Here is a 144,179-nt window from a genome sequence, read left to right on the forward strand (position 1 = left end):
GTCAAATTTACAACCTAAAAGCAAACATGAGAAAGTTAATGTGAATCACATAAATAACTTTCTTGAGGGCAAAACTTTCTTGATGCCCCAAACTTTTTACATCCAAATCATTTTTATTTAAAGTCCAAACCTTTGTGAATCAATGACCCATTCAAATCCAACACTAACAAGACACTATCCATATTTATTTGAACTAAATGACCCATTTGGGACTAAAGCAAATAATACAGAAGCCTAAACTGATTAAAAAATTTAGGATTTGGATCTCAACCCATAATGGGACCCGTCACGCCCTTATGACCCCTACTTATCAGTCGGCTTATAATCATTGAAAATGAGGATGCATAAGTCATTCTTTAAAAAGATTCAGGCTATTATTGTCAAATTGCACGAGAAGTATAGGATGTGCGCTAAGAGCCGCCCTGTAAAGATAAGGACACGCGTACGGCCCGTGACCGCCGATCCTTCGTAGGAAACGTCGAAAGGGAAGAGATGGACGGCAAAGAGGATCCTGCGGGGCCGGATATAAAGGGAGCGGCAAACCCGCTTGCCCCTGGTCTGGACAAAACGGAAAGGCTGTGCGGTGGAGATTTCTTTCCCATCGGAACTTCGCACTCCGGTCAGAAACAACGATCTCTGTTTCGCCGGAAAAGCGATCGCTAACCACCGCCTTCGTCGAATTCCGGAGCCCAGGGGGAGGAATTACGGTCAGAGTTAGGGTTTCTTCTTCTTCTTCTTCGGCGTCGTCGTTTTTCGTTCTTCTGGTTGGAATGGTCCATGATCGGACACTTGGATGGTTCTCGATTTAGGGTTTGGAGGAGGATTTGAGTTTCTGAGGGATATAGGGTTAGGGTTGTGCTTGGATGATGGGAAGCGGGGAGGTGGAGGAGCAGAAGGAAGGAATGGCATTTGCGGTCGGGACGGCGGTGTCCTGCTCGATTTGCTTGGAGGCGGTGGTGGATTGTGGGGATCGGTCCACGGCGAGGCTGCAATGCGGGCACCAGTTCCATCTCGGTAATTAAATTTGTTTTTTTTTTGTCCTTGGCGGTTTTTTAATTTTTTAGGAGAATTTTTTGTTGCTTGTTGTTTTGGTTGTGATTTTTGATGATTTGACGTGGGAAAATTTTCGTTTACGGGACGGAATTCCGTCATGTTCCGTCTCGGAATGGAGTGCTTGTTTGATTAGTCTTGAAGTTTCGCCTCTGATTGGTTTCATGGAGGGGATCTATTTTGTGCGCTTGTTCACAGAGCTTTCTTTGATCTCAATTGCCAACTAATCAAACTCAGGATTGTCCATCATGCATGGTTGCAGTGTCGGTCCTGCCTATGTTTTTTGATATTTATACGGAGAAACCGCCCCCAGGATCAAAGACCTAGCCGCTTTGGCTCTACCTGCCGTACTTACGGTCGCTGTCCTGGCAGCGTAAAACTCCGTGGTCTTATCCCCTGCCCCGGGTCCTGCCTATGTTGCGTCTTTGAGATGGTGATGTATTTTAGTATGGTTGAATTTGGCAAGTAGTAATTGCTAGCAGAAATATATTTGGAGATACACTTTTGTTTTGGTGTTCGTTTATTTGGTTGTGGTTATGGATTATGATTTACAGATACTTGCATTCCTGAAGATTTGATCTTTGGTGATGCTCATAATTGCATTTGTGAAATAGATGGGAAAACTAAGACAAAACATTTGGGTTTTGTGGTCTTGATACAATTTTCAATCTGGTTGTCTCATCTTCAAATCATATATTGTTGAGATCTATTTTTGCACGGAAACTCATTTTTTACATGTTTAATTTATAAGAGTATTAATTTTGAACAATATGTTAGGTGGGTTTTGCCGATACTACATCTTGGTGATCTACCATGCAATAGATGGGTCATTACTGGTTGCATATATATGTTGCAAACTGGTTCCTGATTTGGTACATGGAATGCCATATTATAACTCAATATGGATATATTCTAGGTTCCCATTTCCTTCACGTTATTCCGGGTTTCTGATATGGTTTCATCTTTAATTTTGTTGAAAATGAATTGGGTATTTTAACAATTCAGTTATCTTCGAGAAATATAGCTCTACATTCTTGTTCCCAATTAAAGTTTATGTTTGATGTAAATGATAAAGTTAATAATCCTTTGAAAATGAAAAAAATTCAAAATGCTACATGTGAAGAAAAGTATTCAATCACATGTTGCTGTCATTGACGCAACTTAGTGGTTTTGGTATATCTCCAGATTATTGAATATAGTGGAGCTTCATTTAAAACACCTGGCAGAAAAGGCAAAATCCTTTTAAATTTGATGGTGTACCACTATGTGTATGTTTGCAAGAAAGTACTTGCCTACTTGGCTGATGCTTAATGAATAGACCTGTCATTGTTGTTTGATTAGGGGATCTGTTCAAAGTTTGATCTATCACCTATATTGGGTTTCTCCAATTCTTATATGGGAGGAGTTAGATATTGGAAGATTTGTGAACTAGGCATATGACATATGTTTGGATCCGATATGGTATTTAGCATTGTTTGGATATTTTATTTCGCAATAGCTTACCACATTATTGTCTTGTTTGTCTCACTCCATAGTTGTAAAGTGTTGCTATTAAACTGCCTTTGTGAAAATTTTCTATTATTGGGTCTTGTAGGGTGGTCAACATATCAAAAGCATGTCCAAACATATGGAAAGACTAAAAGGTTCCTTTATACATAGTTTGCAACTATAAATGTACTATTATAAATATGTTAGTAAAAATATCAACATGTGGCAGGTGTAGATCATGATCACCTAAAAATGCACTGGGCCACTTTTTACTCAAGATGAGAAATAACTTGATAATACTTTGAGCTTTATTTAGCAGATAAGTATTTACCCATTAAGCTCTAAAAAAATGTTCTTTATTCTGTTTTCACATGATTCCAGTTTATGCGATAAATATGTTATGTTCTGTGTGCCTTTTCTTTCTGTTAAAAAAGATGTTTAAAGGTTATTTTGTTTTATCTTCTTCTTTCCATGGAACATGTACAGAACTTGAGAGAACTTAAATGCTTTGGCACTTGGAATTTTTTTTGGATCTATACTCCTTGTTTGTTAATAGGCCATGTGTTCTGACCTTGCCCTATAAAGTTCTTCTGGATTTTAGTCACTTTCCTTTTTTAGCCACTACATTCATTTCTTTGATGGGTTGAAATGTCTAGTAATTATATGCCTTTGTTCTTTAAAAAATTGTGTAGTTTTCTTCAAATGCTGTGATGTCATGGAGTCTAGAAGCACACATAGTTGACTGTCTTCACTGTATCTAATTGGCAATAAGAAAGATGTTTTTCCTTTCTCATTGTTATTTATTTGCTTCTTTTGTCAATTCTCATGCACTTGAGATCACTTCCTAGACTACTGGTCTCATCACGAGTTGACCTTTATTATTGGAGATGTTGGATGATATCTTCATAGTTTTGGCTTTGGATTTTTTGTCTTACATCCCTCAAAGTCATTGAATGTTCAGGGCACTGTGAGAGGTTCTACTCTAGGGGGAATGGTATCTATCCTTTTCTTCATATTGCTGAAACTTGTTGGACATAATGGGCTAATAAAACATAGATAGCACTGAAAATAAAGTTCTTGTTATGGAGGAGGATGTAGACATTGGGACTTTTGTGGACTTTAAGGGGACTTTTTGGTTTGATATACTGTAGATACATTTCTGTTATACCTTTACTTTGTTCTTACTATTATTACTTTTGCACCAATGGAGTGGCATCTTGTCTTTCCATTCATCCTGTAACTTCTTTTGTTTTATGAGATTTAATTGATTTTGTGGCAGCAATTGTATTTTTTTTATTATTTTAGTTCCTATCCTATGAGTAGGTGGCGTGTCATCATTGTTTTTCTTGTGCTAGTTCTATCTTTGAAGTGAAGAGATTCACACTGTTGTCTCAGGAAGGTAATGAAGTCATGTTCTTGGTGAAGTTTGCCTCAGGGAATCTTTGTATCTTTTCACTCTTTTGGATGATTTTCTTTTGGCTTTTGGGAAAAAGTTTGCTTGTGCAACTGGCTTTGGCGTTCTCCTTATCGTGTCTGTTACACATTAATTTTAATTTATCATGCGATTTTTGGTGTGATGATGCGTGTTAGTTTGTATTTCACCTTTTTAAATATTAAAATTTTACACAACAGATTTCTGTTTTTGTGCCACAATTGTGTTCCAATGGTCTCTTTCTTAAAATTCTCCATATTTATTTGACCTTGAACTACTGATTGGGCATATGGGCCATGTCTTTGTTTCTCTTCTCTTCCTAATATACTGTTTTGTTGTTCTGCAGATTGCATTGGTTCAGCATTCAATGCAAAAGGAGCAATGCAGTGCCCAAATTGTCGAAAAGTTGAGAAGGGTCAGTGGCTTTTCGCAAATGGATATCGTGCATTTGCAGATTTTGGTATGGATGAATGGGCACACGATGAGGATCTCTATGACCTTAGTTATGCGGAAATTGTAAGTTTAGTTTAACTAAAGCAGTCTATTGATCTTAAAATTCTTTATTCATTTCATGCCTGCTGGCAAAAGGATAATTTACTATATTTGGTCCGTGTAATTAAATGTGCCTGTATATAAATGCATAAGGGTAAATCTGTGGTATGAAATCCCACAAAATTATTCCCCTAGGGCATGTTTGCAATGCCCTGTGATTCTTGGATTTTTCTCAAGATCCTACGATTCTAAATCACAATCGCAACACTTTCTCAAGGTTAGTGAAACATGAGAAAAGTACCAGTTGTGATTGTTCCTGCCTTGAATCCTGTGATTTCCATCTTCTACTTTCTCAGCTGTGATTGTTCATCCCCACCTGTGACCAAAGCAAACATGCCTTTAGTCTTCAGTGTTCTACCCATGTGAAGACAAAGAAAAATTATAATCAGTTTATTGGTTGTCCTGGTTATATGACTTATTTGTACCTTTTCACACTTAAGTGTGATGTCGGTATGTACATGATCGTATGAGATTGTGCTTCCATAAGTAGTCGATTGCCTTGTTGGCACATGTAGAGCGAACAGTAATGAATTGGATTGTTGAGGTTTTGGTCCTGACTATGGCTAAAAGTAGAGAATTTCTATATGATTACTTGTTAATGGGAGATTTTCGATGCAAGTTGCATTGTGCAAAATATTGGTGTATGAAAAGGAGAATCTCAGGAAAGAAGATTTAGGGAAATTTTAGGCAGTATGAAGAAAACGTGGAAGGAGTATGCTAGCTTTGTAAAATAAGCAAATCACATTAATCATCTTATGTTATATTGCTGGAATTTGAAGTATAAATGGCCTTCTTTCCATAGGCATTCCAATGGGAGTTGTGAAAATCATATCATATCTTATGTTTGTTTTTATTAGTATCATGAGGTGTTACTGCAAAATGCACTCCTATTTTGAAAAATTGTGTATGTCTCTTATCTATCAGTTGATTTTTTCTTGGGCATTGAGAATAACCTTTCTTTTGCAAATCTTAAGTAATAATTTTATCAGGCCATTTCGTCTGGTCCAGTGTTGTTAAAAGCGTTGAGGCGTAGCGAGGCGCTCCACCAAAATCCGAGGCGAGGCGTAAGCCTCGAGGCGCAAAGCGTAAGCCTCAAATTTTTTTTTTTAAACTTTAAAAAAACTATAAAAATGATCTAAAATTATAAATAAATAAGAAATGCTTTATTGATGAAGCGCCAACCAACACGAAATAAAAAATCTCAAATAAATACGAAAAAAATAAGATTAACATGTAAAAGTAGCATTAATGCAACAACTTGATCTATATAAGTATCTAATTGCATAAATATGAGCCATTCCTGTCATTAGGACCTCACTGATGCAAGTTGTTTTCATCAAATTGGACCCTGTGTATGTGATCTACATCATCCATTTAGTGAAGATCAGCATTTGAATAGACAGAATCCGACTTATGTGCAAGACTTTTTTGCTGATTCAAAAATCAATAACCATTAATAAAAACATGTTTTTTTTGTTAAAGAACACTGTCAAAATAAATTGAAAATCATGTTTTTTTTGTTAAAGAACACTATCAAAAGATTGATTTATATTAAATCAACCGTGCTGAACCCATCGATAGGGCCAGATTGATCAAAATAACTTAGTACCAATGAGATCCCAGAGGGAGTTATGACCACAGCGGATGATATAGGGATGAGTGGAGCCGGGTTCCCCATAAACGTAGGTTAGACGGTTTCACAAAGAACAAATGACAAAAGAAGAAGCTGGGGAAAAACACACAGATCTTACCTGTCATCGGAATGCGTAGAGGTCGCCGGAATGGACGGCGGTGGCGGTGAGTCGCTGTCCGATGGCGAGTGGTGGCCGGCGGGTCGCCGATGGCTTCTCAGCAGAGGAAAGAAGAAGGTGGAAGAGTGGTGGCCGGCGGGTCGCCGATGGCTTCTCAGCAAAGGAAAGAAGAAGGTGGAAGAGTGGTGGCCGGCGGCGAGCAGTGGCGGGGGACGAGAGGGGACAGAGTGGAGAGAGAAGGGGCGAGGGCTTTCCCTCGCCCCGAAGCGTCTGTCTTTTTTAAAGACAGGTTCTCGATCTTTCGAGAATACGGGCCCGGATCCGGGTCGATCTCGGGTCCGGGCCATCCGATTTCTTAATGTGCGCCTCAGTTTGAGGCGCGCCTCGCCTCAAGGCGTACGCCTCAAGGCGCATGAGGCGTACGCCTTGAGGCTGTTGCGTTTTTTAAGTGCGCCTCAAGGCGAAAAGGGCCTCGCCTCGAGGCGAGGCGCGCTTTTTGCGCCTTGAGGCGCGTTTTTAACAACATTGGTCTGGTCTTTTCACTTAAATAAGATTGTCCTTAATTTATCACTCCAACATGAAAAACTGATACCATTTGGATATTAATAAAATTGATTTGAAGTAAGGGAGGCTTTTTGAGTTTGATGAAAAGAGAGCACAAGACAAGTGTTTTTTCTGAAGTTTTTGTAAATAATCTTGTAATAGCTAGAGGGAAAGGGACACAATTCGATAATTTGGCTTGCATGGATCGTGTCAATCCATATAACTTGTGTGATTCAGTTCATCATATCTAGAAGATGATGAACTTTTTACAGAAATGTGTATGTGCGTGTGTTTAGGGAGGAGTAGATGTTCACAGCCATATTTGGACATTGACAATGTTCACCACAAATTTATGGCCTTATGTACCTAGTGATGCACAACGAGCCGAGCTCGCTCGGGCTCAACCCTTTTAAGCTCGGCTGAAACTCGTTCGAAAAATAAATGAGCCGAGCTTGGATAGAAGTCCAGTCTCGGTGTGGATAAACGATCCGAGCTTGATCAAGTCGTTGAGCTCGAAAAGCTTGATAAGGCTCACATAAGAGTATATATATATATTTGCAGAATAAAGCATGAAAGTTGTTGTCTCCGTAGTGGTTAGGGCGTTGGTCTCTATACCAAGAGGTGCTGACTTCAAATTTCACGTCCTGGAATTTTTTCTCTCTTCAATAATCTAGCGGGTTTTTACTATATGTAAATTCTCTGGGTCATATTAATCTCAAAACAGATACTGGCATAATGGTGGGTCGGTTATGCTCCGTCTGGAGAGATTGGGCTTCAAAACCTGCCTTTTTTGGCATTTTTTTTTGAAACGGTCAAGCTTGGCTCGAGCTCAGAACCGAGCCGAGCCGAGCCTGGACAATGCTGTTGAAGCTTGGGTCCGAGCTTGAGTCGAGCTTGAACACTATGCATTTTGAAGCAAGCCAAGTTCGAACAGCCCAAGCTCAGCTCAAACTCGGCTTGTGTGCATCCCTATATGTACCATCATAAATTCAAGCTTGAGATTGTGATTTGATACATTAGCTATTACCACTGAAATGCCTTTGATTTATAACAATTAATTCATCAAATCACCATGTCAAATTTAAACTAGCGAGGGCATAAGTGTATAAAGGTTTTGTGAACATTGTTATCATCCATGTATATAATGAAAATTAGTAGCTCCATAACAGATTTTAGGCATGGTGTTGCTAGAAACTGGTAGTTTGATACTATCTTGAAGGGAAACACTCACGTGAATATCTGGCTTGTGATGGCCATAAACTGGCTAGAGCACCTTTTTGCAGGGATGCCCTTGGTATCGATTGTTGGGCCTATCATAGACTCTGTTTGACAAACAAAACACTGCCTTTTGGCTGGCACTGTCCTGGATTTGGAAACTGGCAGGCGGACTGTCCATGTTGGTTGGCCTGAACCTATGGTTTTTTGAAGTCTGAACATGGTAAAGAATGGTGATAGAAAACTGTGTATATGCATGAGACAGATTTATTAAATTAAGAGTGAAGTTAAGAAAGAAGGCAGAAGAGAAGATAGCAGTATTTTGATGACAATAAGTAGAATGGCAGGATTCACCAGGTTACATGGTTGGACCAAGACAGCTGAAATTACTCAATCAGAGCTTTGAATGAAGGATGTCAGTTTATTTTCAGAAAGACGGAAACCTTGTTCTTGTGGAAGAAAAATGCGAACCTTTCCTTTTGATCGATCTTTTCATTGCTTGCATGTCTGCTTGCTTGTGTATTATTTACAAATAAAATATAGACAGTAATGGACCTGTTTGAGTTCTATTTCTTAAATGCCAATAGACGTAAGCATCTGAATTGCAATTTAGTTGTAAGATAAATGCTAACAGATTGGGTTGTTTTTTTTTACTCAATTATTTGTTTTGCTTGCTGACTTTTTTATGATGCTTTTCTAATTTTTTGGATGTCATTCTCCTCCTTCATTTGATTATGTTTTTAAGAGAAATGTGCTTGAGTGTATCATGTGGTTCTTTAGATAGGGTTTGCTGGCACTGAGATTAATTGGTAGGGGACTATCATGTCACTGTTTGGCCATCTTTCCTGTCACCCTTCTATTTTCAGTTGCTTTGTATTCCACTTCATTTTTTCACTTTCCTTTTGATGTAGTTCATTTTGTGGTTTTTTTGTTTTAAACATCAGATGTAAGCATGACAAGTTGATAACTGTATTTACTTCACATGACAGATATAAACTAAAGAATTGGAAGCTGAGCTCTGAAATCTTAACCTTTTGCATGATGTGTTCCTTTTTTTTCGGTTGGATCACTTGATCTAGCGCGATCCACTGTTAAGTAAAACATCATGCTCGCAAAGGTTGATCATATGTTCTTTTTGTGTTATAACCAAAATTTAAAACATCTTTTTCTGTTTGAAATAGGCAAATTTATATCGTATTTTTGATGGTATCTGACATGATTTTCTTTGTTATTGTTGTAGCCTGTTGGTGTCCATTGGTGTCCATTTCGTGGATTTACTCAACTGTCATCATCTTTTGAGTAAGCTGATTACCAGCTTATGGAGTTTTCTTTGTTTCTTGAGATATTGGTCTTTCATTAACTGCAATATGTGGGACATAACTATGAACTTGTCAAAATAGTACGGTACATGGTACATGGAATGCAGACAGTGACAACAAACTCATCAGGCATCTGCATTTGTTCTTTTGCAGTGGATTTTTTATTTTATTAATTAAAATTGTTTGATGTAAGATATATAATTGCATATACATCTTTGTAACTTAAGAATTAGATAGATGTTCTTAATTAGATTTGATATTGTTAAATTGTAACTCATAAGACAATGTATTTTCTATATATATTTTATATGTATAAAAGAAGATACATATACATATATATTTCATATATATGTACATGTATCTATCTACTTATATATATAAAATATATATTTCTTTCTTGTATTAGCTATAGGGTTATTTTAGTTATTTGTTCATTTTACGCATAATCATGTTTTTGAATATGATTGTAATTCTTCCTTTTTTAATTTTTCTTATTCTTGTAAATTTTCATTTTTTCTTTTCTATGTACTATTTCTGTACACCGTCACTAGCTACAGTGCACAACGGTCAATACACATTAAAAAAGAAGAGTCGTTGGGCTGATTCCCAATGGCTCTAATTAGAGACTCTTCAAGAGTTAATAGGCCTTATAAATAAGGGCTGTGTGAGCCCATTGTAATGTATTATTACAGTAAGGAGTTTTGTCTCCTTGAGCTTATAAACACTGCGCATTTATTGCACTTCTTTTCTTTTGTGGTGTAAAGCATTTGAATACTTAAGTATTAAGTTACTTGAAAACTTGATTGTTTGCAAGGATTCTTCCCATGGTATAAGAGCCGTTGGAAATTATTGAAGAAGGAAGGTGATTATTGAAGAAGATCATGTGCCTCGAAAAGCATGCACCTACCTTTCTCTTGATTCTCGGCATGAAGACCACTTGCAATATATATCGAAAGAATCATACCACATCAAGTAAGCTCTAAAGACTCGCTTGTGGTAAGATCTTTTTCACTCTATATTCTTTTCTTCTCAAAATGGGGGAAAAAGACTCTTACTTCTCTCTTGGGTTCAAACTCAGTGGCTCAAATTATCATATTTGGGCCGGTAACATGGAAGCACATATCAAGGGTAAAGGGCTTTGGGGATATGTCCAAGACTCAATACCGGAACTGAAACTGGAACCGGAACCAATGATTACTTTGGTAGAAAGAGGAGAAATAAAGATTCTTGAAGGTGAAGAGAGAATCAAAGTGCTTGAAGACTATAGTAAGAAACATGAGGAATAGGAGATGAGAAATTTTAAAATCCTATCATGGATCTTCTCATCCGTTGAAACAAGAATCAATGCCAACATTATCAAATGCAAAAAAGCCTCTCAAGTATGACAATATCTTGAAAAAATGTACACTTCAAGAGACTTGTCCCACAAGTACTATCTTCAAAAAAGGGCCTTGACCCTTCAACAATGCGAAATGACTATTAGAGAATATTTCACAGAGTTGTCCTTTATTTGGGATGAGTTTGTCATGCTTGAGCCCAAATGGAGTGGTGAAGCCATTGAACTTAGGCATAAACAATTAGAAGATGATCACTTTTTCAACTTTTTAAATGGGCTTAGACCCGAATTCTAACAAATATGATCCTCCCTTCTATCCACCTTTACTTCTCCTTCTCTTGAAGATGTAATTACTAAATTAAGTGGGGAAGAGACTTGTATGGTTATAATCCAAAATAACCCAAGTGTTCTTGCTACACCTTCCAACCAAGAAGAAGGTGTTAATGCCGTTTCAAGACCGGGAAACAATTTGAGAACCTACAAACTTTCCCACTTCAAAAATCAAAATCAAAGAGCAAGGAAAAATAGTGGGCAAGGCGAAAAAAGAGATTATAGCAAAATTGTGTCACTTTTGTAAGGAACCGGGGCACTTCAAACCAGTTTGTCCAAAATGGAAGAAGTTGCTAGCCACGACTACTACATCCCAACCCCAAAAGGAAGAAAGTTCATCTTCTTCCAATGGAGCTCTCTCTTTACATCAAATTGTGGAAGCGCTTTAACCTATTCTCAAGGGGGCAATTTTCGGATCCGCCATGTCAACTTTCTCTCCTCCCGGTAAGACTTCTTGGCTGTTAGATTCGGGTGCCTCCTTTCATATATTTCTAAGTATTTGTTCTTTTTTTGAATATTCAAAAAATTTCTCTCCATCCTTTGTTTCAATTGCGAATGAAATTTCTCTTGAAATCAAAGGAATTGAAAATTTTGAAAAACAAGATTTTTTTATCTCAAAAAATAGATTTATACCAAAATTGAACTTAAATTTGCTTTTAGTCTCTCAACTTTCGGATCATGGATGTGATATAAAATTCTCATCTGATAAATGTTGGATACAGGATCGCAGTCCAGGAGGTTGATTGGGGAAGGCTCTAGGAAGCGAGATCTATACTATGTCAACTTCTTTCAAATTCCAAAAAACCCTTTTTGTAATGTTGTCCAACATAAACATATTAATGTATGGCACAAATGGCTTTGACATCCCAATATTGTTAAAATTTCTTATTTACCTTTTGTTAAACATCTTTATAAAAGTGATTTCACTTGTAATGATTGTACTCTTTGGAAAGACGAGAAGTTTATCTTTTAATCAAAGATCTATGTTTACAAAAAGACTATTTGAAATTGTCCATTCAGACGTATGGGGACCGACACCTATTTTATCAAGAGGTTTTTTTTCGTATTATGTAATTTTTGTTGACGATTACACTAGATATTGTTGGATATTTTTTCTTAAGCACAAACATGAGGTATTTACGACATTCAAAACATATCATATGATCATCAAAAACCAATTTAATGGTGACTTGAAAATTCTTAGAACTGACTCTGGAGGAGAATACCTATCAAATGAATTCAAAAGATATCTTGAGAGTTATGGTATTCTTCATAAAAATCTTGTCTGAAAACACCTCAACAAAATGGATTAGCCGAAATAAAACATGACATATTATTGAAACTACTCAAACCCTTCTCATTTCGCAAAACATAAATTTTTTTTTGGGGTCGAGGCAGCTCTCACATCTGTCTATCTCATAAATCGGCTTCCATCCAAAAATTTAAACAAAATTTTGCCTTTTGAAATGTTGTATACGAAAGAACCTGATTATAATAGGTTAAGAATTTTTGGATGCAAATGTTTTGTTCTTACGAACAAGAATGACAAGCTTTCACCAAAAGCTATCACATGTGCTTTTTTGGTTACTCCGAAACTCAAAAGGGGTTTCGATGTTACGATATTAAAAGCGACAAATTATGTGTCTAGAAATGTGAGTTTTCTAGAAAATGTTAGTGGTTTTGAAAGATGTGAACCTCATGAAGAAAATGTGGATTATTCTTTTTTATTTGAGTTATTATCTAGAAATGATGATGAGTTCCCACGTAATGACTCTAGTGATAATAAAGTTGGGGAAAATAACTCTTTATTACACCCACTTACCTGTCAACATATTGATGAAGGAACATCTAGAGATCCTATCACATATTCTCGTAGAGATAAAAATAGTTTTAGAAGTGCAATAGAAAAATATAACGAATCTAGTGGAACTACCTCTTCAGATAAGGAAAATCCATGAAAAACTGAGAGAAATAGAAAAGTCCCTTCTAGGTTCATTTCTTATGATTCATTCACACCTAAACATAGAGCTTGTCTTAGTGCCATTCACTCATATATAGAACCCAAAAACTTTGAAGAATCCTCAAAAAATATTGAATGGATAAAAACTATGGATAATGAACTTAGTGCTCTCAGAAAAGCGAAGACCTGAGAATTTCAAGATCTTTCTAGGGGTAAGAAAACCATAGGGTGTAGATGTGTGTTTAAGATCAAAACCAAGAGCGATGGATCTCTTGAAAGATATAAAGCTCTTCTAGTAGCCAAAGGATATAGTCAAGAATACATGATTGACTATGAAGAAACATTTGCCCCTGTTGCACGAATGATTACTGTCTGATGCCTTATTACCATCGCTTCTATTAAAAAATGGAATATCTACCAAATAGATGTTAAAAACGCCTTTTTAAATGGCAATCTTAATGAAGAAGTGTATATGAATGCTCCTCCAGGAATGAATACTCCTAAAGGAAAAATACTTCGTCTTCATAAAACACTTTATGGATTAAAACAAGCTCCCAAGGCTTGGTATGACAGATTTAACTCTGTAATGTCGAAAAATGATTTCTCCTCATGTTTTACTGACACCGCTTTATTTGTCAGAAAATCCAACGCAGGAATAGTAATATTGCTTCTATATGTCAATGATATGCTAATAACTGGAAGCGATTCTAAAGGAATTAAGAGCATAAAGTCTATTTTAAAAGATAAGTTCGAAATGTCTGACTTAGGATTTCTGACCTACTTTCTAGGAATTGAAGCTGCATATTCACATAGAGGTTATTTTTTATCTCAAACTAAACTCGCTTCTGAGATTTTTGACAGGTCAGGTATTACAAATGATAAAATTTGTGAAACTCCTGCTATAATATGAACCAAAATAAAAATTGATGATGAAATTCTTTTCAAAGACCCCACTCCCTACAGACAGCTTGTAGGCTCCTTGATGTATACTCAGTGATCCAATTTCAGCATGCACCAACATCCGTTCATGTGAGTGCAATTCTGCGGATCATTAGATACATAAGGGGATCGTTGAATAAGGGAGTATTTTTATCCTCTTCCTCTGAATTAAATTTAATAGCTTATACCGACTCTAATTGGGGAGGTGATCCAAATAACCATCACTTCACCACTGACTTTTGTGTGTTTTTAGGAGACTCATTAATCTCATGGAGATGTAAGAAACAATAAAAGCTATTGTTATCTTCTATCGAAGCTGAATACCGAGCCATGACAACTACTACCATGGAGATGGATTCATTAGCTACTAAAAGATATGAGTATTAATGTAGAAGGGCCTACCAAGGTATGCTGTGACAACAAGAGTGCAATTTATATTGCAAAAAACCATACATTTTATGAGTGGACCAAACACATCGAAATGAACTGCCACTATGTCGTCCGAGAAGCATATCTAAAAGGAGTTATAGATCTTCCATATGTAACTTCAGAATATCAACTGACAGATTTCTTCACCACATCGTTGTGCTCTCCGCGATTCAACTTTCTTCTTGGCAAACTTTCGGTCATTATGCCCCAAGTTTTGGGGGGGGGTGTTAAATTATAACTCATAAGACAATGTATTTTCTATATATCTTTTATATGTATAAAAGAAGATACATATACATATATATTTCATATATATATATATATATTTCTTGTATTAGCTGTAGGGTTATTTTAGTCTTCATTTTACGCATATTCATGTTTTTGAATATGATTGTAATTCTTCCTTTTTTAATTTTTCTTATTCTTGTAATTTTTCATTTTTCTTTTCTATGTACTATTTCTGTACACTGTACAGTGCCACTGACTGTTGTACACATTCAAAAAGAAGAGTCGTTGGGCTGATTCCAGGCTATATGTGAGCCCATTGTAATGTATTATTACAGTACGGAGTTTTGTCTCCTTAAGCTTATAAACACTGTGCATTTATTGCACTTCTTTTCTTTTGTGGTGTAAAGCATTTGAATGCTATTGTGTGTCTTGAGTATTTGAAATTTTGAAGTATCAAGTTACTTGAAAACTTGATTGTTTGCAAGGATTCTTCACAAAACTATGCATACAATGCTTGCTGTGGAAATAAAAGTGTTATCTAACTCAGAATTACTCCAAAAGTCTTCTGATTTGTTTCTACAATCCCCACTTCTGCATGCCGGTCCACCTTGCTATTGATTCTAGTTATTTGCAGAACTTCAAGTGCTTCTGGTTCTTTATTTCCTTCTTGGTTGGGTAACAACATGGACAAATTCGCTTCTTTGTCTAGGAAATTAGTGGCTTTGATCTTTTAAGTGATTGAATTTAGTGGTTAATTTTTTTTGGAGTGGGGTTGCAACAACTCACCTTTATATGAGATTCATAAATTCTTAAAGAATCAAATGAAATGCAATTTCTCATCTTTATACGAGTTCCATAAATTCTTGAGGAATCAAATAAAATGAAATGGATATATATATATATATATATATATATATATATATATATATATATATATATATATATATATATTTCTAGTGGTTTCTTAGAAAGGGCATCTGGTGATATCCATTTTGTTTACTTCACATGTTTTTGTGATTGATTTATCATTGACAATTTTAAGTCTTTTGCTGTTAATATCTTCTAGTGTTTTTTTTTTCTTTTTGTTCATGCAACTTTATCCAGTGTGTGCACGTTGTCAAAACTTGCCTCTAGCGTCAAAATTCTTGAGATTATGTAATTGTAGGACTCCAAAATCAGGATCAAATTTTATTTGTGTGTCTTCACCAGTGTTGGTGTTTCGAGATGATATTTGTTGATTGTAGGAAGTTTATACCAGCATACTGTATTACTCGGCAGATTTTTCCTGGATACTGGGAACTTAGGCTTTGTTTGGAGACTTTATGTATGAATTCTCAGTAAAGAAAATTCTCTTGGGGCCCATGTATCCCTTGTTTGCATGAATAATTGAAAGGAACGGGTGAGAGTTCCTTTAAGTTGATCAAAAGCTGGACAATCTGTGCTTTTCAGCAGTGTCCAGATTTACCATTGGTTGTAAACTGATATCTTGGAAACACAATACCTTACAAGTTACAATTCTTATGTTCCCATATGGTCTCCAGATTTTACCGTTATAAATGTGGTAAATTGTTCTCTTTGAAACACAGTACCTTACAAGTTACAATTCTCATTTTCCCGAGGACCACCAATTAAAGTTATATTCATTGCATGCGAACCTCTATGCTATTTTTTGAATGCCTGCTTGTGCTTATAATAGGACATAAATGAAGCTCTTACAGATTGGGACCAGCTTCAAGCAACTATGATCAGGATGGTGTGATAGAAGCTTCCTTACTATATTGAATGATACTCGGAAACCTTAGTGTCCCCTCAGCAAGAAGGCAGCCATAAGTTAACTGTACTATTCATTCACCAGGCTTACCTTTGTCCATTGTTTTACCACTCTCACTTGTCAAGTTGTCGTAGCCATGTTTTTTTATTCTCATAGTGGCTTTTCAAAAGCTCCTAATATAAGTACTTACACTGGCCCAGTGTTGTGAAAAGCGTTGAGGCGTAGCGAGGCGCTCCACCAAAATCTGAGTCGAGGCGTAAGCCTCAATTTTTTTTAAACTTAAAAAAACTATAAAAATTATCTAAAATTATAAATAAATAAGAAATGCTTTATTGATGAAGCACCAACCAACATGAAATAAAAAATCTCAAATAAATACGGAAAAATATGAGATTAACATGTAAAAGTAACATTAATGCAACAACTTGATCTATTTAAGTATCTAAGAAATAAAATATGAGCATTCATTCAATAAAAAGCTAACATTAACAACAAAATGCATATTAGCACTAACAATATCATGTCATAATTAGAAAATGCATGTTAACATTAACAACCAAATGTTAATGTATTTGTCCAGAACTCTTCAAAATGAGAGTGTTAACATTCACAATTACAATTAAAAGACCCAAAAAACATATAAATGGCCAATAGCTCTATGATATGAATTAGGGCCTAGGCTCTTCTTGTGTCTCGTCATCATCAATATCTAAGTCTTCAATATCATCATCTGAAGAATCCATATAAATAGGTTCTCCTTAATCTTCATTCTCTGACTCTTCATCATCAGCATACTGAATTACACTAAAACTTAAAAAATAAGTCTTTTCATTAAAACAGGCTGACAAGGACATAACTCTTTGCATCGCCTTAATGAATTCTTACGAATTAAATGAATACAAATTTATTTTTTAAAATTTCATTGAAGTGTACCCATGCATGATGTAATTTGAATGTGTTATAATCTGTTTTATGTGACCGAGACCGCTTGTCAGGATAATATAAATTTAGAGTAACAAAACTTCAACATAAGTATTAATGTACTGCAGTTTTTTTTAACTAGTCTCACAAGTATTAATGTATCTAAAAACGATAATTAATAAATTAACAACTAAATTCTAATCTAAATACAAGAAATAAAATTTCTGAGATTGAAAATAAACTTAACTAACTGATGGAAACAATAAATAAATCTAATCTATTTGGCTAAATAATAAAAAACTAAATAACTATTTATTCTATCTACTGATTTTTATTTTAATCAAATAACTATTATCGATAACTAAACTTAATTAAAACTAATCTAATATGCAAGAAACATGAATTAACATAAAATAATTAACTTTTCCTGCCGACGAGAGGCGACGAAAGGGGGCTCCGCCCCCTGCTGGTCGACCCAAAGAAAGAGGTAGGGGGGGAGCCCCCCCCGGCCGACGACAGGGAGAGCGGAGCCCCTTGGCGACAGAGCAAAAATGACAGGGGGACCAGAGTTCCCCTGTCAACAAGGCAAATGGCAGGGGGGGGGGGTGGATCCCCCTGCCGGCAAAACAAGGACAGGGGGTGCAAAGCCCCCTGCTTGACGACAAGGTGAGCCACATGACGACAAGGTGAGCCACATGACGACAAGGTGAGCGACAGGGGGCGGAGCCCCATACCAAAAAAGAAAGTGACGAGAAAGAAGGCGACGGGGGGGGGGGGGGGGAGCCCCCTTCCCTGCCGAACAGAAGGTGACATGGGGCGAAGCCCCCTGCCGACCAGAGGCGACGACAAGGGGCTCCGCCCCCTGCCTGTCGACCCAAAGAAAGAGGCAGGGGGGGAAGGCGATGACAAGGGCTATGCCCCCTGTCGGTCGACCAAGAGAGAAAAGCAGAGGGGGGGGGGGGGGGGCTGCTGACGAGAGGCGACGACAGGGGGCACCGCCCCCCTGTTGGTCGACCCCAAAAGAAAGGCAGGAGGTAACCCCCTGCCGACGAGAGGCGAAGACAAGGGGCTCTGCCCCCCTGTCGGTCGACCCGTCACGGAGAAGAAGTAAAGAAGAGGGGTTTACCTGGCGGCGGAGACTCCGACGTCACCGGAAAACGCAGCGTCGGGGATGTCGGCCGAGTTCGCCGGAACGAACGTCGGTGGCGGTGAGTCGTTGGCGCCCTCGCAACAGAGAAAAGAAGATGGTGGTTGCCGGTGGGTCGCCGACGCCTTCTCAGCAGAGGAAAGAAAAGGTGGAAGAGGCGATGACCGGCGGGGGGTGGTCGCCGACGACAACGATCGTGGGGGACAGAGTGGAGAGAGAAGGGGCGAGGGCTTTTGCCCCTCGCCCGAGGCGCCTATGTCTTTTTTAAAGACATAGGTGTTAAATTATGTACATTAATCATATAATGTAAAATATATATTTTATATATATATGGTAATACATATACATATATTAATATATATGTATATGTATCTACTCAAATATATATATATATATATATATATATATATATATAATATATTTCTATTTATTTTGTCATAAGGGTAGTTTAGTCTTTTCCCTATTTTTGCGCACATTCACTTTTCGGATGTGACTGTAATTATTTTTCTTTTATTTTTATTTTTCTTTTTGTTCTTTTTATTTCTTTTTGGATGTGTACCTAAAAGGTACCTTGGGGGGCCCACCAACATAGTCGTTGGGCCCTCTCCAACGGTCACATTTGTGACCGTTGGAGGGGCTCCAACGACTATGGGTGGAGCCCCTCCAAGGCCCCCTTTAGTGATGTTATAAATAGGGGTTCTCCCCTTTGTATTTCTCCATGGCTTTGAGTCAAAGCCCAAGTTCTCAATAAATTGATTCCATTATTTTATGCCTTTGTGCATTTGTGAGTTATTTGTGGGTTGTGCTTTTTGTGCACAAGTGTTCTAAAGTGTTCTTATTGTGCTTTCGTGGTGAGTTCAATATCAAGAATATTAAGGTCTTGATATTAGTATCTTGTTGAAGATACTTTTACATGGTATCAGAGCCTCGTTGGAAGAAAGAAGATCGTGTATCTCGCCTCTTGTGAAGCACCTCGAAAATCGTGCCCTCAAGCTAGTGAAGTTTTTGAGTAAAACACTTGCTCCGGGCAATATTTTAGAAGCAACTTTTGTCAAGAAAAGGTTGAAAATCCGTTAAGGTACGCTTTATTTTTCATCTTCTCTTCTCCATAATGGGTGAAAAAGACTCCCACTTCTCCCTTGGTTTTAAACTTAGTGGTTCAAACTACCATGTTTGGGCCGGCAACATGGAAGCCCACATCAAAGGGAAAGGTCTTTGGGGTTATGTTCAAGGATCCATATCGGAACCCGAACCCAAGCTTTCTATTATAGAGAAAGGGGAAATCAAAATTCTTGAAGGAGAAGATAGACAAAAGGCCTTAGAAGAATATTCTAAAAGGCATGATGAGTGGGAAATGAAGAACTTCAAAATATTGTCTTGGATTTTTTCGTCCGTTGAAACCAAGATCAATGCCAACATCATCAAATTTAAAAGGGCCTCCGAAGCTTGGTTATACCTTGAAAAAATGTATACGTCAAGAGACTTGTCTCACAAATACTACCTCCAAAAGAAAGCCTTGAATCTTCAACAAAATGATTTATCTATGCGGGAATATTTTGCTGAATTATCATCTATTTGGGACGAGCTTGCCATGCTCGAACCAAAATGGAGTGGAGAAGCTATTGAGTTAAGGCACAAACAACTTGAGGAAGATCGTTTTTTCAACTTCTTAAATGGTCTTAGACCCGAATTTGAGCAAATTCGGTCCTCCCTTCTATCGGCTTTTACCTCCCCATCTATTGAAGATGTCATCACCAAGCTAAGTGGTGAGGAAACACGTATGGGGATTAGTAAAAATAACCCAAGCATTCTTGCTACACCTTCTCAAAATGACTATGAAGTGGTCAATGCCGTGTCAAGACCCGGTAATAATTTGAAGACCTACAAACCGCCCCATTTCAAAAATCAAGGGCAAAATGATCGATATGGCAAGAGAGATTATAGCAAATTAACTTGCCATTTTTGTAAAGAACCGGGACATATCAAACCCAATTGTCCTAAATGGAAGAAATTCCTCGCCGCGGCTTTAGCATCCCAATCGGAGGAACGGCCTTCAACATCGAATGAACCTCTTTCGCTTCATCAAATTATGGATGCTCTTCAACCTCTTCTCAAAGGAGGCACTTCTGGAGCCGCCATGTCATCTTCTTCTCTCTTGGTAAGACATCTTGGCTACTTGATTCTGGTGCTTCGTTTCATATGACTCCAAGTCATTGTTTTCTCTCTAATTATTCTGAAAATCGCCTTCCATCTTTTGTCTCAACCGCGGATGGAACCCCTCTTGAAATTAAAGGAATGGGTAATTTTGAAAAACAAGATTTTTTTATCCCAAAAATTCGTCTTATTCCAAAACTAAACTTAAATTTACTTTCCGTTTCTCAACTCTCGGACTATGGTTGCGATATAAAGTTCTCTTCTAATAAATGTTGGATACAGGATCGCCAGTCCGGGAAATTGATTGGGGAAAGCTCTAGGAGAGGAGACCTCTACTATGTTGATTTTCTTAAAATTCCCAAGAATCAATTTTGTAATGTTGCTCAAAACAAAGATATTCATGTATGGCATAAGAGATTGGGTCATCCCAACATTGTTAAAATCTCGTATTTGCCTTTTGTTAAGCATCTTTGTAATGAAAATTTTGTTTGTAATGAATGTATTCTTGGAAAATGAGAAGTCTTCCTTTTCCTCAAAGATCCATGTTTACAACAAAACCTTTTGAAATCGTTCACTCCGATGTATGGGGTCTAGCTCCGGTGATATCCAAGGGAGGTTTTTCGTACTATGTTATCTTTGTGGATGACTTCACTAGGTTTAGTTGGATATATTTTCTTAAAAATAAATATGAAGTTTTTTCAACTTTCAAAACATTTCATATGATGGTTTTAAATCAATTCAGTGGAAATTTGAAAATTTTTAGAACCGATTCGGGTGGCGAATACCTTTCCAATGAATTTAAAAGCTATCTTGAAAACTATGGAATTCTTCATCAAAATTCTTGTCCAAAAACCCCCCAACAAAATGGGTTGGCTGAAAGGAAACATAGGCATATTATTGAAACCACACGAACTTTGCTCATTTCTCAAAATATACCGAAAAAACTCTGGGCGGAGGCCGCTCTTACCTTTGTCTATCTCATAAATAGACTTCCATCTAAAAACTTGAACAAGATTTTCCCGTTTGAAAAATTATACGAAAAAGAACCTGATTATAGCAGGTTAAAGGTTTTTGGATGTAAATGTTTTGTCCTTACTGATAAAAATGACAAACTCTCCCCTAAGGCCATTCCTTGTGCCTTTCTTGGTTACTCTGAAACTCATAAAGGTTTTCGCTGTTATGATGTTAAGAGTGATAAACTTTATGTTTCCAGAAATGTAAGCTTCTTGGAAAATGTTAGTGGTTTCGAAAAACTTGAAACTAATGATGAGAATATAGATTATTCTTTTCTGTTTGATTTATTAACTGAAGATGATGATACTAGCGATGATGAAACAAATCTAAATGTTGAAACTCATACTGATCAACCCATTAATGAAGAACCACATAGAGATCCTATAACCTACTCTCATAGAGATAGGAGTACTTTTAGAAGTGCCCTCGAAAGATATGATAGTGTGTCTATCCCTTCAAGTGAAGGAAATCTTCGTAGGACCGAAAGATCAAGAAAACCCCCTTCTAGGTTCATCTCATATGAGTCTTTTTCACCAAAATATAGAGCATGTCTAAGCGCCATTCACTCGTACATAGAACCTAGGGATTTTGAGAAAGCACGTAAATACCCAGAATGGATAGTGGCTATGAACAATGAACTTGAAGCCCTAAAGAAAGCAAAAACATGGGAGTTTCAAGACCTTCCTAAAGATAAGAAAGCAATAGGGTGTAGATGGGTGTTTAAAGTCAAAACTAAGTGTGATGGGTCTCTTGAGAGATATAAGGCCCGCTTAGTTGCAAAAGGGTATGGTCAAAAATATGGGATTGATTATGAGGAGACTTTTGCCCCCGTTGCTCGGATGGTCACCGTCCGATGTCTTATAACTGTTGCTTCAATAAACAAATGGAACATCTATCAGATGGATGTTAAGAATGCGTTTTTAAACGGAGATCTAAACGAAGAAGTATATATGGATGCTCCTCCTGGAAAGGAGTATCCTAAAGGGAAAGTGCTTCGTCTTCGGAAAGCACTGTATGGTTTAAAATAAGCTCCCAAAGCTTGGTATGATAGATTTAACTCTGTGATGTTAGATAATGGTTTTTCATCATGCTTTACTGATACTGCTTTGTTTGTTAGAAAGTCTAATGCATGGATTGTTATTCTGTTGCTATATGTGGATGACATGCTTATTACTGGGAGTGATTCTAAAGGGATTAAAAGCATAAAGTCCATATTAAAGGATAAGTTTGAAATGTCTGATTTGGGTTTCTTAACTTACTTTCTGGGGATTGAGGTTGCATACTCTCATAGAGGGTATTTTTTGTCTCAAACTAAGCTTGCATATGAGATTATTGACAGGTCAGGTATTATAGATGATAAAGTTTGTGAAACTCCTGCTATAGTAGGAGCAAAAATGAAGATTGATGATGGTGTTCCTCTCTCCGATCCTACTCCCTACAGGCAACTAGTAGGCTCGTTGATGTATCTAAGTATCACCAGACCAGATATCTCACATGCGGTGCATACGGCAAGTCAATTTCAGCATGCACCAACTTCTGTTCACATGGGTGCTATCTTGCGTGTCGTGAGATACCTAAAGCACACTATTAATAAGGGAGTTTTTTTGTCTTCCTGTTCTGAGTTGAAATTAATTGCTTATACTGACTCTGATTGGGGAGGTGACCCAAATAACCGTCACTCCACCACTAGTTTTTGTGTTTTCTTAGGAGACTCATTGATCTCATGAAGATGTAAGAAGTAGCAAAAGGTATCTCTATCATCAACTGAAGCTGAATATCGTGCCATGGCGACTACTACCATGGAAATTGTTTGGATTCATCAGTTGCTGGAAGATATGTGAATCAAAATTGAAGGGCCTACTAAGCTTTGCTGTGACAACAAAAGTGCGATTTATATTGCTAAAAATCACACTTTTCATGAGCGGACTAAACATATTGAGATGGACTGTCACTATGTTCGGGAGGCGTATCTCCAAGGAATCATTGACCTTCCATATGTCACGTCCGAGTATCAGTTGGCAGACTTCTTCACAAGCCTTGTGTGCTCCGCGCTTCAACTTCCTTCTTAGCAAACTCTCGGACATCCTGCCCTAAGTTTGAGGGGGGTGTTAAATTATGTACATTAATCATATAATGTAAAATATATATTTTATATATATTTGGTAATACATATACATATATTAATATATATGTATATGTATCTACTCAAATATATATATATATATAAAATATATATTTCTATTTATTTTGTCATAAGGGTAGTTTAGTCTTTTCCCTATTTTTGCGCACATTCACTTTTCGGATGTGACTGTAATTATTTTTCTTTTATTTTTATTTTTCTTTTTGTTCTTTTTATTTCTTTTTGGATGTGTACCTAAAAGGTACCTTGGGGGGCCCACCAACATAGTCGTTGGGCCCTCTCCAACGGTCACATTTGTGACCGTTGGAGGGGCTCCAACGACTATGGGTGGAGCCCCTCCAAGGCCCCCTTTAGTGATGTTATAAATAGGGGTTCTCCCCTTTGTATTTCTCCATGGCTTTGAGTCAAAGCCCAAGTTCTCAATAAATTGATTCCATTATTTTATGCCTTTGTGCATTTGTGAGTTATTTGTGGGTTGTGCTTTTTGTGCACAAGTGTTCTAAAGTGTTCTTATTGTGCTTTCGTGGTGAGTTCAATATCAAGAATATTAAGGTCTTGATATTAGTATCTTGTTGAAGATACTTTTACAATAGGTTCTCTCGAACCTTCGAGAATACGGGTCCGGGTCGGACTCGGGTCCGGGCCCATCCATTTTTTTTAATGCGTGCCTCACGGTGATGCGCACCTCGCCTCAAGGCGTACGCCTCAAGGCGCATGAGGCATACGCCTTTATACTTTTACGCTTTTTAATTTTTAACTGCGCCTCAAGGCACAAAGACCCTCGCCTCGAGGTGAGGCGCGCTTTTTGAATTGACTTGGGTCCAGCCCTGAGATTGTAACATAGGTGTTGTCTATTCCTTGGCCGAGCATGTGATATTGGTTGATTCTTTTTCCCATCTTCCCATTTAATATCACCAAAGTGTTATTGTTATACAATTTCTGGTGTGCCAATAGTATGATGCATTTTTTACACCCTCAGTTGTTTTTTTATTCAATCTCATACCAAAATTGTTTTTTCACAGTAATAGATATGTTTTTTTGTGGAAATTTTTATTGCCCCATGAACATATCAACTTGCCCTTCCTTTTTGGAAACCTTTTTCCTTTAAAGGTGGAAATTGCTATTGTGTATGGAATGGTGACCATGCAAATTATAAAGATGGCCTTTTTTTTTCGAAAATTTTTGTTCCCAGTTCCCACTTGATCCAACATGAGGGAAGGCATTATCAATCCAAAGAATGTCTTGTTCTAATTCTAAGACTCCTTGACGAAACTTGATAGCATGGTAGGCTTATGATAAACATAAACATTTTCTCATATCAGCCAGGCTTGGACTAAACAGTGATCAGTGACCATTTTCTGACTTAATCCTCATTCTCAGTGCTGTTCTAGCTTCCATTAAAAATAAGTTCTATTTTGGGAAAGGGGAAAAATACTTGCCCTTTAAATTCTCATCAGAATGGGAAATGAGTTCCTGTATGTTTGCACTATTGCATCTCACACCTGGTGCTATTCAGTGTGTCTTGTCTTGGGCAGTGCGGACAGATTCTAATCCTAATATAGTCTGCAGGTGGCTGGAGGCTGTTGCTTGCTATTAAATCTGGCCATATCAACTGCTCTTATCCAAGTTTTTAAGGCAGTACAGGCAAACAATCTCTTTCTTTTTTTGTTATTTTTCTTCATTGATTATGCCTGAACATTATCACAATCTTGTGGTAGAGTATGACTGCTAATAAGGACATTATATGATAGTATATTGTCTAACAGTCCGTGGTTGTAGTTTATGTTGTAACCATGGGCTAGAATCACAAGATAAGAGCATCCTCAATCCCTTCTACCAATGAGCATGAGCTTCTGCTCCCTCCCAAACTTACCAGTTACCACATTTAAAATTGTCAACTTGGGTGATCCAAACAGTGGGGTTGCAGTGTGTAGCTTCAAGAGTGTAAGATTAACAGAAGGAATTTGGCATTACTGAATTTAATTTCACTTGTATAGTGAACAAACCATCTCCAACTAACTCGGTAAAACCACTGCAATGGCTGATTTTTTGAGTTGGCCTTTTTGGAGTAACCCATGCTTTACATCTAAAGCAATTTCTGTAGGAGGATCCTCCCAACTTCTGTCATGCTGTTGCCTCATTGTGCACTTAGGTCCTCTGATAATAGTGATGCTCCCGAAGGTGCAAGCAGATGCTTCCAGTTGCTACATCGAAGAAGGTGCACTTCTACAAATATCAACATAGAGCACCAAAGGCCAAAGTATCATATACTAATTTTGTTCTGTCTCAGTAACAACCATGAGCCTGTAGTCCTGCATGATGCCGTAGTTGCTTGCAAGTGCAGATAACATTAATAAGCAACAAACACGACATGCTTGTCTTCATCCTAGCCCAAATCATGAGTTGTTTGGTGATTGATTTAATAGGATGTCATTTAGATTTTGTGAACCCTCTCAAGTCTGCTATGAGTTCAACATTTGTTGCTCCGAAAGCATGTGCATTTATGTGTTAATTTTTTGTGATATTGCAGGGATACCGATTCTTCTTCAAGTGCATGTAAGTTTCTAAGTATTTCATTCATGTTTTAGGCCGGGTCCATCAGCCAAACTAAATTTTTTATCATGCAGATCAAGATCTGTTTGGTAATCGTGCCAACTTTGCTGATCATGCAAGTACTTTGTCAACTGCCCATGCATGCCCATATTTAGCTCTGCATGCTTATGTTCAGCCTATCCATCCATCTTCCTCCTCCAATACCTCCAACAATGTAACTGATGCCTCTGCTTTCCATCATCACTGGGCTGCTCTTTTTGGGCCTGCTGATATCTCCACCCACGGTTTTCATGGTACAGAGCTCCACCATCATAATTGGGAGCCACATTCTCCTCCATTCTCTCCACCAACTGGTCCAATGCAGGGCACTGATCAGGCTTCTGCACCTACTGCAACACCAGGGTCTTCCAGAACCAGTTTCGATTCAGATGGGATGTCTAGGATTGGAGCTTTCATTTTCCCTTTTTGTTTTTGGTCAGGGGTAAGTTACAAGTTTATTTACTGAAAACTGTGATCATTAAGATTGTGTATTTAATTTTAGTCCTGGGGAACTCAATTTTTTGTCCAGTTAGTTTCATTACTTGACTGGAGATGAATTGGTAGTCAAGGTCTTCCTTGGCACGAGTTCAAATGGGTTTGAACCATTGATTCAGCAGTTGCATTGATACATTTTCCAACACAAGTTTGCTTTTGTTAATATATTGAAGGCCCAAAGCAAATGCAACTGTCCTGCTGGGCGTGTGACCCTCATTGTCTTTGTATTTACTATTTAAAGAAAGGTTGTAAGTATCATATCATTACCCGTATTGGTCAGGCCCAAAATAAACATCGGATTGTATCGTAAAAAGTCATATAATTTTACAACAAAAAATTCCAAAAATTCCAAAAAATTAATGAAAAATCAGGAAAAATTAGCAAAAAATTCTAAAAAATCATTACACATGAAACAATGATGAAATTCACAAAATACGACCATAAAATCACATATGAAGCATTTATGTCTCTATGAGTTGCATAAGACATCATTAAACATCAACTATCTCACAAGAGCAATGCAAAATATTAAATATCTCGCAATTAAGAACATGCCACAAGACTCATACTTTCATCTTACATAAAAAAATAAAATAACCAAGTTTATGAATACTTATCAGTTAAATAACCAAGTATTTTAAAAATATATACTCAATCATCATTATCATCATCATCTTCTTCATCTCCTCCTACATTCACATACATTCACATCGTCTCCAATGTACGTCGGCTCTTCATCATCTACCTCCTGTCCTCCTTCCACGTTGATTCATTGAATGTCCTCTTTATTCAAAATTCAAAATGTATGCATCTTGAACCCCTGCATCAAATACATTAAAATTTTCCAAAATAATGAGATTAAATTGCTCTTTGTGCGACCTTTATGATAACTTTTCTAGTTGCCTAAAAAGTAAAAAGATGACATGAAAAATTAAAATTAGTTGGGTTTTCTATGATATAAAAAACCCTTAAATAAACACTTGAAAATGCTAAATAAACTTTATAAATTTATATACTTTCTATGATATAAAAAACCTTTAAATAAACACATGAAAGTGATAAATAAACTTTATAAATTTATATACTTTTGCCTCATACGTAAGTTGTAGCGAACATAGACATGTGTTAAATAGGATAGTTAACTAGGATAATTTTCTTTTTCTTTTTTGGTTTCTTTTGAATCAACACGAGGTTGACTAGTCAACAAGAGACGTTGGGGCTGGACCTGCTCCAACGTCGCTATGAGTCTCCTTTAATGTATATAAATAAGGGATGATTCCCCTTTTCAATGCATTACCTCCTGCAGGAGTGTGATTTTAATAAAATATTATTTTTATAATTTGTGAGCCTCTTTTGTTTGCCCCTTTGTGGGTTTTGTGAGTGAACTTATTTTGTGGTTCTTTGTGTATTCACTTTGGTGATTTTGTGGATCTTGTTGTGGCTCTTTTATGTGTCCACCTTGGTAATTTGGTGAACTTTGTTGGAGGCTCTCATTTGCATACATGGTATCAGAGCTTGGTGGTTCCAAGCATGGTTATCCGTACGATACATATCATTACTTTTGCGTTTTGCAATACGATACACACTCGTATTGTGATATATCGTACGATACAATGTCAACACACTTAAAAAGGGCCGAAAGTTGCCACTTTTTCATTTTGGGTTTAAAAGGCCTCTTGAGGGCTGAGTTTTCCATATGTCTAGAGTCCGTGAGAAGGGAACCCACACATCATAAGTTTCGTGACAACGATTTGGGGGTTGGTTCGTGCGCAAAAGAGAGAGATTTTGTGATTTTATCAAGTAAGATTGCATTTCCACCATTTTTTCACTCAAAGAAGTGGGTTAAGGTACAAAATTTCTGTTCTTTGCTTCTTATTGAGTGTTTTTGGGAAAATGTGTGTTTGGTGCTTCTTATTGAGTTTTTTAATTGGTTTTGTTTTATTTTAGATCCTTCGATGTCGTCTTCACGTTCATGTCATATTAGAGATGATCCTGCATGGCAATGCTGCAGAAGCATTGATGATGTACCACGACTAGGGTTACCATTGAATTTGAGATGTTTGTTTTGTGGTGCTATTATTAGAGCAACGTATTGGTCTAAAAACTCTTTCATTTTGTTTATTTCTTTATTCAAAAGTGGTTATCGTAGCTCGTGATATGATGGAGGCTTCATCCCTGGTCTAAATTGGCCTATAGCTTCAATCATACTGTAAAATAAAGACAATTTTGCTATATTAAAAGGTATTCCACCATCATAAAACCACCTACTAATGTACTTGTGCACTGTTTTCCTATCTTTTTTTTTGAAACGATTCTCTAACGTGGTTTCTTTTTTTGCTTGCCTTCCTTTCTCTGCTAGATCACTTCGGAAGTACAAATCCTTTGGCCCTTTTGCCTGTGATGGTCTCAAGCCGAAGTCTCTCTATATGCAAAACTACAACTTGTCCTTCGCAAGAATTAAAAGCTAAGAACAAACTTTCACTTCTTTCATATATATTAACTGACTCTCTCTTATTTTTTTCATCTATCTTCTTCGATTCCTCTATGTACTTAGAAAGTACATGCTTGATTTCTGCAATTGTTTTATCATAAACCTTCACGTTTCCTCCAATCCCAAGTAGATGCTGCTTTATTCTATATATTTATCCTTTATAAGGTATTCTACATCTAAGGCATGTCACAAAATTCGGATCGTGTTTATTCTTAATGTAGGCCCACTCATGCTGGATCACTTGATCTTCACTTGAAGTTTTGCATATCTTCCAAATTTGGAAATGTCAAGCTTGGAGTGGACCTGCTAGCACTTGCAGAAGAAGCCCCTTTCATCGTTCTAAAATATGATAAGAATCTAGTAATGTGTTCGATCAGTGATAAGGAAAACAATTGAATAAGCAAAGCAAACAACCATCAACAAATGCCAAATAACAAAGTGCTAAAACTAACAACAAACATTTATCCAACATAAAATTAATCAACACCAAATGCACAAAGCATAATATTGCTATCGTCAAGCATAGTAAACATGTTATATTACAAAACCTGCCCGAACATTATTAAGACAATTTAGAAGAAAAAAAGTTGATAATACTAACTAATAAGTAATACTAAATTCACCCTGTTAAAAAAGTTCATAAAAAATACACAATTTAGAGGAAAAAATCAAAGAAACATGAACATATTACACATATACTAATAAGTAATAACAATTCAACACGCTATCACAAAATCAGGCACAATAAAAAATCATTTCAACTAAAAATGAGCGAGCCAGCGAGAGAATGAGCCAGCGAGTGACAAAGAGAGTGAGAGCCTGAGCCAGTGAGTGACAAAGAGAGAGAGAGAGAGAGAGAGAGAGAGAGAGAGAGAGAGACCGAGCGAGTGATAGAGAGAGCCCCACCGCTCGGTCTCTCTCTCTCTGTTACTCCGAGCGAGCGAGTGACGGAGAGAAAGAGAGATCGAGCGAGAGCGAGAGTGAGGCCGAACAAGTGATAGAGAGAGAGAGAGAGCGAGTGAGAGAGTGAGTACCTTTTTTTTCTTGAAATTCTTCTTATTCTTCTTTGTGCCCTAACGGGAGAGAATCAAATGAAAATGAAAAGAAAAGAAAAGGGGGAAAAGCCATGCTCCCCTTTTTTGTAGTCGTTGACAATTGGTCAATGACTTTTTTCCTCCTAGGTTTTCCCCGCCTAGGCGGCGCCTCGGCATGCTAGGCGGTGCCTAGGCGGAAAAGTAGGGCCCCACCGCTCAAACCCCATCGCCCAGGCGGTGGGGCTACGCCCCAGGCGACACCTTTGACAACCAAGGTTATATCTAAGGGTGGATTTGCATACTATGTAATTTTTGTTATTGATTTTACTAGACATAAATCTATGTCACAGAGACTCGGCTAACCGGGTGCCGCACCCACGACGACCGCACTTGTGTCGACGCGACGCGGGTGCGGCACCCGGTGCGGTCAACCGGACCATGGGTGCGGTCAACACACCTAGGGTCATTTGTGTCCAATTTTTGGACAAAAAAAGAGCCTGATGAAAATGGCTTAGGGGAGGAGGATTAGGGATTCCCCCCCCCTAATTTTCCTCCTGCCCGAGTTTTTCTCCCGCCGACGCCTTTCAACCTCTCCTCACTCCTCAGGTACTCACTCTCTCTCTTCTCTCTCACTCACTCTCACTCGCTCTCCGTCACTCTCACTGCCTCTCTTCTCTCTATCTCTCTCACTCTCACTCGCTCTCCATCTCTTTCGTGATTATGCGTGCAATGATTTTTTGCATGAAATACAAACATAGAAAATCATTATGCGTGCATCTATTTTTTGGCTTGCAAAATAGGTTTAGAGTTTAAATATTGTTTGCAGTATTAAAATGATGTAATTTTTCTATAAACGAGTTAGCTTAAATTTGGCTCACTAGGTCGAGAGTTCAAATTCTATCACTCTCAGTTTTGAAACAAAATAATGGTCTCTCTTCATTTTTGGAAAAGAAAAACAGGTCTTATTTATCTCATTTAGCTCAAGCTCATATATCTATAAATAATATATATATATATATATATATATATCTATATAATTTTTTATATTTTTGCCCTCCCGCACCCCTTCACCCAAGGTTTTTTAAAGTGCCGCATCCCCGCACCCGCACCCATGTGACATAGACTTGAATCTATTTCTTTAAACACAAATATAAAGTTTTCTTACATTTTCAAATATTTTACAATTTGGTCAAAAATAAATTCAAAAATGATATTTCTGTCTTTCACACTGATTTAGGGAGAGAATTTTTATCAAGAGAATTTAAAGATGACCTAAATTTAAATGGTATCACACATTAAAAATCTTGTACTTACACTACACAAGAGAATGGTTTTGTTGAGAGAAGGCATAGGGATATTATAGAAACAACAATAACCTTGCTTGTCGCAAACCAAGTACCTAAAGATTTTTGGGCTGAAGCCACATTGATTGCGGTTTATCTCATTAACAGAATGCCATACTCTTCTTTGAAAAATGTGTCACCAATTGATAAACTTTTCAAACTAATTCCTGATTGTTCTGGATTGAGTCTGGGTGTAAATGTTTTGGTTTTACTAATAAGAATGATAAACTCTCTCCGTGATATTTTTTGTGTCTTTTTGGGATATGCAAATAACCAAAAAGGCTATAGATGCTTTTATTTTAGAAATAAATAACTATCTCAAGAAATGTGTCTTAGAAAAAGAAAGGTTTTTTGAAATTGAAAAATCTAAGGAAATAATTGAGCATTCTTTTTTGTTGGATCTAATTTCAAAATATCACGATTGTGATGTTGATAAGAGCATTAATCAAAACCTCTTGAAAAATGAGATTAGGTCATCTAGAGCCTCAAAACCTCTTGAAAAATTTGCGTCTTATGAATCATTTTAACCTGAGTACCAAGCCTACATTGTATTAATACATTCATATATAGAACCCTTGGCCTATGCTCAAGCAAAAGAACACTCTGAATGGGCAAAAATCATAAAGGTAGACTAGACACTTTAGAAAGCACAAATACTTGGACTATTCAAGATATTCCTCCAAGAAAAAAGGCTATATGTTGTAGATGGGTATATAAGTTAAAGACCAAGTGTGATGAAGCTCTTGAAAAATTACAAAGCCAAATTAGTTGCCAACGGATATTCCCAAGAGTATGAAATAGATTATGAAGAAACTTTTGCCCCAATTGCTATGATGATCACAGTTAAGACCTTAATTACCCTTGACCTATGGGAGAAGATAACACATATATCAGATAGATGTTAAAAATGCATTTCTTCATGGGAATTTGCTTAAAGAAGTTTATATGGAAGCACCACCTTGTATACCTATTCCTAGAGGAAAACCTCTGCATTTGGATAAAGCCCTTTAAGGTCTTAAATAAACACCAAAGACATGATATGACAAGTTTAGTCAAGTTATGATTTATATTGGATTTCAATCTTGTCTTACTGACACAACTTTGTTTGTTAAGATTTCTGATGCATATATGATTATTCTTCTTCTCTATGTGGACAACATGATTATCACTGGAGGGGACAAATAGGGAGTGAAACACATTTAAAAACTTTTTAAAAAATATTTTGAAATAAATGATTTGGGTTTTTTATAATATTTTCTTGGAATTGAAGTAACTTATTCTTCAAAGGTTATCTATTGACTCAATCTAAATTTGCTCTAGATATTGTTGCTAGGTTTGGAATTTCAAATGATAAGAAGGCTGACACTCTCGAAGTTGTCAATGTTAAGATGAGAATTGATGATGGAGAACCACTTGAAAATCCAACACCGTACAAACAACTTATCAGTGCACTTTCTTATCCTTCAATTACGACCTGATATAGGGTATGTTGTTCACACATGAAGCCAATTTCAACATGCTCACACTTCTGTTCACATCGGAGCAATTTTGCATAGTATTAAATATATTAAGACTTCTATTTACTGCAGACTTTTCTTGTCTGCTTCTTTATCATTAGATTTAACTGCTTATACTGATGCTGACTGGGAAGGTGATCCCAATAACCGACACCCAACTACAGGCTTTTGTGTGTTCTTAGGTGAATTATTGATTTCATGGCGGTGTAAGAAACAACAAAAGGTTTCTCTCTCTTCGACTGAAGCAGAATACCGAGCCATGACTGCTACCACCGTGGAGGTGATTTGATTGAAAAGATTGCTGGTTGATATGAGAGTTCAGATTAAAGGAGCATCACGAATGTGTTGTGACAACAAAAGTTCAATCTATATTGTTAGCAACTGGATATTTCATGAGCATAACAAACATATTGAGATGAACTGTCACTACGTATGAGTGGAGTATCTTCAGGGCACTATTGATCTTTCCTATGTTACCTTATAATACTAGTTGGCGGATTTCTTCACCAAACCTCTCGTTGCTCTTAGATTTTACTTTCTCTTAGACGAACTTTTGGTTATCCAATCGTAAGTTTGAGGGGAAATGTTTGCACACATACATATATATTGTATATATGTATGTACATGCATTATGTATGTATATATATATTATATTGTAACTAAGATAGTTTTCTTTTTCTTTTTTTAGTTTGTTTTGAACTAGTCAACACAAGGTTGACTAGTCAGCAAGAGACGTTGGGGCTGGCCCAACAACTCTAAATAGTGCCGCTCTAACGTCTCTATGAGTCTCTTTGATGTATATAAATAGGGGATGATTCCCCTCTTCAATGCAATGCTTCTTTCATGAGTATGACTTCAATAAAATATTGTTTTTATAATTTGTGAGCCTCTCTTGTTTGCCCCTTTATGAGTTTTGTTAGTGTGTTCACTTTGGTGATTTGGTGGATCTTGTTGTGGCTCTTTTGTGTGTCCACATTGGTAATTTGGTGAACTTTATTGGAGGCTCTCATTTCCCTACAAACGAGGTTATTAAGCATTTTGTGCTCTAATCTATTTCTTCGTTTTATATTTATTTGCTAAAAACACTCCAGTTTCTCTTGCAGTGCACGTTTGGCTCAGAATACAAATGACAAACTCTCAAATTTGGAACATCACTTTCAAATATGATCCACCACGTCTAAAAATAAAACAAGAAAATCAGAAATCAATAAAACAATAACAAATACAATCATACAAAACATTAGAATTAAATAACAATATGAAATTAAAATAGATAAAATAAATTACCTAGACGCATCGTGACACAATTTCGCACTATTGCATGTCTCCCCATATCATACAATGCATTATCATAAATTTTTATTTCTTTATTAAAATTTGATCTTGAACGCCATAATCTGGGTTCAACATTTCAATGCAATTCAAATGCCCCTTGTTGATTTCCCTTCCTATTTTAAATGTACAGGAGTATCTAAATGCAAGATTTAAATAATATGCTGCAATATGAAGAGGTTGATGAAGTTGCCAGTTTACCTCTGATCAATGATGTTCCATATAGGCTTTCCTTTCATTCAAGTGATCTCTAATGACCTCTTTTGCCTTATCCATGGCCTCATAGAGATAACTTGTAGCTGGTTTGTCTTCACTGTCAACCAATCAAAGTACTTTCACCAAAAGTGTAATTATTCTCAACAATTTCACACATGAATTCCAAAATTTACTTCTAAATACAATATATACAATTTCTCTTGGCTTTCTTTTTTGTGAATGAGGATATGCATTCCACTTTTCTGATGAAAACATTTTTTTTAGTCAAGTTCTATTCTTTAACATTTCTTTTAGTCAAGTTCTATTCTTTACTAGACTTTGCACTGCCAAAAAATTCGTAACAAATCTAGTAATTGCACTACGAATCAACTCAACACCACTGGTGTACTTTCTCATTAGACTCAAAATCCATGTATGATTGTAAATAAATTTAGTAAATTTTTTGCAACATTCAAATGTGTGTTTTATCTCATCAATGTTGTCGATGTCCTCAAGCATGAGGTCTATGCAATGGGCAACACACAAAGTCCAAAAGAATGACCCATAATTTTTTGCCAATTCTTTACCTACTGTCCTATAATTTGTTGCATTATCAGAAATGAATTGAACAATATTTTGAGGTTGAACCTCTGCCATAACTTGGTTAAATAATCTGAGCAATACATCTGTTGTTTTGGGCGTATCAGACATATCAATTGACTTTAAAAACATAGTTCCTTTGAGGTAATAAACACAAATTTATCAAGGTCCATGATGCTACACCTAGTTTCTCTCCATGACTGCCTCATCTCATCGTAATATGCCTTTAGTTCATTCACATTAGTATATAATTTTTTTTCTATCAAAACATGATATGAATGCATTTTATATCCATACTCAATATTGGTTATGACATCTGCCATGACTTGAAAATGAAAAGAATTTGTCGCATTAAAAGGAATGCATGCATCAAAGAACCATTTTTCAACCGCGACATTCGTCTGCTCGACTAAATGTTGAGGAGTCATAGTTGTAAGGAAGTATGTGGAAGCACAAAAACACTAGCCACTTGAAGGCTTTACAAGATTACAATCATATAAGTGCACATGCACAAGTCCTTTATGGGACAATACAAAGATCTATAAGGCAAATGAAAGATGTACAAAAAGTAAAAATATAAGCCTTTTATTGATCAAGTGCTTAATACAAGCATGATACCTGAAGGGGGGAACAACCCCCATAGTTATGCACAATGAAGGGGAAGAAAAAGAAAGAAGTCACTAAAAGTTACGGTGTAAACACTGAAAGTTTGTTGAGAAGAAAAATGAAACATGGAGCAGCAAGAGGCTTAGTGAAGAAGTCTGCAAGTTGAAATTTTGAAGTAACAAAAGACAACTCAATAGTTCTTCTCAAGAATTCATCATGAACATAATGACAGTCCATCTGAATATGCTTGGTGCGCTCATAAAAGGAGTGGTTGCTGGCAATGTAAATTGCACTTTTATTATCGCAATACATCTTCGAAGGTTTGGAGACGTTAACACTCATATTCCTGAGAAGATTTTTTAACCATACAAGTTCGTAGTTGTCATAGCTCTGTATTCCGTTTCAGTGGAAGATAATGAGACCGTTTGCTGCTGCTTACATCTCCAGGCAATCAAAGAATCTCCTAAAAAGACACAAAAACTAATAGTTGAGATTCTATCATTGGGATTTCCTCCCAAATTAGCATAAGTATAAGCAAGTAATTCCAAAGATGAAGATGAGGATAAAAGAAGCCCTTAGTTATGGTATTTTTGATATATCTAACGATCCTTAATACAACACTCATGTGTATAGTTGTGGGAGCATGTTGAAACTGACTAGCAGAGTGAACGACACGAACGATATATGGTCTAGTGATTGACAGATAAGTGAGAAACCCAATTAGCTGTCTGTAAGGTGTGGGGTCTTTAAGAAGAGTCCCATCTTCAAGTCTTAATTTAGCATTCACCACTTTAAGAGTTTCCACCTTCTTTATCATCTGAAATGCCAGATTTAGTACATATATCTGCAGCAAGTTTTATTTGAGAAAGTATGTACCCTCTGAGAGAGTATGCAACTTCAATTCCTAAAAAGTCTTAAGAATCCTAAGTCAGACATATCAAAATTATCTTTTAACACATTTTTAACATTACTAACTCCCTTTTTGTCATTCTCTGTTATAATCATAGCATCTATGTAAAGTAGAAGGATAACAATGCTAGTACCTGTATTTTTCACAAAGAGAGCAGTGTCAGTATAGTATGAACGAAAAGCCAAATTAGTCATCACATTGCTGAATCTATCGTACCAAGCCTTGGGAGCCTGTTTAAGACCATACGAGGCTTTTAAAAGTTTAAGAGATTTTCCTTTTTAAATGTCAAATCTCGACGTATGATCCATATAGACTTATTCATTTAGTTTTTCATTAAGGAAAGCATTTTTAACATCTAATTGATATATAGGTCATTTTTTAGTTGACGCAACAACTATTAGAGTTCTAACACTAGTCATTCTAGCTACGGGTGCAAAGGTTTCCTCATGGTCAATTCTTTATTTTTATGAGTATCCTTTAGCTACTAACCTCGCTTTATATCTCTCTAAAGTTTCATCATTATTGGTTTTGTCTTAAAAACCCATCGACCTCCAATAGGTTTCTTGTTTAGTGTTTGCTTAACTACCTCCCAAGTTTTTACTTTCCTAAGAGCATCTAGTTCTATGTTCACGACTTCAATCCAATGAGGAACAATTTTGGCTTCATTATAGTGTGAAGTCTCATGATAAAGTTATTAAGCAAGTCCTATAATTAGGAGTCTCAAACCTATTTGGTGGAATAGACTCTCTACTAAATCTTCTAAGAAAAGTTTCTTCTATAGATTCATTATATTGAGAAATTTTTTCTAAGGCACTAATAGGATTATTTTGCTCACGCCGTGTATAAACTTGAATATTTTTAAAAGAACTATCAATGATGTCATCACTACTTGGTGCTGTTCCAATATTTATGATTTATGTCATCTATAACTTCTTAATGATTCAAAAAATCATCGTTAGCATGTATATCTTCCCTTGGGGAGAGATCATACAAAACCATATAGTCCATTTCCTCCCTCATATCATATTCTTCAAAACCATTTTCATCTTCTAAGAATGGTTTACAACAAAAAATTCGCAAATGATTGAAGTCAGGTGTTATTTTAAGAAGTTTTTTATAAGGAGAAATATTTTTTAAAGTGGATGATGACTGTCACAGGCCTATTTCTTCAATAGGCCAATACAACACGACGGTCCTTCCTTACCGCCGCAAGCCTTCCGGCCGCTCGCTTGTCGCTTGCAGAATCTTAGATAACTCAGAGTGCAAGAGAGTGAAAGAAGAGAGAGGGAGAAAAATTGCAATCACTTGAAAGTAATCACAACGAGGGTGAACAAAAGAAAGCTCAACACATTTGCATTCATTCACAATTTTGCCCGCATGCTCATTACAGTTCAGATCTACGGGCTAACCCTTCAGGGTATTGATCAACCTGAACCAAAGTGCAAGGGTGGCCTGGAGAAAGTTACAGGTGACTCAACACTTACATCAAGACTTAACCAAAGCAAAACAAACTCTAAACACAACTGTACAAAGTAGGTCACAGAGAAACAAGCTCCCTCCTTCAAATCATGCGCTGCCCTCGGTGTCATATGTTTCATGGTAGGCCCTGACTTTATCGGGATATCGGCTCTTCATCTGGAATGCTGGCTCCTACGTCGACTCTGTTGTCTCCTCCCACTGTACAAAATACTTATTCGCTTCGCCCAATTAGTTGACCTTGTGGCGAAAGATCTTGCTAAGACGCTTCTCGGCCTGTTGTGTTGCTGGGGCCCTTTGCAGGATAGGACTGCATTATGGTACACTACGTTCCGGATCCCTCTCATTCACATAGAACAGTTTTAGCTTGCACATGTAAAACATTGGGTGAACCTTGAAGTCTGACGGTCGGTCCAGCTTGTACCCTAGGTTGCCCACTTTCTTGGTGATGGTGAATGATCCCTCATACTTCCTGATCAGTCTGTGTTGCCATCTACAGAAGATGCATGTGCGATCCAGGTAAAGCTTCACCAACACCTGGTCTCCCACATAGAACTGAGCAGGCCGACGATACTTCTCCGCTCACTTCTTCATCCTCTTAGCCGCTTTGTGCAAAAACGCCTTTGCCAGCTCGGTCTGCCCGTGCCGGTTTCGAACAAACTGACAGGCAAATGATGACCTTCCCTTCTCCTGTGCGGCTAGAGTATGCGGGGTCAGCGGCTGCTGCCTTGTAGCTATCTCGAAGGGTTGTGGCCTGAAGATTCGCTCCTTCTGAAGCTTGTAGCAGAATTGGGCCACGTCCAGGAGCTTCACCTAGTCTTTCTAATTGGCACTAACAAATTGCCCGAGGTATTGCTCCAACAGTCCATTGATGCGCTCCGTTTGTGTGTGGAAACTTTACGCCAGAATTTGCCCATGAAGCGAGCATCGCGATTGCTCACAATGCTTCTTGGTACACCCCAGTGCTTCACAACATGCATAACGAACAACTCTGCAATCTTCTCTACAGGGCACTCTTTGGAAGCTGGGATGAAGGTGCCATATTTAGAGAAACGATTCACCACCACCATGATGGAGCTGAAGCCATCTACCTTTGGCAAACTAACAATGAAGTCCATGGAAATGCTCTCCCAAGGACGTTCTGGAATAGTTAGAGTCTCAAGGAGGCCGACAGTCTTCTAGTTAGTCCCCTTGTCTTGCTGACAGACGAGACACGTTCGCACGTACCCCTCCACATCGTTCCTCATCTGCGGTCAATAGTAGCCCCACTCAAGGAGTGCTAAGGTCTGCTCCTGACCTAGATGATCGACCCATAATGTATCATGGCACTCCTTAAGCAATTCACAACAAAAACTTTCCTACCGCGACACGAAGACACGTCCTCCTTTAGTGACAAGGAGGTCGTCCCGTAGTTAGAATCGTTGAGTCTTTCCCGCTTGCCTTAGAGAGACAAGGTGTTGCGTTGTTGTGTCCTGTTGTATTCTTTCGCGGATGCGGTCTAGCAATGCACCCTCAAAGTGACCTTCGGAAGGCTCCGCTCGCACAATCGCCAGTTCAGCCTTGCGACTCAAGGCGTCAGCAACGACATTGGTATTCCCCACCTTATACTCTAAAGCGAAGTCGAACTTAGCTAGGAACATTTGCCATCGAGCTTGCTTGGGCATTGGCTTTTTCTACGTGTGGAAATAGCTCATGGTGACATTGACCGTCTTGATGGCGATCTGGGTACCCAGAAGATAGTGCTGCAAGGTCCTGAGGCAATGCACGATGGCCGTCATCTCACGCTCGTGCATAGTGTAGTGCCTCTCCGCATCTTTTTAGTTTCAGACTCTTGTAAGCAGTTGGATGTCCCTCCTGCATGATAACTCTGTCGATGGCGAAGTCTGAAGTATATGTGTGGACTTCAAAGGGTCTTGTGTGGTTCGGCAACCACAACACTGGTTGCCTCACCAGGGCCTTCTTCAAGCCATCAAAAGCGTCTTGGCAGGTTCCTGTCCAGAGCTATACTCGATTCTTCTTCAGCAAATCTGTGATGTGCGCTACAATGAGGGAGTAGCCTTCGATGAACCACTAGTAGTTTGCTAAGCCAAGAAACGACCACAACTCTGACACTTTGGTTAACAAACTCCATTTTTGGATGGCTCTTATCTTTTGCCTGTCCATGCGCAACAAACCACGCCCTATGACGGGGCTAACATAGCTGATCTCCGCTTGGTTGAAGAGACACTTCTCTCGCTTGACATAAAGGTCATTCTCCTTTAGCACCTGAAACACTGTTTGCAAGTGCTCGACATGTTTCTCCATGTTGCTGCTGTAAATCACGATGTCATCGAGGTAGACTACTACAAACTTGTCTAAGGTTTGAAGATCTTGTTCATCAATGTCGTTAACGTGGCCGGAGCATTAGTCAACTCGAACGGTATCACATGAAATTCATAGGCATCATAGCGAGTGACATAAGTTGTCTTTAGCTCATCACCGTCAACAATCCTCACTTGCTAGTAACCCAATCACAAATCTAGCTTCGAAAAGATACGAGCACTGCCTAGCTTATCGAACAAGTCCGCTATTAGTGTCAACAAAAACTTGTTTTTCACCGTGACCTTATTTAATGCACGACAGTCTACACACAGTCGTTTGGAGCCGTCATGTTTCACCTGAAAGAGTACTGGGGCGCCAAAGAGTGCTTTCGAAGGACAAACGATGCTTGCTTCTAACATCTCGTCCAACTGCCTGCGCAACTCCTTCAATTCAGTCGGTTCGATACGATAAGGGACCATAACAGGGGGCTTTGCTCCTGGGGTCAACTCTATCTTGTGGTTGACCTCGCGTCTCGGCGTCAGACACTTCTGCAGTTTCAGGGGCATCACTCCTTGAAACTCTGCCAACAGTGGGGCAAGGGTCGGCGACACTGGTGCTTCTATATTTCTTTCTTCGGTGTGCATGGCAACTAGGAATGCCTGTTCTCCACGCTTGACACCCTTCTTCAATTGCATAGCAGATAGCATTAAAGTCTTGCCTCTAAGAGTAAGGCATTGCATCCCTTGCTTCACTAAGGATGGGCTTGGCCTTAGAGTTCACCGTCTTGATGGTCCTTTGCTTTGGCCCGGGCTTCAAGCCCAACCCCTCCGCCTCTTCCCGTGAGACGAAGTTATGCGTGGCCTCGGAGTCTACCATTGTCGCAATAGACTTTTCATTTATAATGACTTCTAGGTACATGAGCTCCTTGTTAATCGACATGCTCTCGGCTGCGCAACTTCTAGCTGCGTTGAGCGACTGCATGACTCCCATCCTTGTTTGCATGACCTTGGTATCGCTACTCTCTGCATGCACTGCATTGGCCTGTTCGTCGTCCTTCATGAGACGCTTTGGATATTGCCTTGCGATATGTCTATCGCCACAGAACCAACAAGTCACAACCCGACCTTTGTTGTACTTATAATTTTACTTGTCGAAATGATGTTGGGTCGACGCCTTACCCTTGTTGTCATGCCGATCCTCCTTCTTGCCTCCATGGTTCAGCTTCTTTCCAGCCTTGGTCGATGGAGTGAAGGACTTGCGTTGTGTATCCACTAGTCCGGTTGTTGCATACACATCTTCCAAAGTCTCGGGATTGCTCATTTCCACTTCAAACTGTACCCACGACTATAATCCCACAATAAACCAGTTGAGTCTGTCTTCATCTAGCATATTAGGTACGTTCAACATGAGTTTTTGGAACGTCCTGATGTAGTCTATCAAGTCTCCAGTGTGCTTCAATTCCGACACTATCTGTAAGCTTGACGCTGTACATTCCTCGGCATAAAGTAGTTGCGTAACTCACTTTTGAAGACCTCAAAAGTATCAATTACGTAATGCCCTCTTTCCATGTCGCTATGTTTTCTTCTCCACCTGGCTATGACATCTCTATCAAGTAGAGCTGCTGCTGCCTTCACCCTAAAGTCTTTGGTCAATACATTCTAAATGTTCAAGTAGTCTTTCACCTAGAACAAAAAGTTCTCTATGGCCTTGTTATCTCTGGAGCCATTGAACTTCGTTGGCCTCGTCACATCTATCTTTGATGGCCTATCATCATTTTTGCCATTTAGGGTCACTGTCCGCTGCAAAGTGCGGTTCTTCAGTTAAAGCTTCCCTACTTCAGTCTGCAGGGTGGTCATTGTAGTAGTCAACGAAGTAACCTGTTCCATCAGCAAGTTCACCTGCTCTCGCAGGCTCGTCACCTCATCGTTCAATCCTTCGAACGACTCAATGCACGTGAAATCGCTTCCTCATGCAAAGTCACATCAGCCACCAGTCTATTGACAGTCTCGACCATCTGCTAATGGCCCTGAGGTGAACCCATCTCCTCGGCTTCGGCAACTGCCTTACCTTTGGTGCTGCACAAGTTGTATTGGGGCGCCATGATGTTTTGCTCACAAATCGCGTCCTGTCGGCGCGTCTCTCGACATCGACTTCGGAGTTTCTTCCTTAGCTCGAGAACGAACTTTGGTACCACTTGTCACGGGCCTATTTCTTCAATAGGTCAGTGCGGCGCGACGATCCTTCCTTACCGCCGCAAGCCTTCCGGTCAGTCGCTTGCTGCTTGTGGAAGCTTAGATAACTTAGAGTGTAAGAGAGCGAAAGAAGAGAGGGAGAGAAATTGCAATCACTTGAAAGTAATCACAACGAGAGTGGACAAAAGAAAGCTCAACACATTTGTATTCATTCACAATTTTGCTCGCAGCTCATTACTTTTCAGATCTACGGGCTAACCGTTCAGGGTATTGATCAACCTAAACCAAAGTGCAAGGGTGGCCCAGAGAAAGTTACAAGTGACTCAACCAAAGCAAAACAGACTCTAGACACAAAGTAGGTCACATGGGAACAATGACATTCAATTTATTAAATAAGTAGAAGCTAAAATAGCTTCGGCCCAAAAAAATTTGGAGATATTTTTAGAAATAAGTAATGTTCTAGCGATTTCTATTGTATGCCTATGTTTTCTTTCCGTTATCCCATTTTGTTGTGGTGTCCTAGGGTAAGATCTTTCACGTCAAATTTCATTTAGTTTTAGATAATTTTGAAAATCAATAAATAGACATTTTCCACCCGAATCCGATCTAAGAATAGATATATATTGCTTTGAAAATGATTCTTAGCTTTCATGTAAACTTCTTTAAAGAAGGAGAAAACTTCTGACTTAAGATTAAGAAAGTAGGCCCATACATACCTAGTAAAATCATCAATAAAAGTCACATAATACGAGTAACCACCTTTAGACATGACCGAAGAAGGACCCCATACATCTGAGTGCACCAATTCAAAAGGTTTTGTTGAGACAAAGGTTCTATTTGAAAATGGAATAGATTTCATTTTTTCAAGAATACAATCTTTGCAAGTCATATCTTTTTTATTACAAAATTTGTTCACAAAAGGAAAAAGATACATTTTAGAATAGCTTGGATGTCCAAGTCTTTTATGCCAAGTTTAAATACCCTTATCTTGGACATAAGTATAAAAAGATTTTAAAGGAAGAGACAAATAGTCCATAAAATAAAGATCACACTTCCTATGGCTTTGGCCAATCCGCATCTCGGATCGGAGATCCTGCACAAAACAACCATTAGATGAGATAGATATTTCACATTCATGGTCGGTAATTTGATAAACGAAAAAAAATGTTTAAATTTAGTTTGGGAACCACTCTAACTTTTGGAACATTTTTTTTTTGAGAATTTTTACAATCTAATGTTCTTATACTCGTAATTTTAAAAAAAGTTTCATGGGCCGTAGAAACACAAAATACATTTGAATTGGTGCATATATTGGTTAAGGCATTTTCATAGGTTGTCATATGGAAATAAGCTCCTGAGTCTAAAATCTAAAAGTACATATTGGGTGAGGATTCAGAGGCAATGATGACACCTGATATATAAGAAGTTGCCATGAATATGTGATTTAAGATCTCCTCTCTTTCCTTCTTCCTTCTTGGGAATTGATTCTTCAACAGAAGCAACCTTGTACTTGAAAGTTTCATTTAACTTTGGGCAAGTGGGTTTAATGTGACCCGATTCGTTACAATGATGACAAATAATCATTTTTCTTTCTCCACTATAGTTATTATTATTACCATAGTTATTTTGCCTCCCAAAGTGTGGAGGATTATAAGTCTCGTCATGGTTGTCGAGTTTAGATACACTCTTACTCATACCAAGACAAGTTTCTTCTTGAATGATTTCAGCAATAACATATTCCAAAGGAAGATGAGTAGATCTATGTAAGAGAGAAGACCTAACTTGCTCAAATTCGGGATAAAACCCAAATAGAAATTGAAAAAATCTTTCTTGTTCCATTTGTGTTTGCCTAAGTTCCATGTCTTCAATAGCAACCCACTTAGGCTCTAAGAGTGCTAGTTCATCCCATAGGGGATTTAGAGAACTATAATAGTCGTGGATACTCATTTAACCTTGTTTGGTGGTCCTAACATTTTCTTGCAAAAAATATGCTCTTGCAAGATCCTTTTGGGTATGCATGCCTTTCATGAAAAACCAAGCTTCATTGGCTTTGCAGAATTTTGCAATGTTAGCAGATACCTTAAGTTCCACGTTGTTCTTCAACCATGCAAGAATTTTCGTATGGTTACTCTCCTAATCTTCAACTTGTTTATGATGATCTTCAGTGGCCTTGGTGCGAGCATCTCCCTCTAGGGATTTCTCTTGATCTCCTTCTATCTTTGTGAGCTTGAGTTGGGGTTCAGGAATAGAACCCATCACATAACCCCAAAGCCTTTTACCTTTGAGATTATTTTTCATAGCGAAAGCCCACGTCATGTAATTTTTACCATTTAGCTTGAAGAAGAGATCAATCTTGGTTTTCATTACGTGAGCAAGAGATGAAGAAGTGAAAAAGAGAGGATGTTGTTACAAGCACAACCTCTTGTCGACAACCTTTCTCGTCCAAGAACACTATGGTTTTGATACCATGTAAGGAAGTATATGGAAGCACGAAAACACTGGCCACTTGAAGACTTTACAAGATTACAATCATACAAGTGCAGACAATACAAAAATAAATAAGCAAATGAAAGATGCACAAAAAGTAAAAATATAAGCTTTTTATTGATCAAGTGCTTAATACAAGCATGATACATGAAGTGGGAAACAATTCCCATATTTATACACAAAGAAGGGGAAGAAAGAAGACAATTGGGAGCTTCTAATGGAGTTGTTGGGAGCTTCCCACAGTCATATTTCTGACCGTTGAGAGCCCTTCAATGACTCTATGGTTATTTTGACCATAGAGCCCCTAAGGGCCCTCTAATTTATATTTTAAGAAAAAAATAAAAGATAAAAATAAGAAAAAGAAAAAATAACTCTTTTAATAAACAATTTTATTATATGAGTGAAATGACAAAAAAGCCCCTATAAAGCATACAACAACAAAACAACAACAACTACGCCTTCATCCCAAAACAATTGGGGTCGGCGATGTGAACCAACAAATAAAATCATTATGGGTCTTCCACATGAATCCTTCTCCATTCATTTCTATCCAATGCCATGTCCTCGGTGAGGTTCAAAGCATTCATATCCTTTCTTATCACCTCCATCCATGTCTTCCTAGGCCTACCCCGACCTTTTTTAACTAATATATTTTCCCATTTCTCCATCCTTCTAACTGGAGCATCATTAGGCCTTCGTTGAATATGTCCAAACCACCGTAAACGATTCTCTCTCATCTTATCCCTATAAAGCATATACCTGAATATATATATATATATATATATACATGTGTGTGTGTGTGTGTATAGAATCTTAACAATAGCAGTACAAGTGTCGGGTTGCGCCATAGGGGTAGTCCTAGGAGAAAAAAAAAATCCTAATAGAGCCTTTAGCTCTACCTCCTCTCGAAGAACTCCCTCATCTTCCTCTTTCTGCTTTTCTTTTTGTGCCTGCGACACTTACTATTAGCACCTAAGGTTGTAAGTACCTGTATTGGTTGGGCCCAAAGTAACATCGTAACGTATCATAAATTTTTAAAAAGAAAATTCCAAAAAATTTAAAAAAATCAAGAAAAACAAAAATTAGCAAAAAATCTAAAAAATCATAATCCATGAAACAATGATGAATTGCACAAAATACAATCATAAAATCGCATTTATGTCTCTATAAGCTATACAAGACATCATCAAACATCAACTAATATAAAATCATAGATAATATTGCATGCATATCTCACAAGAACAATGCTATAAGACTCATACTTTCATATTACATAAACATAAAAAAATAACCAAGTTTATGAAACATGATTAAAAAAAATGATACGTATCATTTGATATGGTACAATACAAGGGGTGTATCGTACGATACACTCGATACATGTATGATATACACTTGTATTGAGATACAGGTGTATCTTATCATTTTTTTCCAAAGTAACGATACGTATCGTACGATACAATGCGGTACGATACTTACAACACTGCTGGCGCCAACCACACATTTTCCTTTCGCTGGAAAACCTCCTACTTCTGATGCTATGCTAGGGTATGTAGGATCAGAAGTAGGGAGCTTATTTTCTTCGTCTCAGGGTTGCACATATCTCATTTCTGTCTCACTCATCTGCTTTTCTTGTCTTTTTTCTCTCACACCAGTGAGTAATGGTTGATGCTTTAACCAAAAGATACCATCCGAAAAAAATAGTATGACAATAGTTACACTCGATTTTCAATCGTTACTTGAGTGCCCCATTCATTTGATGACATCTTCCCAAAAAAACTCAATAATAAGCAAGGAATAGAGATTTTTTATTTTAACCCACCTCCTTGAGGAAAAAAATGGTGGAAATGCACTCTTACTAGCGCAAACCACAAAAACCCTCTCCCTTGCACACGGATCCGCCCCCAAATCGCTCTCACGACTCCTAGGATGTGTTGATGCCCCTCTAATGGCCTCTACCCAAATAAGTGAGTCGACCTTCAAGAGGTCTTTAAAACCCATTTTTTTTAAAGATTTGACCCTTTTTAAAGTGTGCTGAAGGTGTATCGTACGGTACAATACAAGGCTGTATCGTACGATACACACTCATATCACGATACGAGTGTGTATCATATCACTAGTTCCCATTAATAACAATATGTATAGTACGATGCAGTACAATACTTACAACAATGATATAAAGAACTTGGGTGGGATATGTTGGAGTTTGTTGTTGGCTTGTCGGCTTTCATCAATGCACCTTCAAGATCGTAAAGGCTGAGATGGTTGCCTGGTGTTGTAGATGTCTACTATCTGTAACGAATTCTCATTTCACTGGTGCAGCAGAAACACAAATGACAAGTGAAGATTGATGCCATCACCCAGTTGCTGTTTTGGAAATTTTAGTTATCAGCTATCTTCTGCATCTGTAAAGTTATCCATTTTTTATCTCCAAAATCTCGTTCACCTTTTCCTTTCAGCTCTAAGTAATCACTGATTGTGTACAGCTGGTGGTATGAAATGATGGAATCTTGACTTTTGGGTTTTATTCTAGGTCAATCTGTATGTGCTTAGTGCCAATTTAAGTACTATTACCGAGCTATGAATGAAATCAAGCGACTGTCCGTGCATGTTTTATCTTTTGTTCTTACTGAAGTATGGTAGGTTCTTCATGTCTAAGGATTTGACAAGAAAATATCTCAGTTTGTTGCTTTTCATAGTCCTGTTTCCTAGGTGTTTCTGCTGCATGTTAAGTTTTGTGATAGAAGCGAGTTTCTCTTTAACTTTGGCGCCTCTCCTGTTTTACAGATCTAGAGCTGGCAACTCCGTCATTTCTCAAGGGATGCCACCCTACATTGTTAATTCTCGAGGTCATGCTCGTGTTCATGCATACCAACAACAAACACCTTCTCCAACTATGCACGGTGCTTTTTCAATACCAACCCGAAGATCTGCTCCTCGCTCATTAGCACCCATACCCACTTCCCATCTAGGGGCAGCCACTGCTACTGCACCGCTTGATCATGTTGGCTTCTTTTCCACTGCATCAGCCTCCAGTCGGAACCGCCAAGATGTTGAGAGTTCCGGCAGCCGCCAGAATCATGCTCATGGATGGGAAAGAGAACGTTTTGCTCCATTTCCTTGGGTCCCAGTTGATGGAGAGTCAAACTGGTGGGGGCCATTTCATCAGGGGCAAACTCCTGGTAGTGGTGCTGGTGTTTCTGATTCTGTCCGCAGAGGCATTCATTGGCTTTATGCTGGTATGGACAGAACAGGGCAGGGGCAAGCTCCTGTTGGTGGTGCTGGTGGTTCAGATTCTATTAGCAGCAGCGGTTGGTGGCCGTCCCATTCTGTTACGGACCGAGCTGCACAGGGGCAACCTTCTGCAAATGGTTCAGGTGGGTCCGATTCTGTGTCACATGTTGATAGAGCTGGGCAGGGGCGATCAGAGGGTCCGTACCAGCACCATGTCCGTCTTTCTCGAATGCCTCCATTCACATGAGGCATTCATTAAAAATTTAGAAAAAAATGAATGAAAAAACAAAAACTCAGTCATCTGTAAATTCCAGCATCACTATGTGATCCAATGTCCGAAACTGCAAATGAACTTTTTTGTTGGCCTTCTGAATTTGTGTCTTCCTTCGAACGACGGAAACATCAACAAAGGTGGTTGGTGCAGTCTTCGCCGTTCTTTATTTGTTGTTCTTTGTTTGCCCTGTTCTTTCTCGCAATGTTCACAACTGAATGTGTTTTATGTTGCTCGGTACGAGCCACTTAACTGTGTTTCTGTTCTGGCTGGAAAAATATCCAAACATGGGGTTTTAATTTTATCTGCATCCACCATGAACATTTCTTCCCTGAGGCTCTGCTGTTAAGCTGTTGATATCCTATCAGGTAGGCTTTTGCTTCTAATGTTAATGTTGCAATTAGTGGTCCTAGTGTTTAATGTTGGGCTGATTCATGAACAGAAAAATCACAGTTTAAACTCATAAAAGCTATTGTCACAGGGACACTCCATTCAGTTGTGACGTGTCCTCTTACATTCTGTTCATAATGAACACTTTCACCAAAATGGTGTGTCCCTGTATCCTTTCCCTGTCTTTGTGACATGGCATAAAAGTTGGGACTACGGTTTTCAAGATCGTGATGAGGTGGCTTGGGCGTCTTGAACAGGTTGGTGCAGGTGGGGGCACCACATGGGACTCTGGCCAGGTTGGTTCAGTCTCATCCAATTGTGCATGAATTGCTTTACCAAGGACAAATTCCATCTGGTTCTGTTTCGACAGGTCTGAACTTGCTTGATCTTATTCAAGGTGGGCTAGGTCAGGCTCAAATGTGGTAGCTTGATCTGAGAAATAATGTCATTGACGAGCCAATACAGGAGAAACCGATTCAGAGGGGACAAGTACAGACTGCTATCTTTGCAAGTTTTAAGGCACTACTGAGATGCTATGCAGGGACTCAAGGAAGGGTATGAATGGGGGTTTGATTCAATAAACAAGGTGGTTGGATGTAATAATCCTAATATTGGGTGTTTTTTGTTAAATAGATAAGATGGGTTTTTGTTTTGCAAATTACTAGCAATTTATATATGTAAACAAAAAAAGAAGGTATTTGTAGAAAACCACAAAATCTTTTTGAGTTTGGGTTCATAGGTTGGTCTGGTTCCGATCAGATTCGATTTGGTAGAGGGTAATTGCTTTTTTTTTGAGGAAGGTAGAGAGTAATTGTTGAGGATGTTTTTTTTTTTGAAAGGCAAGCTGTGCTCCATCAGGCCCAAGCCCGGCACGAGTGCCAAGCTCTCTAACAAATATCGCGAGATTTATAAAAATCTTGCGATAATATCGTGAGAAATTGCCTGAAAGTTTAAAACGGTAATTTCTTGCAAGATTTTCAAACCGTGACAAATATCATGATATTTACCGTTTTAGCAGATATTTATTGTGAGATTTTCATTTTTAAATGTGTTTTATTTATATTTTCTTATAAAAATTATTATTTTATTTTTTAAATTTATTTTTTATTTCCCAGCTTTTGCTGAAAAAATGTGAGATTTTATGAAAAATTTCAAAATCTCCTGAGATTTTGGCATTTTTAACTTTTGTCGCTATGGTGCCAAGGCATCTAATTGTTCGGCATATTTGGTATACTCACAACCAAGGGTTGTCCATGCAACCATTTTAAAAAATAACAACCAAGTTCTCATGAGAAATCTATTTTTTTATTTTTATAGTGTTTTTTAGAAAAAAATGTCAACAAAAAATAAACAATTAAAAGCATACAAAATATTAAAAGGCACAAAAAAATGAAATAACCAGTTTTTTCTTGACAGATAGCTGATGCAAATGTTAGTTTCGTGATATTTTTGCCATTTAAAATAGTGACCAAAATATCATGTTTCTTTCGTGATATTTTGAAAATATTACCCATGCTTGTCACTATTTATGCAATTGCATGCAGGTTGCAGCAAGAGGAAAGAGGGTGAACAAGATGGTAGAGAGAGGAGGGAGAGGGTTCTCAATGGGTCGGGTACCCGACCCATCAAGGTCCATGTCATATGGATACGATCATTTTTATAAAGTTTTCAATGTGACTAAGGCTATGTTTGGGTGCCTTAAATCTGAGGTTGTGTTGCTGTTTTCGCCATGCTCTCATACTCTCTTGCTGTTTGGGAGCAATGGCGTTGGTGAAACAATGCATTGATAATGGTGTTGGCAGCCCCAACACCACATTTCTAACACCTTTCATGAGAGGATGCTTTTGGCAACTGAGTCATGCCAAACAATATTTTGGCAACACACTGAAACCGTGCTTTCATCCCATTGCAAGGCCCCCAAACATTGCCTAATATACAAGGGAATACTAAACCAGAGTAAAAGTGGAGTATCCGTGTTACATAGGGTGTACCCGGACCTGCCCAAATAACAAAGTGTTGAGTTCAGGTTTTATCAGGTCATGAAAATGAAATCCCAAACTCGGATCCATATAATTTTAGAAGTTTACTTTTATTTAAAATACATATAAAACACTCAGATCGGGTTGGGTTGAGCATCTGGCAAAAATCATAACCCAACCCAACATGCATATTGCCCGGGTTGGGTTCGAATATTATTTGGGTTGGCATTTTTTATGCTCCTACCCGAAAATTCTGAATCGGGTCGAGTCAGGTACCCGATACAAACCCGTGGGCGTTGTGGTTTCACGATGATGACATCCAATCTTCAAGATTGTTGTCCACCACTACTTTTTTTGTACGTTATCATTTAAAACGGTTGTTTGTAATGAAATTCAGTATTTATTATTCCATGTCCATTCATCATTTCCTTGTCACTCACGGATAAATTTTGTCCACCAAGGACACTCGTCCCATGTGAAACTAGTCACAAAAGGACAAGATAGTAATGCTAGAGCAATAATTGGAGCTCTTTATAACTAACAATTTCAAAGTTTATAAGGAGGGTTATATACAAAAGCATACCCCAAAATCTTTTTATAATGCAATTTCACACCCCAAAAAAATGGCAATACAAATGGATATATCTGTTTTATTTTATGGTTAAAAAGCCATACCTGTAGTAAACTGCTAAGCTAACCTTCTTTATTTCAATTCAAATTCATGATTTTATCCTTAAGTTAAAATTTTACTTAATATAAAAGTCAATTTTATTAACGATGGTAAAATGGAAAAAACATATTTAATAAAGCTAAAACTGGTGCGAATTTGAATTTATTAACTGCTAACTATGATTAAAGGAAGAATAGTTACAAGAGATATGAATTTGAACTGAACATAAGGTACAATTTGGAATTATAAGTGTTTTTAAGTATGAATTTGAATTCGCCAAAAAATGTGTCTTTGTAAATAATATTTAATAAAGAAGAAAACAATTTTTTTTTTGGATAACAGTGGAAAACCAACTTATTCACTGACAAGATCATCAGTGCAAAAACCATAGGGCCCCCTTACCAGAAAGTGTACCTCGCTTGGACTTTGCAGTAAAGGTGCACCTGTGGGGTTCGAACTCATGACATCTTTTCACCTTGGTGATATTCAAGAGTTGTCTCTACCAAATGAGAGGAGCCCTTGTGGGTGAATTTTCTTTTTATTTAGTTGTAGGTTTTTTGTAAAAAGAAAATTAAGAATAAAGTGTGGGATGCCCAGTTGCCATATTTATGAAATGATAAATTCACACGTGGGCCATTTATGGTGCTTGACATTTTTTAGTAAATACCTATTTTTTGGAAAAATACAAAACAAGGTTCAGAAATTTTCAAAAAATGCACCAAAGTTTTATTTATGTAAATTAAAAACAACTTTTTAAAAGTAACAGCAGTTGCCACTAACCCACATTGGGGTTTTAGTACAAAAATATTATTTTTTTACCTTATGCTAATTATAATTCAGTCTTGTTTTCATATGTGAACCTGAGTTTGGGAGGCTTTGGAATTAGGTAGATTTTGATTTGATATCTTCCTCAATTTTGGCTTCAACCTTCGCTGTATTGATCTTTAAATCGTACTCTTTCCCATATATACCACAACAGATTGGTTTAACTTGGGCAGAGGAACCAAAACTTTGGAGAGGAAAGAATAAACTTTTTTTTATAGGCAAGCTGAGGTTAGGCAGAACCCCACCAGTTGAACATCGTATCATTGGGTTTTGAACTTGCAACGCCCCGTCATAAGATGACGTGTACAAACTGCTCCTACCACACAAGCGGCCCCCCGAATAAGCTATATGTATATGTATATATATATATGTATATATAAAAATTTTAAATGTCATATTTTAGATTTTTCTATAAAATTTAAATGTCAAATACTTCAATGTGTGTCTTTAAGACTTTCTTTGAGAGAGAGAGAGAGAGAGAGAGAGAGAGAGGAGTTGGAGTGAAGGTAGAAATGAGAGGGAAAATAGGTCCGTGCTAAACCACATGCTAAATGGGGTTTTCGAGCTTCTCGGGTGCTTTCTATGCAGTTTCGGCTCCATAATTGTGTTGGGCATGGTCAATTTACCAAGAATCCACACCTGGATCATGTGTTTTTGCTGAAAAAAAATGATGTTAGGAGCCTCAAAAATTTACAAAGATTTTGAACCAATGTTTTTTTCGAACTTTATAAAAACCCACCCATGTGTTGTTGGAATCAAACGCTTCAAGAGCTGATCCTTATAAAATCAAGTACATAGTCTGTATGGTCAGAATTTAAAAATAAAATGAAAAAAAGCCTAAAAAACCCATTTAACACACGGTTTTAGCACAAACCCATTTACTCGAAATGAGAGATGATAGTGGATTTGTCAACTATATTCTTTTTAAAATGTAATTGAAACGGGAGATGAGAGGGACTACGGATCCCATCATTTGATAGGTTTCATCTTGAAGTCAATCCTAGCCATTCAACCAATGGCTAGGATTGGTTCACATTTTCACCTAGGTGGACTGATCCTAGCTGTTAAGATGCTTCAACTGGACGGCTAAGATTGACATTGTATGAAATCTATACTATGTGAAAGGATGGGATACTTTTTGGATGGGAGGCCACCTGCTTGCCCTCCATCTGCTGATAAACAGTTAGCCATAGATGGAGGGCATCAGGTGTAGCGACACACTTCAAAGTGTGCCATGTGATGGCACCTGATCCTCGCTCAGGCCATCACCACTCCCTTTCCTCCTCTCGTCTCAAATCCCATCTCAAAAAAATGGAATCCTGAACAGTGGGGGGGCTAGAGATTCCCCATCTCCATCCTCATTTCCAACCACCACATGGAGCCTAATTAACCATAAGAACGTCTAGAATTTTTTTTTTCCAAATAAAATGGGCTGTTTTTTTCAATTTATTGAAACATTTGTGAGCCAATCTGTAGGTTACCCCTTGAAATGCAGCGGGGCTCTCTTGACAAACAATTTTCTTTATGTTTTTTTCTCTTACTAACTTAAGATAAGAGGAGTTTGTTTCATGCCCTTTCCTACGAAAGAGGCCCTCTTTCATAGAAGTGCAGGTCCTTTTCTCAAAAAGGGAGTGGAACAACGCACTTCCCCTGAATGGAAAATCACTTTTCCTCCTAGCATCTCTAAGGGCATGTTTGGAAGAGAAAGAAACTCTCATAGGAAAACAAAGCTTTGCCTATTAGAGTTTTTGATATGAGAAGTTTTTCAAAAGAAAGTTTTTCACTTGTTTGTGTAGCATGAGAAAAACAGAGTGGAAAAATGTGAAAAAAATGAGAGAGAGAGGAGAAGGGTGGTGGTGAGATGGAGGGTGGTGGTGATGGTGAGATGGGCGGTGGGGAGGGTACAAATAAATATTCTCTTAGTACGAAACATTGAATGTTTTTCATTAAAAAGTATATTTTTTAGAAAAACTCTTTCAGCAAAAAAGTCTCTCATTTGAAAGGGTAAAAAAATCTGTATAGATTTTTCATTTTGCATCACTTTTTCTACATCTTTCTCACTACCAAACATGCCCTAAGAAAAAGTGGTTTTCCTTGAGAGGCATTTGTTTTATTGTTGGTGTATTTACAAAGTCAAAGATGAAATGCAAATTGTGTACCTATAGACGCCATGAAGCGACATGCAGGGGCTCAGCTTTCTCCTCAGCATATCGATGCCCATGATGAGCCTTATGTCGATGGTGAGCTTCAGTTTCTGAGAAACCAAATTTGGTTTCTCAAAAATTGAAAAATACTTAATGTTGGCGTATTCGCAAAATAAAAGCTGAAATGCAAATGTATACCTGTAGATGCCATGAAGCGACATGCGAGTGCTTGACGTTCTCCTCAACCTATCAATGCTCACAATGAGCCCACGCCTTAGGTCGATGGTGAGTAGGACCCTAAACCCAATGCTACAATTTTCCGGACGTGGGTAATAGACTATGTTGCACTCATCATACAACCCAATCCCTCCTTATATAATGAGAAATAAGGGGTGGTTACGTGAATGTGGTCTCTCCACATTCACATAACTGTCCCCTAACAACCCACTAATATAGTATCAAACCGGATTATCGTATGGGTTGGACCTAGACCCAAAATGTCCAACATTATATCCTTTCACATGAAAAAGCTCTCTTTCATAGGAAATAAGGTCTCCTTCTTACAAAGAGTGAAAACAAACATATATATATATATATATGGTGGGATTCATATAATAAATGCAAAAAAAAATTTACCAACGGGGAACTCTACTTGTCCGGTAAGAGCAGCTAGTGCATGTTACCTAGTGTTGAGATGTTGCAAGTTCAAACCCCAATGGTATCATTGTATTACCGTCTCCCTAACCCCAACTAGGTTTTAAAAAAAGAATTCCAAGAAACATCTTTTTTGTCAAAATGAGTTCATAACCCCCTCCCAGGGTTTTCCTCCCCTCTTCATCTAGAAAAGCTCTTTGTTTTCAAAGTGACTCTCTCTAAAGAAAGAAGCTTCCCTTGAGTGGGAGGGTAACAAAACCCTATTTTGGGACCTCTTAGGGTTCTTTAGGTTGTCGGTCCATAAAGACAACCAACTTCAGTCCTGTTGTTGCCCTGTGGGTGGCCAACAAAATTTAAGTGATTCTTTAGGTGGGACCAAGCATACAGTGAATCATATCTCAGATCCTCATCTATTGAAGGTATGATAAGGATGTATCTTTGCTTTCTCATTTGTCTAAAATAATATCATAACTTGGTTAGAGCTCTAAAGACTCAACGCCTATCCAATAAAAAGCACTAGGGGTGCTTTTCAATGCCATAATAATTGAAAAGCCCTAGATTTCAAATCTCCTAATAATGGGAACCCTAAAAAAATGAGGTTCTTTTTTGGCATGGGTTTCCCTTGAGATGCCACTGAAAAATATAGGAATTGTTGGATGGCAATATTGTCTAGGAAAATAAATACAAAAATTGGTTGGCACTGGGAATGATTTGGTCCAAGTAACTAAATAAAATAAATAAATAAAAGTGGCTAGCCTAGGGCAGGTAGAACTATTGGATTTTACTAACGGGGGCTCCGCTTGTTTGGTAGGAGCAGCTAGTGCACGTCTCCTTGTGTTGGGACGTTGCAAGTTCAAATTCCAAGGTATCTTTGTATAACTGGTAGGGGCTGCCTAACCCCAACTTGTGTTTAAGAAAAAAAAGAACTATTGGATTTTCCAGTACCGGTGCGTATAATAAATGTAAAAAATGCTTATAATTATTTTTTTTAATATTGTTTTAATGGTTTTAACATGTGCCATGTTTTGATTGACACAAAATATTTTTTATTTTTATTTTTTAGCTGATTCAGAACGATTCACTTGAGAATCGGTATTGGCCAAACCATTCAGGATACAGACAACATTGATATTTTCACCCAATCGTTGGCCAAATCATTCATGATACAGACAACATTGATATTTTCATCCATTCCTTGGTTTTGGTTTTTGTATATTTGTGAAAAGAGAATTGATGATCTCCCTGTTGAAGGGGAAACATGCATGGATTCTCTATTTTGGAACCCTGCTCTTCATTGGGAGTCACCCTCCCTCTCTTCTAGTTCCCTTCTCTTATACAATTTGGAAGCACACAAATATCCAGACAAACTAGATAAACTAAGACAATTCAAAGATTGCATGCTTAATCTCTTTCATCAATACAGATTTGGATGTTAATGGTTAAGGATTCCCTATATACAAGGATCCTCAAGCAGCCAACCACTTCTCTAGAAAAAGCATTTGGATCTTGCATGGTACAATTTCACAACTTATCTTACATTATTGCTCAACTTATCCTACTTTTCTAGATAACCTAGCATATGCAAGTGCCTCATAATTGGCAATCAATTATTGGATTCTCTCCATTGTTTTTGAATCCCCTGAGAGAGATAGGGGAAAGCAAGATCTCAAGGGGTTACCCACATGGCTTCAAGCTTCTAGATAGGGAGCTTTCCTCCTGACTGAAGTTCTCCTTTCTGCAAGGCCAAATAGGAGGCTCCTACCATGTCGAGGGAAGGCTTTAGATTCTCACTTTTTCGAAAAAGCAACTGCAGGTATAGCAGTGCTTAAAACAGCATAACCAGGTCTCTTATTTTTGTATATTTACATGGAGAAACCGCCTTCAAGATAATAAACTTAGACGCGCTGGCTCTGCCTGCTGTACTTACAATCACTGTCTTGACAGCGTAAAACTTCGCAGGTTAAACAAACAAAAAAAGTAAGAAAGAAAGTCCAAGTTTCTCAATACCAAAATGTTCTCCATTAAATCAAAGAGGGCTCTGCTTGTTCGGAAGGAACTGTTGTGCACTTCACCGTGTGTTGGGACGTTGCAAGTTCAAAACCAATGGTATGTTGTGTAACTGGTGGGGTCTGCTTAACCCCAGCTTGCCTTTCAAAAAAAAAAAATGTTCTCCAATATTTTTTTCTTTTAGCTCATTAAGCTACCTACCCCCGTTCGTCATAAAAAAAAATTGTCTGTTCCAGTGGGACTCCTTGTTAACCTACCTTCTCATCGATTGGAAAAACAGGACTCAGATCGAGCCTTCTTCTGAGTCCGGCTCGCGGTTGACTCGGAATGGTTCAGTCAAAGTTTCTCCAATTTTGACAGAGAAGATGAGACAAGCGAATCAAGAAAGATAAAAAGAAAAAAGAAAAAGGACAGCAGAAGGGGAAGCAGTCATGGAAATTCGATGTCAGCAAGGGTTTGGCTTTTTCAAAAAAGTCATAGCATCTTCATGTTACTTCTCTCTCTAACTTCTCTTTCTTCATGTTCTCTCTCTAACCTCTCCCTCTCTAACTTCTCTCTCTTCATTTTCTCTCAACTCTCCATTGGGAAATAATGGACTAGTCTCTCTCTCTCTCTAATTTCTCTCTCACCTCTCTCATTCTCTCTCTAGCCTTCAATGCGTCTCCCAACCTCTCCAACGTGAGGTTGAGCGAAGCCCCATCACGTCTCAACCGACCATTTTCAAGTCTAATCTCAAGCTTCATCACCATCGTCCTTTTCCATCATCACCATCATCGTTGGTATTTAAGTTTTGAGCGGTCTCTCTCCCAAGAGAGAGAATTGGGGGTTTGAGATTTCCTCAAATTGTTTTTTTAAGTTTTTCCGTTTTCTCGTTTTTTGTGTGGAGATTTTGGGGGTTTTCTGCCAATTCCTGTTTCCTGGTTCTCCCCTGTAGTTGGGTAGGATTTTGTTGTTGTAATTATGGACGGCAATAGCTGGAGGCCGACCCAAGGAGATCCCGGGATGGCGTCGGGCGATTGGAGATCGGAGCTCTCGGCGGAGTCGCGGCAGAGGATCGTCAATAAGATGTAAAAATTTAATATCTTTTTCCCATTTTCGGATAGAAGTGATTTGGGGCATTTGTGGTTGCTTTTCTGGATCGGAAACGAAGGGATTTTGTTAAGTTTTTTATTGAGTGATACGGAATTACTAGACCAATTGTTGTTCGTGTTGTTATCATCATCATCATCACCATTATTAGTATTTGTTTGTGCAATTGAAACGGTATGACCTTTGTTATTATAATCATTACTGCTAGTACTACTACTGCTACTATTTGGTTGTAGAATTAGATCTCTATGGTCTTGAGAATTAGTATGCGCGTTTGAATTTTTCTTGTTTTTTGTTAATAAACAGTTTGACTACCTTCTATGAGGTCATTCCAGTTTTTATCCTTGGATTTTTTTTCTAACAAGAGATTCAGACGATTTGGGCGACTTTGAATTTCGGGGATAGAAGAAAGAGATGAACTGTTGATTTGTTGTTTAATTGGGTGTTTCATTCAGTTGATTCTGGAGGATGAGCTGACTTATTTGCACCGTTTGTTGGTTTAGTCAACTTCAGATTGTTGGTTTATTAATCTTTGGTGACTTGGAATTCTGCAAATTTGTAATGAAATGAGGGTGCATCTTTGGTTCAATTTATGGTGTTTTATATCGAGTGAGGCTTAAAAAGAATCAGAAATTGTATTTTCTCTTCTTTTCCTCTTGTTATAAATCGAACAAATGTCATGTGTGTTTGCTTCGTGTAGAATGGAGACTCTCAAGAAACACTTGCCAATCTCTGGTCCTGAGGGAGTTGCTGAACTTAACAAAATTGCTGTGAGGTTTGAAGAGAAGATCTATACTGCTGCTACAAGTCAGGTTTGTGACAAATCATGTTTTTCTTCTGTGAACAATCTGTATTTGTTACTAAGGCTTTATTCTTTTAAGTCATAAGAAGTCTGTGGACAGCTTGAACTTTGTCCAAACTTTGGAAGCCGTAGTATTAATTATATCCTATGTAACATGGGAAATTCAAGAAGAGTGACAAAACCATGTCCACCCATGTTGACATGGGTACTGGTACTGGTACTTCATTGGGTATGGGTTAAACCAGTTTTGGATCTGATCCAATCTAGACCCGATTCATACCTGTTTTTATCCATTAAGAGATGCATAAAGAGTTGTTTTTATCCAGTCTCATATGGTGTTTGATACACACACAAACACATGCATGCATACATAAAATTTCTCATAAGAACATAAATGCATACTATACATGTAGAGCTATACCCCAGTACTCATACTTTTAGAAATTCCCGTGTCATATCCTATGTACCAAGGCCCACGTCCATACCTGTCTTATGTGACACGGATAGTGTCATTCCCACTTTTAAGAAATTTTTGTATCGAATTGAATGTTTCCATTTTTACCTTGTCAGGTAATGTATGCTGCCAATATGGTTCTACTTACCATCGCATAAATAATTATACTTCTAATTAATGCTTCTATTTTACGTTCTCTTTTATACTGTTTACAATCGTTAACCCATTATTAACTAGCAAAATGATAGATGCTTCTGTAGGCATTGGGTGCTTCACTTGAGTCTGTTTAGATTTCTTCAGGGAGAAGGATATTCTCATGCTCCCTGAAATGATTGTACATCTTTGTTTCATAGCTGGAAACCTGATTTGTCACATTGTAACTACATTGAAAATGCACACATTTTTTTGATGTCAAGAATTTCTGTGCATGTTATGTTTTCATAGTTTTATTTTGTTTTTTTCTGCCAAAATATTATGTAAAAGTACTGTTATTTTTGCAAAACAAGCCTACATAATGGTCCAGTGCGATACTCAAAGGTGTATCGTTGTTTCCCATAGTTAGTTTTCACAGAGAAGACATGACTGACTTTGTACATATGACAGTGTGACAATTCGGGCTTCCATTCTAGCTTGTCTTTGGTGACCCTACCACTATTTTTTCTTCATACTTTGAGGAAATAAATGTGGTTAGGATTGTGAATAACTTGCACAAAATTGCACTAGAATTGGTCTCTGCATGGTTATTGGTTTATCTAGCCTTAGTCGTGAAACATGACCTGTGATCCAGCATAAAAGGGTATCAATGTAGTCATCACCTGGGTGATTGTCGGTTTGCATAATCCCAGTTTGTCAGTCAGGGGAAAAACTTGTGCATGTTTGGCATGTTGTTCGCTTTTAAGATATATGGCTCCAGTTGAAATTAATGAGAACAAACTGTCCTAGGTACTTAAACTTGTATGTTGGGTAGACCATTAGATTTTAAGCCATTCAATTCATTTGGACTCTAGAGTACCATTATTCATATATTATGGTAACATGGTTTCTCAGCCGGATTATCTGCGGAAAATATCTCTTAAGATGCTCACTATGGAATCAAAATCTACCAATGCAAATCCTTTGGCATCAAATTCAGCTGCTGGAAACCAAAATCCACAAGATCCAGGTAAATGTGTGTCAAAATGCTAAACTTCTCATCAAATATTGTGCCTCAAAAGCTAAAAATGGATTTTAGCAGTATGTGCATATAATAAATCAGTACCATTTGTTTTTGTTGCAGCAGCACTGCACAGCATGCAGCAAGTGCGGAACCAAGGACAACCATTACCTAGTCAGTCTCAAGCACGGCAGCAGATTTTGCCCCAGAATCTTCAAAATTCTGTCACATCAGGCACCGTACAAAGCACTTCCAATTTGCCCCCCACATTGTCTTCCATGACAGGAATTACTCAGACCAGCTTATCCAGTGTTGTGAACCAGAGCTCTAGTTTGCAGAGTATGTCTGGGATTTCACAGAACTCTGTGAATAATTCTATGGGACAAGGCATTCCACAGAATATGTTTTCAAATTCTCAGAGGCAAATGCAAGCAAGGCAGCTTCCACAGCAGACTGTCTCTCAACAGCATCAGCAACAACCACAAAATCAACAGCAGCTTCTTTACCACCACCAGCTGCAGCAACAATTATTGAAGCAGAAATTGCAACAGCAAGGCAATATTCAGTCTTCTCTCTTGCAGCAGTCACACATGCAACAACAGCAATCACTGTTGCATCCAAACCAGTTGCAACCCCAACAGCAGTCACTTATGCAAACATCACAACAGCCTTCTATGCAGGCAAGCCAAGCAGCCCTTCAGCAACCACAGGCTTCTCCAATGCAGACAGTTCAACAGCCCAGCCTCCAACAGAGTCAACAATCATCGTTACAACAGTCTGTTCCACCAGTCCTTCAGCAACATCAACATGCAGTCCTCAGACAACAACAACAACAACAACAGTCACAACAATCTGCAGTACAGCAGCAGCCATCTATTACTAACCAGCAGCAGTCTCAAATCAATCAGGCACCCATACTGTCATCACAACAGCAGCAACAACTGATGAGTCAGCAAACAAATTCTTCAGGCATACAACAAAATCAGATATTGGGACAACAAAACAGTCTTCCGGATATGCAGCAACAACAGCAGCAGCAGCAGCAGCAGCAGAGGCTGTTGGGTCCGCAGAACCTTTCAAACATTCAGCAACAGCAACAGTTTCTGGCTCAACAAAGTAACATCCCAAATATGCATCAGCAGCCACAACAATTGGGCCAACAAAGTAGTGTATCAGGACTGCAGCAGCAGCAGCAGCAGTTACTTGGGCAGCAATCTAATATTGCTAATCTGCAACAGCATTCACATCCAATTCATCAGCTTCTTCAACAGACCAAGTCTTCTGTGCAGCATCAACAACCTCAGCAGGCATCATCAGTATCGTTGCAACAGCAATCTCAGCAACCACAATCACAACCATCACATCAGCAACTAATGCCCCAGCTTCAGTCTCAGCCTACACAAGTATCACAGCAGATGTCATTGCAGCAGCAGCAGCAGTCAAATTCTTTACAAAGGGAGCTGCAACAAAGAATTCAAACAGCTGGTGGCCTGTTGCAACCACAGAGTGCAGTTGAGCAGCAGAAGCCACTGTTTCAGCCACAAAGAGGTCTAACAGAAACCTCTACAAGTAAGTTCTGCTAACAGATGTGCGTTGTTGTGCTTTATTGTCATCTCACTGATCGCACCATTTGTCTCAGTTATGGCACTGCTGGGATCCATCTGTAATGGATATCAACAAATTGCTTCTTGTTGGAATTCTGTAAACTAACTGTTTGATCTTTAGGGTGTGTTTGAGATACTTGGATCTCAGATCCAAAGATGTCAAATCCTAGGTTTTCTGGTACACCTGCATGTTAAAATGTATCTAATATATATATATATATATATATTCTGTATATTACAAAATACCCGATAGGGGTAGTTTTGTAATTTCACAATAGTTGTTTTAGAAAAAAACTATTTTCAGTTTTCATTTAAATGTATTTTTCTTTTTTTATTTTTTTCCTTTTATTTTTTGTATTTTTTAAATATAAAAAAGGGGCTCCAACATAGAGTCGTTGGAGCCCCCAACGGTCACAAATGTGACCGTTGGGGGCTCCCAACGACTCCATGGGAGCCCCCTTTTTGGCTCCCCTTTTGAGGCATTTTGCCTCCTCCTCTCTCCTCTTCCTTTTGTATAAATAGGGGTGATCCCCTTGTATATTCTTCATCCTTGAGAGCTTCTCTCTCTTTTCAATAAGAGGCTTTGTATATTGTTGCCTTCTTAAAGGCTTGTGCTTGTATTGTCCCTTCGTGGACTTGTGATATTGTCTCTTTTTCATTGTTGTATGTGCTTGTATGCACTCTTTATATTTCCGCAATATCTCATTACATGGTATCAGAGCCACTCGATTCTTGAAGGAAAGGTGTGGTTCGTGTTTTTTCATATCTAATAGATATCTTCTCACTTCTTGGCAACATCATGGAGACAAAAATTGACCTTTCTTTCAAGCTCAATGGAAAGAATTATATGATGTGGGCATCGGCAATGAAAAATAATCTCAAAGGGAAGAAGCTTTGGGGTTTTGTCATGGGTTCCGTTCCGGAACCTAAGCTTATGCTCACGAAGATTGAAGAAGGTCAAGAAAAGGCTCTTGAAGGAGATGCTCGCCTCAAGGCCATTGAAAGTCATCAAAAGGAAGTGGAAGATTGGGAAAGCAATCACGCAAAAATCCTTGCGTGGTTTATGAATAATGTGGAGCTTAAGGTATGTGCTAATATAGCTAAATTCCGTAGAGCCAATGAGGCTTGGTCCTTTATGAAGGGTATGTATACCCAAAAGGATCTTGCAAGAGCATACTTCTTGCAAGAAAAGATTAGAACCACCAAGCAAGGTGATTCTAGCATTCAAGACTATTATAGTGCTTTAAACCCACTATGGGATGAATTGGCTCTCTTGGAGCCAAAATGGGTTTCTATGGAAGACATTGATTTAAGGCAAAAACAAATGGAACAAGAGCGATTGTTTCAATTTCTTTTTGGGCTACGTCCCGAATTTGAGCAAGTGAGATCTTCACTTCTCCATAGATCTATTTTTCCTCCTATTGAGGATGCTATTGCCGAAATCACTCAAGAGGAGACAAGGCTTGGCATGAGTAAGCATGTTGATGAAGTCCTTGCCGTATCCAAACCGGGTAATAATGTTAGAACCTATAAGCCTCCTCATTTTGGGAAACAAGGAAACTACAACGGAGGAAGAAAAATGATTGTTTGTCATTATTGCAATGAGCCGGGTCACATTAGACCCGCTTGTCCTAAGCTTATTGGAACCTTCAAGCCTAAAGTGGCTTCTCTTGAGGAAACCACCACCAAAGAAGATGAAGGCAAGAACAATGACATCAAAGAAACTCTTGGACAAATATCTATGGCTCTCAAACAAATGCTAAAAGTTTCTTCCTCCACATCGGGTGCGGCTATTGCTTCATCATCTTCACCCGGTACGTATTCTTGGATCCTTGACTCCGGAGCTTCTTTTCATATGACCCCTCATGAAAATGCACTTGTTGATGTTTGCACCAATTCAAAGGACTCTTGTGTCTCTACGGCCGATGGAACTTTTTTAAAAATTTCAAGTATTGGTTCTTTTAAAGATTCACAAAATTTTTGTGTTTCAAAAGTAAGAGTTGTTCCTAAACTAAATTTAAACCTATTTTCGGTTTCTCAAATTGCCGACCATGGATGTGAAATATCTTTCTCATCTAATGGATGCTTTGTGCAGGATCTCCGGTCCGGGAAGCGGATTGGGCAAGGCCATAAAAAGGGAGACCTATATTATATGAACCATCTTGATCTCCCTACAAACTTTTTTTGTTCTTATGTCCAAGAAAAAAACATGGCAACTTGGCATAAAAGACTTGGTCATCCAAGTTATTCCAAAATGTATCTCTTTCCTTTTGGAAACAAATTTTGTAAGGAAAAAGAAATTAATTGCAAAGATTGCATTTTTGGAAAAATGAAGTCTATTCCATTTCCAACTAGAACTTTTCTTTCATCAAGGCCTTTTGAATTGGTGCATTCGGATGTTTGGGGGCCTTCTCCGATTATGTCTAAAGGGGGTTATTCATATTATGTCACATTTATTGATGATTTTACTCGGTATGTTTGGATTTATTTTCTTAGTCATAAATCGGAAGTATTTACTTTCTTTAAAGATTTTCATAAAAAGGTTCAAAATCAATTTCAAAGTAACATATCTATTTTAAGATCCGATTCCGGTGGCGAATACTTATCTCACGAATTCCAAAACTATTTAACCCAAAATGGCATTTGCCATCAAAAGTCATGTCCTAGGACTCCCCAACAAAATGGCCTAGCGGAAAGGAAACATATGCACATTATTGAAACCGCTAGAACATTACTTATTTCTAAGAATATTCCAAAGAAGTTTTGGGCCGAAGCCGTCTTAACCTCAATCTATCTAATCAATAGAATGCCCTCTTCTAAGTTAAAAAATGCTTCTCCATATGAAAAACTCTTTAAATTTTCACCCGATTTCAATCGTCTTCGTATTTTTGGTTGCAAATGTTTTGTCTTATCACACAAAAGGGATAAGTTATCTCCAAAAGCAATTGAATGTGTATTTCTAGGATATGGTGAAAATAAAAAAGGGTATAGATGTTATGATTTTAAGAATGATAAATTATATATTTCAAAAGATGTAACATTTCTAGAAGAAGAAAACGGTTTTGATAAACTAGAAGAAACAAATGAAATTGACTATATATTCTTATATGATCTTATTGATGACATACAAGAAGATTTTCTTGAAAACATTGATGATTCTCGTGAGGGATCCCCTCTTGACATAACACCCTCAAATGATAGTGATTCTAATATAAATGTTCATGATAGCGATACCAATATAAATGTTTACTCAAGAAGAAATCAAGAAAATCCTATTAGTGCCCTCGAAAAATACTCTCAAATTTCTGAATCCACTGAGGAACCACAAGTTAGGCATTCTTCTAGAATATCAATACCTCCAAATAGGTTTGTATCCTATGATTCCTTAACTCCCAACTATCGGGCATGTTTAATAACCTTACACTCTTATTTTGAACCGGCACACTATAATCAAGCTAAATCTATACCTCATTGGGTTGAAGCAATGCAAGTTGAACTTAATGCGCTAAAAAAGGCCAATACTTGGGAAATAGTTAATCTACCCTCACACAAAAAACTATTGGTTGTCGCTGGGTCTTCAAAGTTAAAACTAAAAGCGATGGCTCTTTAGAACGATATAAAGCTAGATTAGTTGCTAAGGGATACTCCCAAGAATATGGCATTGATTACGAAGAAACATTCGCTCTTGTAGCTCGAATGACCAGTGTTAGGACTTTAATAGCTGTTGCATCAACCAAAAAATGGCCTATTTATCAACTTGATGTAAAAAATGCCTTTTTAAATGGAAGTTTAAGTGAAGAAGTTTATATGGATCCGCCACCCGGAATAAATCTTAAGCAAGGTCAAACTCTTCGGCTTTTAAAGGCATTATATGGCCTTAAACAAGCTCCTAAGGCTTGGTATGATCGTTTCAGTGATATCATGATAAAGTTAGGATTTCACTCTTGTTATACTGACACTGCTCTTTTTGTTAAACATGCAGGTTCTAGTATCGTAATTTTGTTGCTTTATGTTGATGATATGATTATCACTGGGAATGATCAAAATAGTATTATTAATGTTAAAAATATGTTAAAAAATAATTTTGATATGTCTGACTTAGGTTTTCTCAGATATTTTCTTGGAATTGAAGTTGCATATTCTCCTAGAGGATATATTTTGTCACAGATGAAGCTTGCTGCAGATATATGTTCTAAGTCTGGGATTTCCGATGATAAGAAAGTAGAGACTCCCGAGGTTATTAATGCCAAATTGCGGTTAGAGGATGGGGTTCTTCTGGAAGATCCTACACCTTACAGACAACTCATTGGGTCTCTTACCTATTTAACCATCACCAGACCAGATATCACTCATGCGGTTCACTCTGTTAGCCAATTTCAGCATGCTCCTACAACTGTGCATATGAGTGCTGTTCTCCGAATCATCCGCTACATTCAGAATACCATCAATAAAGGGCTATTTCTATCCTCCTCTTCTTCCTTGAATCTTCTTGCTTATACTGATGCAGATTGGGGAGGTAATCCCAATGATCGAGTCTCAACTACTGGTTTTTGTGTTTTTCTAGGAGACTCTTTGATTGCCTGGCGATGCAAGAAGCAACAGAAAGTTTCACTATCATCCACTGAAGCTGAGTACCGGGCTATGGCAAACACGACAATGGAACTTGTATGGCTTCGCAGTTTGCTTAAAGACATGGGAGTTGATATCACCGAAGCCTCAAAGCTTTGTTGCGACAACAAGAGTGCCATCTATATTGCGAGCAATCATACTTTTCATGAGCGTACAAAACATATCGAAATGGATTGCCACTATGTCCGTGACGAATTCTTGCGAGGAACTATTTCTCTTCCGTATGTCACTTCAAAATATCAGTTGGCGGACTTCTTCACTAAAGCTCTTCCGGCTCCTCGCTTCATGTTTCTTCTTGGCAAACTTTCCGTCATCTCCCCGTAAAGTTTGAGGGGGGGTGTTAAAATGTATCTAATATATATATATATATATATTCTGTATATTACAAAATACCCGATAGGGGTAGTTTTGTAATTTCACAATAGTTGTTTTAGAAAACAACTATTTTCAGTTTTCATTTAAATGTATTTTTCTTTTTTTATTTTTTTCCTTTTATTTTTTGTATTTTTTAAATATCAAAAAGGGGCTCCAACATAGAGTCGTTGGAGCCCCCAACGGTCACAAATGTGACCGTTGGGGGCTCCCAACGACTCCATGGGAGCCCCCTTTTTGGCTCCCCTTTTGAGACATTTTGCCTCCTCTCTCCTCTTCCTTTTTGTATAAATAGGGGTGATCCCCTTGTATATTCTTCATCCTTGAGAGCTTCTCTCTCTTTTCAATAAGAGGCTTTGTATATTGTTGCCTTCTTAAAGGCTTGTGCTTGTATTGTCCCTTCGTGGACTTGTGATATTGTCTCTTTTTTATTGTTGTATGTGCTTGTATGTACTCTTTATATTTCCGCAATATCTCATTACACTGCACCCTACACAACCTCTCTTCCCCACCCCCACCCCCCACCCCCTACACAAAAAAAAACCCAGATCTCTCGGGGCATTCAAACACACCCTTAGGGTTTCAATATGAAAGTTTAAAGAGTTCACGTCTGATATGACATACATGCCTTAGTTGTAACAGTTGGTAGAATTTGCCACAACATCACATTATCAATTTTCTACCTTTCTTTTCTGTAATATTATTATATTACTGACACCTGTCTTAGAAGTCCAATATACTCTCTTTAAGATTACTTGACCAATTTGATATGTCGATGTTTGCTAATGTAGGGACGATCCTAAAGTGAATTATAAGAGAATATGTGAACATCCTAGTAAAATGGATGTCCTTTTCTTTGTATATATATATGTATATACGTATATACGTATGTATATATATTAATATATCTTAGTCAACCTAGGTTGATTTTATCTAACCTTTGGAGGCTAGTCGAATGGATAGAAGGGTACTCCCTTCTCCCCTTTTTTGTCTCTCTTCTTTCCCCTCTTCTTTCTATAAAGGTGTGGGTGTGTGCATGTGTATGGGTAGTTTGTAGGCTTTTGAGTTTTTGAGTGTTTGTAGTGAGGTTGTTTGTAATTTTGCAATTTTTTTTGTATTATTTGAATTTCATTCTTAATGAAATTATTTATTTTGTAATTCTTGTGCTTCATTGTTACTTCTATGGTGAATATGTATTCAAATACATTGTATTTTTGGTTCTTGGTATCAATTCCGGAGTACATCGAGATTCGTGCCATTTTCATGGCATGGTATCAGAGCAAGGCATTGTGATCTTGGAAAAGATTCGTATGGTATGGATTCGAGTTCTTCACATTCCGATATGTACCTTTGGCCCCTTTTGGTTTCATATATGTGGTAGGTATTTTTAAAGGTTTATGTTAAAATGTCTTTTTTGAAATTAGAAATTGTTGTCCTTCGATATATGAAGTATATGTTTTAGATTATAGATATGTATGTTAAAAAATTATATTTTACAAGAATATGTGGTTTCTTAAAATCTTATATGTGTTGCATGTTTTGCAAAACATTAAATTTTATGTTGTATTTCCCTTTTGAATTCTCTTAACGTATGTGTATACATGTGTATGCTTGTTCTTATTCCCATACGTGTATTCATATTTTATCTTTGAGATTTTTTAGTGTATCATGATGTTTCCTTAATGATTTTTGATCGTGTGACCAAAACATGAATTTTGCGCGAATTTCTTGATTAAGATTATGAATCTTAGAGATTTTTCGCATAAGTATTGTCATTAGTGATAACATAGATATTTTTTATGCTCTCATAAGATCCTTCTATCATCATATGAATGTATTATTCTATGTATAAGTGATATTGCCTCCTTTTAAAATACCTTATTAAGTAAAATTTATTCTAAAAAATCAATGGCTTGTGTATTAAGGAATTCTAACATTATTCCCAGGTATATGCCACGAGTAGTCTATATGATTACTACTAATGGGATAATTATGGTTTGTCATCATGTATCTAAATGCATGTTTTAATAATTTTGAACATATTATGCATTTTGTGTGCATTTCATCTTGAATAAAAAATATATTTTTTAGTGTTCTTTTAAGCTCCTAAGTAGCTATTTATGCTTATGTTTCTTTCTTTGTGAGTTCGTGTTTGCCTCTTCTTTGAGGTGTGGGAGTGTGGATCTCTATATGTTGGTCTTCAATTGTCTCATAATAGACTTATGATTTAGATCTAACTTCTTAAAATCTTCTTTTTAATAAGATCATATATATTGTTCTTGTCTCTTTATTTAGAGTTATTGGATCTTTTGTATGTGATGTGCCTTACTACACTTATTCCTGGATTGGTGGATTTATGATTTCATTTTGAAGAATTCTCAAAACTTCATATCCTCTATGTAGATTTCTTATATTGAGCATGATTCTTGTTTGCCTATTCAAGGTTATAAAAATTATCATGTGACATATTTTTGTGTATATGATTGCGCTATATTCATTCTAAGATTTCATCTCCTTTATTGGATTTAATTTAAAACTTTGTCTTTTCAAATTGGTTATTATATATGAACTCACTTATTTGGAAATTGATTTCCGTATGTATTGCCTTTTTTATGGCATTTGATTTGTTCATCACAGATTTTTTATATGCATCATATGTTTTGGCCTTGTTGTCATTGGGTCAGGGTTAGCCATTGAGGTGAGTTATGTGTGCACCTCATGTCATCTTATTAATCTAGATTCTCAAGTTTATGAGTGGCGTACTGTCATTTGCTTTGGGTCTGATTGATTGACCTCTGAACTCATTGTTGTTGAAAATCTTAATTGATCGTTGGGGTGAGTTGTATGTGCACCTCACGTCATCTTGTCAGTATAGGTATGTGTCTAACTGGAAGGTGATTGACCTCGGTCTCTATGAGTGTGTTTTACCACTCATTTGTTTGTGTGACCATTGTTACAATATTGGATGCCTGAAATCTTGTTTTTTTTCCTGTGATGGTAGTTATGTTTTTGAAACCATGACGTTTCAAAAAATTGATATTCTTGATGGCATTAGTTTGTTTTTCATTACAAGCTCACTTACCTCTTGTGTTCCTTCCTGTTATGCCTCGTATCTAAGTGTCATTATATGTAGACAAAATATGTTTGTTCACACTTTTGTGTATTTGCTTTACTTTACCCATGATAAAGTGTTAAATATTAATATTCATAAATCTTGGGGTGGTCATACGTAATTTTGTATAATTATGTATGCCTACTTGTAATCTCGTTCTACCTAATCACCTATTTAATGAAGAATCATGCTCTCTCTCTCTCTCGTCCATCTCTCTTTCTCTCATCTCTCTAAAATACAATCTAGGGTTGACTGAAAACAACATGGTATCAGAGTGGGTCTGTTAAATATTAATATTCATAAATCTTGGGGTGGTCATACGTAATTTTGTATAATTATGTATGCCTACTTGTAATCTCGTTCTACCTAATCACCTATTTAAATAGGTGATTAGGGTTAATGAAAAATCGTGCTCTCTCTCTCTCTCTCGTCCATCTCTCTTTCTCTCGTCTCTCTAAAATACAATCTAGGGTTGACTGAAAACAACATGGTATCAGAGCGGGTCTCCCTTCTGGGATGATGCTGCTGCTGTAGATTAAAAAAAAATATTTTTTTGTGCTGCCGTGATCATGTTCTGTGAACACCCCAAATTTTTCAAAATGTTGTAAATATCCCCTTTCTGCCCTTTGTCCCCATTTTCTGAGTAATTGAGTTAGTTTTAAATCTAAATCCCCTTTTGTTTCTCAAAATTTGGTTGAAATTAAATTCATTTTCCATATCTGACTCAATTTCGGATCCGGATCCATTATCAAAATCCAAATCTGAGCTTCATTATCCAATTTTAAATTAAATTCTCAAAATTACCAAAATAATCTTTTGCAAAGCTCAGACACTTTGTCCGGTATCCGTTTGGATCCATCGAGTTGTATTTTTCGATTCGAGGTTTAAAAACTCGAACATTTCCTCAAAACCTGGGTCCAAAACCCCTTTTTCTGAAGAGATCTTCCCCAAGATGGCCCGAAATTCTTGAGAAAACATTTTTAAATATTTCTTAGAAAAATACAAAAATTTAGTGTTTTAAATCTTAGTTTTTCTATTACAAAAATACAAAAAATGAAAAAAAAATATATAAAAAATTAGTTTTAATCCTTGTTTTCTTTAGGATTTTATTCTAAAAATACAAAAAATTGGAAAAATCATGCAAAAAAATCAAAGAAATTAGGAAAAACTACGTGGTTTTTGGAAAAAAAAAACAAAAACTTTTCCGAAAAACTCACCTTTTAACCACCTTTTTAGGAAAACTTGAAAAGAAAAACCACCTTCTTGAAAAATCCCGAAAAGAGCCCCCCTTTTTGTCATAAATATTTTTAACCCAAAAGGGGCTCGGGGAAAAGTTTTTTTTTAGGGGTTTTGAGAACCCCTAGCGAGAAAGGGTCGGAGGTCCAGGGGCGGCGTCTTTCTGCCCTCTTCCAGAAGTTTCTTCCCATCCCCCGCACTCCCCTCATTGCAAACTCCATAGCGATGGCCCCAGCACCGTCGATGGCCAACGGCCTCACAGGCCTTCCCCTCCAATCCCCTTCGTTCATCATCAACAACATCACACGCCAACAGGTGCGTTCACCTTCATCTACCCTCCGATCATCACCTTCCAGGGATGACCGTCGATCCCTAACCTCCCCTCTCTCTCGATATTTTTTCCGTCCCTATATAAACAGAGCCAGGGGAGTGAAAAAGAGGGAGGAACCCATTGGCATCCGTTACAACCCATTTTCATTGGCCTTTCTGCTGGAGTTGTTCTTCTCATCCATCATCCTCGCATCAGTGATTAAGGTGTTCTCCACATCCCTTTTGATCAATCATCGCTCGTTGAACTCAGGCGTCTCTCGTTTGGCCTAAGAAGCATCTCTACCACCTGACGCTCTCAGAAGAAAAGCCCCAATCGGGCCCCTGTATTCAGTTCTGATCTCCCGATTGCTTACCTTTTGGGAGGATCAACACCAGGCATCTAACAAATCTCCATCCGGTGAGCCTCCATCGCCTCTCCTTTTTTTTCTTTTTTTTTCTTTCTTTTCTTTTCTTTCTTTCATTTCATTGCTCACTGAAAGGCAGACTGGTATCGCCGACCTGCCTATCGCAGACTCGTGGATACCCACTGCAACAACAAACATTGCCTCTGTTTAAATGCTCATTGCATTGTCAGGCTATATTGCATAACTTTATCTCTGGTTTTAACGCTTGGGTTATGTCTTCTTTTGATGCTTTTTCTGCTATATGGCATGAAATTTATTGTTCATTATATTTCCTCCATCATATAGCCACTTTAGCACCGATTGTCTCAAAATAAAAGATGGCCTCTGCAAGTAATACCCTATCTGACCCGGCGTCGGATCGTTTTTTTTTATCTGTTGTGACCCCTCCTTTGCTTTCATATTTTGATAATGTTGTTATTCTCACTAAGGTTGTTGTTGCGATCTCCAGCAACAGGCATTAACGATTGCAGGTCGCACTAACGTTCAATACCATTACGGCTTGCCTTCTTTGTGAATTCCTGTAACTTTATTCATTACGTATGGTTTATTTTTATCATGTTTTGCCTCCCCTGTTTAGTGAATTTTGGGTTATTTATGCTTTCAGCTCTGCAGATTCAATGTAAAGTTCTTCTACGAGTAATAGATTCCCTTGCATCCGTATCTTTTCTTAAATTGTTTAGAACACTTTTTTTTACCATGAGAGATGCCTAAGTCATGTCTCGATTTCATAAGAATGTTTGGGTAAGAGCTGCTGTTGATGCTTGAAATGGAGTCTCCATTAAAGATATTCAAACGGATATTTTGTCAGAATTCCATGAAAGGGGTTAAGTAAATGCCTCTGTTCTATGGAGATATTTATTTTTCATGAAGATGTCTGAGTAAATGATCCTAATCAGGCTATTATAATGATAAAATCGAATACTCATGTTCGATGTTTTGAGTATCTCTTACATTGCCATTGATGCATATTCACTTTTCCCTTTTCTTTTCATTATATTATGCCCTGGGTATCATGGTATGCGTATTTCAAACTGATACATACAGTATTATCCATCTGTTTCTTTTAGTTTCACTTCCACTTTATTCTCTCTAGCATCAATATACCAATCCCGTGACTCCTATGGATGTCGACATTTTTTTTTATCACCGTACTGGACCAGCCTCCCAAGATCGGATATGATATACTACAAAAGCTTTAGAAGTGACTGACGCATTCCCTTGATGGTCTTATGGGATCTCTTGCTGTCTTGCGTCGACCTGTGGGGATTGGTTCGGCTGCCGATAGATCAATGATACCTCAACAGCCTCTGAACCAGGAAAGTATCGGTTCTGCTCAGGTAAGGGATGGACGAAAATGTCAAGAATGATGATTGTCCCCATTCGGCCGCGACAATAGTCCAGCTTCAGATCCTACAGAAACAGTCCATTCGGTTCTTGGTTATAGCTCATAGCTTGCCTGCACCGCATTAAGACTTATTTATTAATATCATTGAAATTCATCTTGCTGATACTACTGCAAATTGATTTCTGATCGGGTGCATGTCTGTTCATGACAGGTTATCAGTGACTCACAAACAATATCAACCTACAACAAGTTTGAAAATTTCCTTTCCAGTGTCCATTCTTCTCTTTGTTGTTGACTTCCTGACCTAATTTCTGTTTAGAAATTGCCATAAGGCCATGGTGATTTTTTTTAAAAACTCAGTCATCTCACGAAATTGGATTTGTGTTCTTATAATCTGTGTAGACCATCTTGTAAAATTTCAGATCTGTATAGATTAGTGCTATGTTGGCTTAACTCTATGACATCTGTTGGGTATAATCAATTCACAAGTAGCCGAATGCTTCGATATAGAAATACAAAATTTCTCTTCAAATAATAGTTACATTAAAACCAAATCAAGAAATTCTGGGATGTGGATCCAATCCACGAGAGTCCCGCCGGAGAGTGACATTCTGAAATTGTCACCAATATTGACACTAAGTCATCAGGGTCTTCCTTCAGTCTATGATCACATCACCGGCCCTGGGAAAGGCTGAGATATTTGCATCCAAAAGGGAGGGGAGAAAGGTCCTCATTTTGATGATTACATCGTCATAAAAACTTTGGTTGGATAGATTGTGAGACAGTAACTCCATTAAGTTACAGCATATAACCCGCCATTAGAGATACTCATGAGTATATCATATATTCGGGTATATTGATATCCGACGTCTTCTTACTGTGTGTATTTTCATTACATTGCACTAATAGCATCATGCCCGTCATTTTTCTTTTTTACCAGCACTCTTAGGCATCTCAACAACACCCCGTTGTTGCCCATTGCACAGTCCCCTGCATCTTACCCATAACATCCATATGTTCACACTTCCTGTAAAATACACTCAGCCTGCTGTAGATACTGTATATATCTCCAGTCATCTTCACAATTCGATTATTCTTAGCACAAGCATTTTCGCCATTTTACACCACAATCATCTCATCACTTGCTTTGCTGTAAATACCCTGTCACTAACCCCTCTTCGGCCACCTGTTGCAAACACATAAACAGTACCCGCATGCTCACCTTTAGCAACAATACTCAGTGCACAGGTTATCACGGCCTATATCTCTTTGCATCATTCAGTCCCATTTGGATCGCTATTTTGGCATCCTGCTGCAATATTGACTGAGCCCCTTTTTTTTTTTTTGGGAAAGGCTCTGGTTCATCAGCTCATAATCGGTGTTTGATTTGTTGTAAACTATATGAATTTTGATTTAGTTTCAGCCTACACCATTACATGCACCTCCTCATGTAGGTTTTCATTGGACTCAAAGATTAACATGTGTATATTTCCAATGATAGTATAGGTAGGTAGGACCACATTTATTTTTCCCATCAACTTAGAATGCCATCCATGCATCTCAAATGTACACATTCCATCTTGTCCCTTAATCATATACCTGTAGTTCAGCTTCTAGTATAACATTCCCCATCCGTATTGCTTATACTAACCTGGGACTTTGCAGGAATTAGATAGAAATCATTTTTCTTTCTTTAGGAGTTTGATCTCAATTCAATATTGTAATAGCTAAACATGAATGAAAATGTTATATTTTCAGCTCTTAGATAGAATGAATGAGCATTATAAATATCATAAATTGCCTATCTTCCATACATTTTTCCTTTATTTCTCAAAATCTCACATTGGTGAAACACGAATGGCACGTGCACCATTTTGTAAGAGGTAAATCAATCCTAAGTCGATGATCCATATCAATGGCCATAGTCAGGGTGTGGACAAAACTTAGGATTTTTATCTTTTACGAAATAACACTGGACCCACACTGGATCCGTTTTCAAAATTCATCATATTTTCCTTAAATATTTTCTCCTTTTATTAGAATTTAACTTAAAATTGACTCAAAATATATACCAATGGCCATAGTCAGGGTATGTTGAGAGTTAATTTCATTTTAAATTCTATAAAAGCACCAAATGTGTTTTATTCTTCACCTGAATTTAAATATAGATTATTATATAATACATTCAATGACCATAGTCAGGGACGTATTATATCTTCAATCTTATTTTAATTCATTTCAAGAATAAGATAACTTTTTCAAAAATCCAATTTCAAAATCTTCAAATTCATTCATCATTCAGGATAGATTTGCATCATATTTTCGAAATGTCTTTTTCAAAAACTCCAAGTAATGTAAATACCTTCCTCAATCTATCTTCAATTCTTCTCAAATCCAATTCATTCTTTCAATTTCCAAAATTCTATTTCATTTTCAAATCTCAAAAGTTCAATCTAATTTTGAGATTTCAAACTCATTTTATATTCAAATCAGATTTCAAAGTTCAATTTAACTTTGAAATTCCAAATTCATTTATATTCAAAAATTCCAAATCAAATCCAAAGTTCAAATTAACTTTGAGATTCCTTCCATCTTCATTTCAAATTCAAAATTCAAAAAAATTCAAGGTCTAAATTGACTTTGAAATTTGTTTTGTATATTCAAATTCTAAATTTCAAGTTCAATTTTAAAAGTTCTTGATTCATCTTCTGAATTTAAATCCACATCCATTTTAGGATCCAGGATTCAAATACTCATATTGGATCTCAGACTTCAGATCCAATTCCTCTTTAGGATCCAGACTCCAATTTCACTTTGAATCTAAGACTTCAAATCCACAACCTATCTTAGGGTCCAGAACCCAACTCTACATTGGATCTCAGACTTCAGATCCACAATCTATCTTAGGATCCAGAACCCAACTCCACATTGGATCTCAGATTTCAGATCCATTCCATTTCAGGATTCAGAACCCAAAAATCCATCTTAGATTCTAAAACCTTGGATCCCATTCTTTTTAGGATTCAGAATCCAATTCCAATTCTAGATTTCAATTCCATTTTTGGATCTAATCCGGATTTCTTAAATCCATTTCCATTATTAAATACCATTTGATTTTATCATACCCATTCTAAGATTCAAAGCCAATATCACTTTAAAATTTCATCTTCTTCTCCTAAACCCATGATTAAATTCAAAGTCCATTTCTGAAAATTCATTTCCTTTTCACTTTAAAGCTTTAGATCATTCTTTCTCCAAGTTAAGATTCATTCTCCCAAGACTCTGATTTACTTTAAAAAAACTTAGAACTTCTCTGATCTATCCCAAGTTCTAAGTTAGATTCAATCATTCCTTCACTTCCCTCCCAAGTTCATCTCAGAATACTTGGAAATTTCCAAATCAATTTTCAAAAGGAGCATACATTTTTGCATTTGCACAAGCATGATTCTTTGTGCATTTAGAGTTAGAATAAATTCTTAGATTATATTTAGGCAAAGCAAAAGGTATAGATTCGATCCTTGGTTCGATTACCCCTGGTAAAGGCGTCAGGAACGGTCGAACCTCGTACCGACGAACGAATCCCGTCTCTCCATTTTTCCCGCGAATTTTCAAAACGGAGGCGAGTAATTTTCTAAATGTTTTCAAATAAAGGTCAAGTGAAAACCGCGCAAAAGAGTTCCTCTTCTCTCTCTTTCTCTTCTTTTCTCTTCTCTCTTTCTTTCTTTTATTCTTCTTCCTTCAAAAATGAGGAGAATAGATGTTAGAAAAGGGAAAAGAGAAGGAAGAGAGAGAAACCAATAAGAGAGGAAAATTTTTGTGATGATCACATGTTCCCACTGCTGGTGACGTGCTGTCGTGAGCAGTGCAAGTTGTACATGCTGGTGTTGTGACCGTTACTGTGCTGCCGTGACCAGTGGTGTTTGCGTGTTGCTATCATGATCATGTTTCTCCCTGCTGGTGTTAAGGTCACTTGCCGACCGTGACCGTGTGCTGGTGTTGATCGTGGTGATGAGGCTGCCGCTGATCGTGAAGGACCAGATGCCATGGATCTGATGACGCTGCTGCTGATCAGGAAGCATGAAGAAGGTTTGGATGCTATGGATCATGATCTGCTTGTGGTTCTGTGTCTGATCATCGTGTTACATAAGAAAAACGTCAGTGATCAGATCATTATTGTGAAGATTAACTGGTAGGTGTTCCAGTCTTGAAGTTGGTCGTCTTTGCTGAAAAAAAATTTCAGTCTTGAAGTCGATAGTCATTGCTAAATAATATTTTTAGTTTGTGGTTGGGGTGATGATCTGATCGCCATTCAGATTTGGAAGTAGAGTACACAGGTGACCCTTGTTGCACCGAAATAAATAAAAAATTTATTTTTGGTAGTGTCTTGTTGCGGTCCTTGGTGAGCAATTTTTTGTTATTGTTATGGCAGATTCACGTGCTCTAAATAACGACAAAAAAATAGAGGTCATTGGTGAATATAAGGCCTTTGCGAATCCCTTTTCATATGGATCCTCAGTTAAGCTAGATGACACTAATTATGCAAGGTGGTCTCGCACCTTCATGATGTCTATTTCGGGTCATCGGAAAAAGCACATCCTGTTGGAATTGGAGCCCACTGAAAGAACAGGAAAATATGTCTCCTGGGACGAAGACAATGACATTGTGATGTCATGGATAATGAACAGTGTACAACCTCATATAGCTGATGGACTAATTTATTACACCTCAGTTAAACAAATGTGGGACAATCTCCGTGATACATATTCTCATGAAACCAACGTGAGTCGTATTCTACAAGTTGAGCAGGAGATTTATCAGTTGCAGCAAGGAGATCAAACTTTGGCCCAATACTATGCTTCTGTTAAATATGCTTTTGAGAGGCTAAATGCACACAGACCCTTATGTTGCACCAAACAGAAGACCCATCAAGATCAGACTATGGTTGCCCGGTTCCTTACAAGGTTATTATCTGATTTTTCAGTTGCCAAAGTTCAAATGCTAACTAGTTCTGATGTTCCTACTCTTGCAGAAACCTATAATCGTCTGAGTAGGCTTGCCATCACTCTTCTTCAAACTCAATTTGAATCACAGGCATCAGCCCTAACAATCACCTCAAGTCGTGGAAGAGGTACTTTCTTGAATTTTCGAGGAAGAGGTCGCGGTCGCAGTACTGGAGGAAGAGGAAGGCTTCAATGTACATATTGTGGTAAACTTGGACATCTTGAAGATAGGTGTTGGGATAAGACTGGTCGACCTCCTATTCCATCACCTAAACCGAATGTGTCCAAGGCTCAAGTTGCTAAACTCGAGGCAGAGAACCCCACTACCTCCTCCAGCGATTAGGTTATTCTTAGTCGTGCAGAGTACGATGAATTGGTGTCTCACCAGCTTCCTAGTTCGAGTGCTCCTATGCCGGTTGCTGATGTGGCATGGTCTACAGGTGATAGTCTGAGTTATCAAGGTAGTAGATGGATTATTGATTCGGGTGCCTCTAGACACTTGTGTGAAACTTCTCATAATTTTTCTAAGCTACGTCCTATTGTTGAACCTCGTAATGTTATACTTGCTGATGGGAGATCTTCTCTTGTTGTAGGCCAGAGAAGCATTCCTATATCCCCCACACTTCAATTGACTAATGTCCTTCATGCTCCTTCATTTCCTTAGAACTTACTATCTGTTAGTTGTATTGCTAAGGAGAATAACTGTAGAGTGATATTTGTGTAAATTTTACCTATGAACAGACGTGTTCTGATCAGATCAGCAGCGCGCGCGCGCGAGAGAGAGAGAGAGAGAGAGAGAGAGAGAGAGAGAGAGAGAGAGAGAGAGAGAGAGAGAGAGAGAGAGAAGCTTTTGCAATCGGCAGCCACAATTAACTTGTTAGCTGCAGTAATATTTCATTAGGTTTAATAGGGTTACAATCATTTTACAATGACGAAGGTGCCCTTCATTAGTTGCACATGTTACATTAAAATACAAAACATAACTCGTGAATGGATATGGATCCTTTATGGGATCCATATCCAATCCATATTCTAATACCCTCCCTCAAGTTGTGCATGGGAGTGAACCATGTGCAACTTGTTCTTCAGATTCCAGAAACAGTGCCTGGTAAGACCTTTTGTAAACATATCGGCAACTTGGTCTTCTGAAGGCACATAAACTGGTTCAATCTCTTTGTCTGCTATTTTTTGTCTGATGAAATGTTGATCAATCTCAATATGCTTAGTCCGACTGTAATGGATAGGGTTGAATGCAATTTGTATAGCACTTCTATTATCACACATAAGTGTCGAATTTGAGATATCCTCTCCCATCTCTGCAAGTAGATGCCTAATCCAGGTCACCTCTGCTGTGGCAGCTGCCATAGATCTATACTCTGCCTCTATGCTAGATCTTGCCACAGCCTTTTGTTTTCTGCTACTCCATGAGACAAGATTTCTCCCAATGAAAACACAATATCCTGAAACAGACCTCCTCTCATTTGGATCCCCTGCCCAGTCTGCATCTGTATAGGCCAGTATGTCATGTTTTGGTGTCTTCCATGAAGATTGAATATATATGAGTCCATCACCCACTGTTCCTTTTAGATAGCGAAGGATGCGTTTGACAGCATCCATGTAACCAGTCTTTGGTTCATGCATGAATTGAGACACTTGATTAACAGAATATACAATGTCTGGTCGAGTAAAAGTAAGGTACTGCAACATACCCACTAAACTGCGATATTTAACTGCATTAGGATATAACTCACCATCACAAATACTGAGCTTTTGGTTGACAACACTAGGTGTGGGTAGAGGTTTACAATCTGTCATTCCTGCTTTAGCCAGAAGATCAAGAGTGTATTTGTGTTGAGTTAATGACATTTTTTCATCTTGTCTGTCCACCTCTACACCAAGAAAATATCTCAATTCCCCAAGGCCTTTCATTTTGAACCGCATACTCAACAAAGCTTTAATTTGTTGAATGTGGTCTGGAGCATTACCAGTGATCACAATATCATCAACATATATGAGTAAGAAAACCACAGTGGTACTATTCCTGTATATAAACAGAGAATGGTCAAGTTGGGAACGAAAGAAACCATGTTTCTGAATTTCTAAGGAAAAGCTTTCAAACCATGATCTAGAAGCTTGCTTCAACCCATACAAAGCTCTGGTTAATTTGCATACATATTCTTTTGTGTCTTCCTCTGCATAACCTTGAGGTTGCTCCATGTAAACCTCTTCCTTTAAGTCCCCATGAAGAAATGCATTCTTAACATCAAGCTGACTAAGGGTCCAACCATGTTCAATTGCCAAACCAAGAATAATGCGAATAATTCCCATTTTTACCACTGGGCTGAATGTCTCATCATAATCTTGACCATATTCTTGAGTGAAACCCTTGGCAACAAGACGTGCCTTGTACCGTTCAATACTACCATCCGGTTTATATTTAATTTTATATACCCATTTGCATCCAACGACATTTTTATCTGGAGGACGGCCAACTATCTCCCATGTTTGACACTCGTGAAGTGCCTCAATCTCCTCATTCATCGCGTCAATCCATTTGTTGGATTGGATAGCTTGATGAAAACCAAGTGGTTCATCGTGTTTTTCAATCTTGGATAGGAAAATTTGAAAGTCCATAGAAAAGTTGTCATAACTAACCCATTTTTTAATAGGATGCCTTATCCTGCCTGATCTTCTCGGTACTTCTCTGTTATTGGACGATGCAATGTGTTCTTCAGCAGGTTCATTTGTTCGCTCTCTGGGTCTCCTAGTATACACATTACCTTTGTATCTCAGACATTTTGTTTGTGATGCAACATCTGAAACCGTCTCCCCATGTATGCTTTCAGGGGTTAAAGTAGCATGTTCGGCAGTTTGTGAAATAAGTTCTGCAATAAGCCATGGGTCATACCAATCAGCAACTGCACCAATATGTTCACGATTGACGTCTGCTTCTTTTCCCAGAAAACTATTTTCATCAAAAACAACATTTCTGAAAATTCTTATCTTCTTATGGACGGGATCATAGCACCTGTAACCCTTGTATTCATCTGCATAACCTACAAATTGGCAAATAGAGGCTTTGTCTTGGAACTTAGTCCTCATGGATTTGTCAATATGCACATAACATGTGCATCCAAAAACTCGTAACTCATTATAATCGGGATGTGCCCCAAAGAGAACATAATAGGGAGATTGATTTTCAAGAATGGGCATGGGAAGACAATTTATCACATGAGTGGCAGTGTGAAAAGCTTTAGTCCAAAGACTAATGGGTAAGTTACTCCCATGTATCATACTCATGGCAGCAATTCCATTTTGTTGTGGAGTGTACGGGCAAGAAACTCTACGATGCATCCCATTATTTTGGAGAAAATCAAAAAATTCTTTGGAGGAATACTCACCACCTCCATCACATTGGAGAATTTGAATATTTTGAGAGAATCGATTTTTAACATAGGCATGAAAGTGACGGAAAATAAGAAAAACCTCTGATTTGTGTTTCATAAAAAATATTCAGGTAAAACGAGAGAAACTGCCAATGAAGGATACATAATATTTACTTCCAGAAGAAGAAGGATTGAGGGCTGGGCCCCAAACATCTGAACATATTATCTCAAAGGGCATGGAGGCTCTTTTATTTATTTGATGAAAAGGAAGTACATGACTTTTGCAAACCTGACAACTGGGACATATTTTATCCTTCACTGAAGGTGAAACAGACTTTGAAAGAAAACCATTTGACACTAACTTTTCAATAAAGACTTGACTACAATGACCAAGACGAGAATGCCAGAGATCTGACTTATTGCATTTGGATGTACTTAGTACGCTTTTAAAGACGAGATCAGACTTGAGCTTCATGATACTGGAGGCTGGATCTTCATTAAAGACATACATGTCTCCACGTCGCTCTCCTTTAGGGAACATCTCCTTCGTTTGAAGATCCTTGACAAAGACAGAAGTAGGAGTAAATTCCACAGATGAATTGGTAGAATCAAGTTTAGAGACAGAGACAATATTTTTCTTTATATTTGGTGCATGAACAACATCAGATAAAGGGATAGATGACTCAAACAAAGGAATGATGACGTTGCCTATGTTTGAAATAGGGTGGTGAGTCCCATCTCCAGTTACAATATTAGATTTTCCAAAATAGGGAGTCAAAGTAGAGAACTTACCTGCATTGCCAGTCACATGGGTTGCTGCCCCAGAGTCAACATACCATATTCCATCATCATTTTGCTTCAGATTCAAGTTGGCCATTGCAGATAGTAGAAGATCCTTAGCATCATCACTGACCCGAAATGTACCTGCAGTTCCTGATGTACCAACATTTCTAGTGTTTTGCATTCTATTCCGATTTTGTGGGTTGAACCAGCAGTTAGCTTTGATGTGACCTCGTTTGTTACACTGATAGCATGTGGGAACATTCATTGAAAAACTAACAGTGGAATTTGGTGGTGTAGGTAGTAACCCGTTCCACCTTGGATTGGATTTCCCTTGCCTCTGCCCCGTCCTCGTGCACGATCAGCTATCACCCCTGTGGCAAGAACCTCATGCGTAGATGATTGTCCCGTTGAAGCTTCAGACATACTTTTCAGTGGCATCTCATACTGAAAGAGTTTGACGCGTAATTCCTCAAAACTGAGCAACGTAGGCAAGCACAATAAGGATGTAACAAGAACATGATATTCTGAACCTAATGCATTTAGTGTCTGCTGCACCTTTTCTTTATCTGACACTGGATACCCAATCATAGCTAATTGATCTGTGATGCTTTTGACTTGATTCAAGAATTCAATAATGCTCATTGTACCCTTTTTTAACATTTGAAATTCGCGTTTAAGAAACAACACTTTAGCCTCTGATATCTGAGAGTAGGTCTGAGCTAAAGCCTCCCACAAAACTTTAGATGTGCAATCATCAGGAATGGAAATCAAGACTTTTTGTGACAATGTGGAAGTGATGTACGCAACGAGGGCCTGATCGCGCTTCATCCAAGCAACAAATGCAGGGTTGCGAATAATCTTCGGCAATCCTCCATCATCTTTGTCTTCAGTTGTGAAAAATTCTGGAGGCATTGGAGTGGATCCATCCAAGTGGCCTGAAAGATCTTGGCTCCGAATAAAAGGAGCGATCTGCCTTTTCCAAGTCAGATAGTTGTTGGCGGTTAGCTTTTCTGAAACTAATTGCCCCAGGAAACTGGAAGAGAGACCCGAATTGGTGAAAGAGTCCATTTGAAGATTTGTTGACAGGAATGGAAACGAAAAACACTAGTGGCTGAAGCTGGCCTGCTTTATCATAAACTGACAGTTATGACAGAATATGTTGGGACAGGCGTGACAGAATATGATATGGCAGCAGTAACGACAATCTGGTCTATGGCAAGTGAGAGTGAAATCATATCACTAATGTGACATATAGAAGCAATGGAAATTTTAGGGCAAGAAATAGAAATGAAAGAATGTTTTAGAATAGGCGTGACAGGCAAAATCCATATTAACACTAATGTGAAGTTGGTCTTTCGTAGGAAAGAGTGGAACCAGATTCACTCAGGCAGGGACTTGGGTTTATGAAACTAAAGGTGAACTCGACTTTTGCAGTAAAGGAAAGAAGCAACAAAGAATATGTCTCATGTCTGAATATATTTCAAATCTGCGACAGAGAGGTTCAACAAAGAGAAAGAAAGGCAGTATAAGAATAAACCAAGATGAAACAGATAGCAGATTCAAAAAAAAAAAAAAGAATCCAACAAAAAATGGGGACAGGAAGAAAATAAAAGACAACAAAGATATTTTCAGATCTGTGACAGAATTCCAAAGAAGCTGAAGATAAAGAATAAGAAGAATACCAGAAAATGGGGACAGGATGGAAGTAAAAGCAGCAAAGAGACCTGTTGGCAGCAAGGAGAAGTCGACTTTTACATCGACTGGGCAAGTCTGTCACGCATCAGAAGTTTCGTGGCTCGTTGACGATAAGGAGAACTCGATCTTCATGTCGACTGAGCAGAACCCTTCACGCCCAGAGGATCCTCTGCTCTGATACCATGTAAATTTTACCTATGAACAGATGTGTTCTGATCAGATCAGCAACCAGAGAGAGAGAGAGAGAGTTGCAGCCACAATTAACTTGTTAGCTGCAGTAATATTTCATTAGGTTTAATAGGGTTACAATCATTTTACAATGACGAAGGTGCCCTTCATTAGTTGCACATGTTACATTAAAATACAAAACAGAACTCGTGAATGGATATGGATCCTTTATGGGATCCATATCCAATCCATATTCTAATAATTTGATCCTGTGTGTTGTATTTTTCAGGACTTGCTGACGGGGAAGAGGATTGGTGGAGGCCATGAGGAGGGTGGTGTCTATTATCTTCATCAGCCGGTTGGATCCATGAATTCTGTGTCTTAGCCATCTTTCAGTACCTATCAGTGGTATCTCCATCTTGGTCATGTTCCTTTGCCAAAGCTTCGTAGACTTATTATTCAGATTTCTCCATCTGATTCATTTCAGTGTGACGCCTGTCAATTGGGCAAACATCACAGAAGCTCCTTTCCTTCTCGTCAGGGCCCATCGAGTCAAGCAATGTTTGAGATTTTGCATGTTGATGTATGGGGACCTAGTAGAGTACCTAATCGATCTCAGTGTCGTTATTACTTAGTTATTGTTGATGATTTTTCCAGATTGTCATGAGTTTTCTTAATAAAAGAAAGGTCGGAGCTTGCCTCAATTCTTATGTCTTTTGTCATTGAAATAAAGACTCAGTTTCATTCTCTTGTCAAGATTATCCACACTGATAATGCTCTCGAGTTCAAGTCCAATGAATTGTTACAATTTTATCGAAATTGTGGCATCCGTCCTCAAACTACTTGTGCTCATACATCTCAGCAAAATGGTGTTGCAGAGAGAAAACATAGGCATCTACTCGATGTTGCTCACACTCTTATGTTGCAATCAAATATGCCACCCTCATACTGGGGGGATGCTATTCTCACTGTTTGTTATTTCATTAATCGTATGCCGTCTTCATCCTTGGAAGAACAAATCCCTTTTCAAATTCTCTATCCTAATGCTCCACTGTTCCCGATTTCTCCCAAAGTATTTGAATGTGTTTCCTTTGTTCATAAACTTGGACCTAACCGTGATAAATTATCTGCCCAAGCCATCAAGTGTGTCTTCCTTGGATATCCAAAAATCAAAAAGGCTACCGGTGTTATGATCCCATCTCTCGTCGAGAGTATATTAGTGTGGATGTATCTTTCTTTGAATCTGTTCTTTTTTTTTCTACCACTGCATCCAGACTACATGTTGAACATGGTGATACCCTGCATCTTCCTATTCCTCATTTTCCCTTGGAGTCATTTTCTCATACTATCTCTCAGCCTTCCCCAACTGCTTGGTATCATGATCCTCCTCTGGTGTACACTCGCATATCACCACCTGAATCAACACCTACATCACCGCCTTCTTCAGAAGTTAGTTCTCCTGAAAATATTGAGATGTCTAATGTTGATGATGATAGACCTATCGCTTTCAGAAAAGGTAAAAGACAATGCACATTACATCCTATTTCCAAGTTTGTTACTGAGGCACGACTTGAGGTTCACATGAAGAATTTTATCTCTGCTTTATCTGTCACTTTTGTCCCACTTAATCATCATCAAGCGTTATTAGATCCTAAGTGGAAGCAAGCGATGCAGGTTGAGATGGATGCCTTGCTCACATGCGACACATGGGAGTTGGTTGTTCCTCCCACTGATGCAGATATTGTTGGATGTAAGTGGGTCTACACCATTAAGTATAACTCAGATGGCTCAATCGAAAGATACAAGGCCCGATTGGTCACAAAAGGATATACTCAAACATATGGAGTTGACTTCTTTGAGACATTTTCTCCAGTAGCTTGTCTTGGGACTATTCGGTTGGTCATATCTGTAGCTGTTCATTATGGGTGGAGTTTATGTCAGTTAGATGTGAAAAATGCCTTCTTATATGGGGATCTGTCTGAGACTGTGTACATGCAGCAACCTCCCGGGTTTGAGGTTCAGGGGGAGTGTAGCAAGGTGTGCAAACTAAAGAAGGCCATATATGGTCTTAAACAAAGTCCCTGTGCATGGTTTAAGAAGTTATTTGAAATTATGTCTGCATTTGGCTTCAATAGGTCATCTTCAGATCACTCCTTGTTTATCAAGAAAACCTCCGTTGGTATTGTGGTTATGGTTGTATATGTAGACAATATTATTCTTATAGGGAGTAGTGCAAAAGACATCCCAGACACAAAGATTCATCTTCAAAAGCACTTTGTCACAAAAGATCTCGGCTCTCTTAGATATTTTTTGGGCATAGAGGTGGCCAAAAACAGTGATGGGTTAGTTCTATCACAGAGAAAGTATGTACTTGACCTACTGCAGGAAACAAGGATGTTAGACGCCAAACCAGCAAATATACCAATGGATCCTAAACTGCATATGTATGATGAAAAAGCAGAACCTATTGACAGTAGAAGTTTTAGATCCTTGGTTGGAAAACTTTTATATGTGACTGTAACAAGGCCAGATATCTTCTTAGCCGTGAGCAAGATAAGCCAATTCATGGACAAACCTACTCAAGTGCATTGGCAGGCAGCTATGATGATTCTCAGGTATTTGAAATCCTCTCCTGGAAAGGGATTGCTATATAAACAAAGCTCCAACCTTGATATAATTGTGTACTCAGATGCAAACTATGTAAGGGCCATCGATGATAGAAAGTCCACCACAGGGTTCCGCGTGCTTGTCGGAGGAAACTTAATTATTTGGAGAAGTAAAAAACAAACTGTGGTAGCTCGTTCTAGTACTGAATCAGAATATAGAGCTATGGCTCAAACAACTGCTGAAATGATGTGGGTTCGGTCCATTCTGAAAGATCTACAAGTGATGATTCCATCCCTAATGTTGATGATGTGTGATAATCGAGCAACCACCTATATAGCTAACAATCCAGTTTTTCATGAAAGAACAAAACACATTGAAGTTGATTGTCACTATATATGTGACTTAGTGCAGGCGGGGCATATTTCTACTAGTCATGTGACTTCTGAAGACCAAGTTGCTGACGTCTTCACCAAGCCTCTCGCAAGTGCCGGTTTCTCAAGATGTTGCAGCAAGCTGAGCATGATAGATATATATTCTCCAGCTTGAGGGGGAGTGTTAAAGTGTTAAATATTAATATTCATAAATCTTGGGGTGGTCATACATAATTTTGTATAATTACGTATGCCTAGTAATCTCGTTCCACCTAATGAAGAATCATGCTCTCTATCTCTCGTCCAGCTCTCTTTCTCTCGTCTCTCTAAAATACAATCTAGGGTTGACTGAAAACAACAACCCATAAATGACATTGCGATTATACTCTTGTTTTAGTAGTTGTTACACTTATTTTGAGTGTCATTACATGTAGACAAGAGATGTTTATTCACACTTTTGTGTGTTTGTTTTGCCCATTAGTGACGTTGTAATTATATTTTTGTTCTTGTGGTTGATACACTTGTTTTAAGTGTCTTTTAATATAGGCAAGAGATATTGTTCTTCAATGTGGTAACTTATGTGCAACCATTGTACTCTTGTTTTAGTCGTTGATGCACTTGATTTTTGAGGATTGGAGGTCTAGTGAGGTGATTGCTTGTGGTGGTCAAACTAGTGTTAAGATTTACAAATATCATTCATTGTGTTATATGGGATTTTTAAATATCTTCATAATTTTTCTAGACTCATTTACTCTTGTATGAAAAATGGTTATTGAAATATTTTCATGCATTTTGCATTGAATATTCTTTAGTTCCATGATCAAGGTTTTTTAAAATATGTTCCATGATTGATTGTTTTGTGTGTTTTGCATAAGTTTAATTAATATTTTCTAAGAATTTGTTAATGAAGGATATATTATTTTTACCTTGTGAGTTGTTGATGTGGATTTTCATTGTGTGTTTTCCCTTGGTCTATAAGTGACCACTTTCGTATTGATATCTCATTGTAGCCTTTGCGGCATTTATTTGAGATATTGTTTGTTTCATTAATTAGTTTTCTAAGCATGTGTTCTTAAAAGATTTTCATTGTTATCTCTTGAAAGGATTTCTTAAAATTAGTCCATAAGTAATTGTTTCGTTGATTCTAAACTATTGCATGATTCATTCATGTATCCATTAGTTGTGTGGTTAATATTGCTTTTAAAATGTAATAATTAATTGATTTATGAGTATTTGTCTTTTCTTAAATCTCTATTGAATGGTTGAAATCATTTCGTGTATCTTCCATTGTGTAAAAATGTTTTCATAATTTATACTCCTTTGTGAGTTATTTCTTCATGGTATTGATGATATTGAAAATCCATGTCCGATATGCATTAATATGCTTTTTTTGATAGATATAAGTGTACATGATTTTCATGAATGATTATAGTGATTAATGACTATCGTGTTTGAAATTAATGATTTTTTAAAAATTATTTCTTACTTTAAATGATTTTAAAAAATGTTAAATTGATTTTTTTAATATCTTTTGTATATTGTATGTTTGTGTGCTTGGCCATCCTCTCTCCATAATATATAACTAATGTAGTTATTCTTTGAAATCTTCTTATGATATATATGTACATAGTTTGGATGTTGTGTTAGCTCTATTTACAGTTTTTTCATGAATTAATGATATTGAAGATCCTATGTGTATTGGAGCATATGATTGAGCAAGCACCAAATGGAAGAACTTGATGAAGTTTATGAAGACATTTTATGTAATGGGGTTCTTTTTTTGTAATTGCAAACTTACAGTGAGTCACCATAAATTTGAGGGCGGGTTGTTAAGATGAAAGTCTTTTTTTTGTATATATATATATACACGTATATATGTATGTATATATATATATTAATATATATAGTATATATATTTACTTATTTGTATATAATATATATTGTATATATTATATCTTACTCAACCTAGGTTGACTTCTTCTAGCCATTGGACTAGCTCCAACGGCTAGAAGGGTACTCCCTTCTCCCCCTTTTTGTTTCTCTTCTCTCCTCTCTTCTTTATATAAAGGTGTGGGTGTGTGCAAGTGTATGGGTTGAGAGAGTGATGGGTAGTTTATAGGCTTTTGAGTGTTTGAGCATTTGTAGTGAAGTTGTTTGTAATTTTATATTTTTTTGTATTATTTGAATTTCATTCTTAATGAAATTATTTATTTTATAATTCTTGTGCTCCATTGTTACTTTTATGGTGAGTGTATTCAAATATATTGTATATTTGGTTCTTGGTATCTATTCTGGAGTGCATCGGGATTCATGTCACATCCTATCAGGGCCCAAGACTTATGAACTTAGCTAATCTTTAGAGATGCATTTGGTATTTGGGTCTTATAGTTTGCTTGCGATTCTAAGTTCAAGACAATTCTTGGGTGTTATATTTTGTAAGATCACCTTTCTGTTTTCATACTTTAATTAGAAGAAAGATGAACACGTTATACATTTAGGGCATATTTGCAATGCCCTGTGATTCTTGGATCCTGTGATTGTAAATCACAATCACCATACTTTCTCAAGGTTAGTGGAGCATGAAAAGTAGTTGTGATTGTGGTTGCAAGCTGTGATTTTTTTGCCTTGAATCTTGTGAAAGTAGGTCACAAGGTTGTCCTTGTGATCTACTTTCTCAGATTCTAGTCTCTCAAGCTTCTACTTTCTCACCTTTGACCAAAACAAGCATGCCTTTAGGTTGTAGACTTGTAGTGAATATCTTCTCTTTGCTTATGCTTTTCCAGATTGTCTTTGTATGCTTGGGTGATATATAATTTTCCCTTTGACTAGCTTAGCCATGATTTCTTTATCAGAGGGTCTATCCATAAAGTTGGTTGTTCTGATGGTTATTCATCTTACTGTTTGGTTATATGGACCAGTTTTATGTCCAAGGAAATGCAGATTTATATGCTGTTTATGCTCTACTTTATTGAAACTGTAAAATCCTTCTGCAAGTGCCAGCCACTATTCTTGTGACAAGGTTTTGCCTGGCTTTCTGCAGCTTCAATAGAGTCAACAGCACAGACAACACATTCAGCTACAGTTGATTGGCAAGAGGAGATATTTCAGAAGGTATTATATTTCTTGCCATTTTTACCATACTGAATTTCTGCAATACGTGTTCAGATCAGAGAGAGTCACTGGGAGCAGTTTGTCGGAGAAGAGATGCCAGTGAAACAGTCTTCAAGGAGGAGCACAGATGCTGGACACAAGATGCCCTAGCTCCTTCTCTTCGATGATGAACCAGAGAAGGATGGCACCCAATAGTTTTTTTTTAGGAGAAACGGATGATAAGTTTCACCTAGATGAAAAATCATTGCGTATGCCAAATGACTTTTTTACCCTTACCTTTTAAGATAAAGTTCTCCTCAAAACCAGGAATAAAAAACAAGGCATTCAATGCGTGCATGGGCCCCACCTTGGTTTGGGAGGAAAAAGTCCGACGAGACTTTTTATCTTGGCAATCAAACATGCCGTAATGTGCCGTAAATGATATTTCATTCAAGCATCTAGCAAGGAGCTTTCTATGCTAGAGTATCGGGCCTCCTTTGTAGTTCTTAACTCTAAATTTTGACATTTCAAAGATTGAAAAGAAAAAAACACTCCCAACTCTCTAGAAAGGCCTAAAACACCTATACCATGCACATTTTTTGTTGACCTTCCATGCCTTGAACAAGTCCAGAGTTGTGAGCCAACAATATTTTCTGTGGTTTTAAGTATTTTAATTATGTTATAAGCATTAAAAATCTTGAACTCTCTTCTTGTGTTCGTCATTTTTGTTTTAAAAAAGAGGCATTAACATCTGGAAGTTTCTGATATAACACCTGTTTCAAGCAATCCACATCAAACTTTACATCCTTTTTTGGATTTATAGCTTACCGTTGCATGCATAGATTAGGTAACACCCTTTTTATCATTATGTTTTCTTCATCCTTTCATCATCTTAATATTACTTTTCTTTTCATTTGTATTCTTATCTATAGTTATGCATCAACGAAACTGATATTAGCCATTTTATTTACTGTGGGTGCACAAATACATGTGGTATTAATTGAAAGTTGTTGGAAGTCAATAGATATGGAGATAAACACAGGCATAAAAAGACAGACACATGCATGGGCATATTATTTGTAATTCACCTGTCACAGCTAGTTCTAGTATATCTTGACATTTTTCAGTGAACCTTGTCATGGGAGAGGTTATTGATCCTTTTATAATGTGCTTACTGGCCATTGGCTTCAAGAGAACTATTTTGGCTATGAATCTATGATTTTATGGGCTGTCATATATAATGTCCACTTGATATCTGGATTCTTTGGTTTTCTTGGTAAATGTTGAGTCATCAAGAAAATGTTGTTCATGAAGATTTTGATTCTATTCAATGTTGTGAAAAGCGTTGAGGCGTAGCGAGGCGCTCCACCAAAAACTGAGGCGAGGCGTAATGCATAAGCCTCATTTTTTTTTTGAAAACTTTAAAAAAACTATAAAAAATATCTAAAAATACAAATAAATAAAAAATGCTTTATTGATGAAGCAACAACCAATAAGAAATAGAAAATCTAAAATAAATACTAAAAATATGAGATTAACATGTAAAAGTAACTGAGAATCTTTTTATTCTTCTTCCTCTTCACGTTGCGCCTCAAGGCGCTCTTTTAACAACACTGACCAGTGTTGTGAAAAGCGTTGAGGCGTAGCGAGGTGCTCCACCAAAAATCAAGGCGAGGTGTAAGCCTCGAGGCGTAAAGCGTAAACCTCAAAATTTTTTTTGAAAACTTTAAAAAAATTATTAAAAAAAAATCTAAAAATACAAATAAATAAAGAAATGCTTTATTGATGAAATAACAACCAATAAGAAATAGAAAATCTCAAATAAGTACTAAAAAATATGAGATTAACATATAAAAGTAACTAAAAAACTGATTATATAATTAGAAAATATATGAGATTAACCAAAAAAAGTTAAAATATATTAAGAAACTGATTACATAACTGAAATAACTGGAAAATGTATGAGATTAACCTACAAAAGTTAAAATGTATGAGATTATTCTAAAAAATATGAGATTAACATATAAAAGTAACTAAAAAAATGATTACATAACTGAAAAATATATGAGATTAACCAATAAAAGAAAAAATATACTAAGAAACCGTTTACATAACTGGAAAATATACGAGATTAACCAACAAAAGTTAAAATATATAAGATTATTCTAAAAAACATGAGATTAACATATAAAAGTAACTAAAAAACTGATTACATAACTGAAAAATATATGAGATTAACCTACAAAAGTTGAAATATATTAAGAAACTAATTACATGACTGAAATAACTGAAAAATATACGAGATTAACCAACAAAAGTTAAAATATATAAGATTATTCTAAAAAATATGAGATTAACATATAAAAGTAACTAAAAAACTGATTACATAACTGAAAAATATATGAGATTAACCTACAAAAGTTGAAATATATTAAGAAACTAATTACATGACTGAAATAACTGAAAAATATACGAGATTAACCAACAAAAGTTAAAATATAGTAATATACTAAGAAACTTATTACATAACTGAAATAACTGAAAAATATATGAGATTAACCTACAAAAATCTTTTTGATTATGTCTCAGAAGTCTTGTTGTAAAAAAAAAAAATTTTTTTTGCTCCTCAGGCTTGCGCCTTGAGACACAGAGGGCCGCGCGCGCCTTTTGGTCCTCAAGGCGCATTTTTTATAACACTGACACTGATTCTATTTCTTCTTATGGTTGTCCATGATTATTTGTCTTGGAATAGGGTTTCAGTGTTGTAAAATTCTGACCTTTTGCTTTTTACAGATAAAGGCCTTGAAGGACATGTACTACAATGAACTTAATGATCTGTACCAAAAGCTTACGCTAAAGTGCCAGCAGGTTTGTTTCTTTGCTCTCCTCATTGCCAACAATTTCTTCTTTCTGTACAGTCACATTTTTGTTAGCGTTTCTGAATGCTGGGTAAATGTGCTTTTGTTGTCGACAGCAAGAGTCTCTGGTCCAGACACCAATGCAGTCAGAACAAATAGAGAAGCTGCGACATTATAGGATTGCATTAAAAGGCACTTTAACTTATTTGAATATTCCAAAAAATGGTATTTCACCGAGTTTCAAAGACAAGATAGGAATGCTTGAGAAGCAGATCCTCCAATTTCTTAATTCATATAAGAACAGAAAACCTGCTCCACATCAGCAAGGGCCACAATCTAGTGGTCAGTCTCTTTCTGTGCAGCAGCATCAACTGCAGCCACAAATCTCTCAAGTACAGCAGCATGAGAGTCATCCCAACCAACTGCAGTCAGTGAATCTACAAAACTCAGTAACCTCAATGCAGTCAAGTGCTGTGACAGCCATGCAGCATGGAACCATGCCTCTCGGACAGCATATGGGAGTTCCAACTTCTCAACAAAGCTTGAGGAGTGTGCTACAGTCTGGATCTAATTTGGACCCAATGCAAGCAAATAATCTAGGTTCTTTGCAGCAAGGTGTAATGAGTTCTCTTTCACAGGTTGGTGCAGGCTCTTTGCAGCAAACTATTATTAACACACCCCAGCAAACAGCTGATTGCTCCTTGCCACAAAGTAATTTAAATACCTTGCAGCAAACCAGTGTCAATACTCTTCAACAAAATGCTAACATGCTACAACAACAGCAACAGCTGAAGCAATTGCAACAACGCCAGATGCAGCAGCATATTATTCAGCAGCAAAAACAGCAAGTGATGCAGCAGCAATTCCAGCAGCAACAATTACACATGCATCAAATGTCACAGCAGTCCACACAACTTCAGGCTCACCAAATGCCACAGCTTCATCAGTTGAATGATGTCAATGAATTGAAGATGAAACCTGTTGTTGGTCTTAAACCTGGGCTATTTCAGCAGCATCCTTCAATTGGTCAACGTCCAGTACATCAACAACTTAAGACTGGATCTTCCTTCCCTGTTTCTTCTCCTCAATTGCTTCAAACTACATCCCCTCAAATTTTGCAGCATTCTTCACCACAGGTTGACCAGCAAAGTTTGCTAGGAAGTGCTGTGGTTCCAAAAGTTGGAACACCTCTGCAATCCGCAAGTTCACCTTTTGTTGTTCCTTCCCCCTCCACTCCTTTAGCCCCATCACCTCTACCAGGCGACTCTGAAAAGCCTGGTGCTTCACCTCTTTCGAACTCAGGAAATATTGTTAGCCAACAGTCAACTGTTCCATTAGTTCAAGCACAATCCCTTGCAATTGGTACCCCTGGATTATCAGCGTCACCTTTGCTTGCAGAATTTGCTACTCAGGATGGAAATCAGGGAAATGCAGCAGCATTAGGTTCAAGCGGCAAGTCAAACACAAGCGAAAGGCCTTTTGAACGACTGATTAAAGCAGTAAGTAGATTGATGGGCCATTATATTCTTGAATGCATAATTCACTACCAATCACTTTTGGTGCTGAACATACCATATTTGTATTGCTTCATGTAAAATCCTGCATATACAACTTTAGGTTGGAATTTTATCTTCACCATGAGATGGCAATTTTATTAATAAGTCTTGCCATAAGACCTATTCCTGGCCATCCCTTGGATTTGGTAAAGAACTTTTAATGTAGAGAAGGTAGCCAATTCTTTTATGTGGTGTATGTTAAAATAGGTTATCTACATATATATATATATATATACATATATGTATTTATGTTTTCATTGCCCCTTAGGGGTCTGTCTGTCTTTTCACCTCTTATATTAAATATTGTTCATTAGGAACAATATTTTATAGTTTATTTATTTTTACCTTTTTTTGGTCCTTATTGTATTTGAGCATGGGCTTTATGGTCAAAAGACCATAGAGTTGTTGGGGCTACCCAACGATCATATTTATGACCGTTGGGAGCTCCCAACGACTTTATTAGGAGCTCCCCAATAGAGCCCATGGCTCTCCTTTTTGTATAAATAGGGGATGACCCCTTCTCTTGTTTTCAATGCTTCTCTTAAGCATTTGTGACTATATAAAGATTATATTTTTACATTGTTGTGTTCTTCTCTTGACTCTTGTGAGTTGTGCATATGCACTTTTGTGCCTTAGTGCTTTTGTGTTGTCCATTATTGGACTTGTGATAGTGCTTGTGCGCATTGTATTTACCTTTCGACATGTTTCATTACATGGTATCAGAGCCATAGTGCTCTTGGACTTTTGAAGAATCATCATCAAGTATTTGTGTGGCTTGTCGTGATTTTAGTGGAAGAGCTTCTTTTCAATCAAGTGTTCGTTGGAAGTTTTTTGTTTGTTGGAAGCTCTTGTTCATTAGGAGCTCTTGTTCGTCGAAAACTTGTGTTGATTATAGCAACTCTTATAGAAGCTCTCTTCTTTTCTACATCTTTCTCTTTCTCTCACCTCTTCAAAATGGAGCATGATCACGAGATAGACCTCTCTTTCAAACTTAATGGCACAAACTACATGATATGGGCTTCCGCCATGAAAAACAATCTTAAAGGCAAGAAGCTTTGGGGATACGAAATGGGTACTATTTCCGAGCCTCAATTAGTGCTTACCAAGATTGAAGGAGAGCAAGTTAAAGCCTTTGAAGGGGATGATCGTGTCAAAGCCATTTGTGGTTATCAATCTAAAGTGAAAGATTGGGAGAGTAATCATACAAAGATTCTTGCATGGTTTATGAACAATGTTGACATTAAGATTGTTAAGACGCTATATCCATGTATTGTATTGTCTCGGGTTTGCGTTTGAGCCTAATGTGGATCCGAGATCCAAACATGTTGTGTAATTAGATTGTATAGTTAAGGGTTGTTTAGTCCTTTGTATGATAACCCTAATTAGAGGCTGCAATATATATTAAACAGATTCACGCCTGGGCTGATTCTGCAGCCTTAGAGATTGGAGTCATTCAGCGTGTCGCCCTTTGTCATCATCACTTCTGCTGATCGATATCCAAGTAGGCATACACACCTTGTTATTTTATAATGGTATCAGAGCAAGGTTCGTGACTGGGCATCATCAGTCTGCATGTTCCTGCGTGATCAGATCTGTGTCGATTAATGATTAGATCTAACTGGATGTGATTTGTCTGCATCATCAGATCTGCGACGATCAATGATCAGATCTACAACAAGGTTCCATTTTATTGGGTTGTTATTTCTTGTCTGATTTTCATTCGTTATTTTTTGTATCGTGTTTCTGTTCAGAATCGTTATATTTTATATCACGAATCTGGTTATTCTCTGCATCGTGAATACTATTTCCTTTGTCGCTATTCTATGTGTCGTATATCTAGCCAGAATTGTCATTTTCTGTATAACAAGCCTGATTTCCTTTAGTCTGGTCATTATTAAATTTTCTGTGTCGTGAATATTATCCTTGTGTCGCTAACCTATTTTGTTTCTGTTTTCGTTCTCCCTATGTTGGTACCGTGAATCTGACTCCTTAATCTCTGTGTCGTGGATCTGTTTCAAATCGTTGTGTCGTGAAAATTCTGGTTCCCACCTTTTATTTCTTATTTGCCGCATCCTTTGGTTATTTCAGCAGCCTTCTCTATTCTTGAGTTTACTTTTCATCAGAAATAATCATTGTTTTTTTTTGCTAAACGTATTTTCTGTCATCATTTTCTTGCTGTTTTTTTTTTCTTCTCACTTTTCTCATGGACACTAATGTTCCACAACCCATGCTGTCTTCTAGTTTCCTACTTCAACTTGTCTCAGAGAAATTAAATAACAATAATTTTCTGACTTGAAAAAGGCAAATTATCCCTTTTATCAAAAGTCACGATCTATCTGGCCATCTTGATGGTTTAATTAAAATGCCATTAGAGTTTTTCATGCAGGAGCAGAGAGACGACAAATGGGCAGTGAATGTGGTCTACATCAAGTATCCTGAATATGTGTCATGGGTTAAAAGAGATCAAGTAGTTGTAGCCTACCTCACTTCTACCCTATCACAAGAAGTTCTCATTGTAATCCCGGACGACTGTGCAACCAAAAAGTTACAGGACAACATAGTCAAGACATATTCTCAAATTTCAGAATCCAGGGTTATGTATCTGAAGAAAGAGTTTCAAAGCCTCAAGAAGGGATCTTCAAGTATATTGGAATATTTGAATAAAGTGAAAGAAATCACTGATCAGTTAGCCTTGGTCGGAGAGACTTTTTATCGTAACAAAGTCCAATAAACACTAGCTGGCCTGAGAGCCGAGTATCATTTTATCTCCACTACGTTGTTGTGCTTCCCTATTCTCCTATCCTTTAAAGATCTCAAGCCACGATTACTTCAGTTTGAGATGAACCTCCAAGCATGCCACATGAAACTCTGGGTTGTAACATGACTCTCGTGAGCTGTTGTTTAAAGGGACAAATAGAGGAGGAGCAAGAGGAGGCTAATGAGGAGGCCGTGGCCGTGGAAGAGCTGAAAATCAACAAGGTAGAGGTATTTTACCTTTTCCTAATGCTTCAAACACCAACAATGTTAATATTGGGGGCAGACGAGTCCAAATTTCTTTTATATGTAGAAAGTCTGGGCATGTGAAAGCTATTTGTTATCATAAAGATATCAAAACTATAATGTTGAGGACAACTCTACTTATCATAAAGGGCATCCAGTTAGACCAACTATGAACCAATCACTTGCTAGAGGAGAAAAAAATGTAGGTGAACTGAATGCGTTGCTTGCTACCCTAAACTCTCTAAATCTAAAGCAGGATGATCAAGGAATTTGGTATATTGATTTTGGAGTAGCTAGTCACATCACTAGAGATGCAGGTAAACTTTCTAGTCCCATCAGATATTCTGGAAAGGACAGTGTTGTCACGGGAGATGATACCAAATATCCTATCACTCATGCTGGAAATGTCTTTGTTCCCTCTTCTAAGTCTAAGTTTATTAAATTTTTTGATGTTCTTTGTGCACCCAATATCAAGAAAAACCTAGTGCTTGTTTCTAAACTTATTGATGATACTAATTCCTGCATTGTTTTCACTCCTTCTGTGTATGTGAAGGATCTTCGCATGAAGACAACATACGCTGAAGGAGAGCGACGTGAGAACATGTACATCTTCAAGGAAAATCCACTGCAAAAGTGTTCCTCTTCATCAACTTCGACTCTTGAGAAGTCTCTTGCTTTCACCGCGAGTCTTGTCAATAATGTCAATCTTTGACACAATCGATTGGGTCATTTTTGTCATAAATTTATTGAAAATCTTGTCCTTTACAAGTTGATTTCAGAGACAAGTTTGAGTCATGGTTTAAATAAGACATTGTGTTCCAGTTGTCAAGTTTGCAAGAGTCATGTAATTCTTTTTTATTCCATAAATGAAAGAGCTTTGAAACCTTTTGAGATTATGCACTCTGATGTTTGGGGTCCTACTTCAGAAAACTCCTTTTATGGAAGTAGTTATTATGTTGTATTTGTTGATGACTATTCTCGTTATTCGTAGATATTTTTTATGAAACAAAAGTCCAAAGTTTTTGACATCTTTCACAAGTTTCATACCCATGTCAAAAATCAATTTTGCCTCAACTATTCTTAATTTCCAAAGTGTTGGAGGTGGGGAGTTTGTCTCCAACGATTTCAATGAATTTCTGCAACTGAATGGAATTGTTCGAAGGGTGGCGTGTCCTTACACCCCTCATCAAAATGGGCTTGCAAAACGAAAACATCGTCATATTGCAGAAAGTGCCCTTACTATGATGCATGCCAGTGATCTACCAGTGGAACTGTGGACAAAAGCTTTTTCATTCTGCAGTCTATGTAATAAATCGCCTTCCCATGAAAGCTCTGAACAAAAGATCCCCGTACTTCGTGTTATATGGTAAACATCATGATCATGCACTTTTTGTTAAAATGTAAAAAATGTAATATATATATATATATAATATTATTATTATATTATTATTACATATATATTTTTCTATTTTTTGTTTTTGTTTTCTTTATTTTTATGTATCTAGTTCACATTGAACTAGATACATAATCTAGTCAAGTTCTACTTAGAACTTGACTAGGATCTAGCCGTTGGACTCTAGTCCAATGGCTATAATAAGAACCGTTGGACTCGAGTCCAACGACTCCTTTTGTCTCCCCATTCTTCTCCTCTTATATAAATAGGGGTGAACCCTCTCATGTATTGTATTCAATGCTTCTTAAGCATTTTTGTTATTATTTTATTATTGTGTTCTTCCTTTTATACCCTTTTATGGGTTTTGCTCGAAGTGTCTTTAATAGATACTCTTTTGGTGGATCCAAGTGCTTTTGTGGAAGACCACCATTTCATTACATGGTATCAGAGCCGTGGAGATTTTAAATCGTGAAAAACTTTCGTTTCGTTTCTTGTGCCTCACATGCAAAAGGTGTTTCATCACCTTGTTCTTGGCTCAGGAAGATTTGTTTGAAGGAGGCTAGTAAAGAAACTTTTTGCTACAAAAATTTGTATTATCCAAGGTTGCCAAACTAGGAAGCGGAAGCGAAGCATTTTAAAATTTATAGGAAGCGGGAAGCGAAGTATCAATTTAAAAGCAAAATATTAAAAAAAATGAAGCAATATGGTAATTGAATAGGAATCGAACAAGAAACAAATAAAAACTAAAATAAAATTGATCATTCTTATATTTCATGATTTTTCAGTAAAAGAGTTAATTTTTTGTTAAAATCTAACAAAGATGGTTACTAATTTAAAGAAAGTACATAGAAAGTGAATAAAAGCGTGAGAGAAAATACATGAAAAACATGAAAAGAAATGTGAGAAAAGCATATAGGAAGCATAGACCATGTGTGAGAAGCATAGAAGAAGCGTGGGGGAATCGAGATTCCCATGAAGTTTCGGAAGCGAGGAGTATTGCGCTTTCGAAGCGAGTTTTCGGAAAGTGAGTTTCCCACCTACCTGAGAAGCTTCCAGTAACTCTGGTATTATCTATCCTCTCTCCTATACTTTTATTTTTTCTTTCCTCTTTCTCTTCTTTCATCTTTTTTTTTCTCACCCTTGTAAAAGATGGATAACAATGATAAGATCACCATCATACCCATGAAGCTAAATGATACTAATTATGTAATGTGGGCTTCGATTATGAAGCACCACGTTTGGGGAAAAGGGCTATAGGGTATATTGGATGGTTCTGATTTGGAACCTAAGCTATCTCTCACCAAAATAGAAGGTGATAAAGAAGTTTCTCTAACAGAAGAGGAGAAAAGCAATGCATTAGCCACTTATGAAAAGAAATGAAAATTGTGGAGAATAGGGCATGTAAAAATTATGTCATGGCTAATTAATAGCGTAGACATTAAGAAATGCTCTAGTCTTGCAAAGTTCGAACATGCCAATAAGGCTTGGGAATACCTTAAAAATATGTATTCCCTTAAAGATATTGCACATATGTGCAATTTACAAGACAGTTCGGACAATGACTCAAAAAGAGAAAACCATTAGAGAATATTACGATGAGTTGTCCGAACTTTGGGAAGAATTATCTCTTTTAGAGCCAAAATGACATTGTCCCGAAGACATTGAGCTCCATAAAAAACAACTTGATATGGAGCAGTTTTATCAATTTATAAATGGTTTAAGACCGGAATTCGAGTCGACTAAATCGACTCTTCTTTATCGAGGAAAAGTTCCCTTTATCATCGATATTATAGAGGAACTAACTATGGAGGAAAACAGAATTAGAAAGAATACTCCAAAACCAGAAGATGATTCCGTTCTAGTTGTGTCTAGAGCGGGTAATCATGTACGCTCTTACAGGCCACCTCATTTCAATAGACAAAATGGTGACTTTGACAAGAAAAAAGTCATTTGCCACCATTGTCATGAACCAGGACACTATAAGCCTCAGTGTCCTAAACTTAGAGAGCTAAGAGAAAAGAGAGTTGCGACTATTGGATCTGAACCCAAAGATCAAGATGCAACGGTTTCTATGGCTCAATTAATGAAGATTCTCCAACCTCTTATCAAAGGAACTTCCTCTTCATCTTAAGCCTCAATTGGAGCAGTTGTTTCATCGTTCTCCGATCCAGGTAACTTTCCTTGGCTTCTTGACTCTGGTGTTTCTTTTTATATGACCCCAAATGACAATATCTTATCCGAATGTTTCAAAAATAAGTTAAGTGTGTCAAAAGTTTTTACAACTGATGAAACCTCTCTTGAAATAGAAGGAATATAAAATTTTGAAAGAATCCATAAGACTAAGAAATTTTTTATTCCAGAAGTTAGATATATTCCTAAACTAAATTTAAATCTTTTATCTGTCTCTCAAATATCTGATCATGGAAGTAATGTTTCATTTTCTTCTCATGGTTGTTGGGTACAGGATCGCCACTCAGGAAAGCTGATTGGGGAAGGTCATAGAGAAGGATGACTCTATTACATGGATTTTTTGGAACTGCCTAAAAATGCTTTCTGTTATAATATTCAAAAAATAGAGTTGGATTTGTGGCACAAAAGACTTGGTCACCCTCGCATGTTCAAAATCCAATATTTTTCAAGTTTAGGAAAATTTTGTAATTCTGGGAATTTCACTTGTAAAGATTATATTCTTGGCAAAATGAAAAGATTACCATTTCATGATTGAACCTTTGTTTCTTCCAGACCACTCGAATTAGTACATTCGGATGTTTAGGGTCCTGCACCAATTGTTTCAAATGGTGGATTTACATATTATGTCATCTTTGTCGATGATTTTTCTAGACATACTTGGATTTATTTTCTTAAACATAAATCTGAAGTCTTTTCATACTTTCAAATATTTCATAACATGGTTAAAAACAAGTTTCAAAATAATATTTCCATTTTTTGCACGGATTCAGAGGAAGAATTTATGTCTAAAGAATTCAAAGATTATCTCAATTTACATGGCATTATACACCAAAGGTCTTGTCCATACACACCACAACAAAATGGATTGGTTGAACGTAAACATTGACACATTATGGAAACAACTAGGACATTATTAATAGCAAACCAAGTTCTAAAGGAGTTTTGGGCAGAAGCTGCCCTAACTGCTACCTATCTGATTAATCGAATGTCACCTTCTTCTTTGAAAAATATAACTTCAATTGAAAAACTTGTGAATCTTTCTCCAGACTACTCTAGATTGAGAGTGTTTGGATGCAAGTGCTTTATTTTCACTGACAAAAATGACAAACTCTCTCTTCGTGTGATTCCCTGTGTCTTTTTAGGATATGTCGATAATAAAAAAGGCTAAAGGTGTTTTGATTCTAGAAATGAAAATTTGTATGTATCAAGAAATGTCTCTTTCATAGAAAAAGAGAGCTTCTTTGATTTTGAAAAACCTAAGGAAGTTACTGAATACTCCTTTATGATAGATCTAACATCAAAATCTAATGAATATGATCTCGAATGTGACTTTGACAATGATCAAAATACTATTGATATTGAACACAATGATGACAATGAAGAGCAAATTCATAAGGATGTTAGTCTACAATATTCAAGACGAAGAGAGTCAAACCGTCCATGTGCACTTGAAAAATATTCTGAAGTACCAACCAGAAGATCATCCCGAGTCTCGAGGCCTGCTGAAAAATTTGTGTAATAAGAATCCTTTTCACCTACATATAAGGCAGTTATTGCATTAATACACTCATGAGGAACCATCATCATACTCACAAGCCAAAAATCATGTAGAATGGGTAGAAGCCATGAAAACTGAGTTAGATGCACTTGAAAAGGCTTCTACTTGGACTATTCAAGATCTTCCTTTAGGTGAGAAACCTATAGGTTGCCGATGGGTTTATAAAGTTAAAACCAAGAGTGATGAAACTCTTGAGAGATACAAAACCTGATTAGTGGCCAAAGGCTATGCCTAAGAATATGGCATTGATTATGAAGAAACCTTTGCCCCAGTTGCTCGTATGACCACTGTTAGAACCTTAATTGCCTTGGCTTTCATTAGAAAATGACCCATATATCAGATGAATGTCAAAAATGCATTTATAAATGGAAATCTAGTTGAACAAGTGTACATGGAAACCCTACCTGGTATTAGTATTTCCAAGGGTAAGGCTCTTCGCTTAGAAAAAGCTCTTTATGACCTTAAACAAGCACCAAAAGCTTGGTATGATAGGTTTAGTCATGTAATGCTTGATATTGGTTTTCAACCTTGTTTGACTGGCACTGCTTTGTTTATTAAGAATTCTGATGCATGGATTATAGTTCTTCTTCTTTATGTGGATGAAATGGATAAACAGAAAGTTGCAAATATCAAAACTCTTTCTAAAACTCACTTTGAAATGACTGACATAGGTTTATTAAGATATTTTTTAGGAATTGAAGTTGTTTATTCCCCTCGTGGGTGTTTGATATCTCAATCTAAATTTGCCTTTGATATTGTTTTCAGGTTTGACATTACGGATGATAAGAAAGTGGACACTTTAGAAGTTGTCAATGTTAAAATGAGAATTGATGATGGAGAGCTTCTTAATAATCTCACTCCTTACAGACAACTTATCAGAACACTTTGCTATCTTTCCATTAGTAGGAAATATATAGCACACGTTGTACAAACAGTTAGTCAGTTTCAGCATGCTCTCACTTCTGTAAATATGAGAGCAGTTTTGTGTATTATTAGATACTTAAAGGCCTCTCTCTTACGAGGCCTCTTCTTGTCTGCGTCATCGTCATTAGATTTAATTGCCTATATTAATGCTGACTGGGGAGGTGATCCTAATAATAGGCATTCAATCATTGTTTTTTGTGTTTTCTTAGGTGAATCCTTAATTTCGTGGAGGTGCAAAAAACAACAGAAGGTCTCTCTTTTCTCTACCGAAGCTGAATATAGAGCCATGACGACCACTACAATGAAAGTTGTTTGGCTCAAGTGACTTCTAGCTGACATGGGAGCTGAAGAAACACAAGCTTCAAGAATGTGCTGTGACAACAAAACTGTGATCTACATTGCAAGCAACCGGACATTTCATGAGCTTACCAAACATATTGTGATGGACTGTCACTATGTCAAGGAGGAATTTTTGCATGGAACTATTGATCTGCCGTATGTTACATCAGAATATCAATTAGCAGATTTCTTAACCAAGCCTCTCGTTGCTCTCATATTTCACTTCCGCTTAGACAAATTTTCGCTCATTGTACCGTAAGTTTGAGGGGGAGTGTTAAAATGTAATATATATAATAATATTATTATTATATATATATATATATTTTATTTTTATTTTTATGCATCTAGTTCACGTTGAAATAGATACATAATCTAGTCATGTTCTAAGAACTTGACTAGGATCTAGCCGTTGGACTCTAGTGCTATAAGGATCTCATTGAACCCTATACATCATGGAAGAACAAAGCATATTGAGATAGATCAGCACTTCATCAGACCGAAGATTGAAGATCGAGAAGTAGAAGCAAGATATATTGGAACAGATAATCAAATTGCAGATTTGTTCACTAAAGGATTGACAGTTAAAAGATTTTGGTTTCTTAAAGGCAAGATGAGCATGATCCAAATGCATGCTCATCTTGAGGGAGGTTGTTAAGACGTTATATCCATTTATTGCATTGTCCTGGGTTTGGGCCTAATGTGGATCCGAGATCCAAACATGTTGTGTAATTAGATTGTATAGTTAAGGGTTGTTTAGTCCTTTGTATGATAACCCTAATTAGAGGCTACAATATATATTAAACAGATTCACGCTTGGGCTGATTCTGTAGCCTTAGAGATTGGAGTCATTCAGCGTGTCGCCCTTTGTCATCATCACTTTTGCTGATCGGTCCATACTCGATCCAGGTACGCATACGCACCTTGTTGTTCTATCAAAGATATATGCCAACATGGCTAAGTTTAAAAAAGCAAATGAAGCTTGGTTGTTTATGAAAAATATGTATACGTAAAAGGATCTTGCAAGACTATTTCTTGTAATAGAAAATTAGAACTACCAAGCAATGAGATATGAGTGTTCATGACTTCTTTAGTGCCTTATCTCACATGTGGGATGAGTTGGCACTTCTTGAACCAAAATGAATTGCTATTGAAGATGTTGAACTAAGGAGGGAGCAAATGAAAAAAGAACATTTTTTCCAATTTTTACATGGGTTGCATCCCGAACATGAACAAGTGAGGTTTTCCCTTCTTCATAGATCATCTCTCTTGCCTCTTGAAGATGTCGTTGCCATAGATTGCCAAGGTGAAACTCCGCTTGAGATGACAAAAGGAGGAGGATATGAAGTGTTGGCGGTATCTAAACCCGACAACAACATAAAGACTTACGAATCTCCACATTTTGGGAGGCAAAGTAACTATAGTTGTCATAATAATTATAATAGTTACAACGACTATAATGGTGGCAGAAAGGTTATTTGCCACTATTGTAAGGAACCGGGTCACATTAGACCCATGTGTCCAAAGTTCAAGAATAAGGTGGCTTCCATCGAATTGCATGTTAAAATATAGCTTGCGTATGGATCTGGATCCAGATCCATACGCATGGTATGTTAATGAAACACTTGTTGTATTTCTCTCATTAATGGCATCCTTGTAATATCTCTGATATTACAAGGATAGTTGTATATCTGCTTAATATATAAAATGGTTAGGGCTTGGAGGTCGAGCATTGTGAGCCGCCCCAGCCATTGTGTTTTTTCTCTCTCTCTCTCGTCCTGTTTCCTGTAGATGTTATACCAGATATAAAATCTGATATGGTATCAGAGCTATGGCCATCCTGTGCGTGAAGAATCTCTGAAACAGCAGCAGCGTGTTCCTCCTTTCGCAGATCGTGAACTGCGTGTTCCTCCTTTCAGCGTACCAGATATAAAATCTCTGAAATAGCAGCATCGTGTTCCTCCTTTCACAGATCGTGAACTGCGTGTTCCTCCTTTCAGCGTGTGCATCGAGATGGGGTCAGCGTGTTCATTGAGAACAGCGTGAGTAGCAGATCGAGAACAACAGCCTTTAAAATCTCATCCTCTGAAATCACCCCTTCTGAAAGTTGGTACTTTTCTTTTCCTTTCAGCGTGAACAACGTGCTCATCGACTGTGTTCATCCCGAGTTCTCTCTTTTCTGTTACTCTATCGTCTGTGTTGGTTCCCATTTAAAAAAAAAAAAAACATCACCGACTGTTGTTTCCCTTTCCTTTCCTTAATTGTTGTTTTAGTGTTCTTTGTGCAGCATTTTTGGTCGTACAGGTATATGCCTTATTACAATTTTACTGATTGATTAAGTGATCTCAACTCTGTTTATTCCTTTTCATTCATCTTGTTTGCTTATTCATTATTCCACTGATATGGATTACTCTTCGTCTTCATCATTCGGTCCCTCTGCCAATTTCTTGAGTCAGCTTGTTACAGAAAAACTTACTCATTCTAATTTTTTGACATGGAAAAGGCAAATCCTTCCTTTTATACGGAGTCAGGATCTCGATGAACATTTGGATGGTTTAGTTCCTATACCACCACGGCTTATTTTGCAGGAAACCAAGGATGAGAAAGGTGACACAATTACCATTTCCATTAAGAATCCAGAGTATACAGTTTGGAGGAAGCGGGATCAGTCTTTGGTTGCTTATATTACGTCAACACTCTCTCAAGAAGTGTTGGTCACTCTTTCAGATGATTGCACTGCGGCGGATTTGTGGAGTAAGCTGTCACAGACTTACTCTCAGATATCAGAATCCCGAGTTATGTTATTAAAAAATGAATTTCAAAGTTTGAAGAAAGGCTCCATGACAGTCATGGAATACATAGGCCGCTTGAAGAGTATTACTGATCAATTGGTTGTTGTTGGAAGTGCTATTGCAGATAAAAATAAAGTTCAACAACTCCTCAATGGATTGGGTCCTGACTTTGACATGTTTACCACAGCTTTATCATGCCTTCCTCACTTGCCCACTTTTGACGACCTCCAAGTGAAACTTCTCCAGCATGAGATGATTATGAAGCAAAGGGCAGAAGGAAATGAATCAGCTCGTCCTCTTTCAGTTTTGGCCATTGACACTTCTGTAGGTTTTGGACGATGGAATGGAGGGCATCAAGGAGGCAGAGGCCGCGGACGCTTTGGGCAGGGAGGACGTGGTATCTTGCCTACACCTAATATTTCAAGGGGTTTTAACACAGGGAATTAGAGGAGAGTGTCCACTTGTTTCTTATGTAACAAAAGAGGACATGTGAAAGCTGATTGTTGGTTCAATCTACAGAATAGAGGAAAAATAAACAAAATTGAAAATAAATCCGCTACTTCTGTGGACACAAAAGGGCCATCCACAGATGTGCAACAACTTTTGTTATCAGCATTGTCACAGATGACGATCAAGCAAAATGAACAAGGCGAATGGTATGTTGATTCAGGTGCCGCCACACATGTTACGGGTAATGCGGGTAAGTTATCTCACTTATTGCCTTATTTTGAAAAAGGTAGTATAGTTACGGGAGATGGAACTTATCACTCCATTAGTCATACTGGCAATGCACATATCCCTATGTCAAAGTCCTCACTTCACTTGTCCAATGTCCTTCTTGCTCCTAATATTAAAAAGAACATTGTTTCTGTAGCTAAACTTGTTGACGATATGAATTCTTCCGTCGAATTTACTCCCTCTTTTGTTTATGTTAAGGATCTACGAACGAAGGAGACGTTCGCTAAGGGGGAGCGACAAGGAAACATGTACGTCTTCAAGGAGATTCCTTCAGTGTCTTCGTCTTCAATCCCAGTCCTCCAGTTGAAGTCGTCCAAGCATTCTTCAGTGTCTTCGCCTTCAGAGTCTTTGTTTTTTTCTTCATTGAAAGTTTTTAATTCATCTCATTGTAATAAGCCAGATATTTGGCATAGTCGTTTGGGACATTGTAGTCGAGGTTTCGTTGAAAACCTTGTATCTGATGGTCTCCTTCCAGAGTCTAGTTTATGTTCATTTTCTGATAATAATAATAAATGTTCTTCATGCGAACTCTGCAAAAGTCATGTTCTTCCTTTTCATATTATAAATAAAAGAGCTTCAAAGCCATTTGAGATTATTTGTTCTGATGTTTGGGGACCCGCACATATTCCTTCTCTTTCTGGCAGTCGTTACTATGTTATCCTTATTGATTCCTATTCCCGTTATACTTGGATATATTTCTTAAAACACAAGCATGAAGTTTTTCAAATATTTCGGGAATTCCATTCGATGGTCAAAACAAAGTTTGCTTGTGATATTGTGCATTTACAATGTGATGGTGGAGGAGAGTATTCATCGAACGAGTTTATTGCCTTTCTTCGGGATAAAGGAATAAGTCGACAGGTTTCTTGCCCTCATACTCCTCAACAAAATGGGGTTGCAGAGAGGAAACACAGGCATATTGTTGAGAGCGCGATGAGCATGTTACATGATAGCAATGTGCCCGTTAGTCTCTGGACAGAAGTTTTTCACACATCTGTTCATATCATAAATCGTCTTCCTATGGCACTTTTGGATTGGAAATCTCCCTATTATACTTTATTCGGGCAACATCCCTCTTACGATGAGCTGCATGTTTTTTGTTGTGTATGTTATGTACATATTGATTCATCTCTGCGAAATAAGTTTCAGGACAAGGCTGACAAGTGCAGATTTGTTGGGTATGCAGATGAATACAAAGGTTATCGATGCTATGATCCTACTACAAAACGTATTAGGACCTCCAGAAATGTTGTTTTTGACGAATGAAATTTTCAGGTCAATGACTCTGCAGCGTTGCCATCTCGAGAATTAGAAGTATATGATCCATGGATGAGCGCAAATCTTTTTGCTAATACAGGAGAAACATGTCAGACAAATTGTCCTTCCTTCGGCTTGAGTAGGGAGTTGAATGACTCACAAATACATGTTGAATCATCTACAGTTGAGCCACCCCCAGTAGAACGCTTCTCTGGGCAGATATACACTAGACGGGACAAAAATACAGAGCCGAGGAATGTGGAAAGCATCGCCAATGATCCGGCTCAAAGGCCGTCACGCATTAAGCATCCTATTCAACGATGGGTGAGTTATGAGACCTTCTTCCTTGATTTCCAGTTGTTTATGTCTCAGCTCACAAAACAGGCTGAACCCACTTGTTTTAATCAAGCTCTTCAATTCCGTCATTGGACTGAAGCTATGAATGAAGAAATGGAAGCTCTTCATGAATGCCAGACTTGGGAAATAGTCCCTCGGCCAGAAGGAAAGAATGTAGTTGGCTCAAAATGGGTTTATAAAACAAAGTATAAGCCTGAAGGAAGCATTGATAGATATAAGGCACGACTTGTTGCTCGAGGATTCACACAACAATATGGTGAAGACTACGATGAAACTTTTAGTCCGGTAGTCAAAATGGGTACTATTCGTGTCATCATGTCCCTAGCAGTCGATCGAGGTTGGAGCCTTAGTCAGATGAATGTTAAAAATGCATTTTTGCATGGAACTTTAAAGGAAGAAGTGTATATGGAGCAACCTCCTGGTTATGCCGAGAAGGATCCTACTGCCTGAGTGTGCAAACTAAGGAAATCTCTGTATGGGTTGAAACAGGCGTCTCGTTCCTGGTTTGAAAGTTTCTCTATGCAAATTCAGAGTTATGGTTTTAGAAGATGCTCTCTGGATCACTCACTCTTTATTTTCCAAAAGGCAGACATTGTTATACTTCTTCTTATATATGTTGATGACATTGTGATCACTGGGAGTTCAGATAATCATGTGCAAGACGTGAAGCAGTTTTTATTGAAAACTTTCAAAATAAAAGATTTAGGGGAGTTGAGGTACTTTCTTGGTGTGGAAGTTGACAGACAACAAGACACATTGACACTCATGCAACAAAAATACACTCTTGACCTTCTGGAAAGAGCCGGGATGACGAATTGCAAACCAATCAGTACTCCTACTGTATTACATCAAAGGCTGAGCTCTGAAGATGGTCATCTTTGTGTCAACTCTACAATGTATAGAAGTCTCGTGGGAATGTTACAGTACTTGACCTTTACCAGACCTGATATAGTTTATGCTGTCAATCAGGTATCCCAGTTTATGCATGCTCCAACGGAGGGTCATATGCAAGCTGTGAAGCGCATTCTACGTTATTTAAAAGGAACTATAGGAGACGGACTTGTTTATCGCAAGAACGATAATTTGCATAGAGGACATGAACTCATCACTTATACAGACGCAGATTGGGCAGGGGATCCAGATGAGAGACGATATGTCTCTGGATATTGTGTATATATTGGACACAATTTAGTGTCCTGGAGCAGCAGAAAACAAAAGGCAGTGGCACGATCGAGTACAGAGGCTGAATACAGATCGATGGCTGCAGGCACGGCAGAAGCCACATGGATTAGACACTTATTGAGTGATCTTGGGGAGACAATTATTCGATCTTTTCTTCTATGTGACAATCAAAGCGCAATAAACATTGCATGTAATCCTATCCAATATAGCAGAACGAAGCACATTGAGATTGATCAACATTTCATACGGCAGAAAGTCGAGATTAAGGAGATAGAACTACGTCATGTTCGAACAGAAGATCAAGTGGCAGACTTATTTACCAAGGGGTTAACAGGACGTCAATTTTGGCTATTGAAGAGCAAGTTGTACATGATCCAAAATCACGTACAACTTGAGGGAGGGTGTTAAAATATAGCTTGCGTATGGATCTGGATCCAGATCCATATGCATGGTATGTTAATGAAACACATGTTGTATTTCTCTCATTAATGGCATCCTTGTAATATCTCTGATATTACAAGGATAGTTGTATATCTGCTTAATATATAAAATGGTTAGGGCTTGGAGGTCGAGCATTGTGAGCCGCCCCAGCCATTGTGCTCTCTCTCTCTCTCTCTCTCTCTCTCTCTCTCTCTCTCGTCCTGTTTCCTGTAGATGTTGTACCAGATATAAAATCTGATATTGCATACACCAAAGAAGGAAGAATTAGGTAAAAAAGGTGGAGACTCTAAAGACACTTCCTTTCTTCCTCAATTATTCGAGGCATTTCAACAAATACTTAGATCTACATTCAGTGTCGTTATTACTTTATCTTTTTCTCCAGGTATGTGCTCTTGGATTCTTGATTTATGAGCTTCTTTTCATATAACTCCGCATGAGAGCTCTCTTTTCGACATATGCATAAATTCAAATTTATCTCATGTTTCAACCGCTGATGGGTCTTCTTTAAAAATTAAAAGTATTGGGACTTTAGATTCCAAAGTAGATTAAAAAATATTTTAACATTTTTTTGTTCCCAAAATTAGAATTGTTCCCAAGCTCAATCTTAACCTTTTTCGGTTTCGCAAATTGTCGACCATAGATGAGAAATCTCTTTCTCATAAAAAAGTTGCATCATGCAGGATCTTTGCCATAGGAGGGGAGATCTTTACCACATGAATTTTTTGTCTATTCCTTCTAAGTCATTTTGTAACTATGTCCAAGAAAAAGATATTGAAACATAGTATAAGATACTTGGACATTCTAGTTTCTCCAAAATGAATTTGTTCTCATTTATAGAGACTTTTTGAAATGAAAAAGATATTATTTATAAATATTGTCTTTGGGAAATGAAATATATACCTTTTCCTCTTAGAACTTTTATTTCCAAACGACCTTTTGAGTTGGTGCATTCGGATGTATGGAGACCCTCTCTGGTCATATCAAGGGTGAATATTCTTATTATGTTGTGTTTATGTAGTAACCAATGGCCGCACTTGTGGAGGGGTGACAACCAATTTTCCTATAACGGTTGGGTTACATCAAGGATCTGCTTTAAGCCATTTCCTATTTGCTATAGTGATGGATGAGCTTACGAGATCAATTCAAAAAAATGTGTCGTGGTGTATGTTGTTTGCTGATGATATTGTTTTGATTGATGAGTCTAGAGTTGGGGTTAATGCTAAGTTAGAATTATGGAGACAGACATTGGAAGCAAGAGGTTTTAAGTTAAGAGTAAGACAAAATATATGGAATGTCGGTTTAATAAGCAACGAAGTAGTGATGGGAGTGTAGTGAAGCTTGGTGAGCAAGAAATACCGGTGGATGATTGTTTCAAATATTTGGGATCAATCATTCAAAAGTATGGAGAAATTGATGGAGATGTAAACCATAGGATAAAGGTTGGGTGGATGAAATGGAAAAGTGCAACTGGAGTGTTGTGCGATCGTAGAATGCCATTGCGGTTGAAGGGAAAGTTTTATAGGACGACTATTAGGCCCGCTTTACTATATGGTACGGAATATTGGGCTGCCAAGAGACATCATATTCAAAAAATGAGTGTAGCTAAGATGCGTATGCTTAGATGGATGTGTGGAAATACAATAAAAGATAAGATTCGGAACGAGGAGATATGTAAGAAGGTAGGCGTTGCACCCATTGAAAATAAGATGAGAGAGAATCGTTTACGGTGGTTTGGACATATTCGGCGAAGGCCTAATGATGCGCCAGTTAGAAGGATGGAGAAATGAGAAAATATATTAGTTAAAAGAGGTCGAGGTAGGCCTAGTAAGACTTGGATGAAGATGATAGGAAAGGATATGAATGCTTTGAACCTCACCGAGGACATGGCATTGGATAAAAATGATTGGAGGAGAAGGATTCATGTGGAAGATCTAGAATGATTTTCTTTTTTGGTTCATATCGCCGACCCCAATTGTTTTGGGATGAAGGCGTAGTTGTTGTTGTTATTGTATGTTGTGTTTATTGATGACTTCACAAGATATGCACGGATCTACTTTAATTTAAAATCGGATGTTATTCTCTTTCTTTAAAGAATTCCACATGATGGTTAAAAATCAATTTCAAAATGAAATTTCTATTCTTAGGTCTGACTCAAGAGGATAATATATGTCAAAAGAATTTCAAAATTATTTGAAGAATTTCACATGATGGTTAAAAATCAATTTCAAAATGATATCTCTATTCTTAAGTCTGACTCAGGAGGAGAATATATGTCAAAATAATTTCAAAATTATTTAAAGAAAAATAAAATTTGTCATCAAAGATCTTGCCCTAAAACTCCTCAACAAAATAGGTTGGCGGAAAGAAAACATCGACATATCATGGAAACCGCTGGAACCTTATTTGCAAAAATATTCCTAAGAAACTTTGGGCCAATTGAGTGTGTCTTTATGGGTGCAAGTGCTTTGATTGATCTCTTGCCAAGGCAAATTATTGGTTCTCATGAACCAAATGAATGTGAGTTAAATGATTATAATAACATTTCTTTGAAAAATGATCAAGATTGCAATGTTTTAGAATTGCTTCCTAATAATGATAATTTAATTGAAAATCGTTCTCAAGATAATCAAATTTATACCCAGCGGAATCAAGAAAATCAAACCAATGTTTATGAAAGATATTCTCAAGATGTTCCTTTAGAAGAAACTCCTACCATGAACCTTCTCATTATAATGAGGCTAAACATTGTCTTCGTTGGATTGAGGCTATGGACTTAGAACTAGACGCCCTTTGAAAGACCCATACTTGTGAGATAGTGAATTTACATTTAGGAAAAAAAGGCTCTAGGTTGCATATGGGTGTTTAATGTTAAAACCAAAAGTGATGGAACCCTATAAAGATACAAGGCTAGGCTAGTTGTTAAAGGGTACTCCAAAAAATATGGAATTGACTATGAAAAAACCTTTGCATCGATAGCTAAAATGATTAGTGTTAGAACCCTTATAGTCGTTGCATCCACCAAAAAATGACTTATTTACCAATTAGATGTAAAAAATGCCTTCCTCAATGGTGATCTTAGTGAGGAAGTGTACATGGATCTTCCGTCGGGACTTGATATAGTCTTAAACAAACCTCTAAGGCTTGGTATGGCAGATTTAGTGTTGCTATGTTAAGTTTGGGTTTTCAATCTTGTTATATTGGCACTGCTCTCTTTGTTAAGAAAACAAGTATAAATGTTGTAATGTTATTATTGTATGTTGACGATATGATAACTACAGGAAGTGATAAAAAGGGAGTCGGTGAAATTAAATTTGTTTTAAAGAAAAATTTTGGTATGTCTGATATGGGTTTCTTGAGATATTTTTTAAGCATTGAGGTAGCATACTCTTCCAGAGGGTACATTTTTATTACAAATGAAGCTGACAATTGACATTTGTGCTAAGTCTAGACTTTCTGATGATAAGAAGGTGGAGATTTCTGAGATTGTCAATACAAAATTGAGGCTTGAAGATGGGATACTACTTGAAGATCTCATACCTTATAAACCACTGATTGGATCTCTCACCTATCTGTCCATTACCAGACCCGACATCGGCCATGCAGTTCATGCAGTTGATCAATTCCAGCATGCCCCTACAAGTTTGCACATGAGTGTTGTGTTGCGAATTATTAGATACATCAAGAACTCAATAAGCAAAGGGCTTTTCTTATCCTCATCATCCTCTTTAGATTTGCAATGTGTGTGTACATAAACAAAAAAAAACACATTATTTTTTTAATGCTTAAAAATTTTACTGGAAAAAAATATCTCTAAATCACTCTTAAGCTCTTTAGGGATGAATATGAACTAGCCACAAGGGGCTTTATATGTTTTCGAAAGAAAAAATTAAAGTGCATTTATAGCATATCTTAAGATACACCCCATATCGTAGTGTATCGTAAGATACAAGGGTGTATCATAAGATACGGGAGTGTATCATAAGATACACACTACGGGTGTGTATGAGAATACCCCATAGTAACGATACGGACAACCTTGGCTTCATATGTGATTTTATGGTTGTATTTTGTAAAATTTATCATTGTTTCATGTGATGATTTTTTTAGAATTTTTGAATTTTTTTTCTGATTTTTCTTGATTTTTTTATATTTTTGGATTTTTTTAAAAAAATTTAAGCTACGTATACGATATGGTGTTACTTTGGGCCCGACAGATATGGGTAACGATATGATACTTACAACCTTGGCTATATGAGTCTTCTTGGCCCTCTTATTTGTATATAATAGGGATCTCTTGTCCCATTAGATGTAATGTTTTCCTAAGCATTCTATCTCAATAAAGATTATTATTTTTTTATGTTTTTTATGCTCTTTTGTGTATGCTCTTTGGTGTCTCTTATGATCTCATGTATTTGCCATTGATTGGCTTGTGTATAGTGTGCTTGTGCACATTTAGGTTTTTTATAGCCATTGTATGCACTTAGGTGTTTTTGTGTTGCCTTTGGCATTTGTTTTGTCCCCTGTAGTTCTTTTTTTTATGCTTATGCACATTATGATTTTCCTTTCGTTTGATTTCAATACATTTATCACTTATCTGTTTTTAATAATTAATAGATATAGGGCAATTTGATGTAACTTGAAGGAATCACTTCTTCTGTACCATAGGTGTGTGAATGCTTTTGGAATTTCAATACAGTCTGAATGGAAATTAGGAGTACAAGTCACATGTTTATGCATATTCATGTCTATTGTAGTGTAAATTCTGTAACTTGGAAAACAAAGAGGGTGTCAGTACAACTGATATAGATTCTATGCTATAAAAGTATTTTTCCATTTGTAGTCCTTTATTGATCTCATGTCAAGAGAATATGCCTCTTCTGTATTTTGGTATATTTTTAGTTCGCAATTACAGCCAATTCAATATATGATCTCTTTCTATGTAGGATTAGTAATTCTTCACCATTATTTTTGTGATGCACACAGGTGAGCATGTTTCATCTATAATAAACCAACACGTTTCTAGAATCTATGCTAATGAAAGTTTTTTTGCTTCAGGTATCATCTGTGTCATCTAAAGCATTCTCATCATCTATTAGTGATATAAGTTCTGTTGTGAATTTGATTGATCGAATGGCCGGCTCAGCACCTGGGAATGGATCTAGAACAGCTGTTGGAGAGGATTTAGTGGCTACAACCAGGTGCCGCTTGCAAGCTAGAAATTTAATCTCACAAGATGGAAATGCTGCAACAAAGAAGATCAAACGAAACACAAGTGCAATGCCATTGAACACCATATCGTCAGCTGGAAGTGTGAACAACAGTGTTCATCAGCCTACTAGCATGGAGTCATCTGAACTGGAGTCAACTGCAACCTCTAGAATAAAGAGGCCGAGAATTGAGGTATGCTTTAGTTAAGGTTTTTCTATGTTAGCCCTATTTTATATGCTGAACCAAAAAAGTCCCTTATTGTTCTCTCCAAAAACATCCTTATGTTTTAGGCTTTTAGCTAATGCTGGATCTGTCCCTGGAATCACTGGATCTGTTCCTGTGGTTAGATTCCCTCTCTAGGATCTCCAACGCAAATTGTTAATCTATGATAACTTGTCATTGTACCTCCACACGTATGATTTGAAAGAGAGATGGCGGGAGGGCAATGTTGTGGTTTTCAGGTCCGTGCCCAGGATCACACTAGGTCGGATCTGATATCCATGCGGTTAGGGAACTCACACAAACATAATATAGCCAGAAAAGAAACAAACCATGCACAAGAACACAAAGATGTACATGGTTCGGCAATATGCTTACATCTAAAGGGAGAGTACTGATAGCCTTTATTAATACGAAATCAATCACCAAACAATAGAAGAGAGAATATGTAACCAAAATATCAAATGGGAACAACCACTTCTATCCTTTGGTCCTCAAAACGGAGTGATATGTGCAACCAAGATCTTCCTCTCTGTCACCAAGAAGAAGCCAATGTACCCTTTTCTCTCAAATTCTTGAACCACTTTTCCCAATACCCAAGAGAAGCCTAAACCCTAAAGAGCCACTACAAGAGAGCCAAAATACTCTATTGTCAACACCCAAAAGACCAAGAAGAAACCCCAAGAGAGCTACCCACTCTCTCCTCTCTATTACCAAAGCCAAGACCCAATAAAAAGCCCCAAGATGAATAGACGTTTAAAGAGAGAGCCACTCTCTCTCTCTTGCTTTTTCTCCTTTTTCTCTTTTTACCTTCACAGTTAACACTCAAGGAACCTCATATGTGGATCCCAAGGAAACCCATGTTCAAGCCACAGAACAGGCAAGGGGTCCTCTGTATTCTTCCAAGATATGGTTTCACTGAGGAAAGCAACAAGACAGATGGGCTGATGACTAAACATGACAGTGATGGATAGCCAGCAAGTACATGGCGCAAGCAACGGGCAGTTGGTCAGGGTTTCACTGGGTAAAGGTGAAACTAAAGAATAAAAGTACACAGTTCACAGTAAATTCATAGGGATTACAAATAGGTTTATGTTGTTGACCATGTATGGTCAAACTGTATAGGTAATCAATGAAGGATGGATGTGTTAATGGTTGAAAGAGGGATGCTTTTGGAGAAAGAGATACAGCAGGGATCTTTGAGTGTAACCATTTGCACATTTGAAATATGATGGGGAATATCATGGAAAAAGAACCCTTTATCAGTTTGGGTTGTTTGGTGACGAGTGGAATGGTGGGCATGGTGGATCTCATCTATCTGAAACAATTTATGGTCTAGATAGATGCTAAAGTTGCCTGACAGTGTTATCACATGATTGTTTATTCTATATACCATCAGCAAATTCCTTAAGAATTGCTAGGTTTCCACAGATGCAATGTTTGTCCTACACTTAAGGAGTGCTACAATTGATGCAACATATAATAATACCCTTGTTGTTTAGACTGTTTGAAAGCATTGAAATGGGAAACATCTGTAAATTTCACTGTTGGCCTCGGTCTGTTTGAAACTTTGAATTCTACATTGTTTGTCAAAACGTGCGTTCTTAGGGATCTCATAGTCTTATGTCCTTTTGCAGGTTAACCAGATGCTTCTAGAAGAAATCAAAGAAATAAACCTGAAATTGATTGATACAGTCGTGGATGTAAGTGATAAAGATAGTGATTTGACTGCTGCTGCCACTGAAGGCAGAGATGGGATTGTCGTCAAATGCTCCTATAATGCAGTAGCTCTCTGTCCAAGTATGAAATCTCAATATGCATTGGCACAAATGGTAATCTAAACTTCTCCTTTTTCAGTTGAACTATGCATAGAGAAGGATATACTAACCTTCGTCCTGATTCATGGTTCAAGTTTGTTCAATTATTGATATGTTATTGGATGAAGTTGATAGTTCAAATTTTATTGTTTTGCAGTCTCCAATATTGCCTTTGCGGTTGCTTGTTCCTTCAAATTACCCCAAGTGTTCTCCAGTACTGCTGGACATGATACCAGTTGAAATGTATGTATGCTCGTTTAAACTAGCATTTGTTTCTTCTCCTTTTAGTTGTTAAATCGACCTTTTTTCTTTCCTCCCTTCTTGACAAGGTTGGCCATGTTTATATGCAGTAAGGAGGGTGAGGATCTTTCTGCAAAGGCTAAGTCGATGTTCAGTTTATCGGTTCGTGGCCTTCCACATCCCATGTCATTGGGAGACATGGCGAGAATGTGGGATGTTTGTGCACGCAAGGTGATGACAGAGTATGCACAACAGAGCGGTGGTGGTAGCTTTAGCTCAAGCTATGGCACTTGGGAGAACTGTGTGGGTGCCTAATTCTTTGTTAAGACCAAGACAGACTTTGTGCCTGGCTAACAGCCTCAAAAAGAGTAGGATGACTGGCAAAGATATGGTGCATGACCTCCTGTGGGAACTAGGATATCCAACGTGTTTAAGAAAAAATGGGAGAAGTGATTTGTGATGAGCATGTGATTGTAGCTACATGTATTTATTAATTGGTGATAGATGTAAATTGTATTTGTCGTGATGAAATTTAGTAAGTTGGAAGAATTCATGAAGTAACAAGATTCTCTAGCAAAGATCTGGTGCATGACCTGATGCAGGAACTAGGATTTCCATGTTTAAGAAAAAAAAAAAGAATTTATCTGTAATGAGGATGTGATTGTAGCATGTTATATTTGATAATTGGTAATAGATGTTAATTGTATTTGTCATAAAGGAATTCAGTGAGTTGTGGGAGATATTCCTGAAAAAGTAGTGTGATTCTGGCAAAGACATGGTCCTAACCTACTGCAGGAACCAGGATTTCCAGCATGTTTGCGAAAAAAGGAAAATTGGGTTGCAAGGGTGTGATTATAGCAATGAGTTGTATTTGATAATTGGTGATAGATGTTAATTGTATTTGCCGTGAAGGAATTTAGTGAGTTGGATGAATTCCTGAAAATCTCTCTCTCTCTCTCTCTCTCTCTCTCTCTCTCTCTCTCTCTCTCTCTCTCTCTCTCTCTCTCTCTCATGTGTGTGTGCAAGTGCGTGCATGGGCATCCCGTCTTTCGGATAACTTACTTTGACAGGACTAGGTCAGGATGGGAATTGGTCTTGGGTCTCCTGGAGTTAGCACCCCATCAAGGGTGCCCTTGTCTCATGACAGGTTCTTTATGCTGTGGTTTCAGTTTCATGTTGGTAACTGTAGTCTCTCTCATGAAGGCTATCTTCAATTCACCATATCATGAACATGCCAAGTTCCACTTATCTTTCTCAAGAGGCCTTTGCCAAGGTCTGCTACAAGATGAGCACATTATCATATCGTATGTCACAAAGACGGGATACTTCAGTTTTGTAGGAAGTTTTCATTAAGAATAATATTAACACATAAGAGGACACGCCACGAGAGTGAATTGGAGTATCCTCATGACATAGATCACATCACCATTCACCATTTAATACTAACGACCAAAAATGCTCATCATCACTATGGCTGTCTATGTTATCTTCATGACAATGTGGAATTCTGCATTACTTTCAATATTATGGCATCAGAAGGATCATGATCATCACTATGCCCATTTTTTCTGATATGTAACCGTTCTTCAAACTTTAGGCCTATCTAGTTGAATTGAAAGTTGCATGTGTTTATTAGGTGTTTGGATGTCTCTTTTTGCACAAAACAGAATTAAGTTGGGATATTGCATTTTAGAGCACAGCATGAAAACTCGAGTTAATGACATTCATCTGGATAAGTGGGTTCACCTAAGAAGTTGTTAACAGACCAATGAGAAAGGTTCATTTTTTGAGCACTGGACTATACCATACGCTTTCGTGAGCTTTATCTAATCAATCTGATCCTATGGATATGTTCAGCACGATCTCTTTATTAAGAAGTACACATTCGATCAAATGCTTTTAATGTAAAATACGGTTTCAATTGTTAATTTTGGTGCATTTTTCAGGCCGTTGATTTTTGAAGTATCTTAAAAACCTGCTTGCACAATGCAAACGGTTCAAAACATGTTATTTACTAAATAAAACATGTAGACCATATTTATATGGATTGATCTTAAAAAAATTGAGAAATATTTAAAACAGGCTGTTTCTAATAGAGAATACCATACTAGCAACAGCAGCCAATACTCTCATGATAGAACCTAGGTTATGATGCCAAATTTAGTCCAGTTAAGTTGAATTTGTTTTGTTCATGTGTGGTCAATTTAGAGTTTACAGTAAGTTGTCATTGTAAAGGATATTGAACATCCATCAAAAGACATTTACTATTTGAAATTCTACCATCAAATAAAACAATCAAAGAAACCACTGGAGGGGGAGAAGACAATTTCACTTTTTCTGATCTATGAAACTTGGAAATCAAAAAAACAGAATTTCATATTCAAAGTAACATCCACAATTGTATGTGCTTAAAATATAGACCTTTGACAGTTGAGATCAGGTCAGGAAGGACCTTAAATCATACATGGATGATCCCCATACTCATGGTCTTAAGTCCTAACCAAAATCTTCAACCAATAGCTCATATTATGCATTTCTGAAGCTTCAGTCAGGTACATACACATTTGATGAATCAATAACTTGGAAGTTGCAACTATAAGCATCAATTACTCAACCTACTGAGTAGATTGAGATGCTGCAGATACATTAAGATCTTCAATGTTCATGCTGTTCTTGAGGAATTTAAGAGTACCAGTGTGCTGTGTTTGGGATATCGAGGGAGCCCTTTATCCTCAAAGTCCGCTTCAATGAGGCCATACTTGATCTGATAGCCAAATAGCAATTCGAAAAAGTCGAGGAACGACCACACGAATAAGCCTTTGGTATTCGATCCATTCCTGAACAAAGCTCAATTTGTATTAAAAAGAACACCCATGAAGACGTAAGATTGATTAACCAAGAACTTGAACATGCCCAGATCTTTAGTACCTTACAGCTTTGAGCAAAAATTCAAGATAGCTATTCAAGTAATCTACGTGTTCAGTGTCACATTCAGACTTGTTCCATGACCTGGAAAAGTGTAAAGGATGCAAAGAAGTAATCTTGTGTTCTACTTTGGCAGAAAAGAAATATGGAATAGTTATGAGAGCTTTTGACATGGGTGAGGTGATACCATTGTCATGAACATAGATTGGAGGGTTCCAATATGTTTTCTGGATGTATTCCAACATTCCTTCTATTCACTTTGGAGCAACTGGAATTATAAATGGTGAGATCTGTACCATAATTGAGAGTTAGCCCATGGCTACGTCCTTCACTACTGACAAAATAATCATGGAAACTGATAAGGACACGGTAGACACCGATATTAGGAACACTCAAAACATAGTGAACCTCTCCTGTGTCCTCTGTTGTAGCTCTTTCATGGTACCTGAGCCATGACTCTCCATCGAGCTTGACATGGCCTTATCGCCGCCTCTTCCCTACCCTATGACCTAGTGGAATGCTATTGTAAGCCTCGTCTCAATTAAGCGTAATCGGGACAATTATTTGTTGTGGAGATCTCAGCTTGAGTCAATCATGATCAGCCAAGACCTTAAATTTGTTGATGGGTCGTCTCCTCAACCAGAGTTTCTTATTGCCATGTCAGACAAAGGTAAGATAGAAAATCCAAGTTATTCTATCTGGATTTGTGCCGACCAACTGACACTTAGTTGGATAAAAGCCACCATTTCAGAAATTGTTCTTGGTCAAATCATAAGAACCAAAACAACACGTAAGGCTTGGCTTATTTTGGAAAAATCATATGGGTCTCAATCTCCTTTAAGACTCATGATTATGAAGAAAGACTTAACCTTCATTAAGAAATAAAGTCTAGATATGCTATCCTATTTGGACCGCATAAAATTTCTAGCCAACTTACTCACCGACGCAAATCACCCCATAGACGATGAAGAATTAATCCAAATTACGTTGAACGGTCTTCCTCATGAATATGAGAGCTTTGTGACATCTGTCACAACCAACAAAGTATCATACTCCTTTACAAATTTATATGATCTGCTTTTCAATCAAGAAAAATGTGTACTTTTAGCTCATATCAAGATTCTCAAAATGTTTGAACCCCAACAAATGACCTTCACTACCTTCAGAGGTTGGGGCTGAGGCCATAATTTTAATAGAGGTCGTGGGAGGGGTCAAGGAAGAAGTCCCTCTCCCAACACGATCAACAATAATAATAACCCCGGTTATCAAGGCGGGTGTGACACCATAACCTGTCAATTTTATGGAAAACAAGGACGTACTGCTAAAACCTGTTGGGATATTCTTAAAGCCTTCTCTGCCATGTCTCTTCAGCAATCTAATGATAGTTACTGGTATCCTGATACTGATGCTACAAATCATCTAACCATGGATGATAAACAATTTTCTCAAAAATTGCAATATCATGGTAGTGAGCAGGTCATGGTGGGTAATGGCAAGATGCTCTCTATCTCTCATACTGATAATCTTGTTTTGAATTCTCAAAGCTTTGCTTTTCACCTAAAAGATATTTTTTTACGTTCTAGCTATTACAAATAATCTTTTATCTGTGGGAAAGTTTACTGAAGATAATGATTGTATTTTTTAATTCACTCCCTTTGAATTTCTTGTCAAGGATCATCCAACATGGGGCTCTACTCAATTAAACTGGATCCCCATACACAGGTGGTGACATATGCAAGCAAAGTAGCTTCATTTGTCATTTGGCACAAACGTCTCGGTCATGCAAACAACAAGATTATCTCTCATTTATATTTTAATCATGTCATTTTTGTTAATAAGAATAACAAAATAAAGGTGTGTGAAAGTTGTCTTATTGGCAAAGCTCATAAACTGCCTTTTGGACACTCGATTTTATCCACACAATCTCTCCTTGAACTTCTTCACACAGATGTCTTGGGACCCGCTCCGGTTAATTCATATGAAGATTTTTGCTTTTATCTTCTTATTGTTGATGATTTTTCTCGGTTCTCGTGGCTTTTTCCTTTGCGTACTAAGTCACAAGTTTTTGAATACCTCAAAGCCTTTAAGTTTGTTATTGAAAAGCAACTGCAAACCTCCATTCACACCTTTCAGTCTAATAATGGAGGAGAATTCACCAGTCTTGAATTTGAAAATTTCTTATGAGACCATGGCATACTTCATCGGTTTTTGTGCATGCACACTCCTGAGCAAAACGGTCTTATTAAACAAAAACATCGACATGTTGTTGAAACCGGCTTGAGCCTGATCCATTCTCTGTCTTTGCCACACTCTTTCTAGGTTGAAGCTTTTCGTACTACTGTCTATATCATTAATCGTCTCCCCACCTTAGTACTTCATCATAAAACTCCTTACGAGCTACTTTTTAATAAACCAATCACTTATGATCATCTTCACATTTTTGGTGCCTGCTGCTACCCCCTTTTAACACCATATCTCACCACCAAATTCCACCCCAAGACTGCCCCCTCCATTTTTCTTGGATTTGTCTCTCACCATAAGGGTTATCTATGTCTTGATCTGTCCCGCAACCACACCTATGTCTTCCGCCATGTTTACTTTGACGAGTCTACTCTTGGACTCATACTTTCAGAATATTTCTCCCCTTCACCTTCTTTCTCTGCCTAGGGTCTCTCCCCACCCATTATCCTTCCTCCCCCGGATCCCCTACCCTTGCCAGTTTCTGAACCACCACCTCCATCTGATTCCTCTCTTTCTCCTCCATCCCCTACTAATTGTACGAGTCCCGTACTTAATGTTGGCCTCTTTGATCCAGCCTCACAACCTCAATCTCTCCCACCCAATGACTCTCCCAACTTCGTTCTAAATCGTCACCTTGATCATGTTCATCCTATGGTTACTCGATCCATGACCAACTCACTTAAATTGTGTATCTTTTATTCCCCTCGCTATCCGATTTCACTTGCTCTCTTTAGCCCAGTTTTACTAATATCTGAACCCACCTCCTTTAAACAAGTCAATCTTGATCCTAAGTAGCGCTCAACAATGCAAAAAGAATTTAATGCTCTTCATCTCAGTCACAAGTGGCACCTTGTTCCTCCTCTTCCTCAATATAATGTTGTTGGCTTTAAATGGGTCTTCCAGAATAAACGCCATGCCAATGGCTCTGTCGCTCGATACAAATCTCGACTTATTGAAAAGGGATTTCATTAAGAAGAAAGTATTGATTTTTCTGAAACTTTCAGCCCCATGGTTAAACCTACCACCATATGTGTGGTTATTGCCCTTGCGGTCTCGTTCGCATGGCCTGTATATCAATTGGAGTTTAACAATGTCTTTCTCAACAACCTTCTCTCAGAAGATGTTTATATGGCACAACCTCCCGATTTTAAAGATAGTTCTCATCCTCATTATGTTTGTAAGTTGGATCATGCTTTGTATGGTCTCAAACAGGCTCTGTGTGCCTAGTACCATCACCTCAGTTCTTATCTTCAGTCTTGCGAATTCCAGATGTCTCTCTTTGATGCTTCTCTGTTCGTCTTTCAGGACCATGATTTGATTATGTATGTTCTTGTCTACGTTGATGATATCATAATTACAGGAAGTTCCCATAATGCCATCAACCAGTTAATTCAGCATCTTAGTCATGCCCTCTCCGTCAAAGATCTCAAGCGTCTCAACTATTTCTTGGGCATTGAAGTTCTTTATGCTTCCTCAAGTCTTCATCTGTGTCAGCATACTTATGCCTTGAATCTCCTTCGTCGTGCTTCTATGGCAAATGTGAAGCCCATCTCCACTCCCTTAAGCTTCACTACTCGGCTCCTCAAAGATAATGCTTTCGCGTTCCATGACCCAACACTATATCAGAGTATAGTCAACGACCTTCAGTATCTCACCATCACTAGGTCTGATATTGCTTTTGTCGTCAACAAGGTGTGTCAGTTCATGCATCATCCTATGGTAACTCACTGATCGACAGTCAAGCGTATTCTTCGGTATGTTAAAAACATCATTCAGCATGGCCTTTTTTTCTCACGGTCCTCCTCATTTCAACTCACAACCTATTTTGACTCCGATTGGGCCGGGAGTCTTGATGATCGCAAATCCACCAGTAGTTTTGCTATTTTTCTGAGTACCAATCTGATCACTTGGTCTTCTCGCAAGCAAAGGATCGTAGCTCACTCTAGCACTAAAGCCGAGTACAAGTCGCTAGCCTGCGTTGCGTCAAAGCTTCTCTGGCTACAATCTCTCCTGACTGATCTTGGTCGCACTCTCTCTTCGCCACCTACACTTTGGTGTGACAATATCGATGCACTTTATTTTGCTGTGAATCCAATCTTTTATGCTCACACTAAACATATGAAATTGATTTTTACTTTGTACGGGATCATGTGCAAAAGGGTCATATCGAGGTTTAGTTTCTCTCCTCGTCTCACCAACATGGTTCATTTTTTTCACTAAGCCTCTAATGTTCTCCAGGTTCATCTTTTTCTCTGACAAGCTCAACATCGTTGACCCCACGTTGAGCTCGCAGGGGCATGATAAGGATACGGTAGACACCAATATTATGAACATTTCAAAACATAGTGAACCGCTCCTATGTCCAGAATATTCCAGCATATGAAGAGTCCAGTTGATGAAGAGTTTAACGTATGAAGAGTCTGGTCAATGAAGAGTTCAACTAAAGATTGCTGATTATCATTTTTTATAATCATTATCAATAACGATAATTTTAGAGTCATTGTTGTTTCATGTATGTAAACTGATGTATATTGTTCAGCTATAAATAGCCCTCTAGACTATCTCAAAAATCAATACAATACAAAGTTATTTTCTTCTCTCTGTTGTAGCTCTTTCATAAACCATCTCTTTAATCTTACCCTTGATGACTTCCATGCACTGCAAAATGGCATCATTATATTCAGTTTATGATTGTTGTATTAACACGAATTTTATAAAAAAGAACAAGTTAGATGCAGACCAAATGTAGCCCACATGTCACCGATGAAGTCTCGTGCATAGAGTTTGTGGTATAGTGGTTTATTCAGCTAAAGTCGAAAGAGCCATTCACTAATTCAGACTGGGTTTTGGTGAAAGACGGCAGCCTTGATCTTGCATTCTTCTTCATGATTTCAAGGTAGTCTCCAAACAGCAGAGGATTGAGGAACATGTTATCAGTCACTAGATGACTTCTCTGATAACTGAAGAATAAGTGATCTTTTCCAGTAGAAATTGAGAGTAATAGATTCAACTCATTTGACTTGTCTTGGACTAGACTCTCAAGCATTGAGTAGTAGCTAGGTCTAGGGCTGGACTTAAATGACTTGATTTCAGATATGGCCTGGGTTTCAAGCAAGTTTACCAATGTGGGTCAGTAACTGCGCAATTGCAGGTAGGTGAACTGGACATAAGGCCAACCCGAGTCCCTGGAAGCGTTCATGGTGTCACAGTTAATAGAGCCAAGTATCTGAATTTTCAGATTATGCTTTCTCTTATTTCATTATCACCTTTCCATCCAATCATGAAATCAAGAGCTCTTTGGGTAGCAGTAATGTCCTCCGATTTGTTTCTTTGAGTAGTCATCCAGAATGTGAGAATGTGTAGATTGAAATTCCTATCCAACCATTTTGTTTGGCCTGCAGGTAAAATAATCTTAGTCTTTGTATTTCTTCTTTCTACACCAAGAAAGAATGCTCCTACCAAGTTGCTAATGATTGTGGTGTATAGAACTTGCTTAATATTTTTCCTTGTACAATCTAGCTACCTCTGCATGTGCTAGCAACTGATTGTGAGTAACAATGTATGTGGCTCTACTGAGGAATTTCCAGTTGTGCCATTGTAGAATCCATATGGAATTGAGCAGTGTTGAGGTGGAATCCTCTTGGTCATAAGCTACGAAAGCGAATACATTAGTCTCCTTCAAAGAGCTTCAATATTTCACCCTGTCACCAGATTCTCTGAAACAAACATCTGCATATGCCGTGAAATCTTCCCTGAACAAGATCATCACAAGAACCAAAATCGTGATAGTTCAAAGTTATCAGTCTTTTCCAAATAAAACTTTTGTTAGATATTGATACCAGAGCAACAGACAGTGGACTAGCAAATAGAAGTTGAAGATGGTGTTGAAAATTACACAATTCTTTGACTCAAACCATCCTTCATATTCATCTTCAAGGACTTGAGGGAGATGTAGAGAGTAACATGATGATGCAGAGCATCTAGATCATAAATTTATTATAGATGAGTTGGATCCAAATCCAACTCATCAGACCCGATCCGAGATGTGTCACCATGTAGATCAAATGACATGCAGAACTATCTGAGTCCAATTGGATCTTCATTTCAATTACTGAAATTGTATTTTTATTTTTTTATTCCATTTTATCAAATTAAGGAATCATGTTAGATATTTTTTTTTAGGTGTCGGATTCTATGGATCTGGATAGTTTTGGTGCCCTGTGTGATCTTTTTGGGGCACTAGAGGGTGAAAAGGGATAAAGGGTAGTTTTTTTTTTATTACATTTTGTTCTAAGCAATATTTGGTGCAAGATCTGATTTATAACTAGTTTGGATCTTGTTCAATATCCAAACCCACTAGATCCAAAGTGGTGCCACCTTTGGTGGACATTTCTAGCCTTCTTTTAAATCCAGCCCTTGACTTTGAAAGTCAAAATGGTTGTTGAAGAGAGTTTAATGTGCATATTCAAAAATAGCCTTTTGATTGGCCTTGGAAGTAGGCAGCCTTGGGAAGGCCTTTTCCTCCTTTATGAAATTCATTTTTTGATGTTTAAGAGCCCAAAAGAGGAGGTCGGTCAAGGGGAGGCTGTTGTTATTTTGAAAAAAAATCTGGAAGGTGCTGGTGTGGTGAAGATTACTGTCTCGTCAGGTTCGAGTTGTCAAGTTCTCTGACAGTGTTCAGTATTTTACTCATTTCACCCAAACGTCTGAACAAAATATTATGAGCTTTAGCTTGTTGAAAAGATAACGCCAGGCTTTATATTTTTCATGTTTAGCATTTTGCCTAAATTGGTTTTTTTAGGTATCTAAAATTCCTGGCAAGTTTTCCTGATTTATGTAATCTAAGTGGATTATGTTATTTACAAATTCTTGAGAGGGTTCTGTATTTGAACTATATCTTGCTCATTGCTTGTTTGTTTGGTGATTTTATTGATATTTTAGAAAGTTAACACTGAAAGGAACAACTTTCATGTTTAGCATTTTGTCTAGTTTGTGTTGATAAATGTCTAAAAATTTTGGCAAATTTATCATGTGTTTGTGAACTGGTTTTGTTGCTGTTAAAAATTAATTTCTGACAGAGTTTAGCATTTGGGTCATGGATTGCTCAATACTTCTTTGTTTGTTAATCCGATTGAAGTTCTGGAAAGATAACATTTAGATTAATATCTTTCATGTTTTGAAGATTTGTTGGATCGATCTTCTGTTGTTGTCAAAGTTACCGGTTTTGTCCTGCGTGCTAAAATTTCTATTTGAATTCTTGAATAGTTTAGCTCAGAAAGTATATCAACGTATTTTAATTATAAGTTTCTTTGTGATAATCCAAAAATTACAAATTGTATCTGGTTGAAACGATAATAAAAATTTGCACAACTTACCTGTTTGAAGTTTTCCCAAACTCCTTCGGCATAGGGTCCGAAAACCCTTTCAAAGCCGGTTGGCTGCAACTCATTTGGGTAACCAGCGACTAGTTAGTCTGGTCCAAAGATCCATTCATAACTCTGACTACACAATTCCAAAATCTGTGTTCTTGGATCCGTTAAAAATGTGTGCCTCTTGCGTATATTTTTTGTGTTTACACCAACTGCTGGAACAAAACTCCTCTATGTCAAATCATAGCACGTTTGAGTCTTGTCCAGACACTCAGGTTACAACTTTAGCTTTCGTGCATGGAGATCCATTTGGATCTCGGATAGTAGATCAGCTTCTGCGTTGAGTCTTCCATCATTTTTGTATCAAAGCGAAGGTCGTTGGATTTTTTAATTTGACACAGTTTCAGAATTCTTGGTTGTCGTCAGAAAAAAAAAATTAGGTGTTGATTCGCCATGTTTAGACGAATAGGAGGCAGAGGTTGAAATGAACTTACCTTAGAAAATAACGCCTGATCTCCTAGATATGAGAACCGTGACTTGTGATGCCAAGTCAGAGAAAACAATAGAAAAATAGAAGATATAAGTCAGAAAATGGAAGAATTCTCTAGGAAAAGAGAAAGAGTTCATCAGTTTGGTCCCGATAACGAACATGATATTTTTATTCGAACATGTTTAAGTAGAACACCTGACAAGCCTGATAAATCTAACTGAATGATAGGCAATGAAATTGAAATTCTAGAATTTAAGGCGACATCTGACTTTGAAGAAGATTCAAGATTTGATCCAGCGATTGATCCTATCTATGATCTTGGGATTGAAACTTTTGAAGAACCAGAAGAGGAACACCAATGTAAAGTGGTTGACCTTGTATTGAGTATCTTCACGAAAGAACTCTTAGAGGAGCCTTTTTGTGAAATCATTAGAAATCTTATATTCGATGAGGTAGATGAAGAGGATCTCTTGTAAGAAGTCAAGTCTGCGAACCCAGACCTTGAACCTCACATGGATACGATCTTTGATGATATCGAAGATGTAGAAATAGAAGAGTCTGTTAAAACCTCTTTCATCTTTGAGTTAGAGACTCATGAAAAATATATGAACGTGAGTGATCCTACATCTGATATTCTTGCAAAGGAATTCATAAATGAGCCTATTTTAGAAAAGATTTTCGAAGAGATATCCCAAATTTCTTCATTTTGTGAAATAGAACATCTAGAAGAACTTTTTTGTGATATTCTAGATAACTCAATCTTTGAAAAATTCTATGAGTACATCAAAGAAGAAATCTTTTCTGAAAATGAGAATTTTATAGTTGTCAACAATGATCTTGCTCATGTCGGTAGTAAACTCATCTTCAAGGAAAATGTGGAAATTAGAAAACTCAATCTTAATACTGAAAATTCTCTCAACATGTGTGTCATCGAGCAATTAGGAATTCAAGATTCTCAAGTTGAATCATTATAAAGTCATCATAGCCCTAAATGCGAACTGAATATATTAGACGCTTTGAGTGCGAACATCCAAAAAAAAATGGGCTTATCAAGATTTGATTCAGGTTAAAAATGAGTTGCATACTGCCTTTGCATCTAGAGAAAGCTCATGTAGTAGATTTGTATTGATGATTTATGCAATGCATTTCATTTTTAACATTGAAAATGAAAGTGCACCTTACCATGAATTTAATACAATATTTTATTTTTTTGTGAAATGTTAGATAGAAAAATTGTGTTTTTTTACTATCCAAATTTTGTTACAATCCTTAGAGCTTTGATGCAAGGTAAAATTATTAAGTATCATGTCCTTGAAAATTTTGTGCCTTAATCAAATTTTTCTGAATTACATTTGCAAGGAATATTAATTTGCATGTTTTTTATTGAACCATAAATATTTGTGAGAATCAATGTGAATATTTGAGTGAAAATCTAAATATGTTTGCCTTGCATGATAAAAATGTTAATGTGTTAATGATTGATAGCACTTTACAATATTTCTAGAGCATACATAATTATTCTCTTATATATCTGATCTTCTCTGCATTGCATAGTTTATTTATTTTTTCTTGGAACAGTTGTGTTGATTTTATTTTAAATTTTTGCAGGGATTTTGGAGCTTCACATGTTAAGGATAAGGCTCCAAAGATGAAGCCTTTCGATAAAGGAGGGAATGATGCAGAGCATCTGGATCATCAATTCATTGCAGATGAGTTAGATTCAAATCTAACTCATCAGACCTGATCCGAGATGTGTTACCATGTAGATCCAATGACATGCAGGACTATCTGAGTCCAATTGGATCTTCATTTCAATTACTGAAATTGTATTTTTATTTTTTGATTCCATGTTGTCAAATTAATGAATCATATTAGATATTCCTTATTTTTATTTTTATTTTTATTTTATTTTTATTTTTATTTTTTTTTTAGGTGTCGGATTCTATGGATTCGAATAGTTTTGGTGCCATGTGCGATCTTTTTGTGGCACTAGAGGGTGTACAGGGATAAAGGGTAGTTTTTTTTTATTATATTTTGTTCTAAGAAATATTTGGTGCAGGATTCGATTTACAACTAGTTTGGATCTTGTTTAATATCCAAACCCGCTAGATCCAAAGTGGCGCCACCTTTGGTGGATATTTTTAGCCTTCTTTTGAATCCAGCCCTTGACTTTGAAAGTCAAAATGGTTGTTGAAGAGAGTTTAATGTGCACATTCAAAAATAGCCTTTTGATTGGCCTTAGAAGGAGGCAGCCTTAGGAAGGCCTTTTCCTCCTTTACGAAGTTCATTTTTTGATGTTTAAGAGCCCAAGAGCGGAGGTTGACCAAGGGGAGGCTGTTGTTATTTTGAAAAAAAAAATCTGGAAGGTGCTGGTGTGGTGAAGATTGTTATCTCGTCGGGTTCAAGTGGTCAAGTTCTCTGGCAGTGTTCGGTATTTTACTTGTTTCCCCCAAATGGCTAAACAAAAAATTGTGAGTCTTAGCTTGTTGGAAAGCTAACGTAAAGCTCTATATTTTTCATGTTTATCATTTTGCCTAAATCGGTTTCGTTGAGCATCTAAAATTTCTAGCAAGTTTTCCTAATTTCTGTAATCTAAGTCGATTATGTTATTTATAAATTCTTGACATGGTTCTGTATTTGAACTATGTCTTGTTCATTGCTTGTTTGTTTGGTGATTTGATTAATATTTTGTAAAGTTAACACTAAAAGTAACAACTTTCATGTTCAGCATTTTGTCTAAATCTATGTTGATAAATGTCTAAAAATTTTGGCAAATTCATCTTGTATTTGTGAACTGGTTTCGTTGCTGTTAAAAATTAATTTCTGACAGAGTTTAGTATTTAGGTCGTGGATTGCTCAATACTTCTTTGTTTGTTAATTCAATTGAATTTATGGAAAGATAACATTTAGATTAATATCTTTCATGTTTTGAAGATTTTTTGGATCGATCTTCTGTTATTCTCAAAGTTGCTGGTTTTGTCTTGCATACTAAAATTTCTATTTGAATTCTTGAATAGTTTAACTCAGAAAGTATATCAACGTATTTTGATCATACATTTCTGTGTGATAATCCAAAAATTACAAATTTTAGTTGGTTGGAAATATAATAAAAATTTGCATAACTTATCTGTTTAGAGTTTTCCCAAACTCCTTCAGCAGAGGGTCCGAAAACCCCTTCAAACCTAGATGGCTACAACTCATTTGGGTAATCATAACTCCAACTATACAGATCCAAAACCTGTGTACTTGGATCCGTTGGAAACGTGTGCCTATCACGCATATTTTCTATGTTTACACCAACTGCTGAAACAAAACTCTCCTATCTCAAATCACAGCACATTTGAGTCCTATCCAGACTCTCCAGTTACAACTTTAGCTTCTGCAGCATGGAGATCCATTTGGATCTTGGATCATGGATCGACTTCTGCACCGGGTTTGCCATCACATGAGGTTCAATTCCTGATTTCTATTTTCAAAAGAAATGACAGTTTAGATGAAAGTAGAAAAGCATTAAATGATGTCAATATGGATAATTCGTGTGGAAGAGAGAGATCTTTGGTAACACTAGACATCATTAAATGGCATTCATTTCCTTTTAAGTAATTACAAAATGCTAAATAGGACATATAGATGTTGGACCAAGTCAAGGGTGGCTTGAATGGCCAGGTTGATTGGGTCTAGGTCAAACAATGGTTAACCTTCACATAAAGATCGATAAAGAACATGGGGATAAAAACATCCCAAGTACCAAAAGAATGGTTAAAGGTTAAATATGATCATGCCCAAACAGAACCAAGTTGAGTGATCAGGCCGGACTCAGTCGAACCAAACTTAAACCTAAACCTAAACCTAAACTCAAACCCAAATCCAAATTTAAGTTCAAGACTCCAAAGTAGGTGCAAACCCAATAATTTTGAGACATAAACTCAACACTTTGTCCATGGAGTAGTGTGCATTTGGTGTGTCAAACACACCGTAAGGGGGCATTTGAGAGCACAAATTCACTCGTCCATGACATCCCTCTTTTGGTGTTGTCTTGTGTTTGCAAGACCCACATGCAGGGACAAAATGGTTTGTCCCATTTTCGTGGCAAGCTAGAATTAGGGTTGGGAAACAAGCTAAGCTGCTTGTGGCTTAGCTCGTAAAGAACTTGTTTGAACTCTTAAAATAGGCTTGACAAGCTAAACATGAACAATAAGTACTTGTCTTGACTCGTATAAGCTCATTAGGTATTAAAAAATATTTTTAGATATATTTTACATATGCTTTTTTTATAATCCTATTTCTTTCAGCTCTAAACCAATGTATTTTTTTTTATGAACAAGCTAGCCACAAGAATGAGCCAAGCTTGAACACTTCAAGCTCAGCTCGTTCAGCTCACTTACCAGCCCTAGCTAGAGTTGGATGGCTCTTTGGGGGTCGAGAATCTGTCAAATAACTTTAAGAAAGTGATTTGAAATCTTCACCGTCCATTGCTTCATCCCACAAGGACCTCATGGTTTGTGTGTACATTGTGGATGGTGAGGATGCCAAATCACTTTTCTAAAAGTGATTTGGCATATCATTTGATTTGTTGTCCTGGGGTCTGCGTCCCAAATACAAGCATCAGAGTTGCCCCCATTCGAGGATGCAAGGGCGTCCTAGCACACATCGATGAACTCCAAGTACATGGTCTAACTATTAAAATTAGAGCTACCGATTGGGATCGATATGCTACCAACAACAATATCGGGCATGATAACAATGCACACACCATTTGGACTCTTATCCAAAGTGTTGATAATGCCAAATGTAAAAGCAATTACGATGGAGAGTCCAACAACATCATATACGATGTTGATAATGCCAAATGCAGTTACGATAGAGAGTCCAACAATATCGTATACGATAATGGGACTCTCACACAGAGTCTTGATAAGGCTACACGAGAAGCAAATGTTATCAAAGTCATTGGTAATGAGACTCATGATGGGATACAGGATATCGAGAATATTAAGATTATCAGTGATAATGATAATCTCGATAATTCGGTTATGATAGAGAGGAGTCAATGTAATAGTGAAGAGACTAGAAAAATTGATAATCATGTAACTTCTTTAAATAGTGGAAACCTCTACAAGTAAGTTGTTGAGTAGAGGATCATGGATGTAGGTGATTTTAAACCGAACCACGTTAAAATCGTGAGTGACTCTTTTTCTTTTATGATATCAGAGCCTTCTGCATCCTGGTTGATTGGAGTTTTTCTTCTCAATGGCAGTAACGCCCACTGGTTGCTCTATCAAGTTTTCGTATCCCTTCAACCTGAATGTGGAAAATTTTGTCACAATCAAACTCAACCACTCAAACTTTTTATTGCGAAAGACACAATTGCTTGGGCTCATTGAGAGTCAAGCCATGTTTGGCTTTGTTGATGGTGAAATCCTTTCTTTTCCAATCGATTTAGAAATTCAAGTTGGGAAGTCTGGCATCAAAGGCTTGGGCATGTGCATGCGCAGATTGTTGAGTTTTTAGAAAAAAACTAAATCTATTTTGATAACATCAAAATTAGGTAAAAACACTATATATACAAGTTGTCAAATGGAAAAAATAAGTGGAATTCCATTTCTTCCAGTTAATGATCATTGCACGAAGTTATTTGGAAAAATTCACTATGATTTATGGAGACCTGCTCTTGTTACTTCTTAGATTTTATGCAGTCTTCATTGATGAACACTCCCATTTTTCTTGGATATTTTCCTTACGGCACAAATTGGAACTATGCGATAAATTTATCGAGTTTCATAAGTATGTTCAAACTCAGTTTGAAAAATAAGTAAAGATATTTCAAACCGATGAAAGGGGTGAGTTCACGAGTAATGAACTTAGGACTTACTCAAAGTACAATGGGATAGTTCACCATAAAAGTTGTTCGAAAACTCCAGAACAAAATGGTATTGTTGAACGAAAACAGTGCCATGTGTTTTCATGCTCAAACTTCAACCCGATTTTGGGTCGAAGACTTCTTAACGACAAGATGGATCATCAATCGATTATCGACACAAAATTTATCTATGGAAACCCCTTATAAAAAAGTATTTATGAAAAAACTGGATTATATAAGTTTGAGAGTTTTTGGATGTTGAAGTTTTCCCTACCTTCAAGATTATACCACCAACAAATTTGATCCAAAAAAGTTGCCATGTGTTTTTCTGGTCTACAGTGATTATCATAAGGGCTACCGCTATTTCTTTCCTCCCACTAAGCGAGTTTATACATCAAGACATATTATTTTTGATGAAAATGTCTTTCCTTATCATAAACCTGGACTTTTTTTTTTCAAACCAACGCGGTAGTGAGTTCACAAGTTTGGGTGAGTGGTCTGCTAAGACTGAACAAACTATGACTGACTCACATGATCCACAGAACATGACATGTGACTCTACACATGAAGATTTGGTTCCTCTATATGAACAATCTCAAACTGATCTGCAGCTGTGTGAGTCTTCCACTTCTGGTACTCGCCAGACAGGTGTCACTGAAGAGTTTTGACAATGTCTCTGCTCCCTGAATCCATCACATGGTGACTTGTATGCGGGACGACATAGTAAAGTCGAATCATAAATACTTTATTGCCCTTTCTGTGCCTCTTGAACCAAAGATCCTCAAGGTTGTCCTCACACATGATGGGTGGCGTGGTGCTATGATTGAGGAAATGCGTGCTCTTCATTTCAATGACATGTGGGAACTTATGCCTAAACAACTCGGCATATATATTATTTGGTGTAAGTGGGTTTATAAAACCAAGCTCAAAAGTGACGGCTCTGTTGACGCCTCAAAACTCGACTTGTAGCTAAAGGTTTTGATCAAATACCGGGAGTTGATTTATTGGAAACTTTTTCTCTGGTAATTAAGCCAGCCACTATACAAATTGTTCTCACTCTTGCCTTAACCCATGGTTGGGATATTCGCTAATTGGATGTTAAAAATGCCTTTTTACATGGTAATCTGAGTGAAATAATGTACCTTGAATAACCCTTCGATTTTCATGATTCTCAATGGCCGGATTTTGTTTGCATACTAAAATAAGCCTTGTATGGGCTCAAGCAGGCTCTTCGGGGATGGTATGATCGGTTTGGCATATTTCTACTATCTCTTGGCTTCTTCTCTAGTATTGTTGACCCATCATTGATTATTTGCAAAAGTGGATCCATGATCATTGTTCTTTTACTTTATGTTGATGATATTATTCTGACTGGCAATGATCCCTAGTTTCTTTGTAAATTCATCCATATTGTTAGTCAAAAGTTTGTCATGAAAGACCTTGGATTTGTAGACTATTTTTTAAGCATTCAAGTTCACCAGTTCGTCGAGAGTTGCTTCTTGACAAGGCTCAAATGGTTGGCGTCAAGTCCATCTCGACCCCCATGGTGGCTCATGTTGTTGGCACGACAGATGGTGACTTACCCTTTCAAGATGTGACCTTTTATCGCAGTCTGGTTGACGGTCTTCAATATCTCACTATGACTCATCCAGATCTCTCATTCAATGTTAACTATGTTAGTCAATTTATGCAGAATTCTTAAGCGGATCCTTCGGTTTGTTCATGGCACCATTGATCATGACATCAGGCTTCTCTCCCATAAATCCTTATCCTTGTATGCCTTCTCCAAGGCTGATTGGGCCAGTTGTCCTCTCACCCGCCGCTCCACCTCCAGTTTCTGCACATTCCTTGGGACAAACTGCATCTCATGCAGTGCTAAGAAGCAACCGACTGTTGCTCGGTCCAGTTCTGAAGCTGAATACAAGTCAATGGCCTCTACTACTGCCAAACTCATGTGGCTTACGTTTCTTCTACATGACCTGGGAGTTTTTCTCAATCAACCGCCTGTTGTCTTTTGCGATTATCATTTAGTTCAGAAAAAAGTTGCTCTTGGGACTCTTATCACTCGTTATGTGCCCCCGTCAAAACAACTTGCCGACTTCTTTACCAAACCTTTGCCACACACTATCTTTCTCGACCTTCGCATCAAATTGGGCCTCTCCGCTCTGCCCATGACCAATTTGAGAGGGACTGTTAATGATAGAGTTACCAATCAAGATCGATATACTACTAGCTACAATACCGGGCACGATAACAATGTGCACACCAATCAGACTCTTATCCAAGGTGTTGATAATGCCAAATATAAAAGCAGTTACGATGGAGAGTCCAACATCATATACAAATTGTACAATACAATGTTGATAATGCCAAATGCAGTTATGATGGAGAGTCCAACAATATCGTATACGATAATGGGACTCTCACACAAAGTCTTGATAAGGCTACACGAGAAGCAAATGTTATCAAAGTCATAGATAATGAGACTCATGATCCCGAGAATATTATGATTATGATAATGATAATCTTGATAATTCGGTTACGATAGAAAGAAGTCAATATAATAGTGAAGAGACTAGAAAAATCGATAATCATGTAACCTCTTTAATTAAATAGTGAAAAACCTCTACAAGTTGTTGAGTAGAGGATCATGGATGTAGGTGATTTTACACTGAACCAGGTTAAAATCGTGACTCTTTTTCTTTTACTAAATCCTTACTAAAAATCTTCTACCAGTAGCCTTTGGTGTTTGATCTTTATTTGTTTATGTAAACGACCACACGAAGTAGCCTTTGGTGCAGTGGTGGAGCCAGGAGTGGGCATGGGTGGGTAGTCGCCCACCCCAGAATTTGAAACCGAAAAAAAAATATTGTGCCTCCAGCGATATTTCGCAAAGAAACAAAGAATCTGATTTTAACTCTTGTATGCTAATGCCTACCGCTATGTGTGTTTTAATTTGTCTGGTGTGTGACAAACAGAAAATAAGTGTATGTTTACTTTTAATCCAGCAATCTGTTCTGGATATTATCGTCTGTGGTGTGTTGTCATTTAGATGCAGTTTGTTTTAGGTGGCAAGCACTCGCCCAGTACAGCGGTATCACATACACCCTAAGCTTCCACCTAATCTGGGCCCGCGTCTGTCACTCCCTGAGTTTGAATCTGCATTCAACCGGGTTCTGGATTGTGCGTTTTAAGCTTTAGAAGCTGCTTTTGGAAAGCAGCGTAATGTTCTGGTTCCTTGCTGTTTATTTGAGCTGAATGTATGCAAGACTTATCTCAAATGATTTGAGTATATTGTGATAAATATTGCTGATTATTTTTACATTGATAACCAATTGATTTCAATATAATTCAAAGGCTTATTTAAATTTTATCTCTTCACGAAGGATTGTGCCTCCAACGAATTTTTTTTGGCTCCGCCATTGATCCGAATAAATGGATCGTCCTTCAAGACCATAGCATTGTCCCCGAGACCCGAGGTCTGCCCACCCAACGAAAAGCTCCTGGCTCCGCCACTGCTTTGGTGTTTGATCCATTCCTGAACAATGCAAGAATTTGTATTAAAAAGAAGACCCATCAACACATAAACATTGCTTGACCATGAACTCAGTATGGATGAATCTTTAGTACCTCACAGCTTTGATAAAAAATTCAAGATAGCTAGTCAAGTAATGCACGTATGCAGTGTTACGCGGAGCAGCACGAGGAGGCTGAAAGGGTGGACCGTGGTGACCGGAAGGAGAGAATAAAACTGAAGAAATCAATAGGGTTGTTTTAGGCTTTAAGGTTAGAAATTTAGTATTAGAAATATATGAATATAGGAGTTATATATAATTTTATTAAATAACTAAGGGTATTTTAGTTATTTTACTAATAAAGATCGGGGCGGGTAAGTTCATCCCGCATGAGTTTTTATTTTCACCTCCATCTCCGGCTCATTCTTAGTGTCCTCCATAATTTCAGCCTCATAAGGAGTGGGTTCGGATGGATCTCCGTTTTTACCCGGTCCACGGTCATCACTAACTGACAGCCCTACAGGACAGTGAAATAAAGTGCACAAAAGCCCCACTTCAATGACCAACCAGACACATGGATCCCGTTGGTTGAAAAATATAGTTCTTGTGGACTAGATAGGTTGCTTTTGCTTTTGCTTTGCAGCTTTTGTCGACTGTGTGTGTGGTGACAAACCAATGTCTCCCACTAGTAAATTTGTCCATTTCATCCTTGTCACACTTGTAAACTTGTCCTTTTTGTCTTTATGAAACCACTTTTGGATTAGTCTCATGTGAAGGTAGCAAAAAATTTAACTTAAAAAGTATGGGGCATCAACTAAAAACTATTTGGCCATGTTTGCATTAAACATACTTCCCATGGATTATTCTAGTGAAATATTTGTTGTCCAGTGAGTCTAGGGCTGCTAATTTAGGCTCAGCTCATTTGCCAATTGACCCAGCTGGTGACTTGCCTGGGCTCACCACTGAGTGCTAAATAGAAGTTGAAGCTTTGAAAGAGCTTTATGGAAGCATGTGAAAAGTGAGGAAGGAAAGTACAAGAAGCAATATGAAAGCATAAAAATCAAGTACAATGCAGCATATAATTATTAAGCAGCAGTATGGAATCGAGTAAGAAGCATCCTGAAAGTAAATATAAACTTTATTATGACTAAGGTTAACATATAATATAAAACATAGAAAATGATGCTGGAAGCAAGGTAGAAGCAATTGCAAAAGAAAACTTGATTCTCACAAACAAGAAGTTTGTTTTCCCATGCTTCCCTTATAAAAAAGTGTGGCATTTTCCACTTCAAAAATACTCTTCCTAGCCATGTAAGACAGAGTGGCCATGAGTACGCTGAACACCTCGTGACTCGGCTCGTCACAAACTTGTTTGTGATTGGTTTGTTAGAAATTTAGGATCGAGGGTGAAGGAGAGAATAGAGAGAAGAAGAAAATTGAGAAATATGTGGGAAACAACCTGCTTGAAGGGGAATCAGATTTTTTCTGGGATTTATCCTTACTATACGTAGGGAAAGGAGATATATTCTCTTTCTTTGGGTAGCCATTTTTTCTGTCCATTTAATGTATTTATTTTTATTAATATATTTTTAACATATACATTTTGGGTTTCTCGTGTGAGTTATGAACTCACCATTGTGTGACTCCTTGGATTCCTTTGTGAAACGGTTATGGCCACACTAGATCCGTTATCTAGATCCAATATCTTTTGCACAGGATAAACAACCATATTATATCACAATTTGTGCATCAAGTATCATATATAGTATTTTATGACAAAACATGCACCAAATAATCATGTGCAATTCCTTGGGTTATATCAATATCTAAGTATAATATTTTTCTCATATGTTATAGGTTATTTCTCACATAATCATACAATTTTTTTCATCATTCATTTTCAAATACAAGGTTTTCACACATACTATGGATTATTTCTCACGCATCCGTATGAATCTTTTCATCATTCATATTCAAGTATGAGGTTTTTTAACATGCTTTGGGTTATTTCTCATATAGCTATGTGCATTTTTTTTTATTTTCAAGTATGATGTTTTTCTCACGTACTATGAATTATTTTTCACATAGTCATGTGGTTTTTTCATCATTCATATAAACCATGAATCTTTTTCACATATGATATGTGTTTAGCCATGACAACATCCTTTAGTACACTCATTTCACATAAACATATGAGTTTATGATCATGTTACAATTTAAATTATAACTCTTAATGTGCAATATCATATTAAAAACATGCATTATATTGTGGGTTTCACTTTCTTAGTTTGTCATGAGATTTTTATGGCTCTTTCATGATCATATCATCGGACATCATTATGTCAATATGCACACTAATAGAGTATTATAGTTTTTTAACAACTCATAGATCCATGATAAAATATGATTTGTCAAACATAACAAATACCCTCACTTTTCAAAATGTTACCCATATATAGTCAATATTCTCACTATCTATGTGCATCAACATCACATGAAACATGCTTTTACTCTCGCCAAGTTAACCATCGCCTTATTATTTAGGATTAATATATTCATATCCAAATAGACATAAATATAATTACTAAAAATATGAATGCCACCATGTTCCATGCCATGAATAAAGCTTCTAAAACATGAAAATATCTATGTATGCATTCGTACAAACAAATCACATTAAACGAGATTATGATAATTATTACCAGGCCACCATTGTGTGATTCCTTGGATTCTTTTGTGAGACCGTTATGGCCACACTGGATCCATTATCTGAATCCAATATGATTGATATAGATGGTGAGCAAAGCTACGAGCAGCTCATTTAGCTGAAATGAGTTGAGCCTGAACACAAGGTGTTCAGCTTCAAAGAGCTCATATAAATAATATATATATATATATATATATATATATATATATATATATTAAGTATAATATAAAAAAATAAAAATGCATAAAATATATATACATAAGAAAAGAATGAATGAAAATTATGGACATGAAATATAAATTATTAAGTATAATATATGATTTTTTTATGAATAATATATATTCCATATATAAATAACATCAGATGTTCTCACACGAGCCAGCTTGTGTTCAACTCATCTCATTAAAAGATGAGCCAAGCCATGAGCTTAATCCACCGGTAAACGAGCTGGGCCCGAACATTTCTTGTTCGGTTTATTCGACTCATTTACTAGCCCTAGTCGTGAGGCCCCACCTGAAGTTTTCCTCTCTTTGGCAAGGATTCCTCGTCATAAAAAAAAACTCTTCTTAGCAATCACACTTCTAAAGTTACTCAGGCACTTTTCGGTGTTTATGGATCAATCATTTTTTTTTTAGTTTTTACTCGGAGAAACTGCCCTAAGCGCAAACACCTAGCCGTGCTGGCTCAGCCTGTTGTACTATGGTCTCTGTCCATGTCAACATAAAACTCTGAGCACTTTCCCCTGGACCCCAGGGAGTCGCCAAGCTTCGGCTTAGGCAGAGAGTTGACGCCCATGGGATTTAAACCTAGACTGCCTGTCTCACAGTCTAGGCCCCATCCCACTAAGCCAAACCCCTTTACTAATGATAATTTGGCCAACTTGGGAGCATCAACATCAGTACTAGAAATAGTGCACGCAAACGTGCCCTTAATCATGGCTCTTATAAAGGAACTGCCTTTTTCAGCACCATTGTAGTCAGTAGTTGTAATGAAGTGCCGGATGAAGTCTCCAAGAGCAAAACAAGAAAGCACGCACATACACAAATAGCCACTAATGGGAAAAAGAACAACACAACCACTTAAAGTGGTAAGGCACCCAAAAGAAGAGGAAAAATATATATTCCACTCAAAAGGCTTCAAAGAAGCATGCTTTACAATGGGGAGAAACCCCTTTATTTATAGACAAAAGAGGAGGCCTTGAAAGGGCTCCTAGAGGGACGTTGGAGCCCTTCCAACGGTCATAAATATGACCGTTGGATGCTCCAACGTCCTCCTAGGTGGTGCCCATTCCAAGGTGGAAAAGGAAAAGAATAAAGAAAAATAAAAAAGAAAGAAAAAAGGAAATAAAAGAAAAGGAGAAAAATTACAATATGCGATAAGAAGTAAAAAGACTGTTTTACCCCTATATGGGTCTATTTACAAAAGATATAAATATATATATATATATTTATATATGTAGATAGACACATAGACATATATATAATTAATATATATATGTGTATGTGTCGTGATCTATATATATATAAATATATATATGTACAACATATTTTAACACCCCCCCTCAAACACACGGTGAGATCACCGAGAGTTTGCTAAGGAGAAAGAAGAAACGAGGCGATGGCAAAGCTTTGGTGAAGAAGTCCGCCAACTGGTACTCGGTTGGAACATAAGGCAATTGAATGGTGCCTCGTAGGAACTCATCACGAACATAATGGCAATCCATCTCAATGTGCTTTGTTCTTTCATGAAAGGTGTGATTGCTGGCAATGTAGATAGAGCTCTTGTTGTCGCAGCACAGCTTTGAGGGAGTTGAGAATGAGACTCCCATATCTTTAAGCAAACTTCTTAACCATACAATCTCCGTGGTGGTAGTGGCCATCGCACGATACTCTGCTTCAGTAGAGGAGAGTGA

At 37.4% G+C, this 144,179-nt stretch overlaps 1 protein-coding gene and 1 pseudogene across 5 annotated transcripts; both read left to right on the top strand.

The window, feature by feature from the left end:
- The first annotated feature begins 560 nt into the window (after positions 1-560).
- On the top strand, positions 561-49,081 carry LOC149844209 (uncharacterized; annotated as a pseudogene). The gene is made up of 4 exons (XR_016430960.1): positions 561-1,014; positions 4,317-4,486; positions 9,272-9,330; positions 48,078-49,081. The product of XR_016430960.1 is annotated as an uncharacterized LOC149844209 (transcript).
- An 8,965-nt stretch (positions 49,082-58,046) lies between these two features.
- LOC149844210 (mediator of RNA polymerase II transcription subunit 15a-like) lies at positions 58,047-119,877 on the top strand. 4 transcript variants are annotated; one of them, XM_090000409.1, is made up of 12 exons: positions 58,048-58,531; positions 59,254-59,365; positions 60,857-60,971; positions 61,086-62,531; positions 91,045-91,115; positions 93,888-93,962; positions 94,069-94,590; positions 94,684-95,451; positions 116,732-117,076; positions 118,741-118,935; positions 119,078-119,163; positions 119,271-119,877. In XM_090000409.1, exons 1-12 carry the CDS (start codon positions 58,425-58,427, stop codon positions 119,473-119,475), a joined length of 4,047 nt encoding a protein of 1,348 aa, XP_089856535.1. In that variant the 5' UTR covers positions 58,048-58,424; the 3' UTR covers positions 119,476-119,877. The 4 variants fall into 4 exon arrangements, with proteins under 4 accessions (XP_089856534.1, XP_089856535.1, XP_089856536.1 ...); XM_090000410.1 differs by having other exon boundaries at positions 94,735-95,451; XM_090000408.1 differs by having other exon boundaries at positions 58,047-58,531; positions 94,069-95,451.
- The last annotated feature ends 24,302 nt before the right edge of the window (positions 119,878-144,179 follow it).

This window comes from Nuphar pumila, chromosome 3 (assembly GCF_984573655.1).
Source record: "Nuphar pumila chromosome 3, dmNupPumi1.hap1.1, whole genome shotgun sequence".
In the NCBI taxonomy this organism is placed as follows: Eukaryota; Viridiplantae; Streptophyta; class Magnoliopsida; order Nymphaeales; family Nymphaeaceae; genus Nuphar; species Nuphar pumila.

Coding starts and splice junctions, on each gene's coding strand:
- LOC149844210 (XM_090000408.1), top strand. CDS start 58,425: ATGGACGGCAATAGCTGGAGGCCGACCCAAGGAGATCCCGGGATGGCG. Junction 91,116..93,887: donor AAGAGGAGATATTTCAGAAG/GTATTATATTTC, acceptor TGCTTTTTACAG/ATAAAGGCCTTGAAGGACAT. Junction 95,452..116,731: donor TTGAACGACTGATTAAAGCA/GTAAGTAGATTG, acceptor TTTTTGCTTCAG/GTATCATCTGTGTCATCTAA.